General features: G+C 41.2%; 4 protein-coding genes across 7 annotated transcripts; 1 reads left to right on the top strand and 3 right to left on the bottom strand.

Moving 5' to 3' along the window:
* The first annotated feature begins 25,308 nt into the window (after positions 1 to 25,308).
* On the top strand, positions 25,309 to 32,862 carry cox4i2 (cytochrome c oxidase subunit 4I2). 3 transcript variants are annotated; one of them, XM_003456962.5, is made up of 5 exons: positions 25,309 to 25,468; positions 30,930 to 31,023; positions 31,660 to 31,824; positions 31,936 to 32,067; positions 32,459 to 32,862. In XM_003456962.5, the coding sequence occupies exons 2-5, from the start codon at positions 30,930 to 30,932 to the stop codon at positions 32,590 to 32,592; spliced, it is 525 nt and encodes a 174-aa protein (XP_003457010.1). In that variant the 5' UTR covers positions 25,309 to 25,468; the 3' UTR covers positions 32,593 to 32,862. The 3 variants fall into 3 exon arrangements, with proteins under 3 accessions (XP_003457010.1, XP_013120663.1, XP_013120664.1); XM_013265209.3 differs by lacking the exon at positions 25,309 to 25,468 and adding an exon at positions 30,677 to 30,836; XM_013265210.3 differs by lacking the exon at positions 25,309 to 25,468 and adding an exon at positions 30,709 to 30,849.
* Positions 32,863 to 35,041: 2,179 nt separating this feature from the next.
* On the bottom strand, positions 35,042 to 68,911 carry bcl2l1 (BCL2 like 1). 2 transcript variants are annotated; one of them, XM_003456961.5, is made up of 3 exons: positions 68,617 to 68,911; positions 64,110 to 64,887; positions 35,042 to 39,340 (listed from the first exon to the last, which is right to left on the bottom strand). In XM_003456961.5, exons 2-3 carry the CDS (start codon positions 64,662 to 64,664, stop codon positions 39,197 to 39,199), a joined length of 699 nt encoding a protein of 232 aa, XP_003457009.1. In that variant the 5' UTR covers positions 64,665 to 64,887; positions 68,617 to 68,911; the 3' UTR covers positions 35,042 to 39,196. The 2 variants fall into 2 exon arrangements, with proteins under 2 accessions (XP_003457009.1, XP_005477996.1); XM_005477939.4 differs by lacking the exon at positions 68,617 to 68,911 and adding an exon at positions 67,486 to 67,816.
* Positions 68,912 to 69,537: 626 nt separating this feature from the next.
* arfgef2 (ADP-ribosylation factor guanine nucleotide-exchange factor 2 (brefeldin A-inhibited)) lies at positions 69,538 to 95,178 on the bottom strand. Its single transcript, XM_005477940.4, has 39 exons — positions 94,828 to 95,178; positions 92,091 to 92,121; positions 90,773 to 90,896; positions 89,064 to 89,210; positions 88,110 to 88,289; positions 86,445 to 86,754; positions 86,193 to 86,330; positions 85,944 to 86,071; positions 85,424 to 85,557; positions 84,752 to 84,986; positions 84,495 to 84,594; positions 83,971 to 84,110; positions 83,453 to 83,561; positions 83,177 to 83,366; positions 82,941 to 83,052; positions 82,646 to 82,851; positions 82,418 to 82,502; positions 81,114 to 81,285; positions 80,858 to 81,009; positions 80,161 to 80,289; positions 79,840 to 79,998; positions 79,574 to 79,721; positions 79,358 to 79,454; positions 79,234 to 79,274; positions 78,962 to 79,131; positions 78,016 to 78,167; positions 77,661 to 77,833; positions 77,320 to 77,480; positions 77,070 to 77,200; positions 76,159 to 76,288; positions 75,909 to 76,044; positions 74,177 to 74,315; positions 73,970 to 74,027; positions 73,662 to 73,770; positions 73,412 to 73,551; positions 72,847 to 73,024; positions 72,406 to 72,544; positions 71,854 to 71,971; positions 69,538 to 71,142 (listed from the first exon to the last, which is right to left on the bottom strand). Exons 1-39 carry the CDS (start codon positions 94,994 to 94,996, stop codon positions 70,972 to 70,974), a joined length of 5,541 nt encoding a protein of 1,846 aa, XP_005477997.1. The 5' UTR covers positions 94,997 to 95,178; the 3' UTR covers positions 69,538 to 70,971.
* Positions 95,179 to 95,674: 496 nt separating this feature from the next.
* pard6b (par-6 partitioning defective 6 homolog beta (C. elegans)) lies at positions 95,675 to 116,555 on the bottom strand. The gene is made up of 3 exons (XM_003456974.5): positions 116,134 to 116,555; positions 114,607 to 114,829; positions 95,675 to 99,397 (listed from the first exon to the last, which is right to left on the bottom strand). The coding sequence occupies exons 1-3, from the start codon at positions 116,194 to 116,196 to the stop codon at positions 98,478 to 98,480; spliced, it is 1,206 nt and encodes a 401-aa protein (XP_003457022.1). The 5' UTR covers positions 116,197 to 116,555; the 3' UTR covers positions 95,675 to 98,477.
* Between the last annotated feature and the right edge of the window lie 413 nt (positions 116,556 to 116,968).

Below are 116,968 nucleotides of genomic sequence, written 5' to 3'. Positions count from 1 at the left end.
AGCAGATTTTCCAGCAGCCGTTGTGTTCCTTTATATTCCTGAGTAATATTGTGGAAATACGAATTTTTCAATGCTACTCTATATGCAATAATCTTTTCTGGCATCGTTGTATTTTTACTCAGTTGTATATAGCATTTGTATTCTATTTTTATCCTATTGTATATTTTATTCTACTTTATTTTACTGTATATAGTATTTTATTTTATTCTATTCTGTACAGTTGTGTACTGTATTTATTCTTATTGTATTCTAATTTTTGCTTCCTAACTTTTGCACTGTCCACTTCCTGCTGTAACAAAACAAATTTCCCACGTGTGGGACTAATAAAGGTCATCTTATCTTATCTTATCTTATCTTATCTTATCTTATCTTACCTTATATTAAAACGGAATGTGTATAAGAAATGTTGAACATGCCTGAAAATAGAAATGTTTTTATAAGGGACTGTTGAGCTCTGTAATCAAGCAGCTGTACAATCACCAAACATATCATTATATCCTATATATTTTAAGGGATAATATGCTTAATCCTACACCAACAGGGAATCAAAATGACGGGATTGCTATATGGCCGCTAGTGTGACTATATGCAAGACCAAAACAATTTGTAGGCTGTAATAACGTAAATGTGGGGCAAAAAAAAGTTGAAAGTTGGACATTAGTAAGGTTACAACTAGCAGCTCTCTCCCACTGGAAACGCAAACTGTGTCCTTCATGTTCTTCCCACTGAGAGGAGACTAGTACAGGGGCCCAAGTTCAGCTAATGACAAAACAAGCTGGGGGATGATCTAATGTTTTGGCAACAAACTGCTTTAATTAACTAATTTAGGATGACCTCAGCTCCAAGAAGAGAGGAGTCCTTCTCTTGCCTCTCTCCTCACATGCGTGCAAGGGAGGATGTATCACTAACCGCACCAGTTCCCACGAGGAGAATCTTTGTTTTCTTCTCCTCATTTTATTCCTCCCTGCATCATCCTTTGAGTTAAAGAGGCGAGGCTAAATGTCTGGATAAGTGTTGATAAGAATGAGAGTGATGCAATGATTATACTTAGCACACATCAAAGAGCAGCCAAGAGCTAAATGTGAGGCGATCATAGCACAATTACAATATAAGTGAGGGTGTATGATGGTGGATGGTTAGTTTCCATGAAATGTTTCCAGAAATGTGTGTGTGAAAAACGGGACTTTGTTTGCTTCATTTAAAAAATAAAGGGGAGAAGAAAGAGAGTAACACTTGATGGGCAGCATGACCTTTCCTTTCCTGACCTAACAGCACACATCGACCACCTGTTTCAGTGTGTAAGCTTGTTTGGTATTAAAAGTAGGATTCAGTCAAGAACAATATAATGTGACACATCATAACAGATTTCAAGAACTATTGAACCTGAAAAAACTGGCTTTTGAAATGTTCTGGTTTCAGCACTAAGGTACAACTTTTATTTTGAAGGTCCTTTGATTCTGGTTTGTGTAACACTTTGCTGTGGTTTCTGTAGTTTGCATAGAAAATGCCTTATCTGCAGACGCTTGCCAACTACTTAAACTGCTAGCAACTAAAGCAGTCTGAACAAGGTTTTCGATGCAGCACTGAATAGTTCTTTGTGAAAAATGTCACCTAGAGACAGGCAGCAACCACTGCCCATCGGGCATACTCACATTTCACCAATGGTTGCCAACCAGTCACCAACTGGTCTTTTATGATTAAAGCCATCACCTGTTAGTGGGTGGGATATATTAGGGAGCAAGTGAACATTTTGTCCTTAAAGTTGATGTGTTAGAAGCAGGAAAAATGGGCAAGTGTAAGGATTTGAGCTCATTTAACAAGGACCAAATGGTGATGGCTTGACAACTGGGTCAGAGCATCTCCAAAATTGGACTTCTTGTGGCGTGTTTCCAGTCTGCAGTAGTCAGTATCTATCACCAATGGGCTGTGAGAAGTAATGTTTGGCACGTGTGGTCTGATCCAACAGACGAGCTACTGTAGTTCAAATTGCCAAAAAAGTTAATGCTGGTTCTGATAGAAAGGTGTCAGAATACACAGTGACTTGCACTTTGTTATGTATGTGGCTGCATAGATGCAGACCAGTCAGGGTGCCCATGCTGACCCCTGTCCATTGCTGAAAGTATCAACAATGGGAACGTGAGTGTCAGAACTAGACCACAGGGCAATGGAAGAAGGTGTTCTGGTCTGAAGAATTACATCATGTGGCTGGCCAGATCCACTTACCTGAGGAACACCGACCACCAGGATGCACTATAGGAAGAAGGGAAGCTGGCAGAGGCAGTGTGATACTTTGGGGAATTCTCTGCTGGAAAACCTTGGGCCCTGCCAAACCATGTGGATGTTACTTTGAAAAGTACTACTTAACTAAGTGTTGTTGCAGACCATGTACACCCTTTCATAGAATCGAAATTCCCTGATGGTGTGAGGTACCATTGACCTTTACCCTGCAGACCTAAAAACATTCATATAACACTATTACGCCCAAAAGACTTGCATACACTCATACAGATGATGTGAAAACAACACAACTTCTCTTTCTTTTGGTTAAAAAACAAAAACACTCGGGAGAGTCAGAGCCAGGAGGTAATGTCATGTCTTGAAATAACTTTATTCAGCTGAAATAACTGATAAATGACATGAAATAAATAGATACAAAGTCAGTAGAGCTTCCTTGAGGTTTTGTATATAAATATGGCCAAAGGGGTTAAAATGAAAGCTCCAGAACTGTTTTGCTTTTCTAGTGATAGAAGAAAGAGTGTTGTGTGAGTTTGATATCAGACATGGCATGAAGTCTTTTTCTGTGACTCTTTATTTTTCATAAACAGGAGTTTTGATGTCAGGTTGTGTGATTGTGCCTTTATTTAGTAGAGGCAGCTCCGCATTTTTTCCTGATTATACAACTGTTTTATATTTGCTACCTGAGGCCTTTGCATCAAAATACACCACTATATACCCACACCTGAAAAAACAACTATCAGAGCACACACATTCATGAAGTGAGCTTCCCAATTCATATAAACAGTATATATTTTTTAATGATTTGCCAGAACACTTACATTAGTTTCATATATAAGACTGTTTCAAATCTTATGTAACACAAGAACCATTTCCTCCGTGGAGTAATAGTGACAACGTTTGATAGAAAGATCCAGGTAAACAGCAGGATGACTATTGTTTACAGCCTGTGCTGACTGATTATATTTTCAATGACTTCCAGGGAACAATGAGGAAGCTCATGAGGACTCACACTCCTTACCATTTAGGAGAGTTTCCTGAAAGGTATTTCATCGCCATCGGTGGTGTCTGTTTTTGGTCACATGGGGTGTAGCAGGGTGTTGAGATCTTTTAGCCTACTTCCCCTCCTATAAGTGATTTCTTGATTTCAGAGATCTGTCAGTAATCTTGCTTGAGCAAACGGAATTTTGTACCTGAAACCTCCAAGTTTGACAAATATGCAAAAAATAAGAAATCAGAAAGGAGCAAATACTTTTTCACAGCACTGTATAAGCCTGTATCGACTAATAGCCTGTCCAGGGTATACCCCTGTTTGACAGCTGAGACAGGACCCAGCCACTGTGACTGGCACAGTGGTTAAAAACATGGATAGATAGAGAATGAATTTAAATTTCTGTTTACATAAACTCCTTTAAAGGGGACCTGGCATGCTTTTCTTTAATTTTGTATATTAGATATTGTCAGTAAGAGTGGATGTAAAAAACCATCTTGTTTATGAGAGGCAGCCAATCAGTAGAAAGCTGGCTTAAGGAAGTAGCTAGAGGAGCTTTTTTAGGCAGTCAGGGGCTAAAGCAAGGTTAAGTATAATATAGATAATGAATAGTTCCTATTGTTATATCTTTCACAAAGGAATACTTTATATGACAACAGGAGAAAATACCTGAAGTTATAAAGTCCGGCATTGTCTTTATTATGAGGGGGAGGCATGCAGGCTCGCAAAAACTGAAATGTACTCGGAAGCAGGAAAAGGTTCATTCAGATTTATAGTATAAAACAGCTAGAGTGCATCTTATTCAAAAATGCAGCAGTTAATACTCCCAAAATAATGATACTTAAACAGCTGTTATTGTGGGAAAAAAGCTGGTTAATATAGACAATAAGATGTTAATAAGTGCTTTATAATAGCTAATATGTATCCAACATCCTACTGATATAAGCTAAAAATAAATCTAGTTACTGGTTAACTTAATGGTTAATATGTATAACCTAAGATAAAGTGTTTTATCCTTTAAAAGGGCAATACACTTAAAAATCAGCCTCCTCTAGAATTCCTAACCAAATAGAGCATTAGTGTGTGCCAACAAAAGGAAGTTCATATAGTAGACGTGCCACTCCCCCACCCAATAGTTTTGTTGTTTCTCAGGAACAGTGATGTTGTGATCTTCACTGCAACATACTACCTGCTCTAGAAGTTCCTTGGAAAAACTTTACTCCCACCTGTAAATTCCTTCGAATCAGGAATGACACGGTTTTACTGAGTGGGCTGGAGCCTGATAAGCATCTTTTTCCAAAGAAGTTGGCCCAGATGCACATTTTTTACTGCAGTACAAGTAAAATCAGTCTGTGTTTATGTAAACATCAGGATCAAAAGACAAAAAATAAAGATTTTTCACATCATATTGTTTTTTTTTCCATTGTACCTGGAAATGTTCAGATTGTTTGCCTCTGCCTCTCATCTTGAGCATTTATGTTGATTTGTGTTGCTTCAGCTCCCTCCATCAACTGTAGCTGTTTATATGGCCAGTTTCCTGCTATTCAGAGGCAGAGAGGCTGCTGCTGAAGAAAGGCTTGGCTCACATACAGGTAGTCCATCACTGCTGACAGCTTCTCTCTTTAAAGTTTTCCGCTCGATTCGTCCAACCAGTTATGTCACTCCTCATCGACACTTCGCAGTTTCCATCACAAAGCTATTTATGGAGCTGCAAAGGAAGTAGGTGTTTAAAAATAAAATTCTTCTGTTTACTTATCAGAACTCAAGTCATTATTTTATTTTAACTTTTGGCACTGGCCTGTTGTTGTTTCTCCGACACGCCATCAATCACGCACACACCAGGGTCATTATCTGACATGGATTTCTACTCCTTTGGCTGCTTAACCTCAAGCCAAGTACGACAGTGAGCTCAAAAGGTGGAGAAAATATCACTAAAAAGACAGCAAAAAGTGAGGAAACAGAGAAGCTCAATGGGGTGAAGTCTCGAGTAGCAGCAACAGCAGCAGGAGACGGATTTGCCTTGGCGCTCCGGTTAAAACGTGAGTTGCGGACAGAGCAATTGCCCCAGCAGCAGACGAGACTTCCAGCAGGGCCAACCACAGCGTTCCTCCTGGTTTTATAATGGCAGTGTACAGCTGTGTTACCCCCACCAACAGGAATGTGAGAAAAACGGAAAAACTGACACATGCATATAAAACACCAGTTGCTAAACTACATTCAGCCCCTCGGTGAGCTCATGGTAAAGTCAACAAATTTCTACACAGATGTGGCAGCAGCCGCTAACACGTGCTCACACAGTTGCCGTTATTTATTCACTGTAAACAGCATACAGGAAGAAGACGTCGTTACAAGTCAAAGTTGCTCAAAGCAAGTTTTCTTTCAGTTCGTTTCTTCCAGACTGTGACTGCAAAACGCCTCTCTCTCTCTCTTACTTGTTGTGGTATCTCGCTGTGCAGATAGTTTTGGGTTTTATTGGCCCTGTTTCTGAGATACCACTAGAAGACAGTGAAAAATGACAAAAACAAAATGTGCCTTTTCTGAAGGGTATAATTTCCACTGGGGATGCAGGAACACTGCAATCTCTTTGTGTCGTCTTACTTAAAGTCCAGATGAGAGAAGATAAACATGTTGATACAATCATCTCAATTATTCCTTTGTACTCTAGGCAATAAGCTTTAACACAGCACTTTGTTTTGGAGACTTTATGCCCCTGAGCCAATATTACAAGCTGCCCTGTCTTCTTGGCTGGAACTGTATGCGGTCTGAAAGACAGACACGCAACACTGGGTTGTTACATAAATGACCATCAACATATTCCGCATGTTTTCTGTAAATACAAACCTGGATCACAGCAGTTTGTGATACAGACACAACCTTTTTTGTATGGCAATAAATAACAGTAAAATGACTGTAAGAAGACTATTGCATACAGCCAATTGTAGCTTCCTTTTACACTTGTGAGAACTGGTGAAGATGCGTTCGCAAGCAAAAAGGCAACTCTTTAGTTTGAGTTTGTCTTTTAGTGTCGTTTCTCTGCGTTTAGTTTGTTGGGAGCGGGTCATCCTTTTTAAGTCCCATGTTTGTGTCTCAGAGGGTCAGATTATAATATAAGCTGTAGAAAAGAAAAGAAATGGTGCTTTAAATAGATGAAAATAATCTCAATGAAGGAAACTAAGCAGAGTCATAGTAATAACTGTTGCATAAACTTGGATTTATCTACACTGCACAGATAGATTAGTTAGACTCGTAATAACAAAATACTGCTCGTTTCCTCCTCCATTTAAATAAATTCAGGAAATTATTTCGTTTTGTTGTCCTGGGACTTTTTCTTCATTGTGCTCCCAGTCACTAAAAATATGATGGAAACCTCTTTATAACAAAAATTTAAAAACACACATTTTTTTTTATGTTTGAAAACTAGTTGCAAGTAGTTACAGCAACCTCAGCAGCTGAGGGTGTGTTGCACACTCAAATTGCTGGGCAACCACTTTGCAATCAATTGCAAGATGATTGCACAGGTTGCCTGGTGGCAGGCAACATGTCTCCAAACAAACAATTGTGGGCACACACTGACTGCAGTCACCTCTGACGTTTGCAAATAATTGCTGTCTAATTTATAAACACATTTATAAACAGACTGCTAACACGTTGCAATAAATCTGAGTTCTGATGAGTTCTGAATCTGAGTTAATTTTGTTTCTGGAAGCAGCAAATTTCATTTGCAGTCATAAGGTCTGTCATCATGTAACAACTACGTCATTATTTGTGATTCTGAAGTTAAGTAGTGAATGTAAATTTCAGTTTAATGTAAAATTCTCTGTATGTAGATGCCATAAGATTTTAGATTTGTGCAGATTTTATCATAATAGTAAATCTATTATCACAAAAGAATGAATGACATTGCCAGCTTGACCCCATTCAATTGCAACCTGATAGCAGACTGATTCTGTTTTATCTGCATTTTATCGTGATTTTTTTGCAGCAAAGTCACTTTCATTATGGCAACTGACTACAAGATCTTGTTCTCATGGAAGCAACCATTTAAAAAGCAATAAAATACTAATTCCTTGCACATGATTATTATAATTTTGATCTCGAACTGTTTCCCCTAGTATGACTGTAGCAAAACAGACACTGACTGTGATTATAACACTGACTGTTTTTACATTCATTGGGTTACAAGTGCACATCTTTTTCATTCGATTTAAAATCTTCTAATCGAAGTGAGAGGATTTGATACAATCTGGTGTTTGCATCCACATCCTTTGTGCTGCGTTTTCAAGTTCACTAAGTTAAATGACACAGTTAGGTAGTTCTTGTGTGTGTCCAGGCTCAGCAGGCATGTGTGGAGGAGTGGAGGGGTAAAGGTCAAGGTTGACCATTTCAGGTCAGGTGATCCAAGACAGATGGTGATTTCCTAGGGTTAGGTGGCACGTTCCTTCTGGGACATCACAGATGCCCTGGGGGGAAAAAAGTCTATATGTGTAAAGACAGAATGCTGAATGGCTGTATGAATGAGTTATTGTTAGATGGGTGACGGTTAACACAAACTTTAGATATTTATGCATTATTGTAAACAGCATAGAGTATAATGTCAAAGTAGACCTGGTTCATAAACTGGAAGATTTAATGTGTCCCAGAGAATGTGTTTTCTAACATAGATACACTACATATAAAGGGATACTGACTACACTCCAGCTCACTGGGATCAGCCTGAGTCATCTCTACCTAAAGGGTCTTAAGGTGACTGCTCGAGTCCACACCAAACTATCTTCTAAAACGAGTCACACAGAAGAACAATACAAACTAATGCAGGTTTGAATGTGGCCTAAACCTATTAATGATTACCTTACATGTCACTGTTAAAATGAATGTTTGGTGTAATAGGGAGTTATAAGGTAATGGAAATGTTTTATTTAAAAGCTTTTCCTTCCTGGTGTTATGAAGAACAGGTGGGCACACAACCACAACTTGCTGTTTTTTTATGCCTCAGCTTCAGAGCGGATCACACAAACACGAAGTAATCTTTCAAACCGCTGGTTGGATGATTTCTCTTTTCCTGTGCTTGGTTATGCATTTCTCCATTTCCACTGTTTGGTTCAAGATAATTTAACCAGTGGCTGCTCCTCAGCTAGTTAAAAAACAAACAAACAAAAAAAACATCACGACTATTCCTGTAAGTAAGAGACAATCAGACCTTTGATGATTCCTAAAGATTATTCCTGTTTTCGACTATTAAAAACAGCATTTCACATTTGAAGCGAACGGTAGTAAATCTATAACTAATTTGCTATAGGGGCTGCTGAAGTGAAGGATATCTGACAACAATGCAAATCTGTGCCAAAGGTTACTGAAAACTCATAAATAAGATCAATTTTCTTATTATTCTTTGCTCCCCTCCCTCTCCCATATATCTATCCCTTGACCAGCTCCACTTAACTCTTCTTTGCAGACAAACAGCTGCTGCTCGACACCTCCATCAGAGTGAAGAATCATCCCCAGAGAGGAAAAGAGGAGAGGGTGGAAGGATGAGCAGGATAGAGGGAGGGAATGGATGGGCGAGACTAGACGCTCTGGGTTATAGGTCAGGCCTGCATGTGTTTGTGTGCTGACACATGTCCTGATGACCCCCACACATCTCTGGAGGTCTGACAGACACACACACACACACACACACACACACACACACACACACACACACACACACTGGTTTCTAACGGCTTTAAGGGGATCCACATTCAACAGACCTCGCCACTTGCACACTTGGGGATTTTTAACCCTGGATGCAGGATATGGGGTTTAGCTTAACAGCAGATTGAGGGTCAAAGCCCAGGGGAGCCGGGGGAGAGTTCCTAACCCCATCCACCACCTTTAAGACAAATACACACACCCTGAAGAGATAAGTCATAATCACTCCAATCTCTCATCTCCCTCTTTCTCCAGTCACCTTCCACCTGGAATAGTGCTCATTCTCTGCCTTCACCATTACCTCTTTAAAAGTTTTGAAGAAAAGTGCTGCCTCAAACACCTTTTTCTTAATTAAAGAAAATCAGGTCACACAACTTCACTTGGTTTCTACTCGACAGCCAGGCGGCTGCCATTAGCAAACACTAAAAATGCAAAATGCTTGACACACTTTCTACAAATTTCCATAACACTGCAATAAACTTGTACTTATGGGAGAAGGGTAATGGAGCAAGATTGCTGTTTGGTGGGACAAAAAGAGGACTTAGGGTAGAAGTGTGAACGCTCTTTGAGGTTTGTGATTGCCTTTAAAAGAGGCCAAGTTTTTATTCTCAAGTGAACTTTGACTGGATGACAAATGTCTGATGATGGACCCATTGCAGGCAAACGAGAACAGGAAACCTCAGCCATCACCAGTGCGCCAGTCATGCTCCATCTGTTACTCCATCATTCCCATCCAAGATTAATACCTCATCATGTTTGTTTGCTAGATATGAAGCAAGCAGTGTATTTCTCAACAGTCGGACCTTTTCAAACAGGCTTGAGTACAAAAAAAAAAGAGTAAGCAGCACTGAGCATGGAAGTGCAGGTTACTCATTGTAATCTCTGGTGGCCAAAAATTAATCAGGAACACATGTACACCTGCATATTCATGAACTTATCCAATCATGCTGCAGCAGCACAGAAGAAGAAATACTGTGGCTACAGGTCAGCAGCATCGACGTTCCCATCAAGCATCGGAAACCAAACAAAATCCTGTTTACACCTGACATTAAGATGCTTCTGGGTGATCTCACCATAAGTGTGAATGAGTCCAAGTGTGTAGAAGATTTTCTGGCCTGACTGATCAGATGTCAGATGTCTGTTAGCAGTGTGTATGCAGATGTGTGTTTGGCCACACTGTAGCCAAACAGAAGCACACTCTTATTCTAACACATTTGGAAAACACAAATTTGGAAACACAGATAATGTGAGTTGTTTTGTTTTTTTTGTTCAAATCCAAATGAGCATTCGTTGTATTCATTGCGCCAGAGGCCGCACCTGCATCCCAAAGACCCAAAAGTATGTGCAGCCAATGTTCTGGAGTCAATAAACCATAGGACACCTGATGAAGACCTCTATTTGGGGGGGCACAATGAAGACTTAAACAAATACTTTGGCTGACTGATATGGACACAGGATGTGAGAGCTAATGACAGATGTGAACTGATCTACTATGAATTGCTCATTTATGATCGGATTCCTCGAGAGACATGTAATGCTAGTCGTTAACAAGGCCTCTGGGATTTTGCCATGTTTGTCGGTTGGCAGACAGTTTGGCTTATTTCTGGAACTTATGATCTGCTGGATACGTCTTCACAACTCTTAAAAGCAGAAAAGTATGTCAGGATCGAGTAGAAATAGGCTTAAAGAGCAGAAAACCATGTGCTCTCCTTCCTTGCTAACCGAGAACAGAAAACAGAGGCACTGACTTGCAGATTCACCAAAACTGGACAAATGTAGCCTTGTTTGATAAATCCCGACACAATATTAATATTGTGTTCCCATTGAGCTACTCTGGGCTTGTTTCTTCAGGCTCTCTTCTGCTAGTCTCTACCTTCCCCCATATCATCATCCATTCCACAGCCATAACCCTATCATAGTGCATTTTCTTCCATTGTAGACCCTCCACTCTGCCTCCCTGTTAATCTAGGACATACGATGTGGAGTGTGTGGCACGTGCTACACTGCAGCAGAAGCATGGAACCCCCCCTGCAGACTCTCAGCTGCGTGCATATAGAGCCACTTCAACAAGACATGAATTATGGATCATATGAAAATGAATAATGAAAAGAAAATGATATGCGTAGCTGGTTGGAGAAGTTGTGCAACTACGAATAAAAAGCTCGCAAGGTCCCAGGGTTTGTGGTTCATATGGCAACATATTATTTTTCATTTACCACAGAGATTCAGCAGCTACTCAGAAGGGGGAAAAAACAATTAAAAAAAATTAAATGCTGCTCAAACGAAGGGAAAACTCCTCCAGTTTTCTGTATTTTGGATTTGTATTTTACCTTGCTACAGTGACTGCAGAGCAAACAAGCCACCATCGAAAATAACTGGGCAAGTGCAAAAAAAGGTAAAAAGAATGAGGGGAAAAAAATGACAGAAAGCAGGAATGAATTTTTTAAAAAAAGCACCAGGTCAGTGAAAGTTGAAACAGTGGGAAAAGCTGTACAGAAAAACTATTTTGGTTAACAGGGAGACAACAAATTATTTTTATAATCAAAAGTCCAGTTACATTCTCTGTTATACCTACTCTCATTTCCTTTAGTCTTAAAAGAAATTTTATAACACACAATGTTACAACACACTTCAGAGCTACACGGTATCTGGCACGCTATCTGTATGTATCCATAATGTATGATATATGTATCGTATATGAGTCAAAAACCCTGCAACGTGCTTGTTCAAACAACCTCAAGCCCAGTTCACATTAGCATCTCTCCAGGTCACCTGCTTGGCAGGTGATACAAAAGCATTTCTTTTTAGAGACTAACCCAGCCACGGGGGCTGCAAGCCAGTGTACTATTAGTGCCGGTCCTAAGCCCAAATAATGGGGAGTGTTGTTTCAGGAAGGGCATTCAGCATAAAATTTCTGCCAAATCAAACATTCAGCTCATTGAGAATGAGATTTTCATACTGGATTGGATGGACCAATGTTAATAAAACCACTTCCAGTGCTGTTGACCAACAGGGTGCAGCCAGCTACTGCTGGCTAAAGACAAAGGCAGAGGAAAGAGGGAGGAAGTGTTAGGAGGTGAGAACAGGGACTTTAAATGTAAGAACTATCACTGGTAAAGGGAGTGAGCTGGCTAATATGATGGAGAAAAGGAAGGTAGATATATTGTGTGTGAAGGAGACCAGAAGGAAGGGAAGCAAGGTCAGATGCACTGGAGATGGAAGGTGCAATATGAAAAAGACAGAGAGTGCGAAGTGGTGGCAGGGGAGAATGCACCTTGGCATAATCTGTAATGTGTCTGTGGAAATCAAGAAGAGGAATCAAGTGAAGGCAGAGGCAAGTATTAAATGGTGGAAATTAGAGAAGGACGAATGCTGCACAGAGGTCAGGGAGGAGTTGAGACAGGAAAAAGTTTCCAGATCAGTGGGAAAGTACAGCTGAAGTGGTAAGGGAAGGTGCTTGGTGTATATTCTGGACAGAAGAATTAGGAAGCACATAAAAGTATTCATAAAAGCAAAGAAAAAGTTGGCTAGGCAGAGAAATTAAGAGAGTAAGCAGGAGTACTGGGAGGGTAGGTGTACAGCAAAGAGAGAGGTGGCAAAGGAAAGGAATCTGGACATTAAGGAAGGAGAAAAGGACTTCCTAGGATACTGTGGTTAAGGACTGAGATGGAAATGTGCTAATGAGTGAAGCGAGTGTGTTGAGAAGGTGGACTGAGTTCATTGAGAAGCTGATGAATGAAGGAGAAGAGAGAGAGAGAGAGAGAGAGAGAGAGAGAGAGAGAGAGAATGACAGATGGAGGATAGTTAATGAGGATTAATAAGGAGGAAGTGAGAGCAGGTACGATGGAGAGTGGAAATCCAGTTGGTCCAGTTGGTTTTGAGAAACTGTGTTTATTCATGGGGATAAATGTGGAGTGCTACACATGACTGGCTGTGCTAAAAAAAAACTTGAACAGGAACTTTATCTTATTGAGTGTTCGTGGCATATTCAAATGATTGGACAGTGACTTGTAAACATGCAAAAACATGAAAGATGAAGTGATTGCATGCCATGCTGCTGTGATTGTGCTAGCTAATTGAAAGTGTATTCATGATGGAATGATTCAAACTGTGTTAACAAACAAATTCTTTAATGTTATTTGTTCCACAATCACGTCCCTGGAAGCATGTCAAGGTAGTCTTATAAAGTTACCATACAAGTCCTAAGAATAAGTCAACCACATTGTTCAGGCTGTAGCTTGTTGGTTGATAGTGATCACTGCACGCCTGAAATTCACTTTCGCTTTCACATAAATTAAATTCAGGTAAAAATATCTCCTCCCCAATGGAAAATTCAAAAACTGTTACACAACGCAAAGTTATGTAACACAATTCATGTAAAAGAAAAGATGTTTAAGAGTCACTAAATAGTTTTCTTATTCCAATCATTCTTGCTGGCTGATAAAGCAGAAACTGTGTTTAACACCCCACAGATAAAATGTGAAACCTAACAAAATATTAGCAAAACAGTTCAGAGTAGAGGGTTCTTAACTTGCCATTCGTCACACTATGAAGCTGTTGAACACTGTGGGGTGGAAGCCAGTGTGGGTCTGGCAGTTTACAGTTGGACCTAATTAATGGAGCACTGTCCCCTACAAGAAACTCTGAGTGATGTGAACACCACCCTTAAAAAAGGAGTTAGTGCCCCACGTCCAAGAGAGAAACAGCAGGAGGATTTCTTACACATGGGACAACTCTTTCAATTCATTTCAATTTTATTTATATAGCACCAACAACAGTCGCCTCAAGGCGCTTTATATTGTACAGTAGATCGCACAATAATAAATACAGAGAAAAACCCAACAATCATATGACCCCCTATGAGCAAGCACTTTGGCGACAGTGGGAAGGAAAAACTCCCTTTTAACAGGAAGAAACCTCCAGCAGAACCAGGCTCAGGGAGGGGCGGGGCCATCTGCTGCAACCGGTTGGGGTGAGAGAAGGAAAACAGGATAAAGACATGCTGTGGAAGAGAGACAGAGATTAATAACATGTATGATTCAATGCAGAGAGGTCTATTAACACATAGTGATTGAAGAAGGTGACTGAAGAAGAAATACTCAATGCATCATGGGAATCCCCCAGCAGTCTACACCTATTGCAGCATAACTAAGGGAAGATTCAGGGTCACATGATCCAGCCTTAATTATACGCTTTAGCAAAAAGAAAACTTTAAAGCCTAATCTTAAAAGTAGAGATAATGCCTGTGTCCTGAATCCACACTGGAAGCTGGTCCAGAGGGGCCTGAAAGCTGAAGGCTCTCCCTCCCATTCTACTTTTAAATATTCTAGGAACAAAGTATTTAAAAGTAACTAACAGCGAACTAGTGAGTGTGATTATTTATTTATTTTTTTTAATGAAATTCTTTACAGTTGTACCAACTCTTATGGCTAATGGCCTGCCTTTCCTCCTCTCCAAGCTCACTCCACACGACACACACACACACACACACACACACACACACACGTTTTACTGACAAACACACACAAGGAAACCAGGAGCTGAGGGGATAAACTACGTTTTTTGTGATGATGATGGAGCAGTGAAGCTAAGGAGTCAAAAGTTACAGAGTGCACAGTTGTGAGCAGTGGCAGTGCATATGTGCATGAGCGTGCACGCCCACATCCCACTATTCTAAGTTCAAGTGAAACCATAAACGAGGAATCTTAAATTTTAATAAGTGATGATCACGCTATCCCCAAGATCATCATCCATCAGCACAACCCTAATAAAGTGTCAACAGTGGACTTGTTTCACTGCTGAAACTGTGATTTAACGTCTGAGGTTGAAGACAAACGACATATTATGAAGCCAGTTCATTTAGTCTGGTTCTCATTTTGTTACTTGGCGACAGTGAGCGCGGCACGTTACCGTAAATGCCACCCTCTCTTTCATTTGAGCAATATTTCATCACAAAAACAGCAGCAGGACAGATGAATAATTATCTTTTAAATAAACAGATGATCAGATAATTTTATTATTTATGTTAAATATCATCTCATATTCTTCCTTTATACTTTAACCTCATCTAGTAGCTCTGTATCAGTGAAACTAACAGGGGAAAGGGTGGCACAGTTTAGTCCCAAGCTCTTTTTCTGTCCGTCTGTAAAAGAAAATCCATTAGCACTAATTACATCAGCTAGGAGCCGTTTTATTCCTGTCACATTTACCTGAGATCCTGCGCATCCACACCCTTTTACAAAATAGCCAGAGGTGACAGAAGACAGCAGAGTCTGTAGATTAATTGGTATTAAGTTACTTACTGCGTAGATAGGAACCCCATTGGGTCAGGACCCTGGTATTGTGTCCACAGGTGATCAATCATGGGAACTAAAGGTTTCCTGACACACAGAGGCTTTCAGCTTTCAGGACATAGACAAAAACCGGCCCACTACTGCCACGGTAACCGAGCCACACAACAACCCCACAAGCATATTAACAGAGTAAAGAGAAAACCAACTAGTTCAGAGTCTTAACAACATCTAACCAGACTCTGAATCTTCACAAGCTCCACTAGTCATTATTTTGTTTGTGTGACCCACTTACATCAAAAGGTTATGCACAAGTTTTACTTCTCCTTTACTTCTCCTTCATAGCCCATTAGTCAGCAGTAAATAAGAGTGATGCTGTTTAGATGTATTAATTGCGACAGGATTCAGATTTCTAAGGAGACATTATAGATACATTTCTATTTGATTACAATTCCTGATGTCATAATGGGAATTAGGTCAAATTTTCCAGTCATTCCATCAGCAAAGACTCCAACACAAAAAAGTAAATGACAAACTTATTTATAGCAAAGCTGTGAGCAAGGCCGGAGGCTGCAGTTTGGGGAAAGTCTCACTGAGGACCAGCAGCAGCTCCCAGGCCTGGCAGATCCAACGTTTTCGCCTCTCGTTGACATACATGTGTTGACAAACTGAATTATAGGTCAGTTGATGCACTGGTGTTGCTGGGGTAAAGAGTTAAGGGAAGTTCACATCATGGGTTTTTACCTCTCAGCCGTAAAAGGCTGATGAGGTATTGTTGTCACCCTACGAAACGGGTTACTTGAACATCCGAGTTTGTGAATGCGATAACTTGAGAATGAAGCGATGTAGGATTTTGACATTTATACCACAGGTGCATCTACTAGGAGGCTGAGGGGTACTCCTAGCCACCGCCAGTATTTTTAAAAACTGCTCAACACAGCGTGACTCTTAGCTAATTAATTCTAGTGGTAGATTCTCTTCATTAAACTATCAGTCATGCTAAACTATCTGATAAACTATCAGATAGTAATATAGTAATATAAGTTAAAATAACACCAATTTGGATTACCCAATCACGTAAGGAAACAATTCAGCAACTTCAAGCAGCGACAGGAGAAAGAACAAGTGGCGACAAAGTTGTCAGGTCCCGAGTTAAACTTAATCAACTTTGAGCAAAGAAATTAAAGCAACTACTAATTTGAGACCAAAGGATAACAGTCACTGACTTATAGGATGGTGATAAATGTCTTGATGCATGCTCAGTCATCCAGGTAAGTAAATTAGCACCACTGACTGAACAATGGGCTGTGAGCTCAGTTCCTTGATCATTAATATGCAAATTCTCATGACCATTGATCAACAACTACCGATCATAGCCCAGTGCTGCTAGTTTCAGTCATTGCATAATGTACTGTTTATAAGGTTAGGGAAAACTGCAGTCAGCTGAGACTGAAGACGTCACTTGGATGAGTTATGAAACGTTTCTCCCACTGAAGACGCTACGTCCAGGTGAACAGAATCAGCCTTTTGGCATGGTGATAAATACTACATTGTAGGCAACTTCATCCCAAAATGTCTGCTAACGACCAACCATCAGAGATGCATGATGAATGAGTGTCTTGGAGTGTAGACAACCCTTTATGTATCACACACAAAGAAAGTCAAGCGAGCAAGGTTGCTTGTTTGGCCAGACTTAAACACCTGAATTCGGACAGGCAGTTCATACGATCATCCTTGCGCATACATGCTAACATGAGGTCATGACTGCTGAGCGAGGGAGACTGCTGCCTCAGTTGGTTTTGCAAAAAAATGTGAAAAACCTCAGCAATTGCTTTGTTTCCTGTTTTGGTTTGTATTCATGTTCCAAATGTGATTTTTTTTCTGAGCTGGGACTACCATAATTTAGAAAAGGACTACAGCATGTTGAGTGTGCCTCAGTACAAGTATAAATAGTTATGGGAAGATTTAACATTCTTCCATACCTGTACTTCTTATAAAAGTCTTCTAAGAAACTTTCTATAAAGAAGAATGAATCTGTGCTCATGAGTGTAAAGCATTGTACTGAATATTAGCATTAAATTAACCCTGTTGCTTTGGTTGCATTTGAACTAATCGCAATGAGCGTGTTTAATTAATTTAATTATCATCAGGCAGTAATGTATTTAGGGGGTTTTTCTTCTTCTCTGAACACCTCAGTTTGATCAGTTTTGTAGTAACTTAAATACATTTCAAGGCGGTCTTGAATGTCCTCCTGTAACTTGAATTCTCTCAGTGTGATTTCCTTTTGGACAAACAAACATAGCAACTCTGGATCAGCTTTCCTGGATGAGAGAAAATAGCCAAACCACAAACTATGGTTGAGACATCTTGCCCAATGAAATCAAGACAGCACAAAGCCTGCAGAAACAATGCTATCACACTACACCAGAACTAACTTTAAAAATTTGGGAGCGAACTGAGAGGAGCACATTACTGAACAAGCTACTGATGAGTCTTATTTCTAAGTTAAAATGAATCAGATAATCTTTTTATTCCAAAATAAAACATGCTAGATGTTAAAATGAAACTCCTCGCTAGAACTGAGAGGGACAAGAAACTCTCTCAGAGGGTCAAATGTAGAATCTGTCCTGTATCATTGTGCTGTACGGGCTGGAAGACAACTCATGATCATGTCGCCAATGTATTTTAGGAGATAAAGTGTAAGCAGGGAATGTGGTGACATTGAGCTGGAAGTCAAGTCTGTTCTTCATGGACTGAAGAACACAGCAAAAGTATGAAATGTATATGTGAAGAGCAAAGTGACCTCAGGATTATTTTATTTTCAGATGTTGCTGCTGTTTCCAATGTGAAGCTTTGCAGTTCATTGGGAAGCAGAAGAAATGAGGTCAAGGGCCTCCGAATCTGTGACCCTGAAGAGGAATCTGACCCTGAAGCAAAGATATTTGTCAGTGTACATGTTCATCTATAATCAAACATTATGACAAGGCCGAGAGGATACAATACACACAGGAGTCTAGTTTCCCTGAGAGGATTTACAAAGTTTCAGGCAACAAAAGACCAAACTTTATAGGAGGCCCAGTTGTGTACAAGGTCAGTGAAAAGGCAGGTTTTATGTGAATCTGCCTTATAAAAGCACAGAGAGAGGTGTAGCAACTGAAAGACTAGAATTCTTATTGAGTTCTGAGCTCAGTGAGGCTAAACTAAATATATGAACTTTCCCTATAGCCAAAGTCTGTATCCATTGCTAGCTAATTAATGCATATATAGCTGACACATGACTGATGGGGACAAATAATCAATCAAGCAGTCAAATGTATTTTACAGAATTTTGCCTGCAATTATTCATACTGCTGCTAGAGCTGATTTAACTCCAAAATATAAATATAGGTCATAATAAGAGATTTCCATGATGCTGCATCCTATTTACCAGGAGAGATGTGAGTGTGAGGAGCTCATGTCATAAGGTAACCCAGAATAGGTCTGTTTCTTTGTGTTGAAAGGGGGTCAGCTGAGGTGGTTCGGGCATGCTGTCTGGGTGCCTAATGTTGATATATTCTAAGCATGTCCAACACCCAGAATGTGGAGGGATTATATATCCCATTTAGTCTGGAAACATCTGCATTCCCGCAGGGCTGAGCTGAGAGATCCGGCGAGAGAGAAGGAGGACTAAAGGGCCATTTTGCGTACTCCAACCCAATTAAAGAGTAGCAAATGAGGAGATGCAATATATAGAATTAAGCTCAGCACGTAGTGCAGTAAATGATCCAAAAATCAAATGTAGGTCGTATGTTTGGCTACTAATGTGGATTATGCATGCAGAACGAGCACTTGATCCCAGTCCCTTTCATCCTTAGTCATGCTTTGGTGTTCTCTTTGAGGGGATGCCAACGAGGGGGCGATGGCACACTGCTCACCGATACAACCCAAAGCAGCGAGGCTCAATATTACAGGAGGGACTGGGAAGAGGAAGCGAGCACGAGCAATATTGCTACTGTGGGGGCAATTGGGAGTATGCCCCAGTTATGTACAATGTTGCAAGGGCAGAAGTGGAGGGGACAGTCGTGTAGACTCACGTGCCAACACACGCTGTCATATTCTGCCAAGGTCCAGACAAGTTATACAGGAAGAACAAGGCCAAATAAAACACGTCGAGACACGCTGAGGATAAGCTGTGACAGACGGAGCCAGGCACGAGTCTGAGGCTCTCACACACACACACAGAGCACGAGGGCAGGCAGCGGCAGAAAGATCTGAGGCCACACGGAATCAGAATGAGTTCTTGCTTTCTGTGACCTACATACACCGTGTTAAAGGAATTAAGAGTTTGTTGTAGACGCATTTGTGGCTCGTGACTGACGAGCAGACGCTCAGTCCTCGATCCTTCTGGGTCTCTGCCTGTGGCTCCCCTACAGCTGAGTAAGCTATACCACGATAACATATGATCAATAGCACATGAGGAAATGAAAGAAAAAAGTCAAAATAACAAAATAACTTACAGAGTGCAGGAATCACAGGGTGCAAGTGACTCTCAGAATCACTTTCCTGCAGGGCAAACTCAGTTGATGAAAAAGATGTGATGAAGCCCTCATCTTGACAAACAGAGATGATAACTGATGACAAAGCACTTGCCATCAATTCCACAGAGCATCCGTGCTACCGTCTGAGTGCGGTGTGCTGAATGTGGCTTTTGTCAGGACATCAGATGGGAAACATGTTTGAGTAGGCAGCTGAGAGATCTGCCGTTAGGCCCGTTTTTAAGGAGGCGTGTTGATGTCTGTGTGTGTTAATGTGCCAGATTGACTCCAAGCTGATTCCCTCCCTTCAGCCCTCATTTCTGCTGCTTTATTGTTCTAAAAAGGCACGATGGCTTAGTAGTGGACAAAGGGGAGAGAATAAATGATGGATGGGAAATGCTTCTCATGAGAGATGGAGCGACATCTCCAATTCTAATGGGACAGCAGAGGGTGGCTGGGTGGGGTTGGGGGGGTCAAAACAGGGTGAAACCCCACAGGAAATAAAGCACAAGTGTTTGAGTAGGAACGAAGGGGTAGGCTTGGGGATATGTGACCCGTCACGGTCCTCATCTCATTTCCATAACTAAATCAGGGACGCGTGCCCTACTGTGTTTGTGTTATACTGGCAGCTGCTGCCTTCGTTTGACAGACACAGCACCCTCGCTAAATGTCACTGAGAGAGCTGTTTTGTGTCTGCTGAGATAAATGCATCTCACAAGCTTGATTTTCAAGAGTTTTATCATCCGTGAGGTTGCTCTGGCTGAAAAATGGAAAATCTGCAGCACATCACTTATGCGTTTCTTTGATTCAAATACTTCTCGAGAACTGAAAGCTGAAACCTACTGGTCGGGCAGCATGTGGCTGCTTAATGACACTGACAGACAACATGAGAAGCTTGAATGCTCACAGGCGCATCTGTGTTAGCAATTACATTGATGTAGAAAAACAGGACAGGCAATGAGCTTCAGGGAAATAAGCAGTATTTTTAAGCTGCGTTGGAGTTCATGAATTATGAAACCATAAAATAAAGGTTTTGTCATGCATTCAAAACTTACTTTAAGAGAGCTTAACTGGTTACATATGTGGTGTTCTGAACGACTGTGCAGATGGTTTTTCTTGTAGTTATGCTACAGGCATAAATGTTTCAGTCAACATCTTTATCTCTGTCACCTCCAGGTCTAAAAATATTATTCCTGTTTTTATTCGGCTAAATCAGAAACTCTAAACGCTGTGACTGAATTCTCAAATGCTGAATGCTTTAAATGTTAGAGGTTGAAAAGGAGCTCAGATATTATACACCAGTGAAATACGGCCTGGATCAGTTCCAGCAAGATAAATACTTGGCTTTGTTTCAACTCTAACTGACAAACGTGCCTTTTTTAATGCTTTCATTTTCTAATTATGATGCAAGCAGGGGCGACTGTGGGATCAACCATAATGTTGCACATACAGTGCTTTGAACTTAATATTAACAGACTATGTTTGCAAATCTCTTCAGATCTCAATTCAGTTGCATACAGATTACATTGTTGGCTTCAACTCCATCCAATTTTATTTATATAGATTCATATCACAACAACAGTTGCACTTTATATTTTAAGGTGAAGGCCCAAAATACAAAATTTAGAAGCAACCCAATTAGCTGGATGGTCTACTGTAGTGTCTTAGAATAATTCATAGTAAGTAATCAATATTATTCACTAGATTTAGGATAGGCCTTTTAGAATTTTCCTAAGTAAGTTAAAGAACAAGTTGTGGCAAAGCAGAAAAGAGGACAAACATACACAGCATTGTTTCAGTCTCTTAACCACATACAGCAGAGGCAGTCCAACAAATCATTAAGCACTTACAGCATCATCATTCAGTAAAGACAGTGGGAAATCACCCTGCCTCTCCACACAGCTGGACAAGGCGCAAACTGGTAACAGAGTTGGTTTTACACAAAAGTTTTGTAATTCATATAAACCTGTATTGTGCAGACTCAACACAGAGCATTGTGTATCAAAATTCCAAGAGTGGAGAATAGATTGTAGTCTGTCACATGAATGTGGACAAACATAATTTCTTGACTGTGACAACATGTCCATTCGTTTCTTTTTGCTCTCTCTCTATCCTCCTCTCAGTCTTGTGTTGCCACCCAAAAGTTAAATGTAACAGTGAAACAGAATGTGCTACTAATGTCTAGTAATCTAGCCTATATTGGCTAAAGTCTTTGACACTATTTACAGAACAAATATACATAAGTAGACACTTTATAAGTCACAGCAATACCTCCACGTTGTCAGAACAGTTTGGACTTTTGCTGTGTTTCAGTTGATGAAACAAAGCAAACAACAACAGCAACAAAATTCTTATTCAATAATGAATCCATCGTTCGGATGCACACAGCACCTAATGTGTGACTGCACGGTAACATCGTGACACTGGGGGGTCAAACCTGCTTTCAATCTATCCTCTACCATCTCCAGTAGACGTATTGTTAAAATATAACATTAAAAAACAATGGCAGAAAATAACACTAAAGTGCATTATTATGAGAACCCATACTTGTTTTTAGTGGTGCTATGATGAAATTTAGGCGTGTTTGAGCACCCCTAAAAAGAGTCTAAACTCACCTATGGTTACATATAAAGAGATCTGTTTGCTAGTCCAAGGATGTTTGTGTGGTGCTGCTATCTAGTGGATGCATCTGGTATTACCCCTAAAAGCAAAAAGGTAAAAGGTCAGTCCAATATTTGCAACTACAGATTTTTATTAATCATTATAATTTTTTTTTTTTTTTTTTTTTTTTTGCTTTTAGAGAAAACCCCTTTAACTCTCCTTATTTATTCTCTTCTTGTTTTTAAGGTTCTATACTCATTACTTTAATAATATCCATCCATCCAATCTCTGCCGCTTATCCTTTTTCAGGGTCGCGGGTGGCAGCCTATCCCAACTGTCTTGGGGCGAGAGGCAGGGTACACCCTGGACAGTATGTCTGTGAAGGTTCTCAGTCATCCAGGTCATTGTAGTCTAAGGAGTCTAAGTCTGAGGGGGTCCATTGTCCCTCTTGGGGGGACACTCCCACAGGGCTTAAATCTGGGACTCTCCACCATTTGACCTTAGAACTGAAGAAGCTTCTCGGATGAGAGGTGAAATGTCTTCAAGCAACTTAAAGAAGTCCAGACGCTTTTCTTTCCAAGCTCCTTAGACCTACATCCTGGACAGGTCGCCAGTCTGTCACAGCGCTAACACATAGACAACCATTCACACCTAAGGGCAATTTAGATTTCCAGTAAACCTAACCCCACTAACTGCATATCTTTGAACTGTGGAAGGAAGCCAGAATACCCAACAGAACCCACGCAAACATGGGGAGAACATGCAAACTCCACACAGAAAGCCCCCAGCCTGATGGTGGAACTGAACTCAGGACTTTCTTGCTGTGAGGGAACAGTGCTAACCACCATGCCACCCACTTTAATAATATATGATTTTTCTATTCATGTTTTAAGTTGTTTTGTTGATGAATGTTAGGAACCATACTGTATGGTGAAATTTGCTTGTGAAGGCAACTACTACTACTGAAAAGGTAGCAGCAGCACAGTTGACAGTAGCGGTGATTGAATGTCCAAAATAAATTCTTTTTTTTTTAATCATTAAAGATGTGCACTGTACAATCATTTACCATCGACAAAGTAAAGCTCAAAGAAATCACTAAAAGTCCCAGAGTACCGTGACATTCGTGCCAATGATGAAGCCTCTGACCACAGCTGCAGGTGATTTTGTGTACTCTGGTAGGGATTTATATATTTGTGTCCATCAACTTTGGTAAAGTATTGCCAGCAAAACAGTTTGGGAAGAGTCGCAAGGAGGAAGCTTCTTCTCTCTGAAAAAACATAAGGACAGGACTTAGGTTTGCAAAACTCCATCTGAACAAAATGTAAGACTCATCTAATCTGTTTAAGTGAAGATGTTCGGAGAAAACCAATCAATCGTAACTATGAATTACTTAAGTATTCAAAGTATTCAAGAGTACTGTAGAGTCAAAAGTGAAGCCATCTGTCCAACAGTCCAACAAGTCTGGCCTAAATTGGGCCATGCAACATCTAAAGCACAGCAGAAAATCTACAGGTTCTTGCAGTGGCCAAGTGAAAGTCTAGACCGCAATTGATTGTGGCAAGGCTTTAAGAAAGCAGAGCATAACTTAGTTAACTCAACTGAGTGACTGATAGTGTCATACAAAAGACAATTACATCAAATTATTGTTGCTAAATAATGTTCTAAAAGTTATTGTACTAAGTGTGCTCAGTTTTTCCACAAACTGCTTCGTTATTTTGGCCCAGTTATTGTTAAGTAATCACACAGTGTAATGTGTCATGTGCTGTTGTTCATCTCATGTTGTATTTATCTCATTTTAAGACTAGCTAACGACTAGATGTTTTTTATTGTGTCCAGATATCCAAAACTCTAGAACTGACAGTGAGTGTACTTTGATTATGACTACAGATGGCAGGGAAGGAAGCAGCATGGGCAGAAGTTCCCCCAACTCTGCGTTCCTGCCTCACACTACCACCTGGCTGAATTCCAAAACTAAGGAGAAAGATGCCACTTTTTTACTTTGTCTTTTTGATTTCTCTCTGGAAAATGCATTTAAAATTCTTTATCTGCTTAGATGGCACATAAAACATAGATGGGATAATAATTTATGACAAGTTTTCCTTTCTTACCAAATAACTCTAATTGTACTTTGACCCATGCTGGCTGGCTTACATTATCAGCCAGCTTTTCCTGCATTTCCCAGACTATAAACTCAGATAGTGTCAGTGAACCAAAGCGCATAATCTTAGGGTTATATAAAACAACATGACTAAAAGAAACATTCCCGACTAGCTCCCTTGCTTTGAAATAACAACATGTCTGCTTTATTTTCCCTTTTTAAGTCTGCGCAAGTTTAACTGAAAAGTGCTTTTTATGTCCCCACCTCCTCATGAAGAAATGTTTAAAAGGTTAATACCACCTTAACTGCATTTTGGGTTCTAGGTATTTTGGCAGACTCACACAACTGAGCAGTGTGAGGTTACTATGAAAAAGTCTGTCCTTATTTGACCCCTATCCTCCTGCCTGCACATAGGAGACTCTTGACCAGCTTGTGCACCACATATAACCCAGTAGCAGTTGGTCACTGGGTTCACTGCCAAACAGCTATGAGATTAATGAGGACCTGGTGCCAGCGTGCACTTGTGCATGCATTAGGGGTTAATCGTGGGAACTTTACCCTCTATTTCCCGAAATCTCTGTCTGACTCTGTTCATATACAAGCACTCATCTCTCATTTTGCACTGTAAAAGATAGCCCACTGTGTGTCCTAATGTAACCTCAACAAATGTGAGCCCAAAGTCTCCACTCTGGCTGAATGTAAGCAGTGAAGAAAGCACATAGAGATGGGTCAGTAACAGAGAAGTAATGTGCCCTTGTATTGCTTTTGTTCTGCAGACTAAACTCTGCCTCGCTCCCTTCTTTGCTAGTCCTATCACATGATTGCTCGATTGTTTACTTGCACTAGTTTGGTCACTCTCAGTCTAAGCTCCCTCCCTCTCTTTCTCTCTCCACTCTTCTTTCCATCCAGCCTCTCTCACCCGCCCACCAGTTGATTCCTGCTTAGTGTTATGTGGCGATAAGGGCAGAGACGAAACGGGAAAGAAAGCTCTAAAGAGACCTTTTCTCTCAAGATTTGGTTTTTTGCTGCTGCAGCTTTTAATTCCGCTACTGTGAGTATCTTTCTTTGCCCGATCCAATAAAAAGGCTGTAGTGTTGTTTGGCAAGGAAAACTTTAGGAAATAGATGAAATAATAGACCAGTCTCCCTCCTCACACAACCCCAAACAGCAAGGGAGAGGAGGCGGACGTGCAGAAAAGCAAGATAGATTGAGCTGAGAGATTTCTAGAAGTGTGTCAAAATGAGCAGCCTAAAAAAACACACTTTTAATGCAAATTAAAGTAAATCAGAGCTACTGGTTATTTTTGCAAAATAAAAACTGAACGTCAAGATTTCTTGATGCATTTCTGAATAATGTTTTGTCTGCCAGTGGGTCTTTGAGTCAGTTTTATTCTGCAGAAAGAAAAGGTGTTGTAAAGACACAAATCAAGTCTCTCATTTCTTATCAAATGTGTGTTTGTAACACAGTTTAAATGTTTCCATTTACCTCTGCCCTTGCAGAAGGTCAGCTCAGACACTTCAATTGACTCGTGGCCAATTTCCACCATTTTCACTTGCTGTATATGGGGGTGGGTGTTGAGTAGTGATTTGCCAATATTAGTGAGGACCAGTTTAAATTATATACTATTAGAGTGAGGGCGTTTTTAGGAAAGTGAGGCACGACCTCACTTTGGCACAGACTTTCAATCCATTATTTGAGTGTTACAATTTGGTTTAGAGTTCAGTTTAGATATGAGAAAAGGCCGGGGGTAAGGGGTAGGGATGTAATTGTGATGGTTATGATAAGGAACTGAACTTCCTCTGTGAAAATCCTCACAAAGATAAATGTGCAAATTGAGGGTGTATGCTGTGCAGACACACTTGGTACATACTTTGTAGGGACTTTGCCACCTAACAGGGATTTTAGAAACATGTAATTCATTGGACAGGTACTTCTAAAAGGTAGTTATTATCTGAAATGAACTAGGCCACTGGTATGGACCCCTGCAAATAATACCAGGTAACTGTTTGTTTAGGTAAACTTTAACTATCAAGGATCAGGCTTAATTTCTGTCTTAGTGCCTTTCTGTTAAAGCACTGTGCAGAAGTCTTGAGCCACCACTCATTTCTTTATATTTTGTTAGCAAAACAGGAAATAGATGTAACGATTTTTTGAAACATCCAAACACACATGGAAACACAGTAAATAATATTTTTTAAAACTGCATTGGAAGTGTGTTTTTGATTTGTGCTGAAAAAATGAAACCGTTGCCAATCAGAAAGTTCCCAAATTACACTGAAAGTGGATCAAAGTCTGATGTTATATTTCTGTGTTCATAATTTCATCACTTTGACAGAATCCCCAACACCCCAAACTATAACAGAGCCTCCACTGTGTTTCTCAGATGGATGTAGACACTTACTGTTGCACCTCTGTACTGACTTTACCGGCATGATTTAAGCCAAAAATGTCAAATTTAGATTTATCACTCCATACCTCAGCCTCTTCTCCTACTGTATATAGTATTTTATTTTATTCTATTCTGTACAGTTGTGTACTGTATTTATTCTTACTTTATTTTATTCTAATTTTTGCTTCATAACTTTTGCACTGTCCACTTCCTGCTGTGACAAAACAAATTTCCCACGTGTGGGACTAATAAAGGTTATCTTATCTTATCTTATCTTATCTTATCTTATCTTATCCCCATTCCCCTTCCTTAACAATGGTTTCTTATCAAATACCCTTCTACTGTGACCATTTCTGGCGAGGCTTCAGTAAAAAGTCAGTGGTTCAGCTTAAGGGTAAAAGCTATATGTCGGGTCCTCTTTTCAGGGTTTTTTTTTAATCTTTTTCATCTTTATTGTTTTTTTAAATTTTATCCTTTTTATCATTCCCATTTCTTAAGTAGGGGACTTCAGATACTGTTTATCAGATATTGTTTAACTGGGCTTAGGGCTGCTAATTCTACTTCTGTCCTCAACTTATCCAGTTTCCTCAAATCTTTTTAAGGACATGCTGCACACCATGCTGAGCTTCCAGCTAATAACTCTGGGAATCACTTCCCTGAGAATCCCTGTTTGGATTCAGCAGACAGGGATAAAATCCTATTTATCTATACCTAGGCCTGTCAGACTGTTAAAGGGTTAAGAAACATATATATTTTTGACATACTGCTAGTACCAAAATGCCTAAAGATACAATTTAAGTTGGCTCTTTGCCAAGTTATTTATGTGTAAAAGGAACACAGGTAGCTCTACTGAGCTACGTACTACTTTATACTTGAATTAGGGGCAATTCTAGGATCAAACCTTCAATGAGGCCTCAATCATAATGTCATGTGTACAGTGCCTTCTAATTAATATTCATTATCATTAATAATATTAATATGTGCAATGTTACCATCAAATCTAATTAGTTGGATGACCTATTGTAGTGTCTAAGAATAATTCAAAATAAATAATCACAGATTACAATATAATACAATGCTTTTATGGTGGACAACACAATAATATTGACCACAATTTTCCAAAGTAAGTTGAACTATTTAGCAGATGGAAAGCAGATAAATGGACAAACATGAACATGACTTCATTCTCTTAACCACATGCAGTAGATCAAGTCCACATAATCATCAAGCACCTAAAATAAGACACCTATATGTACTTGTTAAACTTATATCCATGCATTCATTTTTTCCTGCTTATCCAATTCATGGTAATGGGGGTAGAGAGGTGGGGTGCACCCTGGACAGGTTGCCAGTATTTCACAGGACTTGACCTTATAACATCTTAGTTTAATAAACAACCCAGATTTTCATGAACGCATACAGTTAACTTCTTTCAGATAATCTATTATAGCAGATCTACTGACAAATAATTAAGGATTACAACCTGTTCATGGGGGCATGAACAGCCCAATTTTAACCTATTTTATGCACACACTTTCATTACATTTAAGGAATCTCAAATATCTATCGATCAGACTACTGCCACAGAATGTTTTATGTACAGATTGTTATTTAAAAGCTAGCTAGAAATACCGTCTCTGCTTTGTTATGCGCAACAGGGAATCAGACAAATAAGGTGAATCTCATTAAGTGCTTTATAAAGGTGGCTTGGAAGAGTGCCAAATCCTCTCTTTGGTAGTCTGGCCACCTCATTATCTTTTGCTTCAGAGCAGCCAGGTAATAAACCATAATAAAAGCACCTTCAATCATCCAGTTAAGTGAATCCCAAAAGGTTGATTCTGTTCATCTGGACGGAGCGTTTTCAGTGGGAGAAATGTTTCATCACTCATCCAAGTGACTTCTTCAGTCTCAGCTGACTGCAGGCTTCCCCAACCTGCAGGTGGACGAGTGATGAAACGTTTCTCCCACTGAAAACACTACATCTAGTTGAACAGAATCAATCTTTTGGGATATAGTAAATGTACTAACAAAAAGTGTTATTTTGATATTTTATGACATTTTGCATTCCTCTACAGGAGATGGTACAGGATAGAATGAAAACAGGTTTAACCCTCCTTTGTTCTTGTTGTCATGATATGACAGTACAGTCACACAGGCGTTGCTGCTTCAAAAGTGTGGCTTGTCATTAATAAATAAGACTTTTGTTGCAGCGGCAAAAAGAAGATGGAGAGGTAATTTCATGACGCAAGTCACTGGTGCAGATTTAAAACACACTTTACATGAAATACAGCAAACATTTCAAAGTGTTCTAATAATGTGGGGACATTGCTGTGACTTCTAAAGTGTCTGCGTATTTTTGCTTTCTAAACAGTGTCAGAAACATTAGCTAATGTAGGCTAGATCACTAGAGATTATTAGCTAATTTTAACATCCTGAGCTACTAGTCTGCTGGTATACCACTTGTAGCCAGCCAAGAAGCTGGATGTACTTTATTATTTTAGTTAGTTAAAAGTTCTGTCCCTGTTCTGGAAAATTGGGCTTCATTATTTGTTTATGGTACAGCTCTAGTGCCAGGTGACAGCAAGTGAAAATAATGTTACCTATCAATGGGCAGCAGCAGTCTGTATTCAATTTAGATATTGATATAAATTCATATATCCAGGTGTATGGACTGTCAGGGTGTTTTTCACTGTCTTTACTGAATAATGGTCATGCAGAATCATGCATAAATACTTACAGAACAATAAAACTGATGTAAAATTGTTTGAAGCAGACAAGATAAAGGAATAAAACTGCATCTAATAATCTACAATACCACTGTTCATCAGGCATGTACAAAGATTTTACATGCTCTTGAAAAACTTAAACTCTCCTATCGTACCTGCACATACAATGCACATAGGTCCAAGGGATCGTCCATGGATAGAGAAGTGATTAGTCAGTAGACAGTGATTTCTTACCTGCCAATCTCTGATCTAGAACTTAACATGCTCTGGAGCAGGTTAGGTTTGCACCCTAAAGTTACCATGGTGATGTTCCCAAGTGAACCACTCTGGTAGTACTGAAAATCCAGTTACCACAGTGATGTTCCCAGGTAAGAAGTGAGCCACCCTGGTAGTAGTGAAAACCCAAAGTTAACCCTGAAGTTACCTGAATTTAATGTGCAATATTCAATACCTGCTGCCACTGACATCCAACCACGGCACTGTGAAACATTCTGTTCTGCTCCTATTAGTATACTGTACTATTGTATCATATAAAAAAAACATTTATTTATATCTAAATTATCTAAATTATTTCTTCTGCCTTATATAGTGTATAATTTCTTCTGTTTTTGCATAGTATTGTTTTTCTTAGGTAAACGGCATCTATTTATTTATCCCTGCCCCGTCCACTACTGCTGCTGTAACAATGTAAATTTCCCATCTCTGGGACTAATAAAGGCTATCTTATCTTATCTTATAGGACCATTAATACTGCTTCTTACTAGTACCCTAGTACCAGTGGCCGATCTAGAAAATTTTACATGGGGCGGGGCGGCAAGTCAGTCAACTCAGTGAAGTATGTGAAAATTCCCTGTATGTAAATGGACTCAACAAAATATCAACAAAAGCTCTTCAAAATATTTAGTGTCATTATGTCTTCTAAGAAAAAAGTTTTTATGTAGGTAAGTTTAGACAAGGTGGGCAGGGCTGACTAGTACCCTCGAATGTTAAAAATATTATGTCGGAAAGAGAGATGAAACTCTTTCTTTTCCAGGTTTCATAGCAGTGATGTTAATGCGACATTGCAGAGTAAACATAATTAAGAACACTAATTATGGCCTTATTGTATTAGTGCTGTGCATCCTGGTTCACTGCAGTGACGGTGACGCTACACAGAGCAGCGCCTAATTGTGTTTATCAATTACACCTGTGTTCACCCTGCGAGCAGCGTTTGTACGGCTCCTGCTGCTGTTGAGTGTTTTCTTGCCTCAAAAGACTCCAGTGTTTAACCGTCACTGACCTGTAGCTCAAGTTATACCGCTGAGGTTTGTCTCTAAGGTGTCTATGACTATATTCCAGTGAAGTCATAATGGTGATGATGATGATGATGATGATAATGTACATTTATCTGTTTCCAGATGCTGCGTTTGACTACTGGGCGCGTGGGAAGCCTCCTGACCAGGCGCGCGACAGCTGCCGTGACTACCAGCAGCACGAGGATGGCGAGCAAAGGTGAAAGATCGTGAGCTTTTTCAGAGGTTTTCAAAGGGGATTTATCCAGTGCCTGACATGGGATTTATAGGTCCACTATTTAGTCTTACTTAATAGCATGTGTAAAATGGCTTCTGTATAGTTTTTACTGTCTCACAAAAAGGGTAAATAATGATAGGACCTTAAATTTTCAGAGCATAAACTTAAAAAGGACAATTTCAGACATATTTTAAGCTAACATGGGGATATGAAGTTTGTATGACAGCAGAGATGTGGTATTTGAAAATTAGGCAGACAAAGGTGTAAATTAAGGCTTAAAGTTATTAATAAAAACTGAAGTGTTTACCAACAATTTCATGCTAAAATGGCTGCAGGTTATAATGTTAATGTTAGTAATGGCCGAAACTGACGAAGATCGCCACCATAGAAAACACGCGATCAAAAGGAATTATGGATTTAAGTCAAGTAATGTGATTTGTGTGGGGGGGGTTTCCCATCATGCAGTACACTGAGTCAAACAGCAGATGGCGCTTATGTGCTTTCATAACTACACACTCATAGAGACAAGATGGTACCTGGGCTTATGAATGATGGAGTGGGTTGTGAGGGGGGGGGACATATGTACACTGCTGAATATCTTTGTATCTGTGCCTCCAGAGGTGTCCGAGTCAGTGGACATGTCTCAGCCAATGTACTGGGACCGTGTGGACATCCCACTGCCTGACAGACCCTACAAAGATGTCCTGACTGATGCTGACAAGAGCCTGAAGCAGAAGGAGAAAGGACCCTGGGGTCAGCTGACTAAAGAAGAAAAGATTGCGTGTAGGTTTTTTAGTTAGTTTAGCTCATTGTGCTCAATAGAAGAGGGGGAGGAGAGAGTTGGATGCTGTGTTATTGATGCACTCATCTTACCCCCCTCCTCCCCTCCTGCAGTGTATCGGCTGACGTTCTGCAAGACCTACCCAGAGATGAAGCAGCAGACAGCAGAGTGGAAGACGGTCATGGGGGGCATTTTCTTCTTCCTGGGCTTCACAGGCCTAGTGATCTGGTGGCAGAGTGTCTATGGTAAAATCTGACTTTTATGGTCTGAAAAAGTTAAACCAGTCTCTCTCACAACTTAACGCAGGCAATGACTGTGGCTGAGAACAGGAAACCTTTCTTGTCAGCAACACATACTTCAGTGCCATTTTTTTTTTTTTTTTTTTTCTCAGCAGACTTTCATTAAGGAAATAAGTAATAGCATTAAAGATGGCTCTGGCTCTTTTTTTTTTTTTTTTTTTTTTTTAATCTCCCAGTGAGTCAAACCAGCTGGGCCAGAAAGGACCTGAACAGAGCCTGGCACAGCTAGATGAACATCAGGCTTTAATAATGCAACTGTTTATTAGTGTTTGGCAAGTTAATTACAGGTGGTACTGGAGTGTGGAGCATCATGTGTGTTGTTCTTTTGTCCTTGTAGTCTACCCTCCACGTCCCAGGACCTTTGATGACGAATGGAAGTCCCAGCAGCTGAAGAGGATGTTGGACATGAGGATCAACCCCATCCAGGGCTTCTCTGCCAAGTGGGACTATGAAAAAGGCCAGTGGAAATAAAGAGGGCTGGGCAGGGGCTGAGGTAGCACAGTCTGGACCTTTTACCTAAGAGTGTGGCTCAGTTCGACTATAGGAAGCTGCTATTGTTTTTGAATGCTGTTATAACTGTCAAAACCACTAGAAAGATGGAGCCTCTCTAGGGAATTGTACTCTGTTACCTCTAGCTTTCCAAACAGTATCTTCCTGTAAAGCCACTTTAGCCTTCAGTCACAGGGATAACTCTGTCCGTCCTAATGTAACCATAAAATAAAATTTGGCTTTTGTCTGTCATGTGTCAGGTGTGTTTATTGTGGAGTCCTGTGTATAGTTAGTACTTAACTGTGCCATTAACGTTTATCAGAACTTTGAGAATATTTACTTCCACCATGGAGGTTACGGGATCGTTTCTTGAATAGTTTCTTCGAGGTACGGACTGATTTCCATTTTTGCCAGCAGTGGAAATCATTTCAAAAGGAAATGACTTTAAGTTAATCTGGGTCCAGTAATTGTTTTAAAGGATTTATTGTTGTAAGGTAAGACTACTGGCAGTCTCACTTATTTTCACAATTATGAAAACAAAAAGTAGGAGGTGGTTAATCCAGCCGTGCATTTCCCTCTGGATTTAGGGGATTTGATTCATGTAGAAAGGAGGGAATTTTCAGCCCTTGTGGGGACAATAATTTACAGCCTGCTCTTGTTTCATCTCTTTTGAGTGCGTGATGATGTAAATGTATTATTTTGAGTCTAAATTCTTAGGATTTGAGAGCATTCTAACTTGTAAAGATACAGGCAATCAGGCTTGCTAAGAAAATGCTCTAGAAGGCTGCGTTTGCAAATGTACTGCACATCAATATAAAATATAGGAAAAGTACTTGTAAGTTCTACTATGGAGATTCTGCATAACAAAAACAATACTTGAATCATACATGAATATAGGGCATGATGCTACAGTTTAAGGAAATAACAATGTGCTTTTCTTGACAGCAGCAGACTTGTCAGTCCTGGTTTTGTGTGGTTCATGTTTGAATTATTGGATAGTTGACTGTGTGTGTGTGTGTGTGCGCGCTCATTGCTGTTCTGCTGTTTGAAACTTGGTTTCTCGTGTTTGACTTTCAGATCATTTCCCTATGGTGAGTTTTAGTTCATGAATGAGTCATGATGCCTGATATTGCTGTACGGTTATTCTAGTGATGAGTTCAGTTTTGCAATTCTATGTTTTGATTTTTAGTACTTTTAGTTCCTTCAGTTTATTCTGTCTCTTCCTCCCTCTGTCTGCTCTTTGTGATCGTGCCTGTTATGAAAGGTTACATTTTTTTTTCTCGTCCGGTATTAGTTTTACTTCCTGTCTGTCTGTCTTCCCCTGATTCCCTGCTTATTCTGACCTGTGTTAATCACGCTCTCTGTTCGTGTTTGTCCTTGTTCAAGTAGGCTCACTAAACTTTTATATTTTTCCCTTTTAACATTTGTAGTTTGTGATTTTGCTGAGCTATTTTGTTTTGTAATTTCTACTACAGATTGTCTTTATCCCGTTAGACCCAACCCATCAAAAAAATAGCCAGAAAATTCAAATTTTTTTTGGAACTGAGATGTTTATTCACCCTTATAACAAAATCCTCTTTTTTTTGCTATATCATGTTATGTATGATATATTTTTTTGTATCGCATTTGATACATTGTGTTTTTTTTTGTTTTTTTTTGGGCAACTTTTTGTTAACAGCGGTGTTAATTTTAGACAAAAAGGTTTTTAAGGCGAGTATTGATCATGTTGATAAGAAAGAGGTCTCAGAAACTCATGTAGCTAATATGATACACATGGCATTACAGGGTTAATGTTTTGGCACCTGTAACACAGGAGTTTCACAACTTTGGGGTTAACCGTATCTGAACTAACACACAGTAATATTCGTTTTATTAAAATAACCAACACCCTCCCCTGATTTGGCTGTCTATTTATGCAGCAGAATTTTGCATCTCTTATCTGAGATATTATCGCTGCCTGCTGTGTCAGCCCCTTCACCACCCCAGCATCCACCTGCAGGCTCTGAGAGAACAACGTGACTCATGTCAGTGTCCACAGACAAAATACCAAGTTTGACTATTTAACTCAACTGATGACTACACATATATATTATTATACTCTTCTACTGCAATGACTCATTTGAAACCATAGCTTTCTATTTAGCTAATGAATAAAGTTAATATTAGAAGTTTAGTACTGTTGATCTAAAAGCTTGACTGAAATCTCCATTTCCTCATTACATCATGGTTGACCTTTATTTTCGCGACTCCCATTTCCTCTCATCCACTAAGCAGTCTTTTGTGGCATAAAATTAACTTTCTTCTGGCTGATTTCAGCTTCTGGCAAATACCCTGAATATTTAACAGCATATGTTCATGGGCCAACTCTTCGTACATCTCTGCTCCAACACTCCCATCCACTATCCAAGACATCAGAAAAAGAGACTCGGCATATCTTCCAACAACGGGCTTTAATAGGTTCAGTGTCATTTCAAATTTTACATTGGCATTCTAAAGACATACAAAGTGACCATTGGACATGACAGCAAACTTTAATTTAGACCCAACAGGAACACACCAGAGAACTTTTTTTGAAAATATTTTCTTGATTTGTTTGCATTTCTTTTCATCTACTAGCAGTCCAACAGTCCTAAAGAAAAAAAAACACGACTGACAGTGCACATGGATGCAACGATGGAATTTAAGGCCATTTGAAGGGGCACAGTTATGCTTTTTTTTTCTTTTTCTATTTTTTTTTTTTGACACCAAATATAAATAAAGTTGAAAGCCATCAGGTCTGTTTTAAATAGTTCGCTAAGCTAATACTATTCTAATCAGCTTAAATAACTAGCATATATATGTGGGGGGGTCGTGCCAATGCTGTCACACTTCCTTCATTTGTGCCTCCCTTCTGCCAGACAGAAATTCACACACATGCTCTCTCAAACACACACACACACACACGTCTATAAATGGGTAAGAAAAGAGCTCGTTAGAGTCAGGGGCCCGGACAGCAGGGACAAGCCTGTGAGGAGCTTCTTGATGGGGCTAAAAAAATAGATATATACTGTACTGGAATGTTTGAGAACATACCCTGGCTAACAAGACGGTGAGGAGAACACGAGCAAACCAAACGATACTGATTATTCAGGTTATGCAATTTGTGTGATTTTGGTGAAATATTCATTACCAGGTCAAAAATCAGGCCATTAACAGGAAAAATATGTGGACGGTAACATAAGGGAGCCAATATCTGACATGAGTGATGAGTCCTTGTTTTGAACATGGAGGCACAGCTGGTAGCTGGACACCATGATGGATGTCTCAACCAGAAATGCTTTTTTTCTTTGTTTGCATTACACTCTGTTCCTTTAATGTTTACTAGGTGTGGCTGAGTGTAGTGCCTCGATGAGAAAACAGCACTTGCCTGTAAAGCTCCACAGTGCTTTATTGTGCTGTAGGACATACTGTTCAGCAGAAAGAGAGAGACGCTGTTTGGAATGAGATCAAATTTGGAAGCAGTGGGAAGATTCTGGGAACGGGAATGAGTGTACTCCCTTCTCCACCCCACCCCCACCCCATCCTTCCTAGTAAATTAATCGAGCTGCCAGTTGTTGGTGCACAAAACGCCAGGCGACAAACACTCTTCTGACTTCAGCTTCAGATTAAAGATGGATAGGTGTCTCCTTCCCTTCCTCCATCTCCCGTGGACCGGCTCTGATTGGCACGTGTGTGCATGTGTCTGCGAAGCAGCAGGTGGGCCAGCTGTGACTGACACACGTGACTAAGTGCAGTGACAGCTGGGGGACCGCGGGAGGAAGAGGTGGAGCTGGATGGCGAGGGGAAGAGAAGGAGAGACGGATGGAGGTTTGACAGCTTTGAAGCGTCTGGGGAGGACGAAGGAGGTGGAAAAAGAGGGGTGGGAGGGGTTTGTGGATAACTGGAATTGAGCGAGATAAGATATGAATGTTTAGATTTTGAGTTTCACGCTCCTACAGCCGCTGACAGCTGCCGATTTGCTCAAGATGGTACACAGACACGAGGTGACACATTTCTTTAGCTCGCAGACGACGCGAAGCAGAACCGCATCGTCTCCTGAAGGACAGCTGCTTCATCAGTTTGCTACATAAATCTGCTCGCTCCAGTGACAATAACACGAAGCATGAAGTGTGTCACTGATCAGTGTCAGATGTGACTAAAGGCTCAAAAATAAAAATTGATTAGGACACAGTGGGGAAAATAAACTATAGGGAGGAAAAAACATAAACAGCTGTGTGTTTGAACAGTGCAGCTCATGATTAGGATTTTATAGCAAAATAATCTGTGAAAATGACTCAAATACTTTCATCTACACCCCCCCCCAAAAAAAACTTAAATGAATGGTGTATTTAAGCAGTTATGGCTGCATCTAGGGGCTGTTTTCATTGTCAGTTAATTAAAAGCAGCATTATAGAAGCTGGACCCAATGACTTTTAGATCAGTAACAATCATCAAACCAGTTGCACCTTAATTGATTCATAATTGCAGTTTTATAGTAATATAAAGTAGCTGTAAATCCTGTGAAGCATCTGCACCTGGAGTATGAACAGGCAATAGACGACTGCTATTACAGCCAAGCTGATAACCGTGTCAACAATTCTGGTAGACCTCCAGCTGTGTTGTGCCGGTGTCATAAAGCCAAATACAGAGCGTTCGGTCTTTTATATCACCACTTTTGTTATTTAAGCTTTTACCACATGATTATTTTTGAACTGCCAAATCCATCTTTGCTCTATGTGATGAAGGCCATGAAGTGTAGTTGAAACCTTGTAAGTGGATCTTGAGCATGTATGAATGAGGCCAATCGCACTCATTCATACATGATTTGTTCATGTGAGCTGTTACATTGTCAGTTACTGATTAACTGTTCATACACCTGTTACTGATGCCTCATAGGAATTACACTGCAGCAGTGTTAGAATATATGACGTTTTTTATACTGTTTATAGAGGAGGGGGTGTTCAAACAAAGTAGTACCAAACGTATCACCCAATGACAATCTTGAAGTGGACCTATTAAGGGCATGACTCACACTCCAAAATAATCCTTAGATTGTATACTGGGCTTTGATGCCGTTTTAGCCCCCTTACACTTCCTTTCAGGGAAGTTTTACGATTGGCTGCCTCTTGTAAACACAAGGTTTAAACAGCGAATGTGAGTGGCTGCTGTGCTAATAGCAGCAACATTATATGGAGGAGGAGATATGGCGCTCAAAGATTCCCAGATAAAAATCTGTGGGAGAATTCTGAGACGCCAATGTTGTTTCCCGGGCTCTCTCGCCAAAAAGCCAATCAGCAGATGAAATTGGAGAATTATTAGCCAATCATGTGGTTACATGCGTCAGAGAGAAAGAGTTTCGAAACATTTTCACTGTGCGGTGTCGGGCACTTCACTATCATAGCAAAGATGTTGGTGTTTTGATTTTTCTTGGTGGGAGGAGCACAGATGTTGATCGCGTCAGCTGATGACGAAATGTTCTGAAACTCTGCACACTTAAATTTGAAGCCCCATTTAATATGAGCACCACCACAGGAAATATGCATGATAGAAAGCATGATAGGTCCCCTTTAAGATTAAAGACACTTCTTTCAGTGTAGCCAAAGCATGCCTGGAAACAATGAAGCTCTAGCTATTGCATGAATTGCTACAGTAATGGCTGCATTCTTCAGCTACTGTATGGTGAACATCGAGCGTCTGAGCCATGGCACCCTGCTCCTATGAACTGTGGTTGAACTGATTCTGACAACCTGCCACACGTGATGGTCTGGCAATCGAACTGAGGCCAACTATGACCATAAAGCACAGACCAGTCGGGGGTGGGATTTTAATAGTTGAGAAATAAAGAAAAAACAAAACAAACAAACAAACAAACAAAAACACGCATCAACAAACAAACTAGTGGACGCTAATCTGCATGAGTCAGTTTAATCTAGTGCTCATACACAAGCCAACCGGCATGAAAGACAGGGTGAGGGGGAAAAAACCAAAAAAAACCCCAATGTGTGAAGTGATGGGTTATTGTTGCTGTATGTGACGGTGATCGGGATGGCTGGCAGGAAACTACGAAAGACTTACAGTAAACTTTCCCCTGACTTTGCTCTCCATATGGCACACACAGAGCTTTACAGAGCTGTGATTGTGGCGTCTGTTGAAACGCATGAGGAAAAACAAGCTTCAACAACAACACATCTAGAGCCATTAGATAAGTCTGGATTAAACTGTAAGATTAGAATCGGTTTCAGCTTGTTCTGTTGATGAAAATGGGGAAACAAATTTGTTAAAACTATTACATATAAACAAGGTGTAGGAACGAGTGGAGAATGGAATGAAAGGAACAACTGGTTTCGGAGAATGTAAAACGAAACGTCTTTCAATATCTGTCTTCTTTCTTCTTCTCAACAGTTCAACATTTGAGGATTCTTAGTCCACTGTGGGAGTGGATGGGGGGGAGGGATGCAGGACAGTAGGGGTTAGGGGAGTAAACATCGTCAGCAGCTATGATGAGACGAACTGGACCTTCATCTAAATGTTGAGGGTTGTGAAGGAGGCGAGTGGAGAGCGAGAGGGCTCACAGGCGTTTTTGCGCGATAAGAGCACCAGCCACAACGCCCGTCACCACCGTCATCCCCACCAGCAGCCACTTCTTGAAACTCTCCTGAGACCTCCGGCTTTCAGCCGCCGCATCCTGCCCGAAGATTTCAGCGAAGCGCTCCTGGAAAGAGAGACAAAGACGGAGTGTAAAGGGTTAATGGCAGGGCATCTGATGCACTCTGTGACATGCATTCAAATGTGGAAAAACCCACAAGTATGCACACTTCCTAAAAATGCCCCATTTAAAAAAAAAAAAAAACCCTACAGTATCAGGTGAATTCCCTTTGATAAAAGGTCCCTCAGCCTCAAAAAAGCAAAAAGCTGCAGAGACATCCAATGCTGGCTATGACTATCACCACCCACACGCTCATATGTGGAAATTTCCATACAGGTAGGTAAACAGAAAAAAAACCCCTAAAAGACACCTGTAATGCCACACTCTCATTAAAAAAAGGGAAATAAACCACCCCCCTCCCCCAAAGACATCCACTCGTTTCTGGCATCCCCTCAGTGCTGCAGAACCACTGTTGTTGTTACTGACATTCTTTCCCACCGTTGTCCTCAGACTGCCATGCCTACATTGCCGCCCACTGAAATCATTTCCTGGAATTGAGCTGCTCTGGAGCATACAATTTCTGGTTTCTCGCCACAGGGAGGCGCCAGTCAGGCTCTAATCCAAACCATAACAGCCATCAGTATCCCTTGTCCCTCTCAGCTGACTCACTGGTGATGATGCTACATGTTGTTCACAGTTCAGAAGCATCAGTGTTTCACCTCAATAAGCGCGATATGAGAGGCCAAAGGCCAAAGACCAAATTGCGAGCACTCAATGAGAAACAAAGTGAACATGACTCACTCAGATGTCTGATTCTTAGTCAGAGGTAAATACGAAAGGCAGCACACGGGGTCTCTATTCAGCGAGTGGTTGGTTGGGTGGGTGGCGTGTGGGGTGCTGTTACTGGAAACTCTGTATGTTGTCAGTGACACAGAAAGACTGTTAAGGTGAAATAACAGAGGTTGTGTTGTTGCTGGAAATGGAGGGTGTTTTTATACCATACTGAAGGAGCAACTCTCTGAATTTCTAAAAACGCCAGGCACACGGTGGCACGTGGAAAAATAATTTATAAATCTTTAAAACAAACTGAATCCTCAGAGGGAGTGACGAGATGAGTTTACACCTAAGAGGACCAGGATTTAAGAGGCTATGAAATATAGAGAGTTTCTCTCTTATTTATCAGTGCCTGACTTGATGTAACCTGCCACTGCTTCCAGGAGGGGGCAGTACTGCACCTATAAGGTATTTACATACTAGTACAAACAAATCCAAGAAGGATAAAAAGTGAAGCTTGCAGAGCCAGACTGCTCTAAAGCCAAACAGTTTCCAGGCTGGTCGATGAGATGCCTGCCGTTGTCTGAGCTGTACCAGAAGCCTGATTTGTTCCACACATACTTGGAAAGGACTTCTTCCTGTTCCTTTCTTTCATAATAAAAGTCACTGACTTATACACACATACTTGGAAAGGACTTCTTCCTGTTCCTTTCTTTCATAATAAAAGTCACTGACTTATACACACATACTTGGAAAGGACTTCTTCCTATTCCTTCCTTTCATAATAAAAGTCCTTGACTTATAAATGGCCTAATTTATGTGCATAAAATGCACATATGCATGGAGAAATGCATCAAAGTAATTTAAAACTTACAAAAACAAAATTGTATCTTTGATTATATATGTATATGTTATTTATTCATTTATTTATTATCAGTACTGTACATGTCACCCTAAAAATATTTAGTGGAACTGATACAATAAAAAACTGCCAACACAAAAGTTCCCCTTTGTTGAACACACAGAGCAAAATACGCTGAACGGTGTTTCTCTAATTTTCAATTAAAACAACCATTTTTACATGCGCACACACACACACACACACACACACACACACACACACGCAATGTAAAGTGTGACTTTGAGATAAAAAAAAAAAAAACCTGCATAATTCACCAGATTTGATTCACTCTGTTTATATAAGAACTTTTAGCTGGACAGCATTTAATGGTCATATCTGATCATGCAGGAGTTCCAGAATGAGTGGCCCATTAAGCAGTTGGTAGACAGAAAAGAAAAAAATAATAGTAATTTTAGTTATTGCTGATAAATATCAAAGAAAAGCAGCAATCAAAGTAGTAGTAAACTGGATATTCATAGAGTCAGGCTGCTTGTTGGACAATTGTTTCTTTGCTACTTAGTGACATTTTGTCTCTAATTTACACTAAGACTAATACTGTAAAACGACTGCTCAGTGCTCAAGCCAATATTAAAACCACCTGCTTTACATTTACTACAGCTTTTGTTTGTGCCTTCTGTTTTTAAGAGGCAACATAGTCACACTGGGCGTGCTCAAAGCAAAGGTATTTTCATTTAATCTCCACTATAATGCATCTATGACAGGACCATTATATCAGTGCACCGATTACACTATATGAGATCACTACACATTGATTAACAGTGCGGTTATGTGTATAAAGCTGAGGAATGAGCCATTTATTATTTATCTTCAGTAAACCTTTCAGTAAAATGGCATGTTCTGGTGTAGCACTGCTAAACCACCACAAAAAAACAAAACAAAACAAACAAACAAAAAACAGAAACAACAAATCTACACAAGAACAGAAGGTGGTTATATGTTATGTTATATTTCAAAAGTTGTATTTTAATCTCAATTCGTGACGTTTGAATGTGAACAAACAGATCATTATTTGAAGAGGCGATTCACTGAACAGATAGTAGTAAAGACAATTCTCGGGCAGTGAGTTGATATCAGCTGGGATTTAAAGCTCTCTCTACCAAAGTTAATTCATTAAATCTGATATCAACTGGATCAATAAAGGTAATGAAGATGCATGTCTGAAAGCTCCTTAAGCCCTGAAGTCCTTTCACTTTCTGGATCAGAGATCATATGGATCAGAGTGAAACCAGGAAGGGATGGGCTGATGTAGAGAGGGATGCAGAGCAGTGGATCCTGAGTCATTCATTGAGTTTCTATTCTGTTTGATCGCGAGCCCCATGGACTGCTGACTGATGTATGACGCATCACCGATGAACCATTACAAACAAACAATAAAAAAAAGGAACTCAGAGGTCCAAAAGTTTTAAGGAACATTAACAAGGAAATCACAATATTGAAATAGCTCAAATGTTTCTACAATGAAGTCATTCACTGGGGCGGGGACTTTGTCCTGTCTGCTATAATATGTAAGGGAAGGGAAGGTTTCTAGGAGAAAAAAAATCTTTGGTTTGCAGCCATTTCCAACAGTATGCAGTGTGACAATAGATAATCTTTATACTTTTTACTATCGATATGTATTAAGTGCTTTCTCCATTTTGGCTCCAAACCTTATGTAAACTTCATAATTGAGAAACTTCATTTTAACTACCCTACCTTAAAACATTCATTGAAAGGGATAGCATCACTTTCAATCAGCCAGTGATATAAATTCTATGAACAGTGGTCAACTGTGTTGAAGTGGCAGTTGACCATAACTGAGTATCCTGAGGGTGGATGCTACAAAGTTAATGTTTTATTTGAGATGTTTGGTCTCACAGCCAAGATCTTTGGAAAGCTATTGTCCTGATATTGTTGGATTTGATGAAATCAAATCTGTTTAAAAATGTAAACGTTTGGCATCATCAGCATAGCAATCAAAGTGTATTCTCAAAAAAGATGGAGAATATGTCCAAGAGACAGCAGATGTAAAATAAACTAGTGGACCTGACACTGATCCCTTAGGAAAAGTGTGCTTAACTGGTACATTTCTACAGGTTGTATATAACATCAAAAGCACATGTAAACAAGTGTGCAACAAATAACAATTTAAAAAAGCGAGTCCAATACAAAAAGATATGTTTCCCAATATTTGCTAAAAAAAAAAAAGAAAAAAACCCTGCAGGGCACAGTTTTCACGATAAATTACTCATCATTGTATATCTGGGTGTGAAGTACTTAAAGCCTATTCATTAAACAGGCTTGAAGGAGAACTCCGAAAGCATGACAAAGACTCAAAGCATTACCTACTAACACATTGTTTGTTTTGCTCTTTTAGATAGGATTTGTTAACAATAACTAAATGTGAAGTAAAGCCAAACAGGTACCATAAAAAAGCTTTTCAGAGAGCAAGTCGAACTAGATTAAACTCCCAAAGTAGTCAGAGTACAACACTGTGCAGGCTAACTGCTTAAACTGTTGTTGGCTTTAAATCTGACCAGGTAAACAACAAAATTATTCCACAAATTTAAACATTCTAAACAAACTTTTTTTTTTTGTTACAAATCTGAACAGTACAGAAAGTAACCAGTACTAACTCTATTTATTTACATGGGACCACTGCGGTTTGTGGTCTATGAGAGTGTCGATTCCCAGCTCACATTAGCTATTTTCATTGATACTTTTTGCTCTAAATAAACACACAGCATAGAACCACAGTTATGGTGATCTATGATGTGTGGAATTTGAAAAATAAAATGTAACTATTTGTAATAGAAGCAGGTTTAAAAGGCTCACTGGAATCATACCTGCCTCATTCGTCACGTGTTACCAACTGAAACAGCAAGGCTCTGCATACCAACTGTATCACCCTCTCTACCAGTGTGTTTTACCTTCTTTAGGGACGGAAACATGCAAAGAAGAATGAAATACTTGTTTTTGACCTCACCCAGGACTTCCTACAGGCCTTGATATGACGCATTTTTAGAAAAGATAAAAAAATCAAAAAAAAAAACTGACATTCTGTTAGCAAGAACGCAAACCACAGATAACAGCATGGACAGATACAAGGGGCTGGGCTAAAATGTGCACTGGAGCAAAGTTGATCTTCAGCACTCTGAGCTACATTAAAAGTAAAGCAAAGTGGGCACGAGGGAGTGATATATGCTACTTGAGTCAATAATGACGTAGTGTAATTACAGTGGGATACATCATGTAATATGTGCAAGAGTTTTATTGGAGCCTTTTCATTCTTTCTTAAGAATGGGTCAGTCTGACCATTTCACATCCCTTACTGTCAAGCCTCCCAGAACAATGAGAAGAATGTGGGTGTAGAGAACAATGCTGCACCTTTTGATGACAGCTGACACCTGCGACACAGACTTGTCAAGACATGCCAGTCACGGTGCAGGGAGTGCCTGATGAAATAACCAGGACTGATTGTGTAGTTTCTCTCAACATTACTCAGCATTAGTTACATTTACAGTTATTTCTTCAGTTATGGTTGATTGTTCTACTGCTGCTGTTTCACTCCAGTCTGATATTGATATTCAGATATTTAAAAAAAAAAAACTGTTTCACTGATCAATAATGGGTAGAACAAGTTGTAGATGGGCTAAATTCGACTTTTTTTTCATTGACAAAGGCTATGTAAAACATCTAAGTGGAAGATGGTAAATGGATAGATTCTTGTATAGTGCTTTTCTACTCTACTTGAGCACTTAAACATGTCTCATTGACACAATTATACTAACATTTTTTTCTACATGCAAGTGCTTTTTTATACAGCCAGCCAGGGATCAAACCAACAACCTTTCAGTACCAGACGACATCCTGTATCCCCTGAACCACAGCCACCCCATGACAGACAACCGCATGGCCAACCCCAATCATATGTGCTGTGCCTCGGGGATCAGTCTTTGGACCACTTTTTAATAATACATCTCATATCACACTTGGAAATATTCGTCCCAATCATGAAGTACATTTTCTTTTCTATGCTGATGAAACCCATCTTCACATCTCTAGAAATTTAAACTCCTCCTTTTGTCTCTTTGTCTTCACTAACATAAGTTGCCAATATCTGGATGTCATACAAAACTCTTGGGTTAAAGACTACACAATACAATGAATTTAAAAATCCAAAATTCATGGGCACTGTTACTGCAAACATACAAACAGTACTAAAAGTAATTGGCTATTTTTAAAATAAAATAGCACAATTGTTGGGGACTATTTTCAGTTGAGAAGTTATGTGCTGCACATGTGAAACTCACCCAAAATAAAACACAATGTGTGTGTTCATAGTAATGAAGGAACATGTCAGCCAGTACAACCGTGTGTCATTGACTGATATGATTTTTATAGTTTTTGTACAACAATGGGCCCCTGTGGGACAGAGGAGCAAGATCATTTCATTGTCAGTTGTTCGCTTTTTATGGAAGTTGTTGACAATAAAAGAAATGTAGATTATAACCAGACGTAGCACAATAGCAGAGGAAAACAAGTGCGGGGGTGGCTCTAATTGAATCTACCATGTTCAGCATGCAGGGAGATGTGCTTACAGGCTTGGGAAAAGAGTCAGATCAAGTGGTACAGATGATCTTTAGCTGTAATTTGCATTTCCAGAAAAAACCTTTACATGTTCACTAAGTGTTGGTGACAGGTTGGTCGTCAGTGATTCAGAGGCGATAAACAATTACACGGACAGACACGCAAAAACTGAAAAAGACACAAACACCGAACCTTTTTATTTTTCTACTGTAGCAGTGTCAATTCAGAATTTGTGATCCTTGCTGTACCTGTAAAAACTGTTAAAAGCTGGCCCAAACATGCCTTTTTTATACATTGACAGTGACCCAAAAAACAAGCTAGTAGTGGTCTGACACTGGACCACTGGGTACGGGCCAACCACTGTAGACAGTGACTGTGATGATATAAATCACACGCAACAACACAGCCTTACTACGGGTGGCAGTGGTGTCAGAGGGACCTGGATGCTGCGGTCACACAATTCAAATATAAATCACCTGCAGCTGTAGCTGCTGCTCTACACCTTTGCATTCAAACACATAATTCAAAGCATGACTTTTCCGTTAGCTCCATCTACGAGCAGATCCTCATTTTACTTTTAAAACGCTATCAACTGAATGCCCGAGGGGGTCCAGATTTATTTCTATACCAGAATTATCATGCAATTTACTGTGCACATGTCAAGACAGGACTGCTGGTTTGATACGCTCAATCTCCCAAAGTCCCACCTGGCAGGTAAACCCTGTCTTTATCTGCTCTCCCCTTTTTCCTTTTCACACGGTCACGCCTTTATTTCTTTATCTCTGCGCGGCTCCCGAAGGAAATCAGGTGCTAGGCAGCGGCCTGCAGAGTACTTTCAGGCCTCGTCTCGGTTTCCCCCCCTTTCTTTTTCCTGTGCCTTTAACTTTGCCTTTCTTCGTTAGCTGGGAAGAAAGGATGGGGGGGGGTATTAGCTCATGAAAGCAAAAAAAGGTTGGATATAAGAGAGAGAAAGGGAGGGCAAAGTGAAGAATCACAGGGAGAGAGAGATTCTGCAGTTGGTTACCAAGGCTACTGGGAAGCAGCTGATTAGTGTGTGTGATATGTGAGTGTGTCTGGGCCTGCAGGTCCACTTCTGTGGTTGATAAATGGTCCAATACTACATGTGGAGAAAGGAGCATTTTACCGATCATTAGCAGTAGCTTCCCATTCATCAGCTCTGACTTGTCGGTTGCTCTGATGTTGCACCATAACAAGTTGCAACGCTCAAATCCCCTGATGGCGAAACTCCCTGACCATGACACACATGCATAAACATACACACACCAGATGCACATTGACACCTCACACTCGCTTCCTTTTTATACAAAATAGGGCGGAAGACAGATGGAAATACAATAACTTGGGGGGACTGGGGAAAAAATTCAGTTTTAATATCAGCAGTCCTGTGTTTAATCATTCTGTCACACTGAATGCCGATAGCGTCACTGTGTGATACGTTCATATCCATATCCAAGTTATATTATCAGAAAGTGTTAAAACCTCAACTATTTACAGTAATAGATGGTATTTATAAATGCTTAAACAACAGGAAAGGATATCTTAATGATGTCATAAGAAGCAGATTCTCTTACATATTAACTCAAGCACAGGGAAGAACTTGTTGCCTTCTGTTTGCAAGGGGTGACCAGTCATAAGAAAGCTGCCTGAAAGCAGCGGTTCTCAAACTTTTTCTGATATTTCCCAATACAGAGTGCAGTCCAATCACTGAAAGAAAATCTTGTGCTATTTAAAATATAATAAGAGATCTTCATTTATAGGTACAGTAAGTATTTTTTTAGATTATTTAATAGCAAAAAAGATTTTGTACTAATGAATATATACATCGATCAGTATGTAATTATGTCTTATGACAAACTAATTTGCTTAAACGTAGGATTAATGCATTCAAAATACACAGGAGTGGGCGCTGGTTTGTGGAAGCCCCCATGTCGCAGCAGCATCTTGATGCAGTGGCCAAGATGAACATTGCTGTTTTGCCCATCAGCGTTTTATATTTGTGGCTAGAAACCGACCACGTGCATAGTATGTCTGAGAAGTTACTTTTAACTTAAAGATCAGAAATAGCTCTTTCAAGCCATGTATGACCATCTAACATTAGCACATGTATATTTTTATCATCTCATTCTCATTTTATCTCCTCTCCTCCACCACTCTCTCTCCTCAGTGTCGCTATCATCAAATAGAAGTGAGCTTCACTGACTCAGTGATTCATATCGGACTCCTTTTGCAAAGTTTTACAGCCTCCTTCAGCCTAAATAGATGTGGACACATATTGACAGCTGGGGTAAAGAATGGACTGACAGCCTACACTCACTACAGATCAATGGCACCCAAAGTTGTTTGTTTTACAGGGGCCATGGTAGCTAGGATTACGCACTTTAATCAGGAGGAGTAAGAAAACAGAATTCGGTTAACTGCAATTTGCTTTTAAAGAACAGGGCTGTTAATGAATAGCGATACAGCCAAAAAGATTGGTTATTTCTGAGGGCTGTTACTTTATCAGGTTCAGGAAGTAAAAGAAGAGGAATCCCAGTGGAAAGTGTTGGGATATATGGAGCTTTAATGGTTTGGAAGTGGAAATGCAGTGAACCCATTGTGCAATGTTGCTATGTCATGGAAATGACTGCTGTGATGCTATTCTGAACCTTCTTTGACACTTTATAAATCACTATCCTAATTACTATATACTACTATTGGGATTACACTTTTATAAATATGAACCTGTAACTCCATGTGTTCAAGTCTCAATACAACAAGCAGGTCATCTGTGAGTGTGGATAAAACATCTGATCTCGACAGCTCACTCATTTGGCAAGGTCCACTTTCTAGTAACCTACAGAGCACATGATATCCACGCCACACTGACCACAAACTGGCTGACGCACGCACAGAAGGCCACTGTGACGAAAGTGTGCTGACGCTAGAAAAGACTGAAGGTGCAATTCACATGCATAGAGGAATCCACGGAGTGCACTTTGCCAAGCTGGAAAATTCTGTATTATGACAGAAAGCTGACAAAGACACAAACACAAATACATGCTGTTGCAGTATTTGTGAAAGCAATGAGTGGACAAAAACAGTTCAGATTAGCCAGCTTTGCAGCACCCAGAGAGAGGGAACAAACAAGCACATAAGCCAAAGTGGAAAGTTACAGGATGTGAAGAAGGTCACACTCTGTAGGGAACCAGGCATCATAGCAAAAGAGACAACGAAAAACCTGTCGTGGCAACATTTTTGAGACCTGAACATGTGGGTAGATTGTTAAGCTTTATAACCAAGTCTGCTTTTTGACGTTAGCTCTTAGAAGCAAAGTGTTAAACAATCAATAATCCAGTAGGGTTTTTTTTATTTTTGTTTTTTAAGAATCCTGAAGTAAAATATTTGGATTCAAGTCTCATCTTCAAAACAAAACCCTGAGAAACATATCTGATATACATACACACATAACTATGCACTGCTCTGAGCATGTTTAGAATTCTTCAAGCATGTGTTATGAAGGGCTTGTCAGTGTGAGAATAAAAGTGAGGAGTGCTTCCTGGGCACATCAACAAAAGTCTTTACATGAATAGGCAGAATGAAAGTTAAGGAAACAGAGAGACCAGTTCTTTTTTTAAAGGCTGCATTAAATCAAAGACTGACACATCTTTAAGAGGCGTGTTTCCACGTGAAACATGGATCAGTGAATCACGTGATTCATAAAACAGAAAAGCTAAGAAATGTAAAAGTGACAAGTGACTGGCTCTGAATATGCTGGAAAAGGAAAAACAAAAGCTGGATTAGTGTTTAGAGTTTACAAGAGCAACAGACTGGTGATCTCTCTGAGTCACAGACAGGCAGAGCTGCCTCTTAATGCTCTTTAAGAAGTCATCTGGTCTTGGCTGTAGCTGAGCAACACATCCTGTAAGTTGCAAAAGTTGGAGTGTGGACACGCGAATGTGCGGCCTTGAGCGCACATGCGCACACACACAGTCTGGAAAGTCTCTGGGCTCAGAGTACAGCAACACATCGTTTCATGTGTTTTTGTTTATTGAGTAAAGTCACTGGTGGACAGATCTGACTGATGAAATGCTGTTTACAGGGCAACTAAAATGTGACATGTTGCTCCTACTGATGAAACAGAATGATGTCATTAACATTGTTTACATCAGATCCACGTACAGGAAGTGAATGTGGACCTCTGCCTTAGTAACAAACAATCCCAGAGCAGATCAGAGAATCAATGTGACTCGGCAAGATCAAAAAGAGCACCAGATTAACTAAGAGCCAGATAAACCTCCTGAGCTCCACAGACAATGTGAAAACTGAAAATGTTATGCTGATACTTCCAATCTTAAAATAGAAACATTCTACAGAATATACTGATGTGTAAGAGTATTTAAAACCCTTGATTAGAGCAGGGCGATATGACCAAAAATATTTATCATGATATACATTTGAAAATTTGTAATAACGATATAACTGACGATATAATTGATACTAGACAAAATACTTTACAACTCCACAACTTTATTAGTGCAAAAAACCTCATCAATGTATTTTCACTTAAACAAGCAGCTGTTTTTTATGTGCATTAACGTTATATAAAAATTTAACAGTGCAAATGCAAATTCCTTGCTGACAGTTTAACCAAAAGGCATTTCCAGTGGAAATTGGCCGACACATCCTCAGCATAACCATGTATAATATCCACAAAACTTAAAAAGAGGTTATACACACACAATACGGTAATATTATGTTGAAGCACAGTACGTATCACTCCGCGAGGCTCCTGCCTACGATAGCCGTAATGCTCTGACAATCCATCAAGCGGTGCAGCTTCGTAGCTTAGCAAAGTCGTACTGAAACATCTGACAGATTTTCGAGCGTCGTGTTCCACATAAAATCATTTCGAGGTCAGTAAACACAACCAGAATTCATACATAAGGCACACGGGATTATAAGGGGCACTGTCGATTTTCAGAAAAATCAAAGGATTGATTTTAAGTGTGCCGTATTTTCCAAACAACACGGTAATAACGACGGCCCGCTAGCATGTGCTACCAAAAACAGTGCTTTGTTGTGTATCTGACGGACGAAAGCTAAACCAGTTCCACACCACTGAAGTTGCAGCATTTTTACAAACCAGTTCTGGTTCATCCGTTTCATTTAACGATCCACTTTCGCTCTTCTCATTCTGCATCGCTGCCATGTGCATATGTAAACAAAGGCACTGCGCATGCGCGTTTTACCCATATTCTATCGCGATATTTCATTTTCCTATCGTTGCCCAAAATTACACCGGTATTACCGTGAACGGTATGATATAGCCCAGCCCTACCCTTGATATGCATATATCCTACAAATATCCACATTGAGTTAGTTTAGAGTCCACTTGTGGTAAATACTTTTTAGAAAAAAACATCTACCCCCTATTCTCTGTAGACCTCTCCATCAAAATGTACTTGAATAAATGTACTTCTAAGCTGTGAATATTTGCCAGAGCACAGTCCATTATTCTGGCAACCAAAGCCTTTGAAACATCTGTTTCATCACAGGGCAAAGGCTCAGAGAGCAGCTAGGAGGGGGCCTTTGCCAGGACATTCTCCTAGAAAAACCTATTTGCAAAAAGAGTTTTAACAGTCCTCTGCAGAGATGGAAGAACCTGACACAAGCAGTGCCCATTCCCAATATTCCTGATTAAAAGGTGTAAAGTAAGAGAAACCTACAGCTACAGCTCATCATCTACGTAGCACGGGCGAAAAACGCATGCTGAAGCATACAGGTAAGATAACACTGGAGTGACTTTGCTCTGAATGACTCTATTAAGGAAAGCCTAAAAAACATTTTGGAACTGAGCTAACTTAAGAGAAAAAGTGCTGGACTACAGTGTGACACGCTGGCTATTTTAACCACTGAAAAGATGAACAATACAAATCCTCAGAAATGAAGTGTTCAAAGCTGCTCACCACAGCTTTTGCAGCAGTGACCAGACCAGGGGTTAAAGATATGGTATGAGGCTCGACCTCTGCCAGGTCCTCATTTCAAATGATTTTTTTTTAAAAAGGGATGCACCAATCGGGTATATGGATTTAGCTAACTCAACTACAGGGACAACTAGCTTAACAATTCAATTCTCAGCTCTGTGCTGTGCTCGCTTTGCCGGGTGTCAGCACCAGTCCGTGGACTCTTACAACCACAGCTTACATGCAAAAGGCTAACAGGAAAGGGTCAGCAGTTTGGAGGGATTTCACAGCTGTGATGCTAACAGCTTTTCTTTGTATGTTTGCAAAAGTTAAGCATAATGATGCCAAGTGTGACATGACTGAAACGCTCCACTGCAGAAAGAGAGAATGGATTTGGCCCATATTGGCCTCTTTTCATTTGCTGCCTGTTGAACTCAGAATGAAACTTAAAATCCTTCTCCTCACATACAAGGTCTTGAATAACCAGGCCCCATCCTATCCTAAAGACCTTGTAGTACCATATAACGCCAATAGAGCCCTTGGCTCTCAGAATCTTACTTGCTGTTCTTGGAGTTTCTAAAAGTAGAATGGGAGGCAGAGTCTTCAGATTTCAGGATGCTGTTCTGTGGAACCCAGTTTGGATTCAGTAGAAAGACAATCTCTCTATTTTTAAGATTAGGTTTCAAACTTTCCTTTTTGATAAAGCATCTACTCAGAGCTGGATCAGGTGACCTGAACCTCCTCTTAGTTATGCTTCCTCACTCACCTCTGTTCACTCTCTGTGTGTATACACTAAGCATTTAATCAGTAGTTATTGATCATCTCTAGCTCTCTTCCACAGTGTGTCTTTTGTCCCATCTCCCTCCCCTCACCCCGTAATTAATCATGACAGATTGCTGCCCCTCCCTGAACCTGGTTCTGATGGAGGTTTCTTCCTGTTAAAAGGGAGGTTTTCCTTCCCACTGTCGCCAAGTGCCTGCTCATAGGGGGTCATCTGATTATTGGGGTTTTTCTCCCCATTATTGTAGGGTCTTTGCCTTACAATATAAAGCACCTTGAGGCAAATGTTGTGATTTGGAGTCATATGAACAAAACTGAACAGATTTGACTTTTTATTCCTCTGAGTTACAAATACAAAATAACCCTGGTTATTGGATCAGTACTCTGTATTGGCAAATCTCTAAAGTTCAAGGCATGTGCACTTTGTGTGCTGACAATTTGAGCCTATCAGGAAGCGGACCCATAACACCGTGTCTTGCAAATGATTTCACCAGTGAAAGACTGAAGCACCGATATCCACGGCATGTTGGCTACAGTTTTGTACTGCGAAAGGAAGCGTAGTGCTCAAACAGAAAATCTCCCTCTTTCTGAAGTCCGTAGGCTGCTGCCTTTATGACCCCTCTTCATCAGCACAGTGGCTCATTGAAAAGAGTGAGGGTGCTGTCCTTTTTCACACAGTGCTTACGTCACTTTCAACAAATCTACAATTTGATTCAGTATCAGTATTATTAAAATAAAAAATTATCTCATAGTTAAAACTCAGCATAACCTCCCAACTTTGGTCCTAATCTGTCGTCATCATCATCATATGATTAGACTGTTCATTTATTATTGCAAATACTACTTTTATCCCGTCAGTTTGAATCTTTATACTCAGCAATGAGTGTCCAGTTAAGGAAAAAAAAAAGTCAACAATGTGACTGCTTGTTTCTATCTCCTTATCAATGTCTTCATCATCTCACCATGAGTTCCTGCTCCTCCTCAAGGCCTTCCGTTCCCGTTTTCATCCTTATCACAATTGCTAAGGCATTTCAAGGAATAAGAGAGTCAGGTCAGCTGCCAAAAATTCCACATGACCAGGAAGCTTTATTGTAGAGCCAAACGCATTTAGATCTTAGGAATTTAGTTCACGGATGGTGCCAGAAGCTCACAGTTTCTACTGAAGCTGGATAATACTAAAAAGTACAGGCATAATTCAAGGAAATAGGGAATCAATTTAAATCCAAAAAGACAGACCTCTCGCGCTAACAGTCAAGACCGTGAAAATTTACCCACTGTGAGAGGAAAATATGAAAAATATATGCTGCTCTTGCTGATTCCTGAGGAATAGCGCATCCATTCGAATCGTGATGTTTCATATGGCTGGAGCTGTTCTTGATTTCTTAAGCAGCTCTGGATGTGGTTTCCCCTCTACTCTGTTTTCTGAGGCAATGAAACATTTTTAACAATGGGCTGACAGGAACTGACTGTCGAGGCTCTGAAGCAAGTCAGGTTTAACAGAGAAACTCTTTCTTCACTGCCTTATGGAAAAAAGATGCTCAGCTTACACAAAGCAGTCCCAGAGTGAGAGTAACCTGCACGGATGTTTAGCTTCCTGAAGTGATTCAGCGACTGAACTTCATGTTCTTGGCTGCACTGTGACATCAGTGGCAGTGTTTAAATTGGGGGGGGGTTAATGTACTGGATTATTTCCAAGCAGAAAAGGGAAGCAAGCAAGAAAAATGAGGAAATTAAATCATTAAAGCACCCTTTAGCCGTGACACTCGCTGGTGTTTGTGCCAGCTCTCTTGTATGTACTTTTCCTTCTCCTTTTGGTCCTTGGAGCTGACACTGTGTGTGCGTGTCTGTAAATGTGTGCACACGTGTTGAGCCGGCGGTGAGGCCATGAATTAAAGAAGAGATTAATGAGTCAGGACATGGAGGCTCAGACTCCAATCTGTTCCCTGCCCCACTCTGGGGGCCGTCTCTCTCCACAAAACCTCATTCTGTCAGCAGACGCATACACATACTGTACGTATACACTGCTGAGACCCAACAGGAAGGCCAAGGACTCAAGAACGTTTGTGTGTACGTCTGACAGAGAGAACGCAAGGTTGGCAGAGTGTAAAGGCAGAGAAGGAGGATGTAAGGGAAGCAAAGACGGCGTGGCAGGATGTCTTCGCTGATATAACCCACTGCCCTGTAGGCCATCACCCCACCCAGACAACACACCGTAACCCCGAGACCTGCCATCTGTCCGGAAGAGCTGGAAGAGACAGAAATCGAGGGAGGTAACAGACTGAGACGGAACGAAAAGACAAAAAAGGGAGTCAGGGGGTGGGAGAGAACTAAATAAGAGAAAAGGAAAGTAGAACACAAGAATAAGGGTGAAGCAGGCTGCAGGGGGGAAAAAAAGCTGATGAAAATGACTGGAAACAGAAAAATGGGAAACCCATGATGAGAAAATGTGGAGAGAGGAGAAAGTGGTGGCAGAGGCAGCTTTCCTTCAAACCGCACTTCCCATCACTTACTGTTCACTTTCAGAAAGTTTGCCTACATGAAAGAAACCTGGAGATGAATATCTCCAAGCCTCCAAGTTTTTGTTCCCTTTTATTTTTTTCCTCCTTTTTCTTTAATATTTCAGAGCCGATGCAGATATGGTTTTGTCTTTATTGCTTTAAGCCCCTGAGGCCATTCAAACAAACCTGTGATGAATACAATGACGATGGCCTTGATGCTCTTTATCATCATTTAGCCTTATATGAGATTGGGTGCCACATTACCATGAAATAGTCATCAACCCTCTCTATCTGTCCCTCAGCTCTCCCACTTTAATACATGCCACGAGTCTTGCTAATCCCATGATATGCCTCATAATCTCATCACAGATATGAGCGGAGAGAGGGAGAAATGGGAAAAAGGCAGTAAGAGAGGAGGGTGGTGAGGGATGAAATGCAATCAGAGAAGAGAGGGATGCAGGCAGATACTAGATCTATGTAAAGACATAAGATACATCCATGCATCTCTCTCTGTCTCTCTCTCTCATATACATATGTTTGACATAAGATGAAGAGTGGCCTACAAATTGAGGGGGCAAGCAGACAGCAGGAGAGGGGAGACTGGAGAGAAAGATGTAGGGAGAAGGGGGGTTTGCTTGTGACCTGATTTCCCCACTAAGCCACTCAGAAGTGGAGCAGCACGTAGAGCAACTGAATGTAGCATTTCCACCGAGCGCTGCAAATATCCAGCTGTTCTGCTCGTATGCACTCAAAGTGCAAGTGTAGAAACATTACGGTGCACACAGACTGCACCACATAGCCTGTTTAACCTATTGACCTACATGCATCTCATGCGCATCCTTGTCTTGCTGAGTCACAAGCCTCATATTCCTCTCTCTGTCTGCATTTGCCTCTCTACAAGTCCATGCTTCTTCATTCTGCCACCGTTTCGGGTGGGTGGGGGATGCGTGGGTAGTTGGAGACACACTACAGTGGCAGTCTGATGTCTACCAGTCTGGCAAAACTGCTCTAACAGCGAGGCGCGCCGCAGAGTGCTGGCAGTATAGACACACGCACACACACATCTATTACACAGCTGGATATCCGTCCTGTGTACATAAACAGCGTCTGGATATGGAACGCACAGATGCCTCGCTGCTGTGACACCAGTCTGGGTTTTGAAATCAGAGAGAGAAGACGTTGATGAAGAGAATCAGATGCAGTCTAGATGCAGCACGTGTATTCATTAGGAGCCTGTATTGATATCTCACTGCTGTGTTTTCCTGTGTGTGTGTTTGTGATGCTTCAGGGCCACAGGTCTCATCTTTCACATGACCAACTGATGTTCACACACAGACACACACACACAGACACACACACACAAACACAGCTGCTTAAAGACTAGCTCTTTCAGCTATTATAAAGCCATTTCATTAGGTATATCTGTTCAACTGCTTGTTAAGGCAAATACTTAAACCACCAATCACATAGCTTTTAAGAATCTAAACCAGAGTCCTTGATTGGTGGCTGTCGACTAGGTTTTCTGTTCTATTTTGATTTTTTCCCCAGCAAAATAAATGAATAAATCAAATCAAATCATTAGCAGATTGCTAATGTGACTCTGGAAATTTGAGGGCTGTGATGTAGATATGGTCCAGATGATCTACTGAAGTTCAAAGCAGGCTGCTCTGAGCTTTTTAGAAACTCCCGATCTACCAGGATTTTTCCACTCAACCATCTCTAGGCTTTACTGAGCACCTCTGGGATGTGATGGAATTGAAGACGTGCAGCTCACCTATCTGCAGGAACTCTGTGGCACTAGCATGTCAGCATTGAGCAAAATATCTGAGCAATGTTTTCAGCACCTTGTTGAATCTCTGCATGAAGAATTAAGACAGTTCTGAAGGCTTAGTACTAGCAAGGAGTAGCTAATGAAATAGCCACTGTGTGTGTATATAAAACTAATCAAAGAAGAATTTTCAAATACTTTCTTTTTCCTTAGTTAGACGATGACACAGTAGAAAGCCTGAAATTATCACTCTTCCACAAACTCGGGTAACTATCCATCAATACTCAGACACAATAGTTAACACAATAAGCCTTAGCAATGGTACAGCCCAGGTTTGGATTTAAACAATAACAAAGCAAGAAAACGTCCATAAAAGATGACTTTTTGAATGATTTGTTTCTCGTATGAAGTTCTTTTTGTGAATCTCACATTTTAAGCTGATGAAAAAGAGTCTTTGGTCAACAAGAAACTTCTAGAGGAAGTAAAAGTCTTTCCATAGTTGAACCCGGGGAGTGTTTATTACCAGCTGCCCGCCTGACTGGGGTGTTGGCTGATTGTTGGCTTCGGCTCCCCCATTGTGCTCTAAAATGTAAGATTAGATATAAAATCATCCAGATTTCAATTACTGACCAAAATCATTTTGCTTTTCGCCCCCCCTCCCAAACATGGGTACCACAACAACACAGGAATAGCTCCTCCATGTCCTTATTCTTCAAGTAGAACCCCCCAACCCCCCCCCAACCCCCCCCACCCCACCCCCACCCCCCACTTCACACACACACACAAACAAAAGCGCCAGACAACTTTAAAAAACACACAACTGGTCCCTGTCTGATGTTCCTGTCATGGAGCTGGTGGCGCCTGAATCATACAATCTGTTTGCTGCCATCCTCAAGCTGTGATTCTGACACCCACCATTGACTACGAGCATGCGGGCTAACACACACGTCCAGTGTCACAGATCATGAAAAACTAATGCGCGAGCTTTAACGTATGCACACAGAAACAATAGAGACATGTCCACGGGTGAGCAGCTACATTCAGAGATCAATCTGCATAGAGCCGCCCACTGCAAAAAGCCAGTTATTGATGCCGGTCGAACAAAAGTGCCCGCCATTGATCCAGGGCAAAAAAAAAAAACAAGGGGGTGGGGTGGGTGTCTGTGTGTGTCACAAGTCAAAGAATGTGACAATGACAAAGTTGCTTTCATATCAGCGCAGGCTTTGTCTGCGATGCCACGCCGCACCTGTGGGTGCAACTAAAAAGCCAGTAAAGCCCATTTTCCTCTGTGTTTGTGTCTATGTGGCCACAGGTCCTTTGTCTGAGGTAGTCACATGACCAGTCTGACTTGGCGCCGTCCCCTCCCCTCTGCAGTGCGCCACCATACAATAAAAACGATACGATATATGAGGCAACAACCACCCACGCTACACGTGTGCTTACAAACAAACACCCTATCAGTCCCTGGAAACTTTGCTTCGTGAGCAGAACGTCGTCCTTAATGCAAAAAACAAAGAAAGCGTCACAAAAATATTAAAACGTGTCTCTTAATTGGCCGCATGTGAGCCATAGTGATAAAGCGGAGAGGAGGAGGAGGAGGATGATGTGGAGGGAGATGTTAAAGAAGAAGGAAGATGAAGGGATGGTGGCAGCTGCGTGGGAGGGGGTGGGAGTGAGTCGGGATCAAGTGGGAGGGAATCGATAGTGTTGATGATGATGTTACGGGTGATGTGGAGGAAGAGCACCGGAACACGGGTGCGCAGGGTTAATGGCGAGATTGACAAGGTTTGCGGCAACGTGCGAGCTGTAACATGTTTAGCTGCTGTGGTCTTTGGACTGGACGTAGCTGGGTGACGAGGAGGAGAGAAAGGAGTGAAAAGGAGGACAAAAAGGGGAGGAAGGGCACAGATTGAAAAATATGGCACAAAAAAAAATAAAATCAATTGTCGTAAGGAGCTGTGCATTTAAAGGAGAACGAAGGACACAGGAGGGAAACAGAGGGAGAGTATAGATACTCAAGGTTGGAAGGGGGGGTGGTGGTGGGGGTAGATGAGAGGTTGGGGGGTTTTGAAGCAGCCAGCTTAGGTCCCAAGGGTGCGATTTCCTGCTCCACTACATTAGGACAGTCTGACAGACGACTCTGTGGATCTAACTGCGTATCCTATGTGCATGTTAATTACAGAGAGAGAGACCGAGGGTTAAGTAAGTCTGCAGAGGAGAGAGCAGCACAAAGGCAACTCAGGTGTTTCCCTAGTCAAAACAAGTCAATGCGCTTACCTTCTGTGGACCCTTAATTACAGCCTCGGTATCTAACCACTCTACAACAGCCTACATTCATAATCACATACATCAACACAGTGTGTGTGTGATTAACAATCTCTCATGAAGAGGTCGAAAAAAGGAAAAAAACACAACAACGTCTTGACTGTCTGTAGGTTTCGGGACAATCCCACCACGTACAGAGGAACTTCTGCACAGGAATATCCTTCTTGTAACTCCCAGCTATTTCTGCTTTTGTATTCAGAAGGCCACTTTTATAATAACAAACAAACTGTAAGAAAGTCAGTTTGTTTGTTTTAGTGCCAAAATCTGATAGCATTGTTTAAAAAATTAAAAGAAAAAGAATTCTAACCCTACAACTAGAAATAATTACATAAACACTTCAGGACAAAGAAAAGCTGACTGAAATTACTTGAGGACCTTTTCTGAATATTTCGGGCAGCTCTGACAGAAAATTGAGAAAAGAGATAGTTCAGAATAGTTTTTTGTCATAAAGCATGCAGTTTATTATCTGTCGTTTGCTTCCAAAGGTCGACATTTTATTACATTTTCTTTTATGTTCTGTTTGTTTTTGTTTTTTTTGCTTTCTTTGTGCTGCTTAAAATAAGTGAATATATAGCTGCCAGAAATTTTTTAAAACAAATGGGTGCCAACGTTTCAAAAGTCACCTACCATCAGCTCATTGTGGAGGGAGTAATATACTGAATGTAATACTACACATTTGTGGCAAAAAACTTCTACAGTAACTGTAAGAATTGTAACAGTGTATAACTGTTTTTGTCCAATTACAGAGCTTTACAACACTGAGGTTACACGTTACATCAGGCTGGAGATACAAACTAGGTTCTTGTTAGCAGGATCTGATGAGGTTTGTTCACAATAAGAAAAGCCACACTTTCATTTAAGTGCGAGTGAAAAACGTGGCATATAGTGTACACAGCCATACGTGGCTGATGCGATTAAAAAAAGAAAAAGCAAAGCTGAAGTAAGGATTTCACTGCTCATTTTTCTTATAGTTAACTTTTCCTTGACCTTAGCAAAAACGTCAAAAGTACAAAGCACAACAACTGGACTAATGGGCTCCTTTTTTTTTCTGTTTCCTTAGTTTCTCTGCATACACCCCCACCCGACCCATCCAGCTCCAGCCAAGCATCCCCAGACTGTGGCAGCATGGTTCTTCTAAATGAGTTTAGGCTTTATTAGTCTGTCAGAGAGGAAAAAAAAAGAAAGAAAAAAAAAAAAAACATTGTTTCCCCCAGTAGCAGGTTGAGATATTATTCATCTATAATTGGTAATAACCCTGTACCCCCACCCTGAGGCGGCTCAATCTCCACTGAGTAATCACTGCCACTGCCTGCTCTGCTGGAAACAGCATTATTAGGTCGATAGCACTGTCTCTACTGCTGCTGTCTGCCAAGGAGGTTTATTATCAGACAATATATGGCTCTGCTCCTGTTGTTCTTTAAAAACCACAAGCTGTGGCTGAACGGATTTATCTCACACGCTGAGCTACCATTAAATATCGCGGCGTCCTGGACAGAGGAGGCTCCAAAATAAGCTCCGGCGGGATCATTTAGGCTGAGGCTTTATCAGCTTTTATGACAGCGACACTTGATCAAAACACCATTCACTTTACAATATTTAAACTGGCACCTCGGCTGATTCCACCAGGTCAAAACAATGTCGCACGTTTTCTTTGCAATCAATGTTTTAAAAAGCAGCGATTCAGATTCTCACACTTCAGTCTATAAAATTACTACTTCTTATTTCTCAGAACCAAAGCTGAAGATATCATTATTTTATTTATTCACTTTTTTAAGCAAAAGGAACAATTCTTGCCAAGATTTCTCTCTAATGATGGTGGAGTGTTTAATTTTCACATGTGTGACATCTCATTTATTTCAAAATGTGTCAGGTTTCTATATTAACTTGTGGTTTTACAATTTTCTGAGAGCTACCCTCCTTTGCACGCCAACTTGGTTTGTCCTGCTCAAAATGGGCTTGACACGGTGTCTGTGGTCATAGCCATGATTAGTCTGCACATAACTTGTGTTACCTAACATAGCACAAAACTGGACATTACATAGATGGATTGAAAAAAAGCATTAAAGCTTGAGTGACTAAAATCCAACTTGAAATTGACAATACTTTACTTTAAAACACTCCTGGGTTTGTTGTCACAAAATTTTTATATGCAGTAAAAACCCTGCTTAACAGCTCTCTGTCACCCGTCTGAATTAGCTGGCGTTTAATGTATTTTATGCAGAAGAGTCCAACGACTGATCAGAAATCCCCTTTCATGGGAGTGCATACGTAGCCTGATAAAGAAATCTTGGGTGATAAAAAAAAAACCCTTATCACTGATAAGAGACAGGCTATACTGAACTTTCTTTGTAGTAGCACTACTGATATTTAAGTCATGAGTATTTTTCTTGGAAAAAAACTGAAACAATCTAACTGTGTAAATCATAGACCATCCATAAAACTGTGCTGCATTTCTGCACAGTACTACTGGAAAACAAGCTGCTTTGATAATAAGTGTTTAGTCTTATGAATACGAGACTGTTTCTGAAGCTTTAAAACCTGCTGTAAATTCCCAACTTTTGGGAAACTACCCTGAGCCGTTCGGTTCTTCCCAAACAGTAAAAACTTGCAATAATAAGATGATGAGACAGACTGATTGCTGAGTGAAACAGAGACAGTGACCTTGCTGCTGCTTAGGGCGGACTAATATTTCATCAGCTAACACTAAAGGCACACCTGCCTCACAGCTATGCCCACATCTGCCAACGGTTTTGTGCTTCATCCCTGTGAGGAGGCGTCAGGGGAGGAAAGGAAGAAAAGAGGGAAATGAAAGACCGAAAAAAAAAAGAACAACAACAAAGTCTCGTGTGGGTTTTACTCAGAGACTCTGGTGCGTTTCAGGGAAAGTGTAGGCTGTCTTTGAACAGACAAACCCACAAAAAGAAGGCAATGACACTGTGACAAAGGGAGGGGGGAGGCACAAAAGATAGAACTGCAGTGGTAAACCACCTCCTGAAGTTTGTTTTAGTATGAATACCTCGACTCAAAGTGTGTCAGCTCACGAGCAACTTACACAGGACACATGTCATAAGCTGCTCTTCTTCCCCTTAAACGAGCCAGTGGAGTTACCATTATTAAAGTGACTTATAGAAATGGAAGATTTGTGGGGGGGGGGGGGGGGGGGGCAGAGGGAAGGAAGTGGCATCATGTGCTCAACATCAGGCAGAAGTGAAACCGTGCTAGCAGACGATATCCATTGAACATTTCAGATGAAGTCATTCATATCTCCGAGTCTAGGTTACACTGACATGCAGGCCACTAACCGCAAGCTTCTATCTTCAGCATCTTAACTAATTAGTCTAACTTGTTGCTAAGCAAAATGCCTTTGTGTTTGAGAGTGTGAGCGTGGGGTGCCTGGATCATTTCAAATATGAGATCATGGAGATCATGACATATGTGTTGATAAGACTGTGATGACAACACTGAAAACATCCATTTGTGGTCAGAATGTGAAAATCAGATGAAGCATCAGATTAACCTGTAAGCTCTCAGCTCATCTATCGTCACCATAAACATCTAACAGGTACCGAGTAGCCACTAACACTTGTTTACATATTTGGAGAAAAGCAGTTATTAATAGTGATCACACTTAGAGGTTGTACAAGTTTAGGAGACAGTAGTCATTAACTAATGTCCAAGTGGTTACTGTGACATTTAGCTATAGATACAAGAACATTAATGTTTCCATGACTGAGTTTGGCTATAATAACTGTCAAACAAAATCGGATATTGCGACATTATAGCAGTTCAGTCTGACAGGGAACAAGAATTGAGTGTGGAAAACTTCATAGCACTCCATCTAGAAGCTAATGAGATATTGTGCCACACCACGTGGCTACAAACAAAAACAAAACAAAAAAAGGTGTCATTTTGAGCTCAGACCTACAGGTGCTTTGTCATTAGATAGCTCAGCAGATAGTCAAGTAAATGCATTATTAGCATTTAAAAGTAGCAAAGCTTTGCTCTTACGAATCAGATCCTTGTCAGTTGCTTCCATAACCTGACACCACTTGGTAAGGTGGTGAAAGAAATGCATATTTTAACATCTACAGTATAAACAGCAGAGCAATGATCTTTCATGTTGGTTTTTTTGGAAGCTTTTCAGCCACAGGGATGTTGGTTTTTATAGAGTCGACCTTCGACCTGGTGTTATAGAGCGCTGGTATAAATATAACCAGCCCCTCTTCTCCTGCTCTATTACATACCATCAAATAGCTGGGACAAAGGGAAAGAGCTGACCTTATCTGTCCTCAAAGTGTGCACAAGCACACACAAACACACGCTGGTACTGTCCGTACCAGTGTGGCTGACTTTAAAACTAACCCGAGGAGGAGGGGGAAAAAAAAAAACCCTGAGCTTTCATCTGTATGCAGCTGCCTCGGTGAAAGACAACTGAAGAAAAAAAACTGCACAGATAAAATGATCAGAGAGTGGAAGAAGGAAAAAGAAAACAAAAAAACAAAGCACAGAGGCGATCAACTGACCAGAGCAAAACAAAGGGCTATCTGTAAAAGCCCTGGACTTTATCCTGCCCTGTGATGACAGAACTTCGATCCCCAGGCAGGCTGCAGGAGACTCCCAGAACCCTGATTTAGGTTGTTAAGCTCCCACTTCGATTCAGCTCATTGAACAGCGTGATGCTGATCAATTAGAGAACAGCTGAACTAGCTGCTGACCACACAGGCACTCTTGTTTTTACTGCTTTTAAAGACAAATGTTTCTTGAAGCCAGATGTGTTCCAATTTCCATCTTCATCACATCTAATCTCAAGTCTCTTCTTGGCGGGTTATGGAGCCAGCCACTGTCTCATGTCGACTTGTTAGATTACCGAGACACAAAAAACGATCCTCTAGAGGTCAAGCCACGCAGGCAGGAAAGCCTCACAACTAACACAATGGAGCAAATCTGCTCTTGACAGGGAAACGGCACATATGATCAAAAACACCGCTATCACTATAGCAACAAAAGCAGGCGCACTTCCAGAAGTAGATGGGAAAAGTAAGGGCAGGTTTTAAACTTATTTTCCACCTGACTGCTGCCAGCTGTGGGTGCATAGTAAAAGTGGCAGCAAGGAAATTTTCCATGCTGGCGACCTGAGCTTACCTTGCCTGTGTAATTAAAGGCCACAATGTTAAAGAGCCCTTTTATGAAAGAGGCTATACAAGCAAACGGCGTGTGCGCTTCTGTGTGTGTGACTCACCCATCCTCCTTGGCTCTGGATCCAGGGCTGAATGTGGTTGTCTAGGTAGACGGTCATCCACTCTACGATCCTGCCCACCAAGGGGCTCATCTCCTTCTCGACGCACTCAACACACAGTGCCCCGCCGAACGCAAAAAGCCCTACGATGCGGCCCCAGTTGACGCCGTCCCGGAACACCTCGTCCATCACGTTCTCAAAGCTTTGGTAGGCCGTGGCCGGCGTGATGTGCAGCTGGCTGTGAAGGTCGCTGAAGGCACGAGCGTATCGCAGCTCGAACTCATTGGCCGTGTCCCGGAGCGCCTCCTTCACTGCGTCGAGGTCCGTCGTTGATGGCGGCTGCTGCTGCCGCTGCGGGGATGCCGGAGGGGTCCCGGGACTCGTGCCATTAAAAGTCCCATTGGCGTGTGTGTCTATTCGCTGTTCCTCATCCAACCCCGCCGCCCCCCCATCAGTCCTGTTCAAAGGCTCGTTGAGTACTATGTGGTTGAGAGGATAGTTTCTCTGGGAGAGTTTATACCTTATGTAGAAAAGCACCAGTTCTCTGTTTTGAGACATTTTGTATTTAAATGTGCTTTTTTTGTTTTCCCCTCCTCTTTGCTCCGGCTCTTCTCTCTGCTCCGCTTGTGGTCAAGCTTCGCTGTGTTAGAGTGTACACACACTGCGCCAGGCTTTTTCTTTTCCTCCCGTTTTCTCTGTTCAGACCACCATGGTCAGCTGATATCCACGGGACACTTGGGGGGTGAAAACCAAACCTACACAAGGCTGCACGGCTCAGGCCCTGCAGAGACACAACGATGAAAGGTCAAAGTCTGGATTGCTTATATCCAGGATTACGTCTGTGTGTGTGTGTGTGTGTGTGTGTGTGTGTGAGAGACTGTATAAGGAGAGTGGAGAGCGTAGGGACGACTGTGAACCTTCAAATTAAATTTGGACAGGTAGGGTCAAAGTGCGTCTCTCTAATTGGGCTGTTACATATGAAGCAGATGGGATGATATTAATGAGACGACAGCAGAGAGAATGTGTGTGTACACACGCGCGTGTGTGTGTTTGTGTGTCAGAGAGAGAAAGAGAGAGACAAAGTGAAAGGAGGCGTGAGGAAGGTGAAGACAGTCTGGCTTGAAGCTCCACATAGACATCCTAATCAGTGACCTCTGACCTCTGAGGGAAGCTTTCACTCCGTTATTCTCTCGCTCACACACGTGCCCTTAAATCTCCACACAAAACTGACTCTGTCATATTTCCAGCCTCCTCCTCATTACTGGCGTTGGAGGTTGCAGAAGTATTAACGACGCATATATATGAGCTTGCATTATGGGCCCGTCTGACAGCTTTAGCATGAACGTGTGGTGACAGTGTTGAACTGCAAAATAAAAAGTGGTAATAAAAACTGTATAGGAGATGCTGTGCTGCCACTCTCAGCTAGCAGGTTTGTTCTCATCAAGTTAACTTAAGTTTATGTTTCAGCGGCTGACTAAAAACAGCCTGAGTGTTGTTAAATATACAAAATGTCATGAACTTCCTCTGAACTCAAATTCTGGAAATCTATTAGCAAACACATGCAGCAATAACCTGAGTAATTTGGTCCTTTTAACCAGTGATGTATCAGACTGCTGTTACTTCAAACATTCTGCTCAGATAGGTCACGCACAGGTCAAACACATGTTTGGTAACTTTGTCAGCGAAGAAATGTTTAAAACATGTGAACTACCACCGAGGAGAAAGGTCAGCATACCGAACAGGTACGCACCCACAGATCAGATTCATATTTGAATTGGCCTTGTTGACTCATATCAGTTCACAGATATCAATATCGATACTTATCTTTAGCTGACAAACCTTAAAATATGCGTTTTGTTGTTGTTGTTTTTTTTATGTTAACGTTAAGTTTAAAAATTAAGATAAATTAATTTGTGTTTCTGGAGCAAAATGCAAGAACAAAATTACAATAACAACAACAAAATATCTGTATTAGCTATCAGCCAAATTTTTATTTTAAACATTAGTATCAACCATAACAAAGAGTAACATCCCCCCCCCAAAAAAAACAATAAAGAAGAAGCAGCTTAATATGATTAGAACGTCCATAGTTAGGATGAAATCAACATCTGGTTCTATCAAATCAAATGTTTTCCAGTTAACATTTTAGGCAAAACCGATTTTTTAATGTTTCCAGCAACAATAATGTGACTAATGGATGTTTTATTATTCACATGTATAACAGAAATTTGAATATATCTGGAGTTGTTCCAAATAAAAACATGTAATTTGGGTTGTGGGAAATACAGCCTGACAAGGATATATATCAGCTTTTTTGTCAGGTTATATTAACAGAAGTAAATAAATAAATCACAATTCATATGTGAACAAGAAAGTCTGTGGAGAAAAGCTCCTGCACCCTCAGTTATTACTTTCACATCCCTGACAGCAGCCTAATAACGTTAGCGATGTTCAGTAATACAAACTGCTTTATTAATCATTTCCGTTCCCTTCCTGAAGCCTCTAAATTGAGTTTAGGTCCCTGAAACAAAGACTCTGTGAGAGCAGTTGACTGCCCAGCCCCTTCTGTAATGTGCTGTCACCATACCATACTCACTGGTACACACAAAAAGACGTGGGAGGGATGTGACCCGCCGGTGATCCCAAACTGTCTGCTTATCGTGAGGGAGCCTGACCTTTCCTGTAGCAATACTGACATTTACGTTGATACGTGGCGGAACCTAATAATCAGGGTGCCCGACCGCTGGGAGGGAGTTCCATGCAAATAGCGCTGGTGACATTACATAATACAATATATTCCTAACAGCACAATAGAAGCACGATACAGTGTCAGCTGGCTCCGAGCTATGGCAGAAGCAAACTGCCCCCCCCGACAAAAAAACTCACTCAAATACACCCAGCTGACTACTTAGTCCGCATTTGGGTGGTAAAAGTAACAGAAAGAGACCGTTACAGCACATAAAGACCCACAAGGCAGCAGTGTTTACAATGGCCACATGGTCCCCAGCTACCTACACGTGGCTCGGGTTTTAATGGGCCAGCACTGATGTAAACACCACACAGCTCCTCAAGGAATACCAGCGAATCGCGACCAAATGTAGCGCCTGAACGCGACATTAACTCAAACATTAACTTGGTTCACTTAAACTGGAGTCTCTGCTGATGTTTTTTACGGTGGAATTTAAACTGTCCTTTTACACATTAACCAGCCAGAGCAGTGTTGAAACATGCTACTCCCTCTGGTGGCGCACTTAAAGCTTGTGTCAGCTCCCCCACCGTCAGGATATTGATGTATATTTAATTTTTTATTATTAAGTGGCGTTTTAACACCGTCAAAAATATAAATATAAGGATTAAAGGTCATTCCCGAGTGTCTTACCAGCAACTCTTGATATCAAACCCGGGGGGGGAGTGCTTTTCTCCGTACACGGATCCTCTCGGTGAAAACGTCCCGAATCTGTCAGACAACCCCGTCTGTCGCTTTACGTGTACAAAAGCTGTCAGAACACAAGATAGGTACTTTGTGCTCAGGACTGTATTTGCACGTATCCTCCTACGTCCCCCTCCTCTCTTTGCATGGACAGCCCTCCCCCCCGATTGCGTAACACCGACGCTTTTATGGATGCCTCGTTCACGATCGTGTCGAAAATTCTCGTACGTGCACGACTTAAAAACAGTACATATATGATATTACTCGCTCCAGTAACCTCTTAGAGATAATTCAAGCGTTAGATATTTTAAAATTTAACAGCTAACAACTCGTTAGAAAGATCGATACAATTTATTACATTTTTCAATTCGATTCAATTGAAAGGGACGTTTCTTTGCACTGTCACCGGTTATTCACAATGTATCTGCCTTAACGCGTTTAGCACAATAAATTACATATACATAACAAACCTGAAGTACCGGTTTTCACCGTAGTTTAAATAAACTCCACTCTGTCTCTGTATTCCACACACATTTTGATATTTCTAATGAAAACTGTAGGGGATCCCTTGAACGCAACACAATTCCATTCCAAGACCTTTAATCGCATCTCGTTAGAAAAATGCCACTTTGCGACAACACCCTGCTTTATATAGACGACACCACCCCCGCAATTAGCATTGCAACACTAAAATTCCTAAGTAAGCCATTATGACAGAGACTGCTCCGCCTGTACTAACGCGGCTGTAGTCAGCTTGTGAACATGGCTGTCACTGTCATATACATGTAGTCGCACATTCGCAGACTGCAAGATTGAAAAACATACATTTTCCGAGGCAAAACCTTTTACTACAATGAACACTTATAGTTTGCACAAAGCAGAATTACATTTTGACCCCGAAAGCTTTGGGGAGGGAACGAAAGTATCGCTGCGCGTTTTTTCCCTAATCTGTCGACCTCTTTCCTCTCGCAGGATTCAGATAGGAAAATCCACCCTCTGCCATTCCTCCTCACGTTATTTCACCGACGCCATCAGCACAGGGATCAGAATTACACTTGTACATCGAGCAGAAACTCTTACTTGTAGGGTGGTCTTCATATAATCATGTCTGGTGGCTCACAATCCAAACCCCGGCTGGATCAACCCTATCCGTCATTGCTGGCCCGTCTTGCGGAGGAGGTCTAGCTCAGCTACTGGTTACCGCAGATCCGCCCACAGCTACGCTTTCTACGTAACCAACCGGTGCCAGTCAAGCCTCACTGCAACTAGCGGGATCATTGCTTTTTTCTAACGTCAACACTCCGCCACAAATGCATTAACGGAGCTGTGCCAGTGTCGCTGAGATTTTCGGGTTGTTTCCCAGCGTGAACTACGGGCTAGCCAAGGCTAGCTTGTATGAAGCCCCAGCTAACGCTAGCCGGCTAATATTAGCGCTAACTTGCTAAAAGTGCGCTAGTTGTAATGCTGAAGCGTCACATCTGACACACAGACATAAATTATTTAAGTCGACCATTGATGGCAACTATGACACACTTCATCGTTTACATATTAACTTTAAGGTTTATTTCTTTTTACTTTGTTTTTTTTGTTTTTGTTTGTTTTTTTTCATAAAAGGGCCCATGTAGCAGCTGTTTGGCATCTTTACACTTTAGATAACAAAAGACGTGAGGTCTCCATAGTAACCTTTGTTACCCCAAACCCTAGCACGCTTCAAGGTGACTACCAGTTTGATTGCAGTGCCACCCTGTGGACATCTTGATATACCCACACGCTTCTACATTTTAAAACATTTAGAGAGTTTAAATTGGCTTTATTTGGTCATGTCATAAAAAGCACGTGCAATAACAGCAAATTTAATGACGGCTCCATTCCACACCGCATTACCAGCCTCCCTTACCATTAGAACTGGAGGTCAGCAAACTCAGCACTTAATGTTAGGTGGCACCACCTGTGTTGGTCACCCTCTAAACAGCTTTAAAACTGCACCAACAGACACTGAAGTAGATCAGAACTCAGGTTTATTGATTACGTCACCAAATGCTTAGAAGATTACATCACAATATTATGTATAGAACCGTAGAGCACTTTCATTTCTATGTATCTTACATTGAAAACTTTACAGTCTGTATTTTTTTTCATTTACTGTATATATTTATATATATTTATATATTCCCTAGATTTAGGGAAGTAGACATCCATAGTTGCGAGGGAAGGAATGCTTTTCAAAAAATATTTAAATGCACTTTAAATAATTACATACATCCTTCTTTTTTTAAAATAAAAAAAAGAAAGGCATGGAACAAACTCGAAATGATCCAGGATGCAGAGATGCTGGAGCCTCTGTGGATGCAAGTTTTGGTTTTGCTCTGTCAAACTAATGTGGAAGAGGGTCAACACTAAAGGGAGTTCTAGGCATCCAGTGTAAGTCGTTACACTGTGTCATGTTAATACCTGAACACACTGTAAAAAATAAAGATATGGACAACTGTAGTATTCTAGTCCAACTGATGGATGTGTGCAGGTTTTATCAGTCCACTGTAAAGCCAGGAGAAGTCGACCCCAGTGTAAGGCTGACTGGGTCAACACACGCGGGAATGCACAGCAGAGGGAAGCAGCCAGTATATCAACCATCCGTACACTGTAAACCAGCAATTATCCAAACAATAACTAAAGAAAGTGAGCCAAATAAATACGTAAAATCTCATCGATAGGCAAGAGGTGACAAACGTGACGGGATGGCAGTGTCACACAGATCTCCCAATTAAAGATCACTGATAGTGTTGTAAGAGGCGCAGATTGGTTTCTCCTGCAGTTGTGAGGTTCAGCCTTTTCAACAACCTCCTTGATATTAACACAGATATGAGAGTTCAATAATGCTTCAGGATTGACACTAACACAAGGAACTTATTTTGATTAGATCACCTTTTTTCTTTTTTTCCCCCAAACAGGCACAGGTGGCCAGAATTTATCTTTTACTAGAGCAAATGCAAGGAAATCAAATTCAATGAGATTTTTCATTTCCTTTCAGCATATAGACATTTTTCTTTTTGTTTTAAAGTATTTAAAAAATTAAGCAGGAAAAGAAAACGCTCAAAAATCTGTGAAAGGGTTTGCAATAATATCAATAAATTATTTGTTTACAGTTTTTTCAAGATGACAGTCAGGGGGATGATAAATGACTACAGTCAGCAGAGAGTGCTGGTCACAGTGCTGTTCATCTCCGAGATAAAGAGGATGGCCAGGGATCCGGGCGAAGGTGTTTCTAGCTGCCGAGCGCAGCCGAAAACAGAAATACTCAACGCAGAGTCCCAGCGGGAAAGCTTGTCTTTATCAGCCATCTGTGATCCGATCCGGTCCAATCAGAGGTATAGAGTCTCTCGGAAGTTGTGTCCATCTTCTCACCAGCGCTCGCCGTTTCCCTGTCCACCCACCTTCTTAGGATGCGGGAGTCCGGGCGGGCGCTCCCTCTGGATGAGCAGCAGCGATGTGGAAGACGGAGCCAATGCGCAGGAAGAAGCGCCTGAGGACAGCCCGCAGCTCAGGGATCAGGTCAAACTGCATCATCTCACACAGGTGGGGGTAGTAGCAGGACGCGTGAGGCTTGAACTGGAACAAACAGGAGAACATTTAGCTAAAGACTCAGACATTAAAAAAAACAACCAAAACAAAACAGTGTATTTGGAAAAATATACAAAATGAGGGGTGGTTGCTGACCACTAGGTTCACAGCAGGGTGTTTAATTAATATGTCGACAGTGATGCATGTTTGTTGCTGTTTTTTTCCTGCTTTTAACAACAATTTCACGGAATTATGAAACGTTCCCAAAACTCAAAGTAGGGATTGCATAAGAAAGCGGTGCCGACCAGTCCACTGTAACAATACTGGTCTAGTTTTTGTTGATGCAGTGGTTTGTTGGCTGGCTGCACGGCGCCAACATTTCCTACTACTTGTGGCTGCACGGTTCTGGTTTTGGTCTAAAATGACCTGGAAAGGCACCTCAAGTCATGCGCTGCCATGAATCATCATGCACATTCTCTAAATACATAATTCATATGTACTCACAAAAATGACATCAATTCAAAAGGATTGAACTAATAACATATTTTTGCTTGGGAAGAACTGATCTTTTTTTTTTGTACTTTTATTTTATTGTTATTCAATTCAGTGGGGAGGAGGCAGCGTGAGTTGGAGAGTGTAGCACAGGTAAAGCTTTACTGAACAAATACTTTATGTAACACTACACTACTACTAATACTCTTTCCCCAAGTTGTTACTAATGTGTATTTGGAGGTGTGCTCTGTGCGTGTGCGTTCCTGCCTTGTCATCGGGCAGCCGCAGCGTCCTGGTGAGCAGCAGCATCAGCAGGCTGTTCCAAGCCTCTCTGTGGCTCTCTGAGGTCAGACTGATGAAGTAGCCCAGAGCTTCATTACACACCCTGAGAGAGATGACACAACACAGACGCACATACACGATTATGACAAACACAAAGCTGTCGGTATCAGTGTTGCTGCACAAAACTGATTATCAATCCGCATCATCTTTATCATAGAGGCAGCTATTTCATGATGATAAACGTCTCACATGTGTGTTCTTGATGCAATACGTGAGTCATCGCTTACAGCGACAAACACGACGAGGTGATATGTGCCCGGCTTTAGCATGCCAATATATTACACGAAATGCGCACGCAGAGTACATTCATAAATTTATAATGAGGTATGAGCTGTGTGTCAAAACACAGGAACAAACAGCAGCGCTGCCCTTTCTGCCAGTGACACACTCGGTGCTTATTTATCTAAGGTTTAACATTTAACCGGTGATGACACACAGGAAACACTGTGAGAAAGTGCAGGAGAGCGTTTCACTCACAGCAGCAGGCGTGTCTGGATGTCGGGCCACGAGTCCTGCAGCTGAGGGTCCGAGTACATCCTGAACAAGATCCTGAGGCTGCAGGCTAGACTGCTGGTCTCCTGCTTCAGTAAGTTGGGCTTAGATTTCCCTTTAAACCCTGAAAGGTCACCAGAGAGATGACAGCTGTTAAATCAGTAACAGAGGCTTGTAGTTAAGACGTGTCCCATTTCGCTGCATATCACGGTGTTCTCCACGCTGCCTTTCCTTTCTGTATATCTATTGTTTATCAAAAAAACAAAACAAAGGAAGTGAAAATAACACTGGGCTGGATATACCATTACTCTTCCCACTATTTACTGATAGTTCTCCTCTGTTTAACGTAAAGCTATAAACAAAGAACCTTCTGAACTGTAACGTGCACAGGACAGAGAATCCTGGGGGCTTTCCCTTGGTTTTTACCTGCCCTCCAGAGTGCCGTCCTCTGTTCGTTATTGGAGTTGAAGTCTTTGGCAAAGGTGTGTGACTCCAGCAGGCAGTCCAGCAGCTTGAAGAGGTGTGCGGACGTCATGTGTCTGTACATGCCCTGATCTGGACCCGACTCACGCCCCTCAGCCTCCGACTCCTCCAGAGCATCCCGCTGGCACGAGGAAAAAACTTTAGCATATATGATTTTATAATAGTTATAAAAATAAGGCTGTACTAGCGGACACTGGACATTTCTGGTCCCTAGGCCACTGGTGGCCTACTGAAACCCACTGGGACTGTGCACACACTCATTTAATTGGATTAACTCAAGCTAACTACAAATTTTTAGCAGAACTATTTTTTCCTGAAACATTTGTCCGTGGCTGCTTCCACATTTTATCTGCACCACCTCATATTAAAATTGTAAAGGTGAAGAGCAGGAATACATTTTCACTCTCTTTTCTTTGGTTCGCCTCTTCAGCTCATTCGGGATTATGATTTTGTGATTATGAATAAAAGTGACACACTGACATAGAGTGGGTGAGGTGCCAAGCTTTACCTGCGCAGCAGCCATATTATCAGCATCCTCCTTCTTGCTGGTGGCTGGGTAGAAGACAATGTTGTCGACGGTCTGTATTAATTCAAGCTGCACGACGCATTTGATCAGCAGGCCTGCAAACAGCCTCTGGTCTGAAACTCCTGCAGCAGGGAAAGGTATTTAGAAAGGTGTGGAGATATGAGCCCTGGAATTCATGCTGAGATTATTCATTTTACAGACTGAATAAAAACGCATGCGCCCGTTTGCTTACTGGCATTGCTTCTGCCTTTCCAGGTGTCATCACTGGACATCTGGCTGTGTCCTCTCTCGGAGAGCGCTCGGTCGTAGCTGCTCTGTGACTGAGTGTCGAAATCAGCATCCTGGAAATGTACAGGAGCGACAAAATACACCATGAACACAGACACAGGTTAGTGTCTGACATAGTGGAAACAGTGTGAAAAGGAGAGTTCTTTTCATTGGTTAAAAGTAAACTATATGAAGCATGTGCAGAGCTGCTGCTGTGCATAGTCATCGTTTAGTCACAGGGAGAACTTGGTGAGGTTTTTTGTTTCCTCTTACAAAGTGTTTCGCGTCAGCTGCTTCCTCATCCTGTCCAGCCGGTCGCCAAGTCAACAAACTGGTTTGGAAAGCAAAAAAATCCACAATCATGTGACAGCACAAACGCAACAGTAACTTTTACACACACCAATTTTTGAACGCCCATTAACTTAGTGATGCCATCTTTTACACTTTAACTGAACTCGAGTATAGAAGATCAGCACTCACGCTTGAGGGCTGGTGTTTTGGAAGATCTCCAGCATACAGGAGCATGTTATGTCCCACACCTCGGGGCTGAACTTCTCCCCATTCAGGATCACCAGGTTCTCCAGGCAGTTTGTCCCGGACCGAGCCAGCTGCTCGTTGTCTGCAGAAAAGACAGAACAACTTCAGAACATATCTGCCTCACTGGGATAGACTCCAGCACTCCCGAGATCCAGAACTGGATAACGCACGCAGGTGCGCCGCCTGTCAAAACCTTAAAGCTGTGCATGAAGTAAAAACTGAGGAGAAAATTCTGCCCGCTCCAAGGTGATGGAGCGGGCACCTTGAAAGTACAGTTTCACATGACCACATAGAAGCATTCGTTACCTGTTTTTCTTCATGTGCCACCCACCATTTTTATGATTTTTCTTAAAAAAAAAAAAAAAAAAAAAAAAAATCGCCCCAAAATTCTAAAACAAATTGACTGACTTTTATTTTATTGCCCCTATTCACATTCATACACATATCTGAAATATCACCTGCTCTAACTCTGGGCTGTGAACATAAAGTTCTGAGTCTCTGTCCATTAGAAAAGAAACCCTCAAAACTACTTTAATTAAAACCCATGTAATTTGCAGGCTCCTATGGCACCTATGAATGGCTTTCAGCAGACCTGCTAGTTTTTAACACGTCGTTCTGGAAGTCCCGCTCTGACCCTTTACACTTTATGCCTCTGTAAGGTCTACTGTATCACTGTTAAGTTGAAACCGCTATCCATCCTCTTCCACTTATCCAGTTCTGGATCTCGGGAGTGCTGGAGTCTATCCCAGCTGCTGTAGGGTGAGAAGCAGGCTACAACCCTTGACAGTCTTGATACTCCCCACTAACTGCATGTCACTGAACGCCCCACGCAGACACAGGGAGAACATGCAAACTCCACTGCCCTGATGGCAGATTTGAACCACTGACTTTGTTATGTGTCCACAGTGCTAATCACTGTCCCAACACCACTTCCCAAAAAGCAGCAATCCCTTCAAGGTAAATTTTAATCATAGGGAAGAGAACAAAGAGACAGGGAACCAAATCTGATGAACAAGTGGCACAAGTGGCCAAAATACACCTTATGCCTTTTCTACTGTTCAGCAGAACTCAGAACTTTAACAGTAGAATTCATTACTGGTTGTAGCTGGACCCAGCTCTCATCACAAGTAACCACTGTTGACATGAAGGTCAGGTCAGAAACAGAAGATGTTTGCTAACCATCAAGTGGACAGAGATGGTAGCTTATTGGAAACGTGTGCAGAGGTACATGAGTAGAAGAGCTTGAAGATTTTATATTTGTATGGGTGTAGTCCCAGAACTCTCAGTTAGTTGGAGTTTAGGGTGGGGATAATACTGACAAACCAAACAGGTTCAACTCATTAATGTTCCACCTGCTGCTCTATGACAGCTGGGATAAGCTGCAGCCCCCTTGTGAAATGATTGATAAAACGTAGAAGATGGATTGGTATTTGGATGCTTTAGGAGAGTTTTTTTTCCTCATCAATAAAATAATCCAAAGAATATAAATAATGTTGTTTGAGAGGGCAGAGATGTTCCGACCGCTTACTGTTCTTCCTACATATGAGATATATCATCAGGACACCAGCCTGCACACCTAAAATAGAACAGGTGTTAGCGCTCTGCCTCATGAGCTTTAAAGGTTGTTTGTCAGGACAGAGGAGTGTAATGAGCAATGACGATGATGAACACCTACCTTGCCTGACACACCACTGGAGCTGGGTGAAAATGTCAGCCAGTAGGATTTCACTGAGAGGCTCATAAAACTGTGTGAACACGTCACAGATGGCATACAGGGCATGGTTACACGTTGTCGTCATCCACTCAGTTTTCTGGAAGCAAACAAAAGAGGAGCGGGGGGGGTTTGTTTGTTTTTTTACTTTTTTATTACTTTAATTCCTCTGTACATAAATAATTGAACAGCTGAAATCACACACAGCACTGACCTCTGTCTGCTGTTCGGGAAGCTTCATGTTGTCGAAGATGCGAAAGACAATTCGGAAGAGGTCGTGCCACCAGTGCTTCTCGAAGGTGTGGCCGTAACTCTTCATAATCTCAAACATGACTGTGAGACCTCTGTCGGGAGAAACGGTAAACGTCAGTTTTCATGCATCATGGCGCAACCAGGACAAAACTGTTACTGTATATAAAGTGCAAAAGATGCATTAAAACAGCTGATCCAATCGTGAGTCTTTATGTAAAGGTCTGCAGTGTGACAGAAATAATAATGCGTGGCTTGGTTTGTTCCATTTAGCGTGTATTTGTACATCTAAAGTACTTTGCAAATATATGACCTCCATCTGATGGACAGTCTGACAGTCACATGTGTTCCTTTATGTTTGATCACATTACTTGAAAACTGTGTGGGTATTGTTCACTAGTAGGCTCAAGTTATCCAAAGAATAAAAGTCACTGGTGGAATCAGGCTCTTTGTTTATTTGGTTATTTAAAAAAAAGAAAAGTACCTGACAGACTTCAAGGTTTGTCTGTATTCATGTGACAATCCTGGCAGTGTCTTGTGTGTTTTTGTAAGCCCAAACAGCGAGTATTCAGCTCTGACTCCTGGATGTTTGGGGTGGATCTGTTAGCTGTGCGTTACACCCTGAGCACTGTATTTTTAGTCTATATTTGTTTACCATTTGGAAAATGTATCACGGTGAAAAGCCTTGTTTCCTTAGCAACTAGCACACAGAGTATGCATTGTAACCACTGAAAAACAGCCAGCTATATTAAATTTTTTCTTTTTCTTTTTTTTTTTTATGACTGGGCTCGGTGTCGAGTTAAACTGAGCATTTTATCCCCATGATCTCTGCACAATTTTATGGGTGTGTTTTGTAGTTAGGCCTAACTCTATGACCTGGTCCGGACATCCAACTTGCAGCGGTTGATGATACAAGAAAGTTCAAACAGGATAGGAAACCAGCCGCGAACCCAGACCCGGTCACCAGGGGCAACATTCATGTCGTCACTCGTGTATTCCCTCAGGGCCTGCACAGGGACACAGCAGGACATAAAGTCAAGAAATCAGAAAAAAAGGAAAAATAAACCAAAAAAAAAAAAAGATTCAACAACCAAAACTGGTGCTTTCCCAGCTCAGCTGTGAGTACCTGTGGTCTGTCAGAGACGTATTTAGCACAGTGTCGGATGAGTCTGATGGCCTCCATGCTGGTGTCAGGAAAAGCCGCATTGCACACAAACTCTGACAGGCACTTCACTGCATCCTGGAAGGAGTCGATAGCAGCTGCAAAGTGCTCCCGGAAGGTGTTCACTAATAAAACACACAAAAGCATTCAAAGTAAAAATGAAAAGGTCTTGATCTGAAATCCCTGTTCTCAAACTAAAGTCAAAGCAGTACTTACAGCTCATGTCTCTGTCAGATGAGCACTTGGATGGTTAACATCCTGCTACCTTGTTATTATTATTATTATTATTGAGTAAACATACTCACAGACAATGTGCCCAGTGGTCTGGAAGGCCAACTCCACTATAGTCTCATCATGGTCCGACGCAGCCTGATGAAAAACTGAGAAGATGTTCTTCCAACCTGAACGGATGTTTGCCGCCTGGGAATTTACCATCTGAGCCACACACCTGATCACCATGTCTCTGATTGTGGGGGACCTGAGGGAGGTTAGAGCCGTTAGCCTAACAGCAAGTAAGCAAACTGCTACTGCTCTTTTATCCATAATATCTGATGAATATAAGAGGTTCATGTAAACCACTCTGAACCCTTCTTACTTCGATAACCTTGCATCAAAATGAGAAAGTACAGTTTCACATGACCACATAGAAGCATTCGTTACCTGTTTTTCTTCATGATGTGCTCAAAAGGCCTCAGGAAATCCTTCTGGAAGCGGAAGTTAGCCAGCTCTCCCTTCTCCAAGAACTTCATGGACAGCTGTCTTAGTGAGTCCACAGCAAAGATGGCAACATCCTCATTAGGGTTACAGCCCACCTACAAGGAGACACCATAGAAAGCTATCAGTTCAGCTCTGTTTTACAAAAATGCTCATGATGGCAAACACGACAGGACTGGCACCTGCTGCTGAACCCACCCCTACTTCAAGGTCTCATGTGTTGAGCATTTAGAGATGCTCTGCTGCAAACCTGGGTTGTAACAAGTGGTTACGTTTGAGTTACTCTGGTCATTTTCTGACTGTTGACATCATCATCAAGGCATTGTTACCCAGAGGACTACCGCTCACTGGACATTTTCCTCTTTTTCAGTGTAAACCCTAGAGACCACGCTGTCTGGCACCATCAACAATGCCCTGCTGAAAGCCACTTAAAATAACCTTTCTTCCCATTCTGATGCTTTGAATGTCAGCAGGTCATCTAAATCCACTGAGTTGCTGCCATGAGATTGTTTAGATACTTGCATTAACAAGCAACTGAACAGGTGTAACCTAATAAAGTGGCTGTGAGTGCAACTCTGATCTTAATATAATGACTGAGATTAGGGGGTAATATCAGTGCATAGTGTGATTAATGACAAATGTCAGTCTTGAAACCCGTCCTACCGAAGGACAACGTCACTGTCGGCACATTCTGTAGATACACAAAATATGCAGGCAAACAAAGAACTGTGGCGGTAATAAATTTGTGTCATCAAGGGTTCAATACAGGACGAAGGGCGGTGCACAGAAAGATGGCAGCGCCACCCAAAGGACACTTCAAGACAAGCCTTTAGGCTCTGTACTTGATAAACATTTTGAAATTCAGGCTCTGTGGATGCTTTGCGACACTGACCTTGTTGAAGTGGTCGCCTATGACCTGCCAAATTCTGGACCACTGCAGCCTGATGCGGTTCATGTTGTAGTAGGAGATTTCCACAATCTTCTGCAGACTGAACATCCTTGGCTGGTGTGCCGAGGCCAGCTCGTCCATGGACACCGCACACAGCCACCGCACAAAGTCCACTGGAAACATTTAAACGGGAAGGTGCTTTCAATTATTTTCTTTACGTCAAACATGAAAAACCAAACGGGGATCATTTACACAGCAAAGTAAGACACACTCACCGATGGCATTTCCATCTAATCTGGTGGAACCAGTAAAGATCCTGCAAACATCAAAGTAGTTTTAACATTCAATCGTTATAACGGACAAACGATGTGTGTGCAGTGTCTGAGCACTCTGACTCACCTGTCCACAGCTACCACCACACTCTGAGAGCTGGTCTCTCCTACTGACTCCTGAATATGAGCCATCTGTCTTTTATCTTGACTTCCTACCAGGTTACCTGCAACAACAAAGACATTTAACACACACTTCTATATACACACAGGCACCCCGGAGACACACAAAAATATGACCCAGTTTGAATGCAGAATATGTTCTACGTAATCCACTGTATCCTACCCAGGCCCAGGGGCATGAACTCCTCTGTGCCGGATGGTAAGCCTTTAATGCCACCTTCCCTGTCCCGGACCACCCCTGAGATGTAGCGCGTCTTCACCCCTGTCCCAATCAACTGGGCAAGCTCCAGCTGACTGATACACCTCAAAATCTACAAAACAGGCATTAAAACAATAAAAATAGACCATTATAGAGACGTTTACAAAGAAATAGACTACGCCCAGACATTAAATTAAATCTATCGCTTGTTAAGAAATTCAAATTCTCACCTCATGCCAGGAGTTGCCCAGGTAGTTTCCATCAGTGTGGGCCACAGTGATCAGAGTCTTAATAGTGTCAATGTTCTTCTGCTTCATCTCTGTGATGCTGGAACTGGCTGTCAGCAGGGTGAATCTGGCCAAAGCCTGAACGTACGCATCTCGCTCCAACTGCAGACAGAAAGGGAGTGAACACATGCTCATGTTTTCACGCTGCCTGCCTGAACTGCCTGCACTGAATTGCTTTAAAAGGAAATATTAGAGATATGATCATACGTGAAATATAACCAGTTGGAACAGTTTCCTACAAACTGTGTGTAAACATGAGCAGACCTGCATACTGAAGATGCATGCGATCCTGATGGCACACCGAATGCCCTCCAGACACAGCGATGCTACCTCAGGGTCATCGCAGTCCTGCAGTCCCACGCTGAACGCAGCCAGCAGTGGGGTCCATGCCAGCTGGAACACACACAAAGTATCATCTCATTTTACAAGTTACATCAGTTTCTTCCTTCTTATTAATTTCACAGTTCTCCTTCCTAGTTGCAATATTAGTGCCAACGCTCCAGGCATCGTCTGATACAATTTAAGGTGTTAAATATAAATCTGGCAAGAATCAGCACGGAAAGATGGTTGAAATCTGGTTTTCTGTTAAGTCACAGTAATGACACAGTAATGACAATTCAACGAACAATTTTGTGTGTCTTTATTGAATATTCTCAGTCCAGATGACTTATGTTTTCATTAAAGCTTCATTTTTGTTAGTTAGGCCTTTAACCTCACTGAGCATTTTGCATTGTACCACCGGTGCCACCTTCGCTGTGTGCACACTTTCAGGTAGTACAATCATGGAACTTCAGTCTTTATTGATTAGATTAGCTTTGGCTGATGTTTTAAGTAAACTGTTCCACATTTCATTTCCTAACTCAGCATGCACCATGTGAATGTTTGAATGAATATTCCCACTGAGCAAAAACAATAAGGCAACCTTTTCTTGGTTATGCAAAGAGGACTCAATTAGAAATACCTTAAACATGGGCCTGACGTGCTCCAGGTGTGTAGCACTGAAGAAGGGCGCCTGAGCATGGCTGACCGCCTCCATGAGAGCTTTAGCAGTCTTCGCCATCTGTTCCATCTCCATGTTGTAGAGCAAACGACGCTGCTTCTCACTGGCCACACCTGATGGAAGGACGACTTTAATGTTTCTGACTGATTAAAAATACGCCACAATAAAGCGTTTCTACTGTTTCTGCTATTTTCGTGAGTAATCCTGGAGTACTTACTCTGCTTGGTGGACTTTGGAGTGATTGAAAACTCTTTGCTCTCCTTCATGGCTATCTTCTTGCCTGCAATTTCATCATATATGGAGGACAGATACTCCTCTGGCAGGTCCTTACTGTCATTAATACCTCGGTTCATCTTAATATACTGCTCTTTTGTCATTTTGTTCTTCACCTATATAAACAAAGAAGATCAGGGCAGACAGTAGGAAGGGATTCATTAAAAGGAACATCTAATTGCATATAAACAGAACTTAACAAGAACAGACTATTTTCTACACTTCAGGAAACATTTGCAAAGCCTGTCACCGGTTACTAAAATGTAACATCAAAAATAATTTTCATGTAAATGAACTCAACAAGTTTCATCATACACATGTCCGGAAGCAGTGGACCTTAGAGGAAGTGGTTTCTGAGGATTCAGTGTGAAAATTAGTGCAAAAGATACTGTAAGAATGGTCATCCAGTAAGAGAACATCTATAAGAAAACATTAAATAGTCAGAATGTCAGATCAACAGAGTGACTGAAAAACTTGAAACTCAAAATAATAGAACCTTATTGTACATTTCACATGATCACACCGTGGCGGTCTGGATTTTGCTGAAGTTAAAAAAATAAGGGCAATTAACAACGTCACTGTGGGGAACAAAAAGGGTATTAAAAAAAAAGAGTAAGTTATAGCAGACTCTGCAGGAAACACAATACATCTTTGTTTTCTTTGTCTGATCCTGTATTACAGTCTCTGGCTCTCAGTCTTCAGTCTGCATGCATCACTGCACACCGTATTTCTCGCCTGTTCCTCTCAGACTTTAAATTTCAAACCTAGTTCTCTCTGTTACAGCGGTCTGTCAGCAGAGATAATTTGGGGCAGTAGCTATTTAATGAAGGCAGCATTAAGCCAGACACTGCCTGGCACAGCACCCACATTTATTTGAATGATGCTACTACAATGACACAACGGAGCTCTGCGAGCTAAAGGATTGGACTCTGCTTGATGGAACAGCTCACAGTGACAGGTTGCTTGAGCTGTAAACTCCGGCCATGATCCTGTGTGCTTTTAATCCTGATAACAATATGTTGAGTAATGTCAAAAATGTTGAGTAATGCTTCTTTTCTTCCATGTTCTCCAAAGATAACCTTGCTGTCCTTCAATAAACAACAACACAAAACTGTCTCCAACTCCTCAGTGCCTAAAGAAGGGATCCAAGTCCTTAATGAACATTACCACAAGCAGTTAAATTGACTGCGTGACAATGACTGGTGATGATATGAGTGGAAGGACACAAAAATAATCAACAGTTCTCACCTGAGGACTATGCAGGTCTGTGGTGAGCATAATGATAGAGTATGCCAGCACGTATGCGGTGTCGGCACTGGCAAACAGAGTTTGTCTGCAAGGGAGGACACACAACAACATTTAGTGGTTGCTCTGTTCTATTTAAATGCAAACTCCAGAAATAAACAGAAGTAAATCTGTCAAGCACAAATATATTGACAGCAACCCGTGACAGTAGTAGGAAACAGTGGCTCTTACCCCTGGTTACACTCCAGGTACCGAGCAGCAAACTTCTCCATCAGCCTGTCGATCTTCTGGGCCTCCCCTGGCAGCCTGAAGCCTTCCAAGAACATCCTAAGTGCGGAGACAAAGTCCCGGCCACAGAAATCCAGCTGGTCCACGTAGCAGTACATCACTTCTTTGTTGAACTTGATGTTCTCTCCCAGGAACTCGCCCACCTGCGTCTGTGGATGCACAGACGATGGGGACTCACTAACTTGAATTAAGAATGCAGCAATAAGTGTGCAAGTCTGTAAATCTGTGTAACCCTCACTGTGTCCAGTCTGTCTTCCTGGTGGAGGAACTGGGCGATGTCCTCAGCTTTAGGACCCAGCATGCCCTGATCCTGCAGGTACTGGATACCACGCTTTGGCTTCTTGTTGAAGCTGCGGGAAAATAAAATAAAAATCGACAAAACTTTTGAGTGGACAAGAACAAAGGGAAGTTCAAACATTGCACGCAGGTCCATTCACATGTTAAACCACAAGCAGGCTGAGAAAAAGAGCTCACAGTTCAATGCCGTGCTCAATGATGTCCTTCTGCTGTTTTATGACCTCATACTGCTCTGGGTGGTCTGCCTGGGATGCAGCAACGCTTGAAGAGATGGCAGAATCCAGCGAGCTGATGCTGTCCCGACGTCCCGCCAGCTGCTCTGGGAGCTTCAGCTCGGCCCCCTCGCTATCAGACGGATGCTCCTGACCTGCAAACCCAACGCACAAGAATAAATGCATCGAAACGACCTACTTTGATTTTCGTTGATACATTCATTTTTGAAAAAACACTTACCCAAGTTAGCTTGAAGGTTTGGATTGACATACATGTCTTTGCTCCACTCCACCATACATTTGAGGATGGAAACCAGACACTCCAAACCCTTTTTACGTAGGCTCAGCTCCTGTGGAACAATACAAGCTCATGTTTATGGTCACACGTTCATAAAATATGGCCTGCACTGCTATAGCTAAATCCTATAGACAGGACACACCCAAGTCCAGAGGATAAAGCCTCTGGGTCTGAAAGGGGAAGCTAAAACAAAGGTGACTTATACCTACAATTTTACTAATGGCCAGCAGGGGACAAATCAAGCTTTTCACTTGATCCATCACATCACCATGGGTGCCATCTATGGGCTACATCCTTCTTCTCTAATAATACTATGGCCCTGCCTCCTTACAACTAGGTGCTTACAATTTTTAATAACTAGGCTGTTAAACATAACTCTGAAACACTCAGGTGTTGCTAAGCAGAAAGACCCTACTTTGGCACAGATTATCCTAATGAAATGCATCACAGTGCACACATACCTGCAGGGGTGTCATCCCGAGCTCCTGACCACTCCTGCCCTGAGCGATCTTGGACAGATCATTGACAAGACGCTCAAAAATGTTGGCGGCATTCAGGTCACAGTCGTAGTTTACATATATGTCAACAACACACTGAGCATCTGGGAGAAAGGCAAAACGAATTAAGAAAAACATTTCAAAAAGGTTTTTATGTCATATGTCTTGAAAAATTCTGGACTGCCTTGAGCAACCCCTCGCTACAATAAAATGCTTAAACTAATGCTGTGCTAAATTCATTAGTGCCAACTGAAATAGCAGCTAAATTTCTGCATTTGATGAAAAGGTAACAAAAACCCAGAGAATGGCAAATCATCGTTTATCATCATTTACAAAGGCTATTTTGAGACTTGCATTTCTGCTACCACTTCCTACTGCTCTCTGCAGTTACAGAAATGTCAAGCCTGTGCTCTTGTTAATGAGTAACTTTCAACTACATCTTAGTCACAGAACTTAAGTATAATGAACTTGTATCAGTGGACCTGTACCTGCACAGATGCGTGTTAGCGTCTGGATAACCATCCACTTGTGCTCAAAGGAGCTGGTCGACGTCTCCAGGATGGTCAAAAAGATCTCTCGGAAAAACACCTGAAGCAAGGAGAATGAGATACTCAGGCTTTAAAGATATCGCACCTGCTGTGGACAATTGTCCTTCGAGGTGATTAAATTAACTTTTAAATGAAGATTTGTCGTGCCAATCGACTCAATGCAGGAGACAGTGCATATTACTATCCAAGTGTTTTACCTCAATCTGCATCTTCAAGTGCACTTTGAAGTGGGAAAGCAGGGTGAGGAAGATGGCCAATGAGAGCTCAAAGACCTCAGGTACAGAGGAGACGCCATTTTTGGACAGTGCCACACACAGATACTGCTTGATGGCATTCACAAACATCTCGTGGGTGCGAAACACTGGCCCGGCGCCCTGCAGCACGGAGAGCAGCAGCTGCAAGGAGACAATCTTGGACCGCAACTCATGAGACCTGCAGGTTAGAGGAAGGGTAAAGACACAAGTTCATTCTCACAGTCTGTACTGAGGACACCTAAACGATGTATAGTTTAGGGGTTCATTTCAATCTGGTATTTGATAAAGGCTAAGATGCCTTCTCTTTAATCTACCTGGGCTCATTTTACTCTGCCCTATTCACACTGACTGGCCCAGCAACTAATGTTACAGTAATTAGAGAAGACAGGGTCACAGCGGGATGGAAAAGGGTAAGTTCACTCTGCAGAAGCCAGAGGCGGTGATATTTTTCTGGGCAAACTACAGTTTGGCAAGTAGATGCGAAATAAAGTGTAAGGGCAGGGGATTTAATGATATCGTTATGGGGATTACATAAAGTTAAAATTCATAATCAAGCATCCAGGTTAAGTTACAATATAATGTGACAATGTCAGTCAAGTCATAAAAATGACTCACTTTGGGTCTGGAGGGCCATCAGCAAGGGGCTTCATGGAAAGCTTACACAGAGAGCGGAACACCAGAAATGCATCTTTTTGCAGGATGTGAGAGAACCGGGCAGCGTTGTGGGGTCCCTGCAGGGCCTCAGCATCCTGAGACAGATGAAGAGAGTTAATCACACTCTATACCATACCTAAAAAAGGCAACAAAATCTCTAATTGGTCTAGCCTCAAGCTTTTATATACTAAGCCTTTAATTAATGTTTTAAATGATAGCTTCATAAAGAGAACAACTTTAAAACAAAGCTCCAAAAGCAGAATCAAACTGAAACGTAATAAAATCCCAAACATAACAGTCGAGAAAAAGGACCAAGAAGCTTTAAGAAGATGTAAATGCACACATGGAGGTTCAGATTTAGTTGGTTTCAGTCACACTGCTCAATCTAGGTCCTTTTTTTCCTGAATTAAAAATTATGCTATTTACTCGGACTTTAAAGGAGACTGCACACTACTAATGAACATCCGAGGACACTGCTCACCAGCATGTCTGTGGAGGACAGTGAAGACCGGTCCTCGATGATACCATTCATCTGCTGACCTTCTGTTCTGACTCTGGGGGGAGCCACCTCTGTCTGCTCGGTGGCAGGGTGCGGTGGGTGCTCGCCTCCTGGAGAAGAAGCCAGAACAGATGTTTTCAGGTCGTTGCAACGACAACTGAGCAGACTGTAGAGAACAGAGGAGGCAGGATACACTAAAAAGAGAATAAGAGTATTAGAGGAATATCCCACCTGCTCCAACATGGGTCTGTGTTGGCTGTTGCTCTCCCTTCTCTGCTGGGTTTGAGTTGCTCTCTGGTTTGTCCCCTTCGTCTCCTTGCTGAGCTGCTGTGGGAGAAGTCTCAGCACCCTCCTCCTCAAACACTGAATCTGACATAAAGAAAAAACTAAATTTATAGATTCAAAGGTTCAAGAGGTTCATCTTTTTTAATCCTTGAGGATTTTCTTCAAGTGCTTCTTAGATTTCACTTTGACAACACAAACCTGTTGATGGTGTGACCTGCTCTGCTTCTCCATTAGGTGGAGTATTTTCACTCTCGACTTCCCCATTGACTGACGGTGTGTCTGGCTCTTGGTCCTGGTCCAGATCAGGGGCTGGAGATGGGTGTGTAGAGCTGCTGGTATTGGTGGTGAGATCTGGAGTACTTGCTGCCGGGGATGGGGAATTCTGTGGCTCAGGAGTTGACGTATGGTCAGACCGGGGGGAGCCAGACCTCCGGCTGCTTGGGACAGGGGATGGATTTTGTTGGGGCAAACGTAGGCGCTCCTTCTCCTGCTCCTGAGCCTCCAAAGCCTGTGGAGGCAGCAGAGGGAGAAGATGAAGGGACTCCCTATAGTGACACAAGCTTATCAATCCTCAGGTTGGATAAGCTAAGACATTTAGACATTTTGACCCCCCCACCCCCCACCAACATCAAATGGTAGTAGATGTGAAAGGGACCCATGATGAAGTTATGGAAGAGTAAACAGAAGACAAAGGCGACTAGCTCTGACTCTCCAAGAGATCCACCTTAAGATCTGAAACCCACTGCTTCAGTTTTTTTCCTTTATTGGATGTGTATGAAGTCAAAAAAGGTGGCATATCCCAAATATCACACACGGAATATGCATTAGTGTGTATGTATGAATATGAGCACTGATGTCCCGCCTACCTACTGTTCAAATCTTCTGTTTACAAGCGACAGCCAATCAGAACAAGAGTGACTTTAAAGGAACTAAAACAAGCTTGTTTCAGGCAGACGGTGAAGTGAGGGGCTTCAGCTCTGATTATGATAAGTAAGGATTATGTAACATTTAATAAATCAAAGCTGCTCTTGTAAAGTCCGAAAATAATACAGGGGGCCAGTTCTTTAGTACATTTCCATAATTAAACTTTAACACTTCTACATAATGAACAATGACAGTAACTGTTCCAACAGTCTCAGGTTGTCAAGTCTAAATGCACTGAATGTAGTGTTATCAAAGTAGATGTGACATATTATTTATTTATATATATATATATATATATTTAATATTCATATTTATTGTTTATTTTGTCTGTCTGCCACAAGTAGGACAAATGAATGCTTGGGTAATGGTATTAGTCTTGGTCATGTTTTTCTGGCCAGTACAGTGGTGTAGCGGTTTGCGCCGTCACCTCACAGCTACCATGTTCGAATCATGTTCTCCCTGTGACTGCAGTTTAATGGATCTGAGGTAGTTAAAGTGGATAAATAAAATACTCTACACTGTGGCTTGTAGTGTGAGGTGCTTTGAGTGGTCAATAAGACCAGAAAAGTGCTATATAATGCCCTGTCCATTAAGCAGCTAATGGGAAGCTAATTATTACAGACTAATTACTGTGCCTGCCTGAGACAGGCCAAGGTTACAGCTGTTTACAGCTCATTAGGTACACATAGCTTAACTGTACGGACTCTGGTTACTGCTGCAGGTAAGGCTGGGGCTTCTATAATTAAAACTGTGATGATGACTTATTATTTTCAGTGAATCCAACACTAATCAGTGCAGTGATCCTTTAAGCGAGCATGCAGTGCCCTACACTGTTTAACAGAGACTTTACTTTTTGAACAATAAGATTAGAACTTCAGGCTGCAACTGTTTTATGGGCAGATGAGCAGCAGCAGTGCTTTGTAACAGTGTTAGACTGACAGCCTGGTTTTCCATGCGGGTGAAGATAACGTTGAGCATCTGGGTGAGGGTGGCCTTGGCCGTGGTCTGGTTGATGAGGTTGCGGCTGGCCAGGTAGATGTTGTAGCAGGTCCTGACGGTGAGGAGGACTGTGCCCTCGTGGATCTCGATGTGCGGGGAGGTGACTGTTGTCAGCAGGGCCTGCACAGAGAGAAGAGGAAGTTGAGACTTATCACACAGGATGTCTTATTCAGAGCATGCTGCTGAATCATCGCTGGACTTCTCTACTAGAGCTTTTCTACTCTTCTCCTCCATATTTGGTGCAGAATTAAAATGTTTAAAGGTAGTTTCACTTGGTCAGTGTAAATGGGCTGTAATGACAGTCAAGGCTCCTTCTACAGTTTATGCAATCAAACTGATGCTGATAATCTGTCCTATAAACCTTTTGTCAACAGTGATAAAACAGATTCCTTCTTACAGGAGACACTTTGTCCTTTATGACCAACCAGGATGTTTATTTCAGGAGCTAGGCGGAACCTCAACAAGCAGCAGGAATGATAACCTACCATCTAAAACGCAAATATTAAGAAAGATGAGAAAATATAAAATGATGTGTGACATATCATGGGTGAGCTGACATCATCTTTCCTATAACAACGGTCCTAATACATAAGTTTAAAAAAATATAATGACAGACATCTGACAGTGTTTAAATAAGCTAGGGGAAACTTGGAAAAGCAGGTACTCTTCTCATCTTTGCGTTTTCTTTGACCCTGAAATGATGAAGACACAAATGTTTCTGCAGTTTTACCTCAATAATCAATCCTCTCTTACTCCTAACTCACATTAGAGACACAGCATAGAGAAAGAAGCCTTTGAGCTTGGCGGTCTGGGCTCTGACATGTTAGTAAACAACAACAACGACAGCTGGATGATCTGAAGGCTGCCAGATGTGAGATGAAGCACTGGGTATACCTTGATGATCTGTAGCTGGACTCCCTCGTCGGTTTGTGGTCCCTGGAAGCAGTTGCAGATGGTTTCCACCAGTCGGTCAATCAGCCTCTTGCCAGGAGTTCTGCTGTCCGGAGCGTTGCCAGTGATGTGGCCATAAGCGATCAGCTTCTGCAGTGGCGAGAGAGAGTGTGTGGGTCAGGGCGGCAGGGTGTGGAATTCTAGAGGTAGTGTTATTCCACTTTTGGATTCATGTATACAGTGTTGTCCAAAAGTCTTGAGCCACCCCTCATTGGGAAATGGGTGCAATGACTCATTGAAATAGTATGCAAATATAAATGAAAAGTTATATTTGGGACTTTTGACCAAAACTGAACATGTGACTGCAAAAGACAATAAAAAACAAAATTGTGGAATTTAAAAATATTCAGACTTGAGTTATCCTGAGAGCGGGGCACAAACGAATGTAGTTTTTCTTTTGCTAAATTAAGTGAAATTAATCAATTGATTAAAATATTCAAACTGATTGAATCATTTATTATGCAAGCAGCAAGTGCAGTTGTGCTAGAAATTATAATTATTTGTTTGCAAAATCTACTTTTTTTTCCTCCTCACTGTCTTTTTTTCTAAATACCCAAAACACCAAAACTACAACGTTACCCCATCAGTTGGGTTGCCAATAGGTAGATATAGCATGTGGCTCTGTAATGCAGAGATATCCATCTATCCATCTCTCATTTAACCATTAATTTATCATGAATTGAACAGTTCGATCCCGAGATTGATCTTTATGTAGCCACCTCTTTATACAAACCACTGGTATATGGATGGACGAACAGACATTAGCCCAGGTCTGTTTATCCTTTCCTAAGTAACGCTCCAAATACATTTGAAAATGACTGAAGTTATGAATGTTTACAACTGAAAGAGAGCTACACACACTTTGAGCTCTAAACTATATATAAATATAGATAAGAGATCCTGTGTCAAATGTGAGCTGTGGAGAATCTGGAATTTCCCCTGGGACCAATCTGGAATTGCTAGATACCAGTTTTGCTAGATACCAGTTTATCTAGCAAAATGCTTTTATCTCTCAAAATCTGTCTGTGTTCATTGCAGTTCTATATATTACTGTCCACAATTTAATTTGAATGTTGCAATTAAGAATCTGTGTAAGAAACAAACAGGTGTTCTTTACTGATCATTAAGCAGTAAACCTCAGTACGTACGAACAGTGTACGAGGGAAGGGAAATATTTTGGACACAGGCATGAGGCTAAATAACTCACATGATGTTAGCAGGTTATGTCCTCAATAACTCAGAGCACATAACAAATTAAAAAACAAAAAACAAAAAAAAAAACGAGGACGTCTGTGTTTGTTTGCTTAGGCTGTTTTAAGTCAGTACTTTTGTTCCACAAAAGCAGAGTAAATGTACTTCACAGGTTACAGCTGGCGCAACAATACAAGTGTAGCTACTATGAAAATCTCCTAAAATCTCCTTACAGGATGGCATGTGCATGTGTGCATGGAATGCAGGGCCATTGTTCTGCGTAAATGTCAGACAGGTGTATCAAGATTTTACCTTGCAACCTCCAGTTGGGTTATATAACCATTAAAAAAAAAAAAAAAAACTTGCTGTGTTTCACTTACTGCATGCATACATAAGCACAAGAAGAGTGAGAGTGACAGGTGTTTGTGTATGTGAGTGTGTGAGAGAGAGTGAACATTAACCTGCAGACAATCCAAAGAGGTGCTAACTATCCGGGGGGACTTAGACTGACACGCCAACTCAAAAGGCAGCACATATTTATCAGCCTCGATGTAGTTGGCTCTGGGCGGAACCACGGTACCATCCCTGGAGGGAGGAAAGAAAAGCAAACAGCTGAGTGAACTGGCAAAGCTGCATCGAGAGCAGATTTCTATACACAGAGTGTAAGCTGTGTAAGCTGGAGATCCTCAACTTCATGATAATGACACAGATTATGTAAATAAATCAAACGTTATGTCAAATCTCTTATTCTTATTCAGCACAACAACAATCAGCCGAACAGGCGGCTCGTCTACAGCAGAAGGCACATTGCATTGCAAACACTATCCCATAATCTAAATAAAAACAGAATGCAATGATTTCTAAGTCATTCAAACTCTACATTCAATAAAAAGCTGCAAAGAGACAACATATCAAACGCACAACAAGGATTTTATTTGTTGTTCTAACACATCCTTGCTCTGAATTTCATGTCAGCAACATGTTTCAATAAAGTGAGACGGTGCCAGTAAAAGACTGAACAAGTTCCACCGATCTTTAGAAAAAAACTTGCCTGATGGAGTAATTGTGTTAATTGCAATAAGTAAACTGATTAGGTATAACGACACGATCCCACAAAGGCTGATTCATTTAAAAGTAAATACAGGGAGGGATCCAATGCTCGCTGTATTTACTGCTAAATTTAAGTAAAGGTTTCTTTGTGGATTTCCTCGTCTACAGTGCAAAATATCAACAACAGATTCAAAGAATCCAAAGAAGTCTGTTAGCAACAATATTAAATTGCTGTGACCTTGGAGGCCAGACATCCTGCAGTGGAAATCACAACATGGACTCAGCTGCAAGCTTTTCCAGAAAATCTGAAGTAAAACAGAAATGTTGGCTGAGCTACTTTGAGACAAACAGGACAAAGTAGTAAACCATCCTGTGATCTGACCAATCAAATGTGGAGGTTATTTTTCAAAATTATGGAGCACAATTGGTAACAGATTAATCCTTAACCACTGAGGAGCTGAAAGTCTATACCAAGCAAAAACTGGAAAACAAGTGGTCACTTCCCATATTTCTTTCAATAAAATTTCATCTTTTAACATTTGATATGTTGCCTTTTTACCATAAGGAATAGCTAGTTTAAATGCATTGTTTACAAGCAGTCCTAATATTACAGCCAATGACAATGAAATTCACAAGCAATCCTTACTTCAAGTTCTTACCCAAAATACCAAGAAGGAAAAAACACTTTCAGAGAAAAAAAAAGAAAGCTTTGTATTTAGGAATACTCACTTTTGTTTCTCCAATTCTTCCTTGATTTCATCTGTTAGAGGAAAGCACAGGAGATTAAATGTTACTGAGGTCTGGACGCTCTGCAGCACACTGGCCACACTGCTGCGTGCCGCAGCACACAAGTGTGACTCTCGATCCAGGGGTTACTAAGTTGAGCATAAATTATAGTTGCAGTATAACGCGTTTCTTGCATTTAAGGGGATAGTTCTGTTCTAGTTTAACCCTTTTTATTTCAGTATGTTAATGCCATAACAGTGATACACTGCTACAACCTCTGTGTTTGAACGACTGCATCACCGCTCCCAACTGTATTGCTGTCTAAGCTTCTCTAAGTCAATATGCATCTCATCATTTTTATTCCACATCGATGTGTCCAAAGCACCACACGCACCTAGTCACGCAGTCCTATACTATGAACGATGATGCACATCCAGCCATATGTGACCGATTAAATGCATTCGACTGACACAGAACAGCAAGAGCAAACATACTACTGTACTCTAATGAGCTGCTTGTATCACAGGGCCACGCACAGGAAATTAGTATGTGCAATACTCACCACAAATGTCATAATCACTGTTCTAGAGTAATATACTTTAAATGGTGACAAAAATGTATGATTCTCATTCCTTTTCACACAGTAAGAATGTGATGTGAGGTCAGTTTATTCCTCCAACGTGTATAAATCAGGACTACACATAAATATATAAAAAGGTATGAATAATACTCACACCCTTTTTATTTAGTCACATGGCTGCTGCTGCTGATGACAACGATCGCCTCTTTCAGCATACCTAGTTCATCATTAAATACAGTACTGTGCAAAAGTTTTGAGCCACCACTGAACCCTTTGTTTGTTCAGGCACTGACCATTCAAGCATAAGAAGGCACCTAACTCAAGGAATGAACTAGTGTTGTGTCTACACATGACAACTTAGCAAAGAACCGGTTTTAAATTGGACCAAAAACACAATTTGTTTTCATTTCTTCAGGGGAATCTATGAAAAATGCCAATGATACCACAGTTTGACAGACATAACATGGGATTATTACACCAACAAGGGAATTCCCACAGAGCTATAACCCAAAAACTTGGCGTATCTCACCATGTTGTGCATTGTGTCCTTAAAAGATTTTAAGAAAGTGGACAAGTAGAGGACAAAAGAAGAAGTGGGAGGGCTAAAAAATAAACAGTATCTGACAATAATGTCCTTAAGAAAATGAGAAATTGCAGCACAGACCTGACACAAGACCTGAGAGATACACCTGACCCCAGCCCTTCAGTTAATCCACCTACTGTTTGCTGAAGGCTCATTAGAATCAGTTTAAGTGGAAAAGGCTGCAGTATGCCAAATTACCCATATCGGGATAGAAAGACAAACAATGGAACACCATCAGTCATAGACCGGCCTCCACAAAGCCCCGACCTCAACATTATTGTCGGAGTGTGGGATGATCTTGACAGAGAAGAGATCAAAAGGCAGCCAACATCCAAAGAAGAGCTTAGGAATACGCTTCAAGAAGCCTGGACAACTATTCCCAAAGACTGCTTAAAGAAATGCCAAGAAAGCTTGTCTAAGAGAGTTCAGAGTGCGTGGAAAAATAAAGATGGTCACAGTAAATAGTGACTTTTAAGCTCATGAGAGTTGCACAAACTCTGTTTCCACCTTATATCCTGTAGTTTTCATTTATGTTTGTGTAAGTTTAAATAAATTGCTGCACCCACTTCCCATTTTCCTTGCAAAACATAAAGAAATGAGGGGTGGCTCGAGACTTTTGCACAGTACTGTATAAACTAAAGCAAGACAGCTTAGCTGTCTGAACAAGGTATTTGTGGCAGTGAGGGAAAAAAACTGAGGTATTCATGAGGCTTGCCCAAGGCCACATTGACTGAATATCGGGAACACACTAAACACTCACTGCCGTGAGGCGTTGAGGGGACACGTGTTGTGTTCAAGTATCACATATGAGAGTCAACACGGACAGAGAGCACACAAAGCAGCCCCGCCTCGCCCACCGCCACTCAAACACGTCCTTAAACTGCCTGCACCCTAATATTGTGGCACAAGTTGTTTCCCCAATTTCTCAATGACCTAACAAAAAAACCCGACAGAGACAAGCACCTTAGAAAGCAACACCACACTCCGGGCAGCTTTTAATGTCCTTAAGTCCAATAAGACACTGCTCGCTGACTGTCACAAAAATAGGCAGAGCAGTCTGAGCTGAAATACACACAGCAATGCCGTAATGAAGTAAACAGCTCGGCGTGTGTAACACTATCTGTGACTGGGTTGAATGGAAAAGAACGAACGTCAGAATATCCTGGAGTTAGGTAGCGTGTGTGCGTGTAGAGCCGGACCAGGCTGTCTGGCTAGTTGACAGCGCTACGTACAACACAGGGATTGGTCTGTTTAACTAGCTAACCTAGCCTAGCTACAACTAGCTAACGTCAGTTAGCTACGTTAGCATGTTACTCTGCCGATGTCCGTTTAGAATGCGGCTGTGGCCGGATATCAACATAACAAAAGTTATAATTGAGAGTGAGAATGGTGTCAACACATATTTATCTGTCTATAAACATCAACGGGGAACCAAACAGGCGATAAAGGCCATTCAGTTGCTAACGCTAGCTAACTGGGTATCTCTACCATAAAAGACCTCAGAGCGAAATGTTTCAATGAAACGCGACAGAAAACATAGGGCTCGGCGAGCCAATGTTCATAACAAACCCGCTTACCGAGCGCCACCTGACAGGCTTTACGCAGCTGGCTGTGCTGGCTCCTCTTCACCTCCTTATCCGAGAGGATTTTCTCCAGCGCCCTGGACAGAAACATGCTCTTGGTTTTGCTGTTTTCTGCCTTCGACTGCGAGTACTGCTGCTGCTGCGGTGGCCGGTGTTGTTGCATCTCTCGATCTTGTTGCCGCTCCTCTCTCAGGCCGTCATCTTCGGCCTGGTCCTGCGAGTTAGCAGGTGACAAGGAAAAGCTAATGAAAACCAGGCTATAACAATCCGTCCAGTAGAGCTGCTACCTCAACTCAGCGCCGCCATGCTGGGTACACGTCACGTCACGTCACGTGATTCTCAGCTGTCTGGATTTTGACAACAGCACCTCTAGAAGCAGGTAATCACTCAAACCTGGTTAAATAGAGTTATATCTATGGAAGAAAAATGTATATTGTTCGAATCTGACATAATAAATGATAAACATTCCGTTTTCAAAGACTTCGAGTTCTGTAACTTAAGTTACAATACACATTTTCATGTTAATATTAAGCTCGCTCACGTCCTGGAATATCCTGCAGATGGCGCCAAAACTCCACAAAGTATTTATATGAATGCTACTCAGTTCATCTACCACACATACTACCTGAAAAGCAGGTCAGTGGCGTCTCCAGGATTTTTTTTAATTAGAGCGGCACAGGAGGGAACAAGAACCAAGCAGGATGTAACAGCAACTGAATTTTTAATAAGTCCTGCTTGGAAATTGGTTAAAAATTCAGCCAGTTGTAACAGTTTTTATTTGTAGACAGACCCCTGGCTTCCATGACCATGATTTAGGCCACAACAAAATCCAACCACTGACTATTGCTACATATTAGTTTATTTTATATTTTATCCAGTTCCTCCAATCAGCAGTTACAGGTGTACATCTATTCATACATCTTCAGTTCATTTTCATTTTCTGTGAAAAATGTACATTATATATATATGTATATATATATATATATATATATATAAGCATCAATATGAAAATACTGACAGACAATCTTCATTACAAGTCGAAAACATAGAATTTATCTGGCAAGCAACAATCATTGCTCGATCACTTAAAAAAATTCTGACAGAGTAAAACATTTAGCCTGTTTCAAGGTTGCTTTAACACATGTTTTTCTTCCACAGAAATCATAATTCACAGTATGAAAAAAACAAACAATAATGGTGTCATGTCTTGCACAGACTCTCCTGTTGCTTCAGCCAGAACCGTAAAATCACCTACTGAAATCATCTCTAATGGACAATAAAAATCTACTGTACCGCGAGATTTATGACCAAAAACAACAATCACAAATAAACAATATATCAGTTATAAAAATAAAGTCATAAAATGTGTACAAAGAAAGAAAAATATGCCGACATCTGATTAGAGAATAAATAAAAATGTTGCTGTGGTTACAATCCCAGTGTCCTGTGGTAAAGGTAGAGGAAATAAATTAACAGTGACTTCTAAAAGCCTTCCATCCAAAGTACGACTCATCGCTGTGCTTTAAGATCGGGAATGAAAGAAGACAAGTCCCACCAGAATGTGTTGTACCATAAAAAGGCCCAAAGCACAGTACCTTACACATATAAGTTACAATAAACAACTGGGTAGTTATACAAAACCTGTGTGAAGGTTTCTAGTCAATGATTCACTGTGTAATAAACAATAAACAGAGCTACAAATGATAAACATTAGTGCAGTGGTGTTTTACTGGAAGTGCAGTGTGTGCCAGCCATGATATTATGGGTGAGATAAAATCCATGCTAAAGTCAGGTTTAAAACTTTTAAGAGGAAAAAAAAAATCAATGAAAGAAATAATAGACCATCTGCTCTCACTTCAGGGAGGCAGCAGCTTGTAATGGTAATGGTGGATCTATAGTGTGCTTTCAATAAATGTTGTGGATCTGCTTTATGAACAGGAACTGTGAGAGAATTACTTCTTCACTCAGACATTGTGAAATGTCTGAGTGAATTCAAACTGAAAGGTAGAAAAAAAATCAAAGTAAAGGTGAGTGAATCAAATAGCTCCAATCACAAATGTCTGTTTAAAAGCTTTCAAATAAAATGTGAGGCAGGATGAATATTTGGAGGACTTTCTCAAAGGACGTTCATTACAGGCAAGAAAAGCAATCATCCTACTGAAACCACAAAAATGCAGGTCAGGGCCAAGATATTCTGTACACAAGCCAGCCCTGCCTCACCTTTATCAAATACAGAGAGTGAATCAGCTTTTGCCCTGCGTGTGTGTTTGTTTCACCGTGACTCAGTCCGACCAGGGCGTACTTTGGAACCAGGAAGTTTTTCACTTCTGACTATGTGGGCCATTCCTGTTAACCCACTCCTTCATGTTAAAGTTGACATATTCTGGTCCCATTTAGGCCAAAAGTCTATATTTAGTAGCCACTGTATATAGAGTTGTTAAGTTACATTATCTGAAGTGATTAACTGAATTCAATAACAATGAAGATACAATGAAAAGCAAGACATGTTGCAATGAGACGGCACTGAGATTAGATGTACTGAGTTATGGTCCAAAAAGAAAGAAGAGGGGAACACTATTGCAAACTAAATTAAAAATCCCATTCACATTGTTTCTTCTGTATACATGCAGCAGGGGAAATAGCCCGTGTCGTGATAAGGAAAAGTTCAGTATGAATTAAATACAACAGGGAAATTAACTAGAAGATTTCCTAGTCCAACAACTTCCAACTGGTCAAATAAAAAACAGCACTGTCACTTGTGGGATCCAAGTATTACTACTAATAATATAATAATAAAGACAGGATAGGAAAAGCCCAAGGACAAGCTGTGCAAATATTTATCAAAATTGCCGATCTTTCATTATCAGTCATTGTCACATCAAGTATAGAGAGCAGTGTTTAACACCATCTGAGCCAGGACAAAGAAAAAAAGACTTCTTCTATATGGGATTGTCCTCAAAAATATCTATATATAGATGTGTGTGTATATATATATATATATATATATATATATATATATATATATATATGTATATATGTTTTTTTCCAGAGCCCAGCATCTAGTTGTTTGCTGTGCTACTGCCTTGTGAGGAAAAATTCTGCACTCATGCTGTGAGTAGAGTGACAAGACAAAAAGAAAAAACAAAAACAGAGTGTTTTTGCTTTACGAGTGATATTAACTTGTTAGCGTAACTTAAAAGAGGAAATATGTGAGGATGGGCTTCCTATCTCTGCCTGCTAAAGGAAGTTCGGCGCAATAACAGTTATGGGATTAAAAACAGGTGCGTTTAGAAAAAACAGAGACAGTGGACACTTTCAGTTTTTTGTTGTTGTTGTTTTTATGCCTGCAGAACCAGAAATGGGGGCTGTCATTGCTATGGCACAAATATGTGGTCATTGGCATTCAGAAGAGCAAAGTATGGGGGTGTAGTGTTTGATGTGAAAGGACAAATCTTTAGTAGGTCGAGATGTAATACGCAGACGTATGTTTGTGCTTCTCAGGTTTAGTCACTGTGAGATGGAACTGTACGTTCCTGGGTTTTATTTGATTTCTCCACCAACCCTCCAAATGTGTGTTAAAATACAAGAGTGTTTATTTCTCTGTTCTCCAGTGTGTAGTGTGTGAAATGTGCAGAATGTCCAGTCTACAGCGTTATAACAGTACCGTCCTCCTCCAAACTCCCCCTCTCCATGGCTCTGTCTGGGGACGGCGTGGTAGCCTTGATGTTGCTTAGGGAACTGCTGCTGCCGCTGGTGGGCAGGGTTCCATTGGTGTTAATGGAGAAGGTGGAAGTGGTAGCGGTGCGGAGGTTGAGGTGTGGTTCGTAACGAGGCAATGAGCTCATGCTGTGGTTGGAGGCCATATGTCTGATTGGCTCAGCCTCGCCTCCTGCCTCGATTACCAAGTCCTCTTCATCTTCATCGCTCTCCAACTCCCCGACGGGGAAGTTCTGGATGATGTGTGGTGGTATAGAGGCTGCAGCACTGTGTGACGAGTAGCCGTAGTAGCTGGCGCTGCTGTCTGATGAGCGTCCTGAACTACCAGATGCTGCGCCTCCTCCTCCGCCTACTCCACTACGAACGATATTGTTCCGCTGGTTGGCAGGCTTTACAGTGATGATGAGGTTGTGGCTGTTGGCGATCATCATGTCCGTCACCTGATCCAGCGACTTCCCACCAACCTCGATACCGTTCACTTCCAGCACTTCGTCGTTAACCGCCAGTAGGCCGGTGCTTTCCGCAAGCCCGCCTGGCACCAAGCGAGAGATGAATATTCCTGGGACTTTCTCCAAGCCCTGTGGGGTGACCCGTACACTGGAGCCATCGCGGATGTAGAAACCCAGTGGTTTTTCCTGGCCGTGCTTGTACAGACGAACACGTCGGTGCGTCTCCGGGAGGATGTCGACGTCGATGATGGACGATACAGGCCGGAAGTCTTTAGGGAGGCTGATGATGACTGGAGGTTTTTTCTTGTTGTGATCAGGCCGCAAAAGAACCGCAGAAAGCACAGTGTTCTTCTTCCTGGTCAGGGAATCGGTACCAAATGTTCCATGATCAGCTTCCTCTGTTAAGTAGAAGACAGGAAGTAGAGAAATAGAAGAGGAACAGAGAAACAAAGAGTATGTTAATAAAAGCTGGTTAATTTTTTCAGTAATACCACACTAGGCTCATTACACATCAAATTGTTATTCAAGCTGACACAGAGTTGCATCATGCAGTTTAGAAGAATGAATAATGCCTTGCTCTCAGCCTGAGGCATACCTGCAGGGCGTCTGTGCTAAACATACACAAGATACTGATCCCTATAGCTCCCCTCAGGTTGTACTGATGCAAAATGGCACACCAGCTACCTCAAGTCAACTCCCATCAGCTCTCTCTGACACACAGCCACCCACAAATGTGCTTACTTATGCTGCATACAACCTCATAAACTGAGTAGATAAAATATATTATACACAAGAGTTTAATCGGCATATTCTTGGTATCAGGTCGTCAATTTTCTCAGCCTTAGATATGCATCTTTATTGAAAATAAATAATGAAATAGAGTGCCCTTATTAAAATGAGCAAAGAAGAGTACAGGCATACAACAAAGCATTATATTCAGTTATGCTGTTATCACCATTGGAGGGAAGAAATTTAATTTTCATAGTAATGTAATAATTATTGTATTGTATTAATTTGCAAAGACAATATTCAATTCTAAATTATAATTATAATATTAATGGATGCATTAATTTCATTATGCACACACACCTGCTATGATAAAGATGCTTTAGGAGGCATAGCAGCCATGACCCTGTCAGTGCACTGCAGTAGACTATAGCCTAAATGATCCACAGTGAGTTTAGAACAAAGGCTGGGTACAAAGCAATAATTTAATTTCTTGAAGAGAAACTGATTTTTGCCATTTTAAATCAACTATCAGAAGATGCCGTATACACCAAAGTTTTTAACTAATTATCTGGGGACTTAAAGTTGTAGTACACATTTGTATGGGGTGCTACACTATGGATTACTTGCTGTGGTGACTTCCTGGACTCCATCCAATCCATACCAAAGGTCAAAAAATAAATTAAAAAGATATTACATCTTAATTAGCAAACTTTAAAAGTGCTAGTAGGCAAATTTTTGTTAGGTTGCAGTATTTAACTATTAAGCTAAGCAAGGCTGAGCTAAGACGAGCTAAGCATCTCCTGGCTTAAATGATATCAATGTTATCATGTCACTTACAAAAAAGCAAATGCTGACCTTCTAACTTTTTCATGACACAAAGGTCACATTTGAAACAAAAGTACTGTTGTATTTTGGCTTTCACCATCATACAATGCAGGACAATTCCACCAAGGCAAGCAAGACAGGTACTGCTTGCCTCATGAAATCTAAAAACAGAGCTCAATTAAAACCAAAGTGAAAGCGATCACTGTCCTTGCATTGCAAACAGCATTACATCCCATATGCTTCCCTTTCTGCCTGTTTGTGCCATCCATTAAACTGCTGCCACTCTGTAACTGTAGTCAGCTATTATCTTTGGAAGAAGGCTTGACTTTGCTTTGAGGCCAGCAGCTTTTTCTGGTTGTCTGCAAATGCTTGTGATCTTTGAAAGGACACTGATGGGAGACTAGCATGTTAGACAAGCTCTAGATTAAATATTTTTTTCTTTTGATACAATTTGGTAAGTTATCACTTTTACATTTCACAACCAGGAATAAGTAGGGCAGGGATGCTAAATACAAGACCCAGGGGCCAGAATCACCAAAGTAATTAAAAAGTAAATTAAAAAGTAAATAAAGGGTTATATGACAGAAAAGAACTACGAAATAGAAATTTCAGGGTTGGTTTTTTTGTTGTTGTTTGTTTTTTTACAATGGGTAGTTAAATGCATGGTTAAATCTTGTGACAGACTGAAAGGAGAGTTTTTTTTTTGGTGTGGCCCACTTAAGATCAAAGTGGGTTGTATGTGACCCTCTATGTAAAATGAGTTTGGCATCTGTGGAGAAGGGTTTTTTAATAATATTATAATTTCAACCTTGATACCCAGGAAAATACTCAGTACCATTTTGAATGCCATGGGGGGCAAAAGATGGCAAAAAATATTTTAGGCTTTATTTTTTAAATAAAAACAATACAAACAGTAACATTAATGCTTGCCTTTTTGTAAAAGTCCCAACGTGGGTGGCACTACAACAAGGCCCAAGGCTGGCCAAGGTAATGGAGGGAAAAATATAACCCTTGGCTCTCTAATAGTTAACCAGTATACAAGAAGCTAAACATTAACATCTTTCATACTCTTCTTTCGCCTCTTCTCCAGTCCCTATTTTTGTCTGTTTCTGGTGATATTTTTATCATCTCTGTTTTCAATGAGTCTTTAACTTGTCCACCTTTTCCAAATTAATAATTTTTTTCCTGTTTTGACAGCACTTTGTAAACTCTGCTTTTAGATTAAAGAGTGCTATTAATAAAAGAAAAGGGAAAAAAAGGAAAAAAAACTGTCAGTCTTACACTGAATACCTCTCCCCTCACAGTTTGTTTCTCCCTCTGAGCATATATTTGAGTAATCTGGGAAAAAATCCACTCGGGTGTCTGATAAGGATTCAGGTTCTCAGGTTCTGACAGGTACACACCCCACCACTCCCCTCTCCATCCCAAAAGCCAAAACAAAGGATCGATTGTCCCGAGAAAGAGTGGCTGTCTTATGTTTCAGTTCCCATGAGGCAACAGTTAGTGTATACACTTTTACTATATCTTTGCCAGGCTTGATCTTATGGCTCATTTCCACATGAAGAAGAAATACAGCCATGACAACTTTCTAAGAAGTAGGTAAATGCTAAAACACAAGTTTCATCATGCGTGCTAGGTTCTTGTTCCAAAGAGCAATATGCAAATAGTGTACAGATGATGTTTTGAAACACTTGCACATGCGCATACATGCACCTCCCTGCACAGCCGACACAGAGGTTGTTCTTGCAGTGCAGTCATGCGTAGCTCCACATCTCATTTCACTCTTTCTAGACTTCTTTTCATCTAAACCATCTCTCCATCTGCACCACATGAAAGGACCAGACCTGACAATAGAGTTATATTTGAGCAAAAAGAATATGGCGGTCCCTCGGGGCCACTCACAGGCCCTCAGAACAGCTAAGAAACACTATTTTGGTATCAAATGGTGAACACTCATACCGCTTTCTGAGATCACCAGTATGCAACATATGCAAGAATCTACAAAAACACACAAGAAGGCATTCATTTTGAAACAGAGAACAGATGGATTTATTAGGCTTATCTCTGGCTAGTGATGATACCTGAGCCCCGATGAACAGCAGCACAGTGAAACACCATACCCTGAAAACCCATACTTACATTACAGCTCATCAGAGCACACAAAGCTCCCAGTCTAAACTATCTACCAGACCACAGGCAAGACAATATACTACACAGCGTTTGAAGTTTACGGAAACGATCTTCTATTGTTCTTTTTATTTTAGAGTAAAACTCCCAGATTAGTCTAATTTAATACTGAAAAGAACAAACTTCCTGATGCCACATGGATGGTATCAAAACATATTTTAATAGAGTATTGCTAAACCAATAATGTAAGGTAATGGGGGGTAAAGGAGGTCCTATTCTGTTTTTATCCAAACCTACATGGCCCCCTGTGAAAGAAGTAATTTCCCCCTTTTATTAAATGATGAATTACCTGTCATTAACTATATTTTTGGAAAGCTTATCCACCAATTTCACTAGTCAGACCCAGGCCTGATTACTGCCAGACCTGCTGAATCAAGAAATCACTTAAACAGAACCTGTCGACTTAAATGAAAATGAAATCATCATTTTAAAAAAATATTTTATATTATTTAGCTTCTCTATCTAATATAAAATTTTAAAGTTTTATCATCAGAAACTTGTGACAAATATGAAAAAAAAATAAGAAATCAGGATTGGGTAAAACATGTTTTAGACTGTTCAATAGAGCAATTAGGTGGATGTTTATAATAAACATGGCCAAGTTTTAAAATTATCAGGTCACCAGAGGTGGCAAAAGTACAGAGATTCTGTTCTTAAGTAGAAGTACAGATATTAGTATTAAAAAATACTATTAAATAGTATTTAAAAAACACTGTGTATGATTTCCTGTATTACTGTTTAGGCTCAGATGGGTTTGATGTTTTAAGGCTCGCACTGACATGAAATAATAAGTCCCCTCATATAAGAAATATAAGAATAGTTTTGAACTGTGAGTCATGCTGAGTTCAAGAAAAAAAGCTGGTAATGAACATTCTTTGGAAATATGCTCACCGATACCGATATAACTTCAACAATAATTTTTTACATAATGTCCACACTTTAAAAAAAAAATTATGTTATGTATCTACATTTATTATGTGGGTTATATGGTGTATTTTAAAACTCAACATCTAATGATTTATCATATTTATGTCTATTGAAATCATTTAACTAATAATAATTAGCTTGAGTGACAATTACAACTGGCTAGCCCAGAACAACTCACCACAGAGCTTGGGGAATAGTGTAGGGTTAAATATTTAGTTCAGTAATGACTTCATTGCCAGACAACCTGGACCTGAGCATACCAAAAGAATGACAACATCTAGAACAGCTGCTTTAAAGGGTTTGGGTCTATTTTGGGTCTGTCGCCCATATCCCAAAATTCTCCATTCCTTCCTTTGTTTAAGAAATTCAAAAGGGTAGTTCTGTGTTTGCTGTTGAGTGTGTTTGCATATGTTGAGCATACATCACTTTTATTCCCTCAGTCCCTCGGTAAACACTTTGAGCTTGACAGTGGTCCAGTGCGTAGAGGTATGTGACTGATTTGGCTAATGATTAAACCATTGGAGGCGGACTATAAGGGCAGGAAACAGAAATATTTTATAATGTTCAGATTTCTGAGGATATTTATCACAAGGCTGCTCTTTAAACTGTTTAAAATTTATGGACACATTGGCAATAAATCAGTGCAGCCAGGAATGAGAAACACATGCTAGTGTATTCATTGCCAAGTTTATCAAGTTTTTAGTCTTCACATACCACATGTATGCATTTTTAAAATGATGAGAATAGTCAAAACTTTGAATATTTGGAACAATGGGTTCTTGATTTGAGCCTTAGATTTCAGATTTCACCTATTCACATGCAACACTAAGCACCTTTAACTTAACGTTCAGACGCTCTGATGGATGCATCAGGGCCAACTCAGGGTTCAGTACTTTGCCAAAAGACATTCAAACATGGAGGTTGGAGGAGCGACGGATAAGTAGACCTGCCCCACCTTCTGAGCCACCCTCTATTGCAACTCGTCATATTATCTTAATAATGGCTTAAAAAAGCAAACACAAAAAATGTTAGTGAAATTTGTTTTTGGATTTTGTGGCATGTTTGAAGAAGAAGGAGAAAAAAAACACTGGCTGACATATTGGATTTTGGTGATTTTTAAATTGGCAGATATCAGTATGGAGCTTAAAAAGCTTTTATATCAGTCATGGTCAAGGAATATTAGCTTTCTACTGAATGATGTTCACTACACTTTTACACTTTTGCATCAAGTTGAGGTCCTTGCATCATAGTCCAACACAAAGCCATCAACATACGCAGCTGTGCTGTCATCTGTGGCCGTGTGAGAAATACGTTGAACAACCAGTAACGTGAGCTACTTTCATGTTTGTGATTTAGTAGTGGTCCTGTAGGCAGAGAGGACACAAGTCAGTGAACTCTTCATTTTTGTGGTCGGCTCCACCTTCCTCAGGCTTCTGTAGCCTCTGCACTGGTTGGTTTCCCACAATCCTCTATTCTCAGCCAAAGAACTACACAGACACCAACACCAACCATACTGGGAAAATGTTTGGAAGATGTCAGTTTTTAATACAAACTGATGGCTTAACAAAGAGCTGCTTATGGTTCCATTATGAAAAATATCAGATGAAAGCTTTGTGAAGCTTGTCGACTTCCAGTTAAGCCATCACTGAGTCCCTAATGCAAAGCTATCAAAATGTTTCTTTTGTCCTTTTTGCTTCTCTCCATAACATAAGGTAACGGTTGGGTAGTGTTCTATTTGTCACAGATGAGTCATTTAAAAAAAACAATAAATAGACGAGTTCACAGACTTTAAAACAGCTCTTTATTAGCTTCTTTCCTTCCTCTGGCTTGAAACTAGAAATGTATGACAAGTTTCGGTCCAGAATTTCAAAACCGGTGCTATCCTAGTTTTACTCCTCGCTCAATAATCATGCTGTTTAACTGGTATCAGCGCTCATATTTGAGGTATGATTCACAAACTCTGAATAGAAAACATAATCACTATCCCCACACTTGGCATGGCTCTGAACAGGTTAGGCATTTCAAATATGCAGTGGCTGCTTTGATTTCCCACACTCTGAATGGAGTTAGTGAGGAGCAAAGGAAGCGACGCAGTGGAGGAGAAAATGACAACCCAGCAGCACATAGCCACAAGTGAGGACACATGCAGTGATGCTCAGTCACTCCTCTCAGTAGCATGTAAGTAACGCACACGAGCACGCACAGGGTGAACAACGAATGCATCTTCATCCTGACACTGAAAGAACTATGATCACTCATTTCAAATGGCACGCACGGGTCAAATGCATCACTGCCTTCAGCACTCTACTTTTAAATGCTCTGGATCGATCATGCTCCACCTTTGTACTCTCAAAGTGACTGTATTACTCGCACAGAAGAAGTGATATGTGTGGGCAATCACAACATGCCGTAACCGCTCACACCAGAATTTCCAGCTTTATTATTATTATTATTATTATTATAGACTCTAACAGATGAAAAACAATAGGCTATATTACACAATTATGCATCGGTGCATCATTGAGCTGCACCTTTTTCTATGGACATTAATGTACTTCTTTCTTTAGTAAAGCATTAATGCATGTATTCTAATGATGCTGACCTCTTCAGTAGTGACTATACTTATGATTATCCAGCATTATTGGAGAACCAGAGGCTTCTCCTGCTACAATAGTGACATTAAATCCATTACTTCCTTGTATTAGTTGTCCCAGGTGCAGCGTCAGGGAAACCTGATACCATGTCCTGGTGGAAGAACAAGATCAGGAAGGAGCTACGAGAGCTGCCATCATCAGTCCAGCTACTGTAGCCAACACTTTTGGTTCTATGTTTATATTCTTTTAAAAGGATAGTTGTACACTCATCAGTGGTTCGGATGAGAGTAAAACTGTTTAACAAGTGCTGTCCATCAAGCCAGCCCTCCATATAAAACTTATGGCATGTCTCAAGGATATGAGTAAGAACAGCACAAAGAAAAAGACGGGCAGATGAAGGTTGTGGTGTTCTGGAAACAGTCAGGTTTGTTGATGACAAGCCTGGATGTTCACCACACAGCTGGTGCTGCGTTGTTCCTGACACAGAATGATACAGGAGAGGGGGAGGAAAGGGGAGTATGTGATGTGTGTGTCAGTGTGAACTTGGATAGATGAGAAAAAACAGGGGTGGTGCCAAAAACAAAAAAAAGAAGCAGGAAGGAGAGACACAAAATGCAGAGAAAGAGAAGAAAAAACACAAAGAGGAAAGGAGGTGATAAAAAAAATACTTTCAAAGGAGTAAATTCCCAGAGGGTTGCTATTCCTGGTGTGGTGAGCATACCTTCCTGGCACAGCCCAGATAAAAAGTGCCTTAATTCTGCTGATAGGGAAGGAGAAAGAAATGGAAGGAGGGAGGTCAAAGCCAGAGGTGTTGAGAAGACAGTATGGAATAGGGCCAGTCTGTAGCAGGCTACTGTGTTCTGATATGAGTGAGGTGTTTGGGACACGAGGAGGCTGTGCAGACTTGTAGAGGTATGAGGCGCGCTTGAGCAAAGGAAGTCTTCATGTAGAATTGAGCTGTCAATTTGAGTAATTGCTTATTAGATCCATTATTTAAAAGACTCCGGTCATGAACATTAGCCTGCTCCTAGGCCTTTTCATACAATCTGTCATGAATTCTCCATTACACATATCAGCCCTGCTTTATTACCCTGTCTTGACAGCAGCCATTCATCAAAAAGACCAAAACTAAAATCTGCACTGGAGGGGGAATCAGCTGTAATGAAGCAATGTACAACAACTACAGCTTGCTAATAGGTTTAATGCAGAATTAACACCGTTTATTTGCCAGCTCACACACTCTCAGTATGCATGTATGCGCGCTTCAGTCTTGTCCCTGCAGCATGAAGCAATTCCATCAATTTATTTTGTGCTGACACAGATGCCTCCCTCTTTCCTGTAATACCTCCTTGTTCTCCAGATGTTATTCCTGTTACCCTCATAATATCTCGAAGTCACTGCGGTCCATCTCTCAGCTTGAGTCCTTCTTTGTCTCTGTGGCGAGGCGGGGTCTGCGGTGCCGCTACAGGGGCGATGGACACACCTGCACAGCATCTTGTTGTTGAAGTGTGTGACTGTGAGCTAAAAAGCTACAGCTAGTGTGTAATTAAGCAACCATGAATAAGTGAAAATAAAAGCAAGACACTGAAAAGCATGAAACTATGGATGAGTCTGCCATGTGATTGTTACAGTGGTGCCGAAACCCAGGAAGGGGGCACAGCAGACCCATGACTGGGCCAGTCTGGCCCGAATGGTGGCCGAACTCGCGGCCACACAACAGGAGCAGGCGGCGGTGTCACGTCACTGGCAGGAAGAGCTGCAGGACCGGACTGAGCGTCATATCGAGAAGCTGGCAGCTGGGATCTGGTCCTGGTCGACACCGCCGCCTCCCCCACCGACGTTCCCCGATGGCGTGGAGGTGGAGGAGGTCCGGACTGTTCCGGATATATACAGGCTATATAAACAGGATATATTCTTCGAATCAAATTAGATCAGGGCCTCAAACAGGACTTTTTTCTACAGATGACTGTTTTAGATCTCACTGTAGGAAAAATACGAGTGAGGAATTCAGCTGATTCACTTTCAGAGTCTGGGGACTGTTTATGCTGGCTCAAATGAAAATAAGGGACCAATCACAAATATTATTAGTCATGACTTGACTTTCTCTACTATGACAAGCCAAAAATCTATGCTGTGACAAAGTACAAACCATTTCAAGGACAAAACGTGGAGATTTGGAATTCGCTTGTCAGAGACTCACTGGAGAAGCAGATGATTGCATTGCTCAGTTTTGTCACAAAGTGGTATCTGGCGACTATTTACAGGAGAGAAACTTAAAAATGGAATGATTTCATAACTCATTTAAAAAAGTGAGTCTACCTCCTTTCAAAGCCAATCTGTGGGAAATATTGTTTGTGCTGGAATCATGTTACAAAGGGATCTCATTACAGTCAGCATGTGCAGGAAAAAAATTACATGTAATCTTCCAGTATATATATATGTTATGGTTATTCAAGTGTTATTTTAGGATAGACTCATACCTATCCTATAATGTCATCACTTCTATATAACTCTGTTAAAAAAAGAAAGAAAGGTAAGACTTAAGAACAAAATACAAACAGTGAAGGTGGTTAGGCAACAGCTTTTGGGAGCTGCATGTCAGAACATAGCCAGGATAAATATGCTACAATGGTGAGATTTTAAATAATAATAATAATGATCACAGATAAGCATATTGGTTATCATGCTTCAGATCAATAACTCTGTTGTTTCAAGCCCAGGGGGACACATGGCTTAATTAAAAATCGGGAAAGCACATCTTTCTGCTTGCAAGTGAAACTAAAAGTCTAAAGATCATAAATTATCTGGCAAATTATCTTGACACTGAGTGGGAAAAAAAACACATTTCATAGTACATCCATGATATTCACATTACAACAAAAATAACTGCTCTCTCTTTGTGTCAATTATTTTAAAACCAGAAACAAACATGCATGTCCGAAGTTTCTGTTTCAACTCATGAAAACAACTACAACATATCAACGCGCACCTATAATGTGTGGCAAGCCGACAAAGTTCAATCACATCTCATAAAATAGTGTGCGTGTCCCCCTGATCTTTTGTCCGACTAGTATAGTTCAGTTAAAACCTCTCCATCCCACTATCAGTTTACTCTCCATGGTTTGTAACAGTAAACAGTCCACTTTCGTTCTCTTTTCCCTACTGCCCAACCCTCACCCTCCCCGTCATCCAACTCCTTCTCCTAATCGAGTGTGTGGTTTCTCCCTTCTTCATATTTCTCATGCAGTCAACACATTTCCTTCCCTCCTTCTACCCATTCATTTATTCATTCATCTTCCTTAACCAACCCTAAGCTGAGAAATTCTGACAGCCTCTATATAACAGAGGCTGGCCTCCCGCTGTCTCACCACTGCTCTTCCTCCATCTGCTTGCAGCCTGCATAGAGTCTCATTCAGTCAGGTTTCAAAGGAGAGACCGAGCAGGGATCTGGCTCACCTCTCTCATTTCTGTCCTCCATGTCCCTGCTTACTTTTATTTGATCTCCTTATCCTTTCTTTGCTCTTCCTCTGTCTACCTTGTTGACTGAGCTGAGCTGTGGAGCTGAGGGTCCAGCCTGGCCTGCTGTCCTGTCTAATCTAGCCAGCAGACGTGATCAGAAGCTGGCCACATTCCACCAAACCCCCCTCCGTTCAATCTTCCTCCCTTCTTCTTCTCCATTTCTTTCTCTCTCGCCCACCCTCCCCAGCGTGGGCCTCACTCTACATTCCTCCCTCACTAATACTATTCCCGCTATCCTCCTCCCTCACTCATTCCCTCTCTTGCTACCTCTTGTTGCATTCCGATCGCACTAACACTACTCCCTCTCGTCTCCCCACATCTCTAATTACATGCATTGCCCAAACAATGCCTTATACATTACTCCCTCTTTAGTACTGTTTACTGTCCCTCTCTCTTTCATCCTTCAATCTCTTATTAAGCTCAAGTTCTGCTCCTCCTCCACACATTCTTCCTTAAGATCTACAAATTCATCATCCCCTCACTCATCACAAACAGCATCCTAGGGAATACATCATGCTCTGTAGAAAACCTCACATCCAGATCAAGGGTGGCTGATTTCTGTTATTTTTACAGACAGAGCTCCTCAGGGAAATGGCATCCTTCACACCTGCCACCATATCTCCCTTCAGCATATCCTTTTAATTTAAACCCACAGTAAAAGTGCATGTCTTTAGTTGTGGTGTCCTTACTTAATCTGAAATCCTATGCTTAGTCAATCTCATCCTTCTTCTTCTGTGAATGTCACATTCCCACTCCATGTCCGTCTCAGTGCACTTTCATTATCACTCCCTGTCAGTGCCGAGCAGATTCAGGTTCAAGTTCAAGTTCTTATCATATTCAGACACTTTGCATGTTTTGCAGGCTAGGTGTACTTTCACACTGAACATATTCCATCTCTGGCTGGATGACTCATTCACTGGTTACTAATTAAAAGGCAATCCCTGCTGGGAAACACAAATACAATCGTTTCTGTCCCTCCCTATACCTTTCCCCTTTACGTTAATGGATAAGAGTTAGGAGCTGAAACTGTGAGAGCAGTGAGCAACATCACTGAACAAACACACACCCTGGGATTGCCTGAAAGCTGCTACTGCTACATGGATGACGACCTGGACACTCTGAAAGTTGCGTGCATACAAGCACAAAGGGCGTTCTGGATGACTGATACAGACAAACATGTTGTCAAACTGAGGGAAAACTTCTTCTGCCAGCCATGTTTAAAGACAATTAAACACAAGGCTGAGTGTGTATCTCATTTTTCCTGTTTCCCTTAAAAGAAGTATTTAATATTAATGCTAACTCAATATACATAGGCCAACAAAACCACTGAAACAGCACATCATTTTGTTGAGCAAGTTGCAACCCAACTATAAAGTGGAGCAGTTCAAGACTGAAACATCCTGGGGCTTCTGAAAATGTAAAGCAGAGCTACAATGAGGCATCCAGGCAGATGTACTGGCTAAAACGGTCTTACTGCGAATATACCTACATCAGTGCACATTTTTTTTTACTACTTTATAAGAGTGGTGGTATTAGGTTAATAATGTAGTACAGGGTAGGCTACACACTGAATTAAAACCACTAAGAGGTGACATGAAACAGGCTGATCATCTTGTTGATTATCTGGTTGGAGTGTAATGTTTCTGCTGGGAAATCTGGCATTCACATAACTGTTAATTTGGCACATACAACCAACCTAATCATTGTGCATACCAGGCACACCTGTTTATGGCAGCGACACTCCTTGATGGCAGCTGTCTCCTCCAGCAGAACAGTGCACCATCCTACATGGCTGCACATGTTACAAAAAGCCTAAATGAAACCAAAAGCTGGACTTCGTCAGCAACCAAGACAGAAATTGCTTACATGAGAACAACTAATAGCATTAATCACTAACTCACTCACTTTAACCCGACTTTACCCATTATTATTCATACATAGTCTCTGAGAGAGACACACACGCCTCTAAGTAGTTACAACTGCATGACACAGTGAGACATATTAATAACAAGTGAAGTTGTCAAAAGACCTCAACAAAGACAGTCTTTGCAAATGCTAGCAATCATGCTCCCAGCATGCTTTGCAGCATTAATCCACCTATGAGCAGGCCTCTTTAGGGGTGCCATGACAACCAGTAAACAGTGGACAACTCACTGCCAGCCCAACAGTCATCAACACATTGTTCACAGATGGAGGGGTGGGGGTGGAGGGTGTCAGGGAATACCCAGTGCTGCTGGGTTGTATTTGTTGTGCGTTGAAGAGATTTCAAAAATGACCAGTAGTCAAAAACAGAGGCACAAACACTTCACCCATTTCTCAGCAGTGAACAATAAGACATTAATGGCTGAATAGCACATAGGCAGAAAAACAACAATGTAGGCATTATTTAACAACCAGACAACAACATACAGTTGCAGCCTAGTATCCATCGAACCATCTGCACGTCGACGAGTGGATGAAACCTAAAGCGCCCAGCCTGAGCAACACAGCCTAGATTTAGTCTCTGAGACAAATAAAATTCAGTGCCAAAAATAACCCTCATTATACGCATGAACTGTACAGTGCACAGACTAGACACCCTTTTAAAATAAACACACAAATCATCCAAATCACTGAATGTGGAGATTGTGGGCAGTTTTTTGGGGGTTTTTTAGCTCTGAGTTTTCTTTCCCAGTCCAAGTTCAGCAGGTTTTCACTGCACTATTCCACACCGGCCTAGTTGGAACATAATTTGGCCCCCACTGCTGCTTTATCTGAAGCCTTGCTCTTATGCAATAATGACCAATCACATCTGACTGAGACATTTACATAATTACTCAGTTGCAGTCTTAAAGGACATAGAAGTCTAATAGCATTCGAACTGATGACTGGACTGCTGAAATTCTGAACTGATGCAGTGCAGTACACTAAACACAAACACAATTAAACACTGTGGTAGGGATCATGACCTCATGATCCTCATGCTATTTATAACTACCTGTACATATGAAGATTTTTCATTTGGATGTTGGGTCACATGCAGATATCGTAACAAGATCATTAGTTTAAGATCAGTAATACTATTTATGTTTATGTTCCAAAACGGAACACAAGACATCTTATTTCAAAAAGATCGGGGTTCTAAAAGATGTAAGAAGCTTTCCAGATAAACAAGCACTGAGTGTTAAAAAGCTTCCGCATTGGCCCCAACATGGACAAGCCATTAACCTGTTATAGAGCCATCATCAGAGATGAGATCCAGTGCCTACAGATATATGATTTAATAAATTATCTATAAGCTGCGAATTTGCTGCTTCCGTACAATGCACGGCTTTTTATGTTCAGACTAACTTGGACCTAACGGTAAAGTAAGGGGGTTTCCCTGCTGACAAATCAGGAGGGAAACCAGGGTTTCAGGTCAGGGGGTCTGCAGGGGGTTATGGCTGCATTAGTGCATCTGTGTGTGTCTTCTGTTTTTGTTCTGGCTGGGATGCCTGCCGAGGCGGTGTTTTCATGCGTTTTTCATGTGAGCAGCAGTGAGCCCAGCATGGGGCTAGTGTCTGGAGCATGTAATTGAAACACAGTCCCATGCAGCGATACACACTGACCCCACTAATCTTCTTCTGACAAAGTGGCTTAGCTTCTATAGGGTCATATGGCACAGGCTTAAACACAACAGGCCCAGGCAGACCCTGGGGTCCTCCCCACATTCAACAGGTCACATTTAGCAACTTAGTGATTAGGAATACACTCCAAAATCAAAGGAGAGGTTAAACCTTTGTACGTATACTCTGACAGAAACATGTTTATGTAATCACTATGGATACACTGATTGTGAAATTATAGGCCAACAGCAGCATTTTGTTTCCAAATCTACTTCTTTCCCTTTTGTTGTGCTTATACCTCATTTACTCCATGATAACAAAAAAAAAAAAAGAAAGAAACAACTGACCCCATTTAAAGTCTTTCAGCTTTTTGTAACACAATCTTTGAACACTCAGCTCGTGTGAAATCTTGAAGACAGAACATATTAATGTTGACCACTGACATCAGTAAATGCCATGTTAATTGGCAATATGCCAATATCAGACACCAAGGCTGGTATAGTAAGACCTGCAGTAATCATACACATGAAATAAAGGTAAGCCATACTTGTGAGCATGAATTTAGAGCAGCCACAACTTATTCCTTTATTAGCTAAAGATTAAAAACTTATCTACAAGGGGAACTGCAAAAGCACAGCAATTATGGCAGGAACATTGGTAATGATTACACCAGAGCCAGCAAAGGAAGTTAGAAACTGCAGCAGCAGTGTTTACAGAAACACTGTTCGACAGCAGCACTGTCAAACTTGAAACCCGTATTTCCAAAACAGTCAGACACGTAAAAAAACAACTCCCATGCAGCTACCGAGCTGCAATACAAAACAGCCTACTGGACAAACTCAAAGTGAACTCCATTAGTCTACTCTTGTTGTTTTGCTCAGCTCTTATAGTGAACTCCTCATTTCAAGTGCATTCTTCCTCTCAACAAGCCCCCTAACCTTAGCTTAGTTAACTAGAAATCAATAAGGAAAAAAAATAGAGGCCAGTGGTTTAGCATTTACCATTTAGTTTGTTTCGCTGAACATGGCAACATACAACAAGTAGCCTAAAAACTTACAATGTAAAGTGACACTTAAGTATTTATAACTCTGTCACAGCTATAGTCAATAGCCTATCACATATTTCTAAGCTGTGCTTTTCAATGCTAATGACTGTATTTGCATTTCCAATGCAAAGCAGATGTAACCAAGCAAACAAATGAAAACTTGGGACTCTTTGTCCAAACACTTCCTCTGTGCATACCTTTCCTCTGGAGGAACAGCCTGAGTAGAGGGTTAGCTGTGGAGATGGCCTTGTGGTAATTGTCGTCATTGTTGATGGGCAGCAGGTCACCGTGCACGTCAGCATAGCCCACCAACAGCTCCACGTTGGGGATGCGATGCACATGCTGCAGGAGACCGTAGAACTCGTCGAAGCGGCCTGGCTTGGACCGATCCAGAGAGAACCGACGAAACTCTGCACCAAACTGGGATGGGGCAGAAAGGCGTTCACATGTGATTGCAAATGAACACACAAATACACACAGAGGTGTGACGTATGGCCGAAACCAGGGTATGAAACAGTGCTTGATAAGCCTACTTTGTACTGATGCGTAAGCCAAAGCACACCACGTGTGGTAAATTATTCACGTGTTTTGTGTATCTCTAGGCTTGCAGATTAAAGCTTTTATCAAGCTACCACACAGCGTATTTATCATGCAGCTATTAGAAAGACAGTGTGCTTTCAGCATATGTACAATCACCACAAACGTGTTGCTGGTTTACCCATTTAAGCCCGTGGGCTGACTGGATCAATGGCTGCAGATGCCTAATCTTTAGGCAGCTCTGTAGTTGAGACAGAGCACAATGCCTCATTGGTAGTGCTAGTGAGAGGTACCGGCTGTTGTGGTTACTGTTGCTCAGCACTGACAAAAGATGATCTCCCAGCTTAATCAGTTATTTTATGCATCAATGCAAAGCAGAGTTAATTTAATAAGTGGTTGGGGACATAAGGAAGATAATCTTAACTCAGAAGAGTCAAAAAACTTAAAAATCCCGGGATAGCTGATTAAATAATAATAATAGCTATAGTAACTAATCTAGGTAAAGTATGAGGAAGGCAAAAAATGAGTGTTGCAGCTGAAAATATTTGACAGCTTGTGTCAACGCGTCCAAAAACGTCTAGAACAATATAGTCATTATTCATTACACTTATGTGTGGTCATGCCTCAGCAGGGCGCGGATGGAGCCACGAGCCTGACGCAGGCCGTGTGACACCTGTAACCGCAGGCAAATAACACGACAGGCAACGACTGACACCTTTAACCGACGTAATTTGACATAAACTTTTGTTAATTTGAGCAAACTTTCCACGCAGATTAAATTAAGTTAAAGAGTTGACTCAAACTTGAAGTCAGTACTCGGTAAACGAGTAGGAGAGTACGGCGGAGAAGGCTGTGACAGGTGACACTGGCTCACTGCGCAGTCAGCTGACAAAAACCCTCCACCTTGCCACAAACTAGCTAGCCTTTAGACGTAAAACGACCAAAAAACTACGCCACGGTTACCAATAAAGTTTTAAGAATTGTAACCAAACACCCGGGTGGTCACAGTGAAAAACAAAACAAAAAAACCGTTAGCTCCTCTTAAAGTTTATAAGCCTTGCTTCATAATAACCCGCTATCAAGCCACTTTAGCAGGCTAAATTAGCAAGAGTGGATTTAATGAGGACGAAGGTTGTCGGGAGTACAAACACTGGAAGGATACCTGACAAATAAGTGTCCGTACCCACCTTGCTCTTCACCTCCACTGCATTCAGAGAACGGCTGCTCGGCACTCGGTGGTTTTTGTTCATGTTTCTCTAGCAGCGGGACCGCCGCCAAAGCACTCACACTCTCTCCCTGCTCCTGCCGCCGCTGCCAATGTCTATCCACAAACCCCGTGTGTCCACCAGTTGTTTTTAATGTTTTAGTTGTGGGGTGTTTCAGTCGCACAGACTACACCGCGACTTCTTGACGTCCGCCGGTATGAGTGGTCCCTCCACAGAATGCGACAGAGGCTGTCAATCAGCCAGCTTCAGCTCGTAAACTTGTCTCCTCTCATACTTGCCGCTGACACCGTAGCTACAGCCCCACAGCGTACCGTCTCTGGCTTACCTCTGCCTGCGACTCTCTCTCCCTGCCCGTACCCGGAGAGCCGGAGATACGGGACTTCAAAATAAAAGGCGTGGCATTTATAATACTCTGTGGCTTCAAAATAAGAGCCAGCTTCCACCTCACCAGCATTAGCCCACTCTGTCCTGGCACGGTGTGGCAACCATGCTCCAAATAGCTCGAACAATAATGAACAGTAATGCCTCATTTTTTGTTTTTAATGTCATTCATAAAAAAAAAAAAAACTATTTTAAGTGTGTGTGTGTGTGTGGGGGGGTGTTTGCCATCATGTTAACTGAAGCACTGATGCACTTAGAGTTGTACTTTCTCACTCTAATAACGTAATGATGACCATATCTCTAAAAACCCTAAATTAAAATCGTTTGCATTAACTATTTAAACAGTTATACTGTACCCAGTAAAAACTAATAGTGTAACAGAGATTTTATGATAGTTGAATGAAGTGTTACCTGC

This window comes from Oreochromis niloticus, linkage group LG20 (genome assembly GCF_001858045.2).
Source record: "Oreochromis niloticus isolate F11D_XX linkage group LG20, O_niloticus_UMD_NMBU, whole genome shotgun sequence".
NCBI classification, from domain to species: domain Eukaryota; kingdom Metazoa; phylum Chordata; class Actinopteri; order Cichliformes; family Cichlidae; genus Oreochromis; species Oreochromis niloticus.
Note: the sequence above shows the minus strand (reverse complement) of the source record. Positions and strands in the feature narration are given on the sequence as shown.

Excerpts from the sequence above, each read along its gene's own strand:
- arfgef2 (XM_005477940.4), bottom strand. The coding sequence starts at position 94,996 with ATGCAACAACACCGGCCACCGCAGCAGCAGCAGTACTCGCAGTCGAAG. Across the intron at positions 83,053-83,176 it reads ATTGAGCACGGCATTGAACT|CTTCAACAAGAAGCCAAAGC; the intron begins GTGAGCTCTTTT and ends ATTTTCCCGCAG. Across the intron at positions 82,503-82,645 it reads TACCTGGAGTGTAACCAGGG|ACAAACTCTGTTTGCCAGTG; the intron begins GTAAGAGCCACT and ends CCTCCCTTGCAG.
- bcl2l1 (XM_003456961.5), bottom strand. The coding sequence starts at position 64,664 with ATGTCTCAAAACAGAGAACTGGTGCTTTTCTACATAAGGTATAAACTC. Across the intron at positions 39,341-64,109 it reads TCCAGAGCCAAGGAGGATGG|GAGCGCTTCGCTGAAATCTT; the intron begins GTGAGTCACACA and ends CTCTCTTTCCAG.
- cox4i2 (XM_003456962.5), top strand. The coding sequence starts at position 30,930 with ATGCTGCGTTTGACTACTGGGCGCGTGGGAAGCCTCCTGACCAGGCGC. Across the intron at positions 31,825-31,935 it reads TAAAGAAGAAAAGATTGCGT|TGTATCGGCTGACGTTCTGC; the intron begins GTAGGTTTTTTA and ends CCCCTCCTGCAG. Across the intron at positions 32,068-32,458 it reads CTGGTGGCAGAGTGTCTATG|TCTACCCTCCACGTCCCAGG; the intron begins GTAAAATCTGAC and ends TTGTCCTTGTAG.
- pard6b (XM_003456974.5), bottom strand. The coding sequence starts at position 116,196 with ATGAACAAAAACCACCGAGTGCCGAGCAGCCGTTCTCTGAATGCAGTG. Across the intron at positions 114,830-116,133 it reads CAGTGGAGGTGAAGAGCAAG|TTTGGTGCAGAGTTTCGTCG; the intron begins GTGGGTACGGAC and ends GCCCCATCCCAG. Across the intron at positions 99,398-114,606 it reads GCTGTTCCTCCAGAGGAAAG|AGGAAGCTGATCATGGAACA; the intron begins GTATGCACAGAG and ends TCTACTTAACAG.